Source organism: Hibiscus syriacus, unplaced genomic scaffold (genome assembly GCF_006381635.1).
Source record: "Hibiscus syriacus cultivar Baekdansim isolate YM2019G1 unplaced genomic scaffold, ASM638163v2 tig00110646_pilon, whole genome shotgun sequence".
Taxonomy (NCBI): Eukaryota; Viridiplantae; Streptophyta; class Magnoliopsida; order Malvales; family Malvaceae; genus Hibiscus; species Hibiscus syriacus.
In genome coordinates this window covers 546,504-690,682 of record NW_024062810.1, presented here as the reverse complement: position 1 = coordinate 690,682, position 144,179 = coordinate 546,504, and the positions used below count along the sequence as shown (strand labels likewise).

At 33.7% G+C, this 144,179-nt stretch overlaps 2 protein-coding genes and 3 pseudogenes across 2 annotated transcripts; 4 read left to right on the top strand and 1 right to left on the bottom strand.

Moving 5' to 3' along the window:
• The first annotated feature begins 29,731 nt into the window (after positions 1-29,731).
• Positions 29,732-31,949, top strand: LOC120137010 (rac-like GTP-binding protein RAC1). Its single transcript, XM_039152891.1, has 7 exons — positions 29,732-30,135; positions 30,592-30,679; positions 30,771-30,880; positions 30,995-31,058; positions 31,214-31,278; positions 31,380-31,445; positions 31,535-31,949. The coding sequence occupies exons 1-7, from the start codon at positions 30,037-30,039 to the stop codon at positions 31,628-31,630; spliced, it is 588 nt and encodes a 195-aa protein (XP_039008822.1). The 5' UTR covers positions 29,732-30,036; the 3' UTR covers positions 31,631-31,949.
• Positions 31,950-32,337: 388 nt separating this feature from the next.
• On the bottom strand, positions 32,338-43,288 carry LOC120137001 (annotated as a pseudogene).
• Positions 43,289-52,349: 9,061 nt separating this feature from the next.
• Positions 52,350-59,992, top strand: LOC120136985 (prostaglandin E synthase 2-like). The gene is made up of 6 exons (XM_039152883.1): positions 52,350-52,829; positions 58,100-58,234; positions 58,333-58,408; positions 58,634-58,728; positions 59,341-59,508; positions 59,608-59,992. Exons 1-6 carry the CDS (start codon positions 52,487-52,489, stop codon positions 59,766-59,768), a joined length of 978 nt encoding a protein of 325 aa, XP_039008814.1. The 5' UTR covers positions 52,350-52,486; the 3' UTR covers positions 59,769-59,992.
• Positions 59,993-62,698: 2,706 nt separating this feature from the next.
• Positions 62,699-122,240, top strand: LOC120137000 (annotated as a pseudogene).
• Positions 122,241-127,187: 4,947 nt separating this feature from the next.
• LOC120136989 lies at positions 127,188-131,557 on the top strand (annotated as a pseudogene).
• Positions 131,558-144,179: the final 12,622 nt, after the last annotated feature.

Sequence of the window (144,179 nt, the reverse complement as noted above, 5' to 3'; positions counted from 1 at the left end):
GGGAACAAAAGTAACAATACAATTTATAATGCTACGAAAATAGGTATAATAAGCAAAATAATATGAAAAGAAAATGGGGGTACGAATTAACCATAATGGATGCTTTGGACGGACATCAAGTGGTTGTTATAATTTCCCCATGACCATAATTTCTTGTTTCAGAAGGTGAATCTATCAAACTCGATCAACCATTAACAATTAATCCTAATGTGGGTAGATTTGGTCAGAGGGATGTATAAATAGTACTTCAAGATCCACTACACGTCCAAGTCCTTTTGTTCTTCTTAGTATATATTGTTTTTTCACAAATCTTTTTGGTTCTTTAAAAGAAATAGTTTGAGAAGGTTCAAGTGTTCGAAATGAATTTCTAGATTCGTGGATTTAGAGACATCAAATTTTTAAAGTAAAAAAGAACAATTTTTTTCTGGCAATTATGTTAGGTATGATGAAAAAAGTATGAGAAGTCTTTTGCATGTTTATATTCTTTCTCTAGGAATTACTTTTCTCGCATTCAAAATATATATATTGTGAAAAATACTATTTGTCTTTACATTTTTTTTCCTTTTTCAATCTAAATTGGATTAAATTGGAGGGGTGTAATTTTATTCCTATTGTCATATTTAAATGTTACATAATGAATTCAGATTTAAATGTCAAGTTGTACTTATTTGAAGTCAAATTAGGAGAGTTCTCAGTTGTAGGAAAATGTATAAATAAAAGTAATGAAGACCGTGAAAAATACAAAGAATTCACCTTTAAAACTCTGAAAAGATTCACCACCATGGTGATGCCAATGCCTCAAGCTGAGAAAACTAGAGATTCTTCAATGGCGGTGTTATTGACAACATAGTACTAGGTGTCCATCTCTGAAGCATTGTTAAACAAATGAAATCCCTGTGATGAGAAAGATCATCGAGAACGTTTCGTTGCATCCAAATGTGATAGACCTTCATGAAATTTATAAGATCTAACTGACGTTCACTTAGTACCATAGCTCTGCTCCGATGATGAGTTGTTTGATATGGTTGTCGTGGAAATGAGGTACTCGAAGACCGACATGATTACGATGGTGTAATAGATTGTGCAAGTCATAGGGGTTAATAGTGGTTTATAAAGCGAACATTGTTCATAGGGATTTAGAATCGAAAAATTACTTATATTTTTTAGCAAAAATAAAGATTCAATGTTGAAGATCATGGATTTTGGATTGAGTTCAGTGGATAAATTCAGCAATTCAATTATTTAATTTTTTGGATCCATTGAATATGTTTCACCGGATAATCTTTTCCAAGGGAAAATCACTACGAAGAGTGATATTCGATTATCGAGTTATTTCGATCCATTGATTTGTCTTCTTATTCCTTTTGTTGTATTTGGCATTCTATAGTCTCAATATTTAGAAAATGAATTTTACTTTTGTATATCTTAGATTACCCATCTTCATATTATCTCTAGATGCATACCCTCTCATTTTTCTCTAAACTTGTGGTGTTATTATTTATTATTAGAAGTTGGAAATCTTGCATTATTCTTGAAATGTAGCACGAGTCCTTGAAAAAAGGCCAAATATTATGTTTTTTTGATTTAGTGAGGAAAAGTTTATGAGACTTAAACGAAAGTGACCATTTATGTAGTTTATCCAAAAATATGAAGAAAGATATACATATCATATACAATTAGAGAGAGTTGTTTAGTTTGTAACCAATTGGTATCATGATATTATAAATAATTATACTTTAATTTAAATAAAAACTCAAATAAATATATCAAATTTGACTTTACATGTAACACCCCCAAGCCGTACCCGACCCGGATACGAATTTGAGTTCATAATTTCCACATAAAATAAGTAATAAAATAATTTCATAAACTTAAAATAGTATAGTTACAATACTCATTAGAGCATTTCCATTTAAAACTTTGTGATACATGCCAACAAATTTACAAAATGACAATAAACCTACGATTCAAATGGTTCTGATATGATCTTCCAGGCATATGTTGTCCTTTCCTAGCTTTACTCCTCCGATCTCTTTGAACCTACGTATGAAGCAATCACGCGCTAAGTAGATGACTTAGTGAGACAATAATGAGTTTAACAAAGCATTTAAAAACATTTTCTTATTCAATCCATATAAAATGTTTCATACTGAAATCAAGATACAATTCATGAAATTAACGTATATTGTTACTCATTATTCAATTTATATCATTTTATTATTTTATCCCAATGCATACTACTGAGAACTAAAGGTATCTGAGTACATTGAGGTTGTGCACTAATGCAGTCACCACTGCTCATATAATTTGCACCGAAGTGCCACGTAGAATTTGTCCCGAAGGACCGCGTAGAATTTGTCCCGAAGGACCGCATAGAACCATTAACTCTTGGCATGCCAACTATACCTCTAATTCTCATACATATACCTTGGACTTTAACCATATATATATATATATATTTTCATTTCATTATTCAAAGTGTGTTTTATTCACTTAGAACACATTCACATAGGGTTCTTTCACGTAGAAAATTTACTTATAAAACATATTCATATATCTCTTATTCACATACTAGTAAATATCATAAAAATGCATTCAAAAAAACAATTTATGTAAAACATTAAAATATTGCATAAATTAAATAAATTGTTTTTGATCGAAAACTTCGATGTTGGCTTATCACAAGCCGTCCTCATATCTACTATAAAAATAATTAACTTGCACTCACATTTGCCTCACGAAAGTCCTAGATGAAATCCTTTTTCTTTTGATTAATTTCGTAGTAAGTCGATTTCTTCGATACGATTTCGATCCAAATCTACACATAAACATGTCTAATATCAATACCGAATTTCCGTTAATGAGTAACCAATTAACACTTATATAAACGGAATGGAAACTCCTAAATTAGATTTTAGACTAAATAATATCGGTACTGTAACACTCATCTCTTGTATACCTTTCCGTACACGAGATATAGATGTCACATCACCTTTAAAATATTTCCTATTTTAAAAACACGTAAAATTTTGTTTCCATATGTTCTTAAAACATAACATTTTTAATTTAAAGAAATAAATTAGTTGAAATATGTTATGAGGTTCTACTTAAATACAATTCAGAGCATTTTTCATACTTTAATTACATGCCAACTAAATTTTTCCAAAACAAACCACATTATCCTATTATTACTGACAAGTTAACCTTAATTGATGATAGCTGCTGCTATTGCTGCACTCCTTACTCAACTAATCTCTGCCTTTACCTACGCGTGAAATCAACACATGTTAAATACTTATTTAGTAAAACATAGTATTGTAAAGAAACATTTATAGATACATAAGTATATCATGTTTACTTGGTTTCAAACTACTTCGTGTCATCCATAAGGGTTATATAAGTCCCTATTATTTAAACCAAATTTCTTTCATACTATCTTTGTAAACATTCTTAGTATGTCCAACATACCTTTCTTTCTGTACATTTTCCCCATTATTCCTTAATAATTATTCATTAATTTTGTTTATGGCATCATTTCATGCCTTTAATATACCGTTTTGCATTTCATTTATGTCAAATTGCACTGTTAAACATTTAGACTTTTACCAAAGGCATATAGCCTTTCATCTAACTTGCATGATTGACACATTCCTATCAAATGCATAGCTAGGCCATTAATATTTTACTCAAAGGTATTTAACATTTCATCTAACTGACATAATTGACACCTTTATGCCAAATGCATAGATAGACCATTAATCTTTTACTCAAAGGTATTTAACCTTTCATCTAATTGGCATAATTGACACTTTTCTTCCAAATGCACAACTAGGCTATTAATCTTTTACTCAAAGGTATTTAACCTTTCATCTAACTGACATAAATGACACCTTTCTGCCAAATGCACAACTAGGTTATTAATCTTTTACTCAAAGGTATTTAACCTTTCATCTATATGGCATAAATGACACATTTCTGCCAAATGCACAGCTAGGCCATTAATCTTTTACTCAAAGGTATTTAACCTTTCATCTAAATGGTATTAATGACACATTTTTGCCAAATGCACAGCTAGGCCATTAATCTTTTAGTCAAAGGTATTTAACCTTTCATCTAACTGACATAATTGACATATTTCTGCCAAATGCACAACTAGGCTATTAATCTTTTACTCTAAGGTATTTAACCTTTCATCTAATTGCATAATTGACACATTTATGCCAAATGCACAACTAGGCTATTAATCTTTTAGTAAAAGGTATTTAACCTTTCATCTAACTGGCATAAATGACATCTTTCTGCCAAATACACAACTAGGCCATTAATCTTTTACTCAAAGGTATTTAACCTTTCATCTAACTGGCATAAATGACACATTTATGTCAAATGCACATCTAGGCTATTAATATTTTACTCAAAGGTATTTAACCTTTCATCTAACTGGCATAATTGACACCTTTCTGCCAAATACACAACTATGCTATTAATCTTTTACTCAAAGGTATTTAACCTTTCATCTACCTGACATAAATGACACCTTTCTGCCAAATGCACATCTGGGCTATTAATCTTTTACTCAAAGGTATTTAACCTTTCATATAACTGGCATAATTGACACCATTATACCAAATGCACAACTAGACTATTAATATTTTACTCAAAGGTATTTAACCTTTCATCTAACTAGCATAATTGACACCTTTATGCCAAATGCACAGCTAGGCTATTAATATTTTATTTTGGAATAGTTTCTACTCTAATAATTATTCATAATATCAATTAACTCTTTCAATTCATTATAAACTCTATAGTTTGCACACGTAGTGCCAATTACAGTAATTCACAAACTTATTATAATTTACGTGGGTTTCACACCCACTACCAATACGGAAATTTCATGAACTTATTATGAATTTCTTAGTTTTACATACATAGTGCCCTTGGGTAATCACCATACATATATTAAGCAACATGCATCTATGACTATTATAACATATAAGTATATAATAAATGCACTCACCTGGCTTGCCTCGTTATTATATCTAAAATGCAAATCTGATCATTCAGATACTTTGCCTTTGCCTTTTGTTTTGCTTGACTTGGGAGCTTGATTTTGATCTACTCAAGCATCCATTATCGACATGTACATTATTAAACAATACTAAAAAGTACTATAATTAAATTTCTACAACAATCTTGTCCTATCCTTAAATTTCTGCCTCAATAGTATCGATACCCCTACCATGTTATCAATACTACTACACTATGGTATCGATAATTCCCTTTCAGTTTCGATACCATTTTTGCATTCTGTTATCAATGGTATCGATACCTTCCCTTTTAGTATCGATACCCCATCATTCCCGATACTAATTGAATCAGCACCGATACTGTTCGTCACATTTCCACCCACTTAAGCCTATAGTATCAGTACTGTTCTATTAGTACCGATACCCTTACCCATATTTACTATTTTTCAGCCCGATTTTTACTATATTTTCCCCTATAATCTTACTTTTACCTCCATAATACTATTAAACTCTTCTTTACTTATCTCTACAAATTTTCCTTCATTTTGTTTCTTAAAACATCTTAAATATCCCAAGAACATTTAAATCTAAGAATCACACCACTTTTTCTAACTTGTTTTTAAACCCATCTAATGCTTCTAATCTCTCATTTACTACTTTGACAAGTCAAATATACTAGTAAACACCAATAAACACTCATATCATAACATATCATTTAAGAACCCATTTCCTTAAATCTCCAATATTTCATTCATCTCTTAGTTTTGATCCTATTTAATCATTCCTTAAGCTTCTATCATACTCAATGTTTCAAAAACCAACCAACAACGAAAGAAGAAACTAACCAAGTAAAACCTTACCTTTGCTATGGGGAAGAGCTTTTTCCACAAGAAATAAGAAGAAAAGAGAGATAGCTTTTTGGTTAACTTAATTTCCCCCTTTCCCTTACTTTAATACCTTACTAAAGAAAAATGAATTTTAAATTCATTTTCCTTTAAAGGACCAAAATGCCCTCTTTATTCATCTATTATTACAAATTAGTCTAAAATACTATTCCAAATCATTTCCTCATCTTTTACCATTTATTCAAATAAATCTTCAAATTTCAAATCTTTTCAATAAAGTCCCTGACCTAATATTTGGGGTATTATAGGTACCCTTCCTACAGTACCGATACTTCTCTTCTATGGTATCGATACCCACTTCAGTATCGATACCATTTTGGCATTCTGGAATTTCATTTCAATTACAGTATCGGTACCTTTATCTTGGTATCGATACCTCCACTCAGTATCGATTCTTCTTCAATTAGTATTGATAATGTTCATCCGATTCATACAATTTCTTTCAATTTAACCCTATAGTATCGATATTATTCTTTTAGTACCGATACCCTTACCCATATTTTACCTCTTTCAGTTAAAAAATTTCCCACACTTTACCTAAATCTCTTACTCTTACCTCCAATCATGCCATCAAACCCATTATCACTTATCCCAACTAACTTACATTCATTAATCCCCTTATAACATCCAAATTTATTCAAATAACACTTAAACTAAGAATCATACCAAATCTTCAAACATGTTTTCAATCATTTCTAAGACTTCAAATGCCTTAATTTGACCATTGACAAGTCAAATATGCCTTTAGAATCTAATTATTAACCAAATTTCATCTATTCACATAAAAACCCATTTTACTAATCCATTAATAATTCATTAATCTCTTAGTTTTATTCATCTCTAAGCTTTCCTTAAGCTTCTATATCACTCAAGGCTTCAAAACCAACCTTGAAATAAAAGGAAATAACCAACTTGAAAGCTATATTACCTTGGTAATGGAGTCACGGGAGTGAAAAGAATAAGAAGAGAAGAAAACCAAGCTTCCAGATTTTTCTTCCTCTCTCTTATCCTCACATGCTAAATATCCTTTAAAAATGAATTTTAAATTCATTTATTGCTAAAAGACCATAATGCCCTTCCATTCTTCAATCTTTAATAATAAGTCCTAAATAAAATATCCAAAATCAATCCTTGAACTTTTTAATTTATTAAAATTAAACCACCATATATTAAATTATTACACTATAGTCACTAACCCGATGTTTTGGGTATTACAATTCTCCACCTTTAGAAAATTCATCCTCAAATTTTCTTGTACAAAGAGATGAGGAAACTGGCTTCTCATGTCCTCTTCACGCTTCCATGTCGCCTCTTATACTTTGTGATTTCTCCAGAGAACTTGAACTAATGGAATCGTCTTGTTCCTCAGATGTTTGACTTCATATGCTAAAATATGCACTGATTATTCCTCATAAGTTAGGTCAGATAGAACTTCTATTTCTTCTGGTGCTATGATGTGCGAAGGATCTTATCGATATCTCCTGAGCATCGACACATGAAAAATATTATGGATCGTTTCCATTTCTGGTGGCAATACTAACGGATATGCTACTAGTCCAACTCTTTTTAAGATCTCATAAGGTCCAATGAATCTAGGAATGAGTTTCCCTTTGCGTCCAAAACGAAGAATCTTCTTCCAAGGCGATACTTTGAGAAACACTTTGTCGCCTTCTTGGAATTCAATTTCCTTTCTCTTCAAATCTGCGTAGGACTTCTGTCGATCAGCAGCTATCTTAAGATTATTTTGAATAATCTTCACTTTTTCTTCGACTTCTTTGATCAGATCTGGCTTCACTAAGTCTCGATCTTTTAATTCAAACGAATTCAATGGTGTTCGACATTTTCTTCCATATAAAACTTCATAGGGTGCCATCCTGATACTCGATTGATAACTATTATTGTACACAAACTCTGCGAGTGGAAAATGCTTCTCCCACAATCCATGAAAATTAATCACACATACTCTTAACATATCTTCCAGAACATGAGTTGTCCGCTTCGATTGACCATCGGTTTGTGGGTAAAAAGTCATGCTAAAGTTCAATCGGGTACCCAAAGGTCAATGTAAAGACTTCCAGAACCTCGAAGTGAACCTTGGATATCTGTCAGATACTATTGAAATTGCCACTTCATGAAGTCGAACTAACTTATCCATTGAAAAATCAGTTCGAACAGGGAAAAAAAGCAGTCTTAGTTAAACGATCCACAATTAACCAAATATAGTCATTTTTGTTAGGTTTCAAAGGTGACCCAGTTACGAAATCCATCGTAACTCTTTCCCATTTCCATTGAGGAAAAGAGATTGATTGTAATAATCCTGAAGGCACTTGATGTTCAGCTTTCACTTCTTGGCAGGTTAGACACTTTGCAACAAATTATGTAATGGCTATTTTCATGCATGGCCACCAATATTCCTTTTAAGTCTTGGTACATCTTGTTTTCTCCTGGATGCATAGTCAACAGACTACAATGTGCTTCAGAAAGTATATATATTTTCAATTCCTCATCATTAGGAACACAAATTTGTCTCTGTAGTATAAGCATCCATTTGACTGTACTTTAAAGTTTTTGATTTCACCTTTTTCTACTTGTTCTAATCTGGCTAAGCACTTATCATCCCTCCTTTGTAACTCCTTTATCCGCTCCAAAAATAACGGTCTTAGCTTTAATTCGGCCATCAGAGCACCATTGTCATTTAACGCAAATCGGGCATCTAATAACGTAAAGCGGCAAAAGTCTTTCGACTAAGGGCATCAGCTACTACGTTGGTTTTCCTAGGGTAATAGTCTATGATTGCATCATAGTATTTAATTAGATCGATCCATCTCCTTTGTCTTAGGTTTAACTCTTTTTGAGTCAGTAAATACTTTAAGCTTTTGTGATCCGTGAAAATGTAACAACGTTCACAATATAAATAGTAGCGTTAAATCTTCAGTGCAAATACCACCGCTGCTAATTCAAGATCGTGCGTCGGATAATTCTTCTCATGTGGCTTAAGCTACCTTGAAGCATAGGCTACTATTTTTCCATCTTGAATCAAGACACATCCCATACCATTATAGAAAGCATCACTATAAATTGTATAGTCCTTGCCCGATTCTGGTTGCACTAACACTGGAGCTTCCGTTAGCACATTCTTTAACGATTCAAAACTTTCTTGGCATTTATCTATCCAATTGAATGGCACATCTTTCCTTAATAGCTTTGTCAAAGGGGAGGAAATCATTGAAAAGTCCTTTACGAACCAAGAAGGATCATTTCCTTTTGTCGTTCATCGATCAAATGCTGTATCAACTAGCTGGCAAGGCATATTACTGTTTTTTGGATGGATACTCAGGGTATAATCAAATTGCCATCGCACCAGAGGACCAAGAGAAAAAAACGTTCACGTGTCCCTATGGTATTTATGCTTTTCAAAGAATGTCTTTTAGACTCTGTAATTCCCCAACAACCTTTCAGCGCTACACACAAGCCATATTTTCTGACATGGTTGAGGATTTTCTAGAAATCTTTATGGATGACTTATCTGTTTCTGGAGATGAATTCGAGAAATACCTCGACAATCTTGTAAAGGTACTCAAACGATGTGAGGAGGTCGATCTTGTACTGAATTGGGAAAAATGTCACTTCATGGTGACCGAAGGCATTATTCTAGGCCATAAAATCTTTGCAAAGGGTATTGAAGTGGACAAAGACACGATCGAGGTGATCAAGAAACTACCCCCACCAACTTCTGTCAAGGGCATTAGGAGTTTCCTTGGACATGCTGGGTTTTATATAAGATTCATCAAGGACTTTTCCATGATATCCAAGCCCTTATGTACCATGCTTCAACAAAACCAGCCATTCATGTTCAATCAAATTACCATGGCGCATTTAATAAGCTGAAATAAAGACGTATCTCTATACCTATCGTGGTTCCCCCTAATTGAATATCACCATTCGAGTTAATGTGTGATGCAAGTGATTTTTCCGTGGGAGTTGTACTTGGGCAACGTAGAGGTAAAATTTTCCATGTTAAATATTATGCTAGTTGTACCTTGAATGAAGCACAATTGAACTATACTACCACTGAGAAAGAATTACTTACCAAGGTATTTGCATTTGACAAGTTTAGGCCATACTTGATATGCACCAAAGTCATTGTTCACACTGATCACTCAGCTATAAAATACTTAGTGAACAAGAAAGATGCCAAGCCTAGACTCATTAGGTGGATATTACTACTGCATAAATTTGACTTAGAGGTAATAGATAGGAAATGTACTGAGAACCAGGTTGCAGATCATTTATCTAGGCTAGAGAGCATTTCAGAATGCCATGCCATTTTTTATATTCAAGAAGAATTCCCTGATGAGAAAATTTTATATGCCACGACAATCCCGTGGTACGCTGATATTGTTAATTTTCTTGTTAGTGGTATTTTTCCTTATGAATTGAACAATCAAGGTAAGAAGAAGTTCCTGCATAATGTCAAGTTCTATTTTTGGGACGAGTTGTATTTGTTTAAACTATGCACCGATTAAATGATTCGATGATGTATCCTTGATTCTACATCATTGCCACACAGCTCCCTGTGGAGGGCATTTTAGAGGTACGAGACTGCTGCTAAGGTCCTCCAATCAAGATTTTACTGGCTATCACTGTTTAAGGATGCTCACGAATTTTTCAAAGCATGTGATAGATGCCAGCGCACTGAGAACATTTCCAGACGACACGAAATGCCATTGCAAAATATTCTGGAGATAAAACTCTTTGACGTTTGGGGCATTAGTTTCATGAGACCGTTCCCATCATCTTTTGGAGACTTGTATATTTTGCTTACTGTGGACTACGTATCCAAGTGGGTTGAATCGATTGCCACACCAAGGAATGACTCTAAAATTGTGCTCAAATTCCTTCACAAGAATATTTTTACCCGATTTAGAGCAGCAAGAGTCATCATCAGTAACCAGGGCACTCATTTTGATAACAAACTAAATGCCAATGCATTAGAAAAATATGGAGTGCGACATAAGGTTGCCACGACATATCACCCATAAACCAATGGGCAAGCTAAAGTGACCAATCGGGAAATCAAGCAAATCCTAGAAAAGGTGGTGAACCATAGAAGAATGACTGGTCCCGAAATTGGACGAAGCGCTTTGGGCTTATCGGACGATATTCAAAACACCTCTAGGAATGTCACCTTTCAAGATGGTATATGGGAAAGTCTGTCACCTACCTATAGAGTTAGAACATAAGGCATACTGGTTGTTCAAGAAGTTGAACTTCAATGCACAATTAGCTGGGGAGCAATGTTACTTGATCTTAATGAAATAGAAGAGTTTCGAGCACAAGCATATGAAAAGGCCAAGCTTTACAAAGAAAAAAACCAAGAAGTGGCATGATCGAATTCTTTTGCCATGACATTTTCATATTTGCCAGCAGGTGCTCTTATTTAACTCGAGGCTTAAGCTCTTCCCTGGAAAACTGAAGTCACGATGGTCAGGACCATTTGAAGTACACAATGTTTACCCTCATGGCACTATGGATATCAAGAATATGGATGATGAATCCATTTTCAAAGTCAATGGCCACCGTTTGAAGGCCTATCAAGGAGTTTCACCCATGCGTGACAAATCAACACTCTTTTTTCACGATGTCAAAACTTGCTAAGCATCTTGAAGATGCTGTTACATTTTAGATGTACTGTTGTGCATAAATAAAACTTTACTTTGCTACTGTTTTATTCTAATTTCTTTTAAGTGATTAATTTATTTTCTTTGCACAATTAGGTCCACACAGCCGGCACATGATGACTGTACGGTGAAAGCAAAGGGAATTGGGCGGCAACAAGACAAAAAAGATAAGGGAAATTTTTTACCTTTTTTACCTTTTTTGATTTTTTTACTTTTGCTTTAGGGTTACTTTATTAGCTTTTTTCCTTTTTCCCACTCATACCCCATCCACTCATTAAATAACCCCCATTTTTTTTTACTTTGTTCTTATATTTTTTACTTTTTAACTTTGTTTTCATCTCTTCTTCTTCCCTCCTTAGCACCGAAGAGCCATAGCAAAAAAGCTTCAAGCTTTTTCATTTTTCTTTGTCTTGAAAACTAACCATGGTGAGAGCACGTCCCTCCAGCTCAGTTTTAACATACTCATCCTATTTCGTGGATGAAGTTACGCAAGAAAGGTTTTAAAACCTTAAAAACTATCGGGTGTTCTTTGAGTTGGGTTTTGTCTTCTCCGACGAGGAAGATGTCGACCTTGGCAGTGATGTAATGGACATTGTACTCCAGCACAAGTTGCAAAAATTTTCCAAGCATCCGGAGAACGTGAACGTGTCGTTGGTGAAGGAATTTTACGCTAACATCACTGAGCCAAATCAACATACCGTGGTGGTTCGTGGTATTTCTATTCGATTTACTTCTACATCTATTAATCACTATTTTAATTTACAGGATGTTATAGATAACCACACCACTTTCATGAAAGAGGCAGACAATTAAACTTACCATGGAATTTTGGAAGACCTTTATCTTTCCAACACACAGTGGAATGGCCAGCAAGTGAGCTGACGACAGTGGACCGAGAGAGGCTACAGCCGAGGGCCAAATTGTGGAATCATTTATGAAGCACAAGCTTCTCCCTACTTCCAGCACCACCACCATTTCATTGCAAAGGATGCTTCTGATACACTCTATTTTAGTAGGGTGTTCCATTAATATAGGAAAAATCATAGTAGAACAAGTTCATATATGTCTGAAGAAGTATGCTAGTGCCTTGGTATTTCTAATCTTCATTACGGATCTATGCCGTAAGAAGAAGGCACCCGTGGAAAATTTGATGAGATATTGCCTGGCATTATTGGTCTTACAAAAGCTAAGATTCCTACGTTACTTGGATTAAAGGAAGCCAAGGGAAAGAAGAAAGATGAGAACACTTCTCGTGCTGCTGCAACTCCAAATGTCAGGGCAAAACCAAATGCCCTAGAAGAGGTCACTAAATGCACTCAAGCACATGTCGAGCAGCTGACCGACAAAATGATGACCTACTTTGCATATGACAAGTGCCGAGACGAGTTTCTTGCTAACTCTTTCATGGAGATTCTCTGTACACAAATTTCAATATCCCATTATTCCCTGCCACGCTCTTACAACCATATGAAAATACCGAAGCATCTGAAGATGTTCACCAGCCCGCCAATGAAGAGGTTCACCAGCCAGCCGATGAGGAGGAACCAACTGATCCTGATCCATTCCACACTGTGTCACCAACTGAATGTCGAGAAGAAGAGTTCCAGCTTGCAACTGTACCAGAACCCCCGTAGCCTGTAGAGCCACTAGAGGAGGAACAATCCGAGATGCCGCAGCAAATTCCTTTATGAAGGAGTAGATGCTGACTGAAGAAGGTGTCTCGGTGTGAGGAGCCTCAACTATCCCCAGTCCTAGAAGGCCCCAATACTCCCCTGCTGCGCCAGTATCAGACTCTGAACACTACATCCCCACATAACTGAGAAAGCGCACCCGTCGCATGACCGTCGCACCACCACAAGCATGAAGTCGAGGTACCTTGCATTGCATTGAATTTCATACCATGTAGTCTAGTTTTACTGAGTTTTTAGTAAGCATTAAGGATAATGCTTCTCTCAAGTTTGGGGGAGGTAGGGTTCCCAAGTCATTGCATGATAGTATAATGAATATGCCATGACATTAGTAAGTTTTCGAATAGTTTTCTGGAATAAATTAAGGATGCCCGATGATGATGAATTCTTTATGGCTATTATTGAATGTACATGACTGTTGAGGATGAAAGTACCAACTCTAGGACTTGCTTCTTTGAAACCTTTGAATACATGATTGTATGTTTTCCATGCTTGAGGAACTTAGAAATTTTTTATAAGAGAATTCTTGAATGTCGTGGTATAAAACTTTGTTAAAGAATAATGGAAACCCACATTGAAAAAAGAGAGAATGAAATTGTGAATAAATGCTTCGGCATATCTGTAGAGGGACACTTCGTTATGTTATGACATTGCCTGGAAACTGCATATAAATAAATGGCAGCTATGGTATATGAGTGAATGAAAGTAGTCATAGGATGACTCTACCTGACTAGCTCGGGGGTGGAAGGTATGCTCCCTTTCACCTAGAGTGTGGGATGGTAGGTGTGATGGGCTGACTCCCCTCATACCAGAATTAATGAAAGAAAAAGAAAATAATGTGAGAGTAAAATTTGTAAATGTCGTGGCAAAACAAGAAAGCTTGCTTATAAAATTTTTAGGTTTGTTAAGCATGGACTTGATACAAACACGCATACACTCACACAAAAGATCTTGCCCTAGGGGACAATACTTGATTTCTCAAACTAGTCTAGCTTGTTGAAGCCAAATGCTCTGAGGGCTAAAACTTTATCCCATATAACTATTCTTCTTCTAAACTTACCATGGTATTTTTATTTTGCTTAATACTATCAATTGTTTGAGGACATTCAATAGCTTAAGTTTGGGGTGTGATAACTCCGTAAAAAGGTCATATTTGGGACCTTTTCACTTAAGTTATTATCTCTCTAAAATCCCATTTAGGATCATATAGATGCATTTAGGAACATATAGTTGCATGTGGTGGAATTCTGTTTGTCGCATCATTTTATTTTGTAATCGGTGCTACTTTATGGGGGAGATGTTCGTTTGGTGATGTGTAGGATTTGGGAGCAAGGAAAAGAAAAAGATAAATGTCGTGACATGATGAGACTACTGAGTAGAATGTAAATGCCGATTCGGTTGGCATTTCGAGAGAAAACAAAATGAAAGAAGATATTTTTAGAGCCAGCTGTCCTTATCTTCACGTGATTTCTACCCGTGATGAGATACCTGCCTGAAGGGAACCACGCGCTGCTACAGTTGATTCTACTGGACCTTAACCTGCAACAGCCTGATCTTTTCGGGTACTCAGCCAGCCTCCCAGGCTGGACCACTTCCAGCTGCCTAAGGGAACCACTGCCACCTCTTCTCACCCTCACGTGAATGAAGCATAATTTGGGGTATCCTAGGAATTTCAACTCAAATTCCTAGGTTTATTCTCTCCCTATAAATATAAGATGAAGCCACCTTGCAAAGAGACTTTACACACACCGCCTAAGCCAAAAATTCGGAGGAAAAAGGTCTATCTTTTCTCCATCTATCCTATTTGTCGTGGCATTCCTCCATTTACAAGCAAGAGGGAGTGGAGTTCTAGGCGTTCGTGAGGAGCTAGTTCGCTAGTTCGCTAGGACAATCTGTGGTGGCCGAGGGAAGCTCTGGCAGTGCACGTCGAAGGCTTTTCCTCATTCTCTTTGCTCTTTGCTTTCATTATTTATCATTGGGGTTGTAAGGAACGAATTAACTTGCTTTGTGCTTGATATATTCGAACCCCACCATGAACTAGTCTTATTTGGTGGGAGTTCATTTTGGATATTTAAGATTTGCTTTAATGAATGGTTAGTTTTGTATGTTATTATCTATTTTGTTTATGGAGTTTAATTCCTTAAGGTTATAGGAGCTATGAGAGTAGTCATTCCTTAGGAGATTACTTAGTGTTCAAGAGAATGACTAAGTAGTACATCCTTAGTATTCGAGAGAAACTACGGATGAACCACATAAGAAAGAGGTTCTAGATATTAACTAGGCATAATCCACCTTAGAAATAAGGATATGATTTCAGTTGACTAAAAGGAGTTGTGCATGAACGAGAGGTTAGATGTTAATGTTACCGCAAAAAGGTATTACCGAGACATATCTTTTTATCTGTACCAATAGGATCACTGCAGTGGCTAACGCCAACCGGTTTGCCAAGGCGTCTTCAATCTGTCGAGTCCTTTAACTAGAGATAACATAGGGCACCCTTAGTAAATTCTGTCTGGCAGATAAGGCATAGAAGTAAGACCATTCTAAGAAGTATACATAAAATTCCCAAGTGACTCCTATCATTCATTCCCATAGTAGCTTGTCGTGTGAGGAAGTTAAAGTCATAGCAATCAAGTCCAATATTTACATTTTATTTTGCCTTTTCATTTTCATTTGTTTGCACCAAACACAATTAAATTTGTCACTGCATTTACATTCACTTTGCCAAGACATCTCCATCTACTACCATATTACCATCATTCCATTTCCACAACAGCCATTTCATCTTGCCACAACATTCTCATTTGTACATACCATCACTAGCTTTACTTAGGTGACATAGTAAAGAGATTTGATTTAACTTATAAATTTCCTCTAATCCCTGTGGATACGATACTCACTCATCATTGTATTACTTGTTAGATTATGTATACTTGCACATATTTCTGCAAACATATATAGTAGTCACAAATAGCGGATAGTAGAAGATCTCTCCGACTGTGCAGGCTCTTTGGTCATTAATGGGTAATCCCGAATAAAATGTCCAGTCTCCCTACATCTGAAGCCTTCTCCTGAGACTATTTGATATATACCACTATGATATTTGCCACAATGCTGACATTGACTTGGTCTTTCAGCTCCTGATTCAGTAGATTGAGTTTGCTTAACTTTCACTAGATTTAATCCTCTACCTGAGGATGCAGCTGACTCCGATCTAGATTGAGGTCGAAAACCCAAACCTTAACTTTTCGTTAATTGTGATGCACTCGACGAGGCACCAGATCTCTTGTTCCACTGGGTCTTTTCCTCCCTAAATCTTTCATTATGAGCTCGTTCTAAGGCTTTAGCTCGATTCACCACCTCTTGAAATGTGGAAAGGTTCAATGCTAACGATAACTCCTTCAATCTGGGGCGCAAACCCTCTACAAACTAGTCACGTGAGTGTTTTTCCGTAGGAACCAGTTCAGCTGCAAATCTACTCAATTTGTTGAACTCGCACTGAATTTGTTGAACAGTACGATTCCCTTGTTTTAAACTCATGAATTCTTATTTCATTTGACGGATGAACTGATCATCGATATACTTGTTCTTGAATTCTTCCAAAAATAATGGCCAAATCACTTGATCTCTAAGTGCTCTCATTATCACGTTAATCCACCATATACTTCCTTGTCCTCATAGCAATGAAATTACTTCATCTAGTTTCTCTATTTCAGAACAATAAAAACCGTCTAGCATTATCTTCACATCGTTTAACCAAAGGTCTGCAGAAATAGGACCTTCCTCAGATTCTCCGTAAAATTCAAGTGCTCCTAAACTTCTTAGCTCCTTAACCACATTCATTTTAGGAGTTGGGGGAGCAGACGGTTGGAAACGCGTCAGAATCGCATCCAACGTCCTGAAAAATGATCCCTAATCTTGTATATGCACTCCCTAAGACGTCTGCTCTTCACCTTGCCTAACTAGGGCAGGTGAATTACTACTACCCTCATTTCCTTCTCCCTCTTCACTTCGAGAGCCCTCGTAGTCCTACATCTAAAAATATATCTCATTAACTCTATTAACAAGGACAACATACAAATTGCCTTATCAGATCAGAAATTTTTAACTTTTCGTTGGCATGTTCACTTTTTAAAACACAAACTACTTTGTTTTGAACTTAAAATCAGTTAAACCTTAGCTTTAATACCAATAAATGTAACACCCCAACCCGTACCCGAATAGTATGTGAATCTGAGGTGTCACGTTGCATTTTTAAAACTTTTACTCATGGAAAAATTTAAACTTTTTCTCTATATTTTGTGGTGAAACCCTCGTACAACAGTTAATATATAAATTTCATAATTTCCACTTAAAATAAGTAATAAAATAATTTCATAAACTTAAAATAGGATAGTTACAATACTGATAAGAGCATTTTCAATTTAAACTTTGTGATACATGCTAACAAATTTAAAAAATGATAATAAACCTACGATTCTAATGGTTTTGATATGATCTTCCAGGCGTATGTTGTCATTTCCTAGCTTTACTCCTTCGATCTCTTTGAACCTACGTGTGAAACAATCACATGCTAAGTCGACGACTTAGTGAGACAATAATGAGTTTAATAAAGCATTTAAAAATATTTCCTTATTCAATCCATATAAAATGTTTCATACTGAAATCAAGATACAATTCATGAAATTAACTTATATTGTTACTCATTATTCAATTTATATCATTTTATTATTTTATCCCAATACATACTACTGAGAACTCAAGGTATCTGAGTACATTGAGGTTGTGCATTAATGCAGTCACCACTGCTCATATAATTTGCACCGAAGTGCCACGTAGAATTTGTCTCGAATGACCGCGTAGAATTTGTCCCGAATGACCACGTAGAATTATCCCGAAAGACCACATAGATTTGCCCCGAAGGACCGCTAGAACCCTCGACTCTTGGCTTGCCAACTATACCTCTAATTCTCATACATATACCTTGGGCTTTAACCATATATATATATATATATATATATATTCATTTCATTATTCAAAGTGTGTTTTATTCAATTAGATCACATTCACATAGGTTACTTTCGCGTAGAACATTTTCGTATAAAACATATTCACATACTAGTAAGAATCATAACAAAGCATTCATAATTTTTTTATGTAAAACATTAAAATATTGCATAAAATAAATAAATTGTTTTCAATCAAAAACTTCGAGGTTAGCTTATCATAAGCCGTCCTCATAACTACTATAAAAATAATTAACTTGCACTTACCTTTGCCTCACAAAAGTCCTAGACGAAATTTTTTTTCTTTCGATCAATCTTGTACTAAGTCGATTTCTTCGATACGGTTTCGATCCAAATCTACACATAAACATGTCCAATATCAATACCGAATTTCCGTTAACGAGTAACTAATTAGCACTTATATAAACGGAATGAAAACTCCTAAATTAAATTTCAGACTGAATTGTATCGGTACCCCTCTTACAGTACCGATACTTCTCTTTTATGGTACTTCAGTATCGATACAATTTTGGCATTCTGAATTTCATTTCAATTAAAATATTGATATCTTCCTCTTGGTATCGATACCTCCACATCAGTATCGATACTTAGTATCGATATTGTTCATCCGATTCATATCATTTCTTTCAATTTAACCCAATATTATCGGTATTGTTCTTCCAGTACCGATACCCTTAACCAGATTTTACCTCTTTTACTTCAAAATTTTCCCACACTTCACCTAAATCTCTTACTCTTACCTCCAATCATGCCATCAAACCCATTATCACTTATCCCAAGTAACTTACATTCATTAATCCCCTTATAACATCCAAATTTCTTCAAAGAACACTTAAACTAATAATCATACCAAATCTTCAAATATGTTCTCAATCATTTCTAAGATTTCAAATGCCTTAATTTGACCCTTGACAAGTCAAATATGCCTTTAGAATATAATTACTAACCAAATTTCATCCATTCACATAAAAACCTATTTTACTAATCCATTAATAATTCACTACTAATCTCTTAGTTTTATTCATCCCTAAGCTTTCCTTAAGCTTTTATATCACTCAAGGCTTCAAAACCAACCCAGAAATAAAAGGAAATAACCAACTTGAAACCTATCTTACCTTAGCAATGGAATCACGGGAGAGAAAAGAATAAGAATAGAAGAAAATCAGTCTTCCAGATTTTTCTTTCTTTCTCTTATCCTCACATGCTAAATATCCCTTAAAATGAATTTTAAATTCATTTCTTGCTAAAAGACCATAATGTCCTTCCATTCTTCAATCTTTAATAACAAGTCCTAAATAAAATATCCAAAATAAGTCCTTAATTTTTTCAATTTATTAAAATTAAACCACCAAATATTAAATTCTTACACTATAGTCACTGACCCGATGTTTGGGGTATTACATTACTCGACTTAAAAAAGTTATAGAACATGTATTTTCATTTCAAGATATTTGATGAGAGCATTTCGATCCCTTTCAGATAAATTGTTAACTTGTGTTATCATTTCCATTCTTCATCATCTATTGTTGTAATGGAGATAATTACTAAGGTCATAATACATACATTGATTGTACAACTAGATTTTTCACTTGTTTATGAATAAGAAAGATATAAATTGAGATTTTTGTTGGATTAAAATTTATAATTATGAGCACATGTATATTGTTATCATAAAATATGATATAAATTAAGTGACCAATTATGTTATAAAGTGTTAGAATTTTCGGAAGCTCGAATCAATAACCGGAACGGTTTGCAAAGAGGGGTCAGAACGGTTTTGTGTTTAGGGAGTAAGGAGATTGAAAGATAGAGAATTGCACAGTGATTTATAGTTGTTCGACTTTCTCAACCAAAGTCTACGTCCACTACCTTAGCTCCTCACCAATGATTTTCCAACACATTCACTAATTTATTCTTTTTTTAGGACAAAGAGATAACCTTACAAACCCCCTAGTTTTTCCGGGCTAAACTAGAACCTTTCCCTAGCTTTTACACGGATAAGCTAAAACCTTTCCCCTTTACAAAAGGATAAAATAAGTAAACAAGAAAACCTCTCTAAGGTAGGTGTTTACAAGATTTAGCTCACAAGAACAAAATATTTACAAGAGAAAGATGAAATAAGAATGAAAAACTCTTCTCTTGTGTTTGATTGCTTGGATAGTTGTTTTCTTACTTCTTCAAGTGTTCTTAGCTTGTATTTATAGCTTGGAATGTGTTTGAAGTCGTATATAGCTGTTGGGGATGTTTTGGAGCCGTTTGGGGATGAGAATCAATTAATAAAACAGCTTGGAGCGTGGGGGGAATCGGTACCCCTCATGGGGAATCGGTTCCCTAAGTGTAAAATTCAAATATTTCGACCGTTGATCAGAGGGGAATCGGTACCCCCTTGGGGGAATCAGTTCCCTCTGAGCATTTTGTTTTTCTCGAAGCCAAACCATTCAGGGGGGATCGGTACCCCTTGGGGGGGGAATCGGTTCCTCTGAGCAATCTGGAATTTTTGGCTTTGAAACGGTTCGAAATACTTTGTAAAATTGTTTTAAAAATAGTTTAAGTATAAAACACAATTTTACACTTTAGTAAGGATTAAAATGAACTTTGAAAGACTTGGAGTAATATTTTGATATTCGAATAATTACATCGAATATACTTAGAAAATCTTTTGTAAAATCTTACAATTTATTTAACTTAATTTGTTATATCGAAACATCAAAATGTTTTCAAAAATCTCTCCGTTTTTTATATAACAAAACATTTGAGTAATTTTAAGATTTTCTTTGAAAATAAATTTTGAAAACAAGTTTGAAAAATTACTCCCCCTTACTTTAACACTTCTCCCCTTTAAAACACTTTAACACTTCTCCCCCTTTTTGTTAAATTAAAAAGACTATAATCTTTGAAGGCCAAAATAACTTTGGAGAGTAAGTAGTAAATTTGACATTTTAAAAAATCATTTGAAAAATCAAAGCTCCCCCTCAATAAATGCATTCCAAATAAAATTATGCTTTTAGGATCTTGACACTTAAACAAAATTGAATTTCAACAAAGAATAACAAACATGTTAGTAGCACATGAAATTTAATACATCCAAGTCTAAAATACTTTATGCAATATCAATTATTGAAATTAAGTGCATATGCATAAAGTTTTCCAAAAATGTTATGCATTTGAAAATTTTGATATCAATTGTTAGAGAGATATCATTTTCATTTAAACCACATGCATAAACATTTAAATTTAGGTCAAAAATTAAAATTTGTAAAATCAAAGTATTTGAAATTTTTTTATATCAATTGTTAGAGAGATATCATTTGCATTAAAACCAATTTTGACCAAAATTTTATTATGATGAACTAAAAATTCTTAAAAATTAATATATCTTTAAAATGTTCATCATAATCATCTTTTCAACATACATGAGATTAATGCATAATCATTTAAAACCAAAACTCATGCATGTTTAAAATCAAATGAGCAACCAAATAAAAAGTATTAAGCTTAGAGGTTACCCATTCCTTTTTCATGTGTGGCTAGAGCATCTTGAATATCATCATTTTCATCACCATTGCTCCCACACACCTACAAGACATTTAAGTAGATTTTGGTATCCAAATTACTTTGGATCATTGGACGTTAGTTTCAATGCCCCTGTTCCTTTCGGAACCCATACTTGCCTAATTTTAAAACGTTTTCCTTTCTTCAAAGGACAAATATGTTCCATATGACCATGATAATGAAAATGTGAGAATATTGTCATTATTGAACAAAATGAATTATTTAAAATGATTTCTTTTTCTTTTGTTAAGCATTCAAGCTTAACTTTTAAATCAAAATTTTCTTTTTCAAAACTTTCAATTTTATTTTTGAAAGCTCTAAATCCTTTTTCAAAATTTCATTTTGGCTTTCAAAATCAACTCTAGCTTTCAAAATCGATTTATTTTCAATTTTGAGTTTTGAAATTAATTTCGTATATTTGGAACTCATGGTCTCAAATCCCAAATACAACCTATTATAAGCATCTTGTAACTCATCAAAAGTAAATGAATTAAATTCATTTGAGTTAGAAGATACCTCGAATTCTTCTTGAGTGACCATGAGGCATAGGTTGACTACTTCATCTTCATCATTGGAATCATATTCATCGCTCCAAGATGCAACAAATGCCTTCTTCCACTTTTTCTTTAGAAGAGGACACTCATACTTGACATGCCCCTTTCTTTGACAATCGAAACATACCGGTGGACTTTTCTTCTTGGTTGATTCATGTTTCACTTCCTTGGAAATTATGAATCTCTTGAGTCCATACAAGCCAAGGAAATGACTTCTTCGAGGACCGTCTCAAGGTTGTTAAACCTTCTTAACGAGTTAGGCTCTGATGCCAATTTTTAGGATTTTCGAAAGCTCGAATCAACAACCGAACAATTTGCAAAGATGGGTCAGAACAGTTTTGTGTTTAGGGAGTAAGGAGATTGAAAGATAGAGAATTGCACAACGATTTATAGTGGTTCAAATTTCTCAACCAAAGTCTATGTCCACTACCTTAGCTCCTCACCAAGGATTTTCCAACAAATTCACTAATTTGTTCTTTCTTTTGAGGACAAAGAGATAACCTTACAAACCCCCTAGTTTTTCCGGGCTAAACTAGAACCTTTCCCTAGCTTTTACACGGGATAAGCTAGAACATTTCCCCTTTACAAAAGGATAAAATAAGTAAACAAGAAAACCTCTCTAAGGTAGATGTTTACAAGATTTAGCTCACAAGAACAAAATATTTACAAGAGAAAGATGAAATAAGAATGAAAAACTCTTCTCTTGTGTTTGATTGCTCGGATATTTGTTCTCTTACTTCTTCAAGTGTCCTTAGCTTGTATTTATAGCTTGGAATGTGTTTGAAGTCGTATATATCTGTTGGGGATGTTTTGGAGCCGTTTGGGGATGAGAATTAATTAATAAAACAGCTTGGAGCATGGGGGGAATCGGTACCCCCTCATGGGGAATCGGTTCCCTAAGTGTAAAATTCAAATATTTCGATCGTTGATCAGGGGGAATCGGTTCCCTACGAGCATTATGTTTTTCTTGGAGCCAAACCATTCAGGGGGAATCGGTACCCCTAAGGGGGAATCGGTTCCCTCTGAGCAATCTGGAATTTTTGGCTTTGAAATGGTTCGAAATACTTTGTAAAATTGTTTTAAAAATAGTTTAAGTATAAAACACAATTTTACACTTTAGTAAGGATTAAAATGAACTTTGAAAGACTTGGAGTAATATTTTGATATTCGAATAATTCCATCGAATATACTTAGAAAATCTTTTGTAAAATCTTAAAATTCATTTAACTTAATTTGTTATATCGAAATATCAAAATGTTTTCAACATAAAGTCATAAGGTATTAGAAGTTTCATGAAAATAAAAGTGTAGATACTATTAAAGTTGTATTTATAATTCGATGAGGGATAGAGTTATAAGTATAGACAATAACTAATTATTAAATCAGCTATATAAAGAGGTTATGATCCCCAAGAAATAGACAATCTTGTATTTACTCGTATCCCGTCATAGAGTTTATACCTAAGGGAACTCCATCTTCTTGGAAGATCATAACCAAGAAAGATTCAAGGATTTCAACCTATCAATTAATTCAGATACGCTTTTGCATTTAGTATTTATTTTATTCTTAATGATTTGGCATGATTAGATCCTGGTTAATTTCATATTTGTTATGATTTATTTTTAACAAGTGGTATCATCGTCTATCATGTTCAATCATTGAGAATCAAAATTTTCATTTATTCTTTTTCAATTTAATTTTTTTCTAAAGTTTGAAGGATTCGATATTTTAAGGTATATCGTTTTTTAAGGTTTATAAATTTTATGATTAAAAGAAAATTTAGTATACTTTTGATAAAATACGGTATTTATAAAGTTTTATATTTTGGATTGTCATTATCAATATATTAAAACTTTTTTTTATATTTGATTAATGAGGGACAATTTTTTTTAATTGTTTGGTGCTTATGTGCATTAATTTTAATGCATAATTCAATTAGTTTTGAATTCTTTATATATTTTCCTTTTGAAACTGTTCAATTTCAGTTTCTTTTGATTTATTTTTATTATTATGAAAATATTATGTTTAAAGAAAAACTATAAAGTTTTCAACAGTTTTGGTTAGTAAAGAAATCCAAAATTTGGTAAAATATATTATTTGTTTATTTTATGATTTTGTAGTAATTTAGTATATGGATTTAAATTATTCATACTACAACAATTACAACTTTTATGTTTTGTATATTGATTATTTTCATGAATTTCAAAACCATAAATTAGGTTATGTTTTGTATTATTATGAATTTAATTTATAGTCTTTTGTTTCGTATTGTTATATTCAGTTTCCTCCAATAATATTTTGATGATATATAATATATTATATCTTTTTGTTTTCATCATCATTTATTTGAGGATTTAAAATTGTTAATTATAGACACTGGAGAAATCAACAATTGGATGGAGAAAGAGGAAAAGTAGACACTCAAAATTAAAGTAAATCATGTTTTGGTTTAGTAAGATAAATTCATTATTAAACAAATTATTGAGGAATAGTCAAATATTGAGGGTTTTTTTTTTAATTTCTAATAATATCATTTATACAACCTTATTTTATTCGGAAACCATGATGTGATTAGAAATTTCAATATTGATTTTTGACTATTATGGATTATAGAATATATAAGGAATCAACCTTATTTTTTACTATTAATTTCTAATATATCATTTAGATAACCTTATTTACTTCGAAAATCAATATTGAAATTTCATTAATATGTATTTTGATTTTGACTTTTGGTTAAAAGTTCTTTTTCGTCTTGTCTTTAGTAATTTATGAAGTTATGAATTAAATGAATGTTTAAGGAATTCTTCAGAAACAATCAAAGACTTAAGTTTTTGATTTCTGATAGTACTTTTTATGTAACCTTATTATGGGTTATTTCAGATATTGTAGTGCAATCAGAAATTTCAGTTTTGACCTTTGATTGTTATAGAAATATTAAACTTAAATACTGATATTTATTTTGAGACGACTTAATTTAAGCAATAAGCTGTTGAAGTGGCATCAGTCATGGAAAATATTTTATACATGTTATGTACATGTAACTTAAGATATGTTAGTATTGATTGGCCCAAAGGAAGATTAATAGTTGACATATATAATTGCATGTATAACTTAGGTAATAAGAATGTGATAATTATTCGGTTTGATGTGTGAATAATAAATCGATCCAAAAGAAGATTTTTGCTTAGCTTGTTCTTATTATCAGTGTTTGGTTACCGCATCAGATATCACTTAAGGTGAATATTTTGTCTAAAGATGAAGTATTAATGGAGTATTTGATATCTTGTGATAAGGTTTAAGTGTGTTCAAATTTATTATATTTTGATTATCTTTTAATTTAATTAAATATAAATTAAGATAAATTGATTGATTGACAAAATTTTTATGATTTTATTTATATTGTTAATGCAATATATGTATATATTAAATTCGATTTTTTTTTCAGTTCTGATTGTTGGTTAATAGAATATATATATATACATTGAAACAAATTAATTCATATTATGACTATGTTTGATATTTTGATAGATTAGTTGAAACAAAATACCACCAAAGTGACCTCTTTTGTGTAGACTAATTTATTTGAAATATCAAGATGATTATGTGTTTCTTGTGATTCATGCATTTATTAATTGGCCCAAAGGAAAGTTAATATTTGGTTGGATTTAAAGTGACACATATGGTAATAACATGTGACAATTATAAGGTATTTATTTTATGTGAGCATTACATTAGTCCAAAGATTAGTCTTTTGTTTGACATAGCTTATTGTCAATGTTTGATTACTGCAACAAGAGTACCTTTCACTGTTAATATATTGTCCAAAGACTCGATATTGTCGTAGTGTTTGGTATCTTGTGATGAGAATTAACCATAATTTTGAATTTTTTATTTACTTAAGATGTGACCTTCAGTTTTATTTATATTTTGTTATATATTCAATTTATTTATTTATTTATTGCTACCACAATATCTTCTCTATAGAAAAATGCATTTAGAAAAGTGAATATGAAAGAATGAAAAAATGCACTTACATAAGGGATTTTGAGAGGTGAAATTTGTTTAAATTGTATAAGTCTAGTGATCACGAAACACAACATTTTACAAGCCTTTAGGGGCACATAATCTGAAAAGATTACTAAGGCTAATGGTTTTCTTGACGAAATTGAGAAATATTTTTCCAAAAACAATAAGGTTTAAATGATATCACTTTTGACTTCTTTGATGTCTATAAAGTATAAGGGTCAAGGAAATGTGAGGGAGTACATTATGAATATGTTTCGTATTGTTTCAATACTTAAGACACTTAAGATCGAGTTTTTCTGAAGAATTACTTATTTTTCCATGAGCACACTACTCATGTGGAAGCAATATCATTTAAGGATATTTGATTTTAGTGAGAGTTTGTAATTTTAATGCTCGTTTATTATAACACAACTTTAGTTTAAGGATATTTATTTTAAAACTATTTTCTGTAGAAATAAAGTTTGTTTTGGTTTATCCACTCTGGTTTTGGTAAATTTTGATCTCACTAATGTTTAAAGAGGACCAGCTGGAAATAGACATGCGTGGTTTACATTGCATGTAATTTCCATGCTAAGCTCTATGATTGATCTATGTCGTTTGACTGTATTTGTATACGTGATCATTGATGGGTCTAGTCATGATAAATATGACAAAGGTCGCTTTGATCCTATATGGATATAGTTGATGGACAAGATTGTTATAGAATGCCTATTGTATGATAACAAATTTTTAGCTCATAAGGTTATACATTTATTATGAAACATATGTTGCTTAAGTGGGAGATTGTTGGATTAAAATCCATAATTATGGACACATATTTATAATGTATATTGTTATAATAAAATATGACATAAATTAAGTGACTAATGATGTTATAAAGTCATAAGGTATTTGAAGTGCCATTGAAATAAAAGTGTAGATACTTTTAAAGTTGTATTTATAATTCGATGAGGGACAGAGTTATAAGTATAAACAATAATTAATTCTTAAATCAACTATATGAAGGGGTTATGGTCCCCAAGAAATATACAATCTCATATTTACTCTTATCCCCATCAGAGAGTTTATACTTACGGGAACTCTATCTTATTGGAAGATCGTAATGAAAGAAAGATCAAAGATTTCAACTTATCAATTAATTCAGGTACGCTTTCGCATCTAGTATTTATTTTATTCTTAATGATTTGATATGATTAGATCCCGGTTAATTTCATATTTATCATGATTTAGTTCTAACAATTTTCTCTTGGTTTGAGTTAAGCTTGGTGAACACAAAAAGTGGGAGGTGGTGATAGTTTTCAAGTGATGAGGGTTGGTTTAATGATGTTTATTAAGTGAAGGTTTAATGATATGATTTTTGGTATTTTGATTTAGTTTTGATTTAAGATAAAATTTATTAAATGATCTCATTGATAAAAGTAAGGTTATTTTTTTTAGAGGTTATGCGTTTAAACAATTATATATGTTTTTGAATAGATACTACTCAGTAATCACTCTGGACGGTTAAAAAAGTTTTGATTCAAGATAAGTTATTACTTAATAAATTAAAATTATATATAATGTTATTTTTTTTTCATATTTTTTATGATACAATTCATAAGGCATGGGACCACCTCTGTTTATCAATGTTGTCAAGTTCTTTCCCACTTCTCAATGTACATCGCCTCTTTTAATCAAATGTTACGTCAATGGGGCGTTCATCACGTTTACAAATCCAATGAACTATGAACACTGTAATCTCTAATTCTATAGAGTGTTAACTCCAATGGGTTCTTGATCTTATCATTGCCAAAAATTTAAAAGAAGGGTTCTTTGATTTTAAATATGAACCATTCCTAGAATGCAAGTTTTGTTGATTGACACTGCAATTTATTGGCCTGCAAAGTTCCATTAATGTAAATCCAGTGACTCAAAAGTGCTGTTGTCTGCTGGCCTGCAATTTATTTCCCCCCTCAACTGATTCAAATTCTGTGCAGAAAGCAGGCAGCTAATGTTTTATTTATTTATTTATTTTTGAATAAGAAATTAGAATTTGAAAAGGGGCATGCTTCGTACTAGCTAAGGCTTGACTCGAGTTTAGGAATCTAAAGTTTTGGTTTTTGGGAGCTGTCTTGCCCTGTTACGCTTCTATTCTATCATGTAATTTGCATTTTGCTTTTGGGCCAAATGATGTTGTTAAGGATGGACCTGAACCTGACAGGTTTCGACCTAACTCAACTAGATCAGGTTTTTTTTTATAAAAAAAATCGAGTTCGGGTCGTGTTTTTTTAAAGGTGGTATTATGGTCGGATCGGATTCGGTTTAGGGTGAAAAATATCTGACCTAAACCGACCTAGGAAAAAATAATTTTACATTATACATTTAGGAATAATTACAATAATACCCCTCTATATATTATTTTTTAATTAAATCACTGTTTTTATTGAATAAAAATAATATTTTTTATTATTTCGGGTCGGGTCGGGTTCGGATTTTATTTTAAAAAGTCGGATCGGATTTGAGTCAGGTGGAGGATATATATATTATGCGGGTCGGATTTTAAGTAAGGAGTCGTTGATCTCGGGTCAAGTCGGATGAACCAAAAGTCCGACCCATGCTCATTCCTAGGTATTGTTCCTTATTTTTAGAACAACTATTAACTACCAAGTATCAACTAATTTTCATTTCTAGAGGTTTTTTTATCTCTCTTTGGCTTGTTAGTTATTATCAGTTTATACTATTTTACCCCATTATTTCATATTTATAATATTACATATCATATATATAAATATATAAAATAAAGTATTTATATATATATATATATATATTATTAAATTATTGATGGAGTTTACTATTATTTGATTATATAGTATGTAAACAAAAATTGATAAAATTATACAAATATAATTTATACCGAGGAGAAATAACTTGTTTTTAAATGCAACAAAAAGAATTAACAATGGTTAAGTATACCATTGCACTCTTAATGATAAATTTAATATTTTTTATTAATTTAGAATGATTATAAATAGTAGAATATATCATTTAGAAATGAATTCAAATATTCTACGTCTCGAATATAAAATCTTTAGAAAAAATAAAAATCTTTTAATTTCAGCCTCCTAACAATAGATTTAAATTATAGTTTCAGTGGCAAAATTCTCAAGTTTTAAATACGAATGGTGAAACATACATGGAAAGTGGCACTTTTCTAAAATAATAATAAAAAATGATATTAATACGTGGAAAGTTGTATGAGGCTTAGGTGGCGAGGTCAACTTAACATTCAGTTCAAACTTAAACTGCATTTGTTTCCCATCTCCATTCATTTTGCCATTTCCCTTTTCTTTCTCCATTTTCTGTCTTTCACTTGCTTCCCCTCTCCCATCAATCTGTTCCCTTGGATTTGATTCGTGGAGACAGGCGATGAAGCCTGTGGATCTCACTCTACGGTTAACAGCGTCGACGGCAACCACAAGTGCGTGAAGCAAATCTTTGAAAGAAAAGCCGAGAACCCCGATATCCTAGGAAAAAGGGAAAAAAACGATTTCAATCTTTGTTGCTTTTTAATTCTCACGGCGGTGGACGAAAATGAGCGCCTCGAGGTTCATAAAGTGCGTCACTGTCGGCGATGGTGCTGTCGGAAAGACCTGCTTGCTGATTTCCTACACCAGCAACACTTTCCCTACGGTGAGCCTTTTCCATTATCTTTCCTTTATTTTCGGATCTTTGATGAAAGATGATCGCATGAATTATCAGCATCTCTTTCTTATGTTCTGGTTGGTTCTCAGATGGATGAAGAAAATAGGAATGTATTTTTTTTCTTTTGAGAAAAAACATAACCTGAATATATATGTAATTTGCTCTCGAATAAATGATAGAAGAATTGTTTATAATTGTTGATATTCGAGTGGGCTTCGTTTTATATTTCTATTAGGTTGAAATTGCTATGAATTTTTTTTCTTCATAAATGCCGTTAAGATTGGGCTTAACGTTATACAATGTAGACAGATCAGCTGCAATTAGATCTTTTCATGGTTAATTGGAACCAAAATTGGGGCTATCGCACTATGTCAGGGTCAGATCATCTTTAATATCGCTTTTCTTATTGGTAACTGTTTGCTTTTACAATTGCTATGGTAACAGGACTATGTCCCAACTGTTTTCGACAATTTCAGTGCAAATGTTGTCGTGGATGGCAGCACTGTCAACTTAGGTTTATGGGATACTGCTGGTAATTTGGAAATGGCTTCTGAAATTCCTTTTTCTATTAGTAAATACGAGTTCCTTCTAGCTTTTGGTTTGAAGTTATTGCCTTGGAACAGGTCAAGAGGATTACAATAGATTACGACCACTGAGCTATCGTGGGGCCGATGTCTTTATTCTTGCATTTTCTCTCATCAGCAAGGCCAGTTATGAAAATGTTGCCAAGAAGGTTTTACCTTTGAATAATATTGTCTTTAGGATAATATAACTTTGTTCAGTATAAGATGAGTTGTTCTTAAAGTCTTGTACTATCTGATCATGTGTTTCTTGCTTTCCGTTTCAGTGGATTCCTGAACTAAAGCATTATGCACCTGGTGTTCCGATAGTTCTTGTCGGAACTAAGCTTGGTATTATACTTTATCCCCAGATAATGATATGCTTGCCATGGTTGTCCTAGTGAATTGTTATTGAGTTGATTCTCCAAGCGGCTGAAAATTTTCTGAAATACAAAGAGTCATTTTATACCAATTTTTCTTATGATCTCTACTCTTTGCTGCTGCAGATCTCCGTGATGATCATAATTTCTTAACAGACCATCCTAACGCAGTGCCCATTTCTGCAGCTCAAGTAGTTATTTTCAGATTATTATTGTTATTTATATTCTTTCACGGAGAATATGCTCCTCTTATTTTAAAAATATTTGTCTTGCATAACTTCTTTTTCTTAAGGGAGAGGAATTAAAGAAACAAATTGGGGCTCCTGCATACATAGAGTGTAGCTCAAAGACCCAGCAGGTTAAATGCTGTCTACGCATTCTTTATAATTTTGAACTCAAAATTTGTGTTGAATTCTAATCAAATCTCATGCAATGGCGTTAATGCAGAATGTGAAGGGAGTCTTTGATGCAGCCATTAAGGTAGTGCTCCAACCTCCGAATAAAAACAAGAAGAAAAAGTCAGGTGGTTGCTCGATATTGTGAACAGTCAAGTCCAAGAAAGATGGATCCACCTGCCATTTTTGTTTTCTAATTCAAGGAAACAGCAAGCCATCATGTTTAGTCTCAAGTCGCAACCCGACTTTCTAAGGGTTTCTGTGAAAGCATCAGGTGATTTTGTTTCGTGTTTTACTCGGTATAATTATGATGACAAGCATTCCTTGTTAATATGCTCGTCTCTTCTGCTTTTCATGTTTAAACTTTTTTTTGGCATTATGTTTATTTTTAAAGCATTTTATTTAATTCTGAATATTATTAATTCCTTGAGTCAGAGAATTTAGATTCAGTGTCTTGTGATTTTTAATATACAGAGCTCCGTTCACCTTTTATACCCCTGACCCATGTCACTGAATGTTTATGAATGGAAAATACGATTGCATCCATGAAAGTTCTGCCTGCTTTTTTGTTCAAATTTGTATCGTAAAAGCTCTCCGTTGGAACGAGACTTGTTAGACAAATAAGGTTGCGACATCCATAAAACAAATGAAAATAAATCATTCTGTTTCTCAAGCTACCTCAAAATGATTAAAATTTACCTTTTCAGTTTGTATTCAAAATTAAATAGTACATATATCTTTAAAAAAAAACTTTCACCTTTTTCACAACTTCGAACATGGTAACTAGCAATAGAATTTCAGAACCCTTAAACAAATTAAAGCACCCCCAACTCAAACCATCATCTAATAAAAAAGATGCTTGCCCCCCAAAATTCTTTACATTCCCCAAAATTTACAATTCAACGGATTCGAATTTCTCACCCATTATACCTCCTTTCTGTTTCTGGAATTGAATGTAACGCAAGGTGCTGGCAAGAAAGGCATCTGAATAGCTATTTGGGATTGCAGAATCACCCTGCATTTCTGTATTGATTAATTCTTTCAGGTGTTGGATCGCCGCAGCGGTGATTTGTTGATTTCCCTTTTCGAAAAAATAGAGGTACCTGAACCAAGTCACCAAAACACATGTTCATAGCGTACAATGTAGGCTGGTTAGTATGACAAAGGTTCAAGCTTGTAGCTCTAAGCACTGACTTGTTCAATATCTCGACAAAGAGAGTGACTGGTCCACTGCTACCTCGTGCAACATTAGCCCTTTGCTGAGCAGCATTTGCTATCCTCAATGCTCGTTTTAGGCACAGCAGGACCCTGCAATCTCGCCTTAAATTTTTAGTTCTAAATATTGAAAGTAGCTGTTCTAAAAAAAAAAGGTAATAAATAAACCTGAAGGGCTAGGGATTATTAAAGAAGCAATTCACAATGTTTTGAAAGTTTTTAAGCTCAAAAGGCTATGTTTTGAGGTCAAACCTCTCGCCATCCTTAATGCCGTCCTCATCATCAACCCAAAAAAGATGTGAACAAGTGTAAACAGCTCTGCACTGATCAGGCTTCTTCAATAGCCGAGCCGAATACTGACCGAAGTAGCACATATTTAAGTATAGTGTAAACAGATCAATAAAGCACCATAATCGGAGATGAGGTAAGCAGCAATATTACTCCTGTGGCCTTGTGTGTCAAAATATCTCGGTTCTCAACACCAAATACAGTCATCCTCTGGAGAGCCCCGATTATCAGATGAATTGCAGTCAAATGAGCTTTGGAGTTCTAAGAGCAACAAACATTCAACACAAATTAGAAGGCAAGAATGTGACTGATTTCAAGGCTTTTTTTTATTGAAAAATTTAGCTGAAGACTCGGCAATTACCGCAATTTCTTCTTCATACAATACAAACGTCTGAGCGAAAAATTCATAAGCAACATGCTCAAGACCACAGTCATTAGCTGCCTGATAGTCAGCAGGAAACAGACAAAGCACAAAGTTAGAAGGTTCAAACAAAGTTAAGGTTTTCATTCAAAACAAAAAAGTATGCAATACTGTTCATGATACATGAATTGTCACTATCATAACTCATGATAGTAGAATGCCATTAAACTTAAGTCATAACAGTGGAATATTAACAATGAGAACACCCTATTAGAATCCAAAACAAAAATACTGATCCATAATCGTAGAATCAAGAAAAAAACTGAAGGTTGTCAATCACGATACTAAAGATTGTCATAAATAAAGCTGATTGTTCTTCTATGCTTCCTGGCTCCATCATATATCTCTTACTTCTTGGAAGCAGGAGTCATTTACATCAGTGTCTTTTGCATAATTCCAACCAGAAAAATGGCCTGTTGTCGCTATTAAGATGTAATTTTAATATCATCCAAAGGAATTCTTGGGGTTCCATCAATTATTTAATGAAACACTTTATGCCGTGATCAAGACCCAAGATTACCTCTGCACATTGTAGATACAACCTTAAGGCAAGTTCAGGTGATGGAACTGCTGAAAGTGCTTCGATAATCTGAAGAAAGAGCTATTAGAGTTATTTTTCAGGATAATATAGACGTGTGTATATAAAAATAGTGCCCAAACTATACATCTTTTCTCATTTAGGTGCCTAAACTTTTTTTGTCAATTTGGGTGCCTAAACGTTATCATTTTAAGTTACTGGTCCGTCACGGCCATTTAAAAAATCCGTTATTTAACATGTGTATGCTTATATTTTTTCTTGAAATTTTTATTTTAAAAATCTTTAAATTATAATTATTATTTTATAAAAACCCTAACAAAAATTAAAGTTTAAAAAAAACCCAAAATTTTAAAATCCCTAATCCCTCAACTCCTGCCGTCAACCATCTCCGACCACCCATCCATTGAGCCCACCCACCCAAATTTTTAAAATCCCTAATCCCTCAACTCCTACCGTCAACCATCTCCGACCACCCATCCATTGATCTCACCCACTAATTCTAAAACATTTGGGTTGTTTTTGAGATTTTATGAAAATTTTAGTGTTTTTCTAAATAATAATACTTTTTAGTTTTTTTTAAAAATAAAATTTTTAAAAAATATAAACACAACATTTGTCAGATAATAGACTTTTTTAACGTTTGTTACGGCCGAAGCACCTAAAATGATAACGTTTGTAAAATTAGGCATCTATATTTGACCGGAAAAAAAATTGGACACCTAAATGAGAAAAAATATATAGTTTGGACATTTTTTTGTATTAAGCCAAATATAAACGCTTCATAAAAAGTGATAGATTCGTAAAAAAAGAGAAACTTGACTCAAGCTTGGTTTTAAAATGTGGGATGCGCTCTAATGCGTTTAGTGTCCCGGGAGCCGATGCGTGATGCGCTCGCATCATGAACCCGATGTGCCAATTTTCACAAAAAAATACTTTTGAACTAATTTTATATCTTGTAAATACTTATATATAAAAAATACTTCAATTAATACCAAAAGTAGTTTAATAGTACTTCATAAATGTTCATCCCTACCCTCCCCTTCTCTTTCCCACCGTCAATTTTTTTTAAGGATTTAGGGGTTTGAAGTAATGGTAAGACGATAATCAATCAATGATTGAATGTCGATAAGTGACATTTCAACAACGGAGATAATGACATGAGATAATCAACCACGGTTGAAAATGTATTTGAAATTAAATATTTTAGGGTTTTTAAATTTTTCTTTATGATATAAACGAAATTTGTTATTTTTTAAAAATAAATATAATTTTAAGTTTTTTATTTTATAATATTTTTTTTAAAATTTATGAGTATAATAAGTATCACTTAAATGTCAAATTTAATACAAACAATAAAAATTGTAGCTTTAAAAAGTAGACACATATTTTAATAAAAAAAATTAAATATCTAAAATTAATTTTAAATATACTTTGACACTTATTTGTATTAAGCATATAAAATATAATAACACTAATACACAGTTTCTATCAAACCAAACAGTTCCTTCTCGATTTTCTTGCCCTTGAACTCCATTCCCAAAGTCCCTAAATTCTCAAAGCCCCCATAATAGAATGATACCAACAATTCCATTTTATAATAATCAAATTGTGTGTGCTACCAAACTGAACCCATAATTAAAAAATTAAAAAATAAAAGAAATCAAATGTGTTGTATTTATTTTAAAAAGTTGTGAATGGTGTATGAGAATTTTGTTTGGTTGATTTGATTTTGATTCAACACTAATACGCTCCATCAATATACACCGACGCACACAAAGGTACCACTGTTTTTCTCTCTCTTCTTTCCTACTTTTTCATTATGCTATAACCCGAATACTCCCTGTCGGCAAAGATTCAATCTTTGTAGGGCGGTATATGAATTGAACGTTCAGTGAACCGTTCATGAATTGTGCGATAAAAAGTTCGTTTATGTGTTTATTTATTAAATAAACGAACATGAATAAGATTTTGTGTTTGTTTAATTAAATGAACGAACATGAACATAAGTCTCGTTCGTTCATTTACGTTCATGAACGTTCGATTATGTTCATTTATTTATGTTTAACTCAATCTTCTTAAATCAATTTTGGTGACCAATTTGTAAGTATCTTAAAAATATTAATTAATCTGATATTCTGATGACCAATTCTATAATTAATCCAATTTTATTTGGAGATTAAATCCAATATGTTAACCCGTGAGACACCTCACACTATATTCATTTTCCCCCTTTTCCCCAAACCCTGGTTTCACTAAAGAGCGGAGACGATCGCTGAAAGCTTCAAAACAAGTTATATTATAATGCAATCTAAAATTTTACAGGTATGTTTTCATCTCTTTTTCTGTTTTATTTGGTTTAATAGTTGATATGTAAAGTTATTGTAGGTATCTTCATATCTAAAATCAAAAAACATCATACTTCTTTCTAGAAATAGATGAGAAGATAAAGGTAACAATCGGAAGTATATGAGCATCAGTAAAGAAAAAAATATATAGAATTTTTCAGAAAACAAAATAAAAGTTTCTATGCAATTTCTGTAAAAGAGTATAATAGCGAAGTAATGGATTTTTCAGGAAGAACTCATTAAAATTTTGTTCATAGTTCTTGTGTGGCCTTTAGTTGTGGAATAGACTTTAGGTACGTTAAAATTTTGAATAGTGGTTTAGCAATAATATCAGTTACGATATGTAGCATCGAAGGGATTTCGGATCTATGTTATTGTCTTGTAGTCCAATTTATACCGTTCGAAATCTTCATGCTGTTAAATTTTCTACTTTGCCAACGGAAAGTACCATTATTAACAAACCTCACTAAAGTCTGACATTAATGTCACAAAACTTTTAGCCGACGAATTTATTAAAATAACGAATAGAAAATGATTGCTCATAGTAATCATGGACCACTAAGATAAATATTATATCGTTAAATTAAAGTCGTGTGAATCATTTAATATCTTTAAAAGATCGATCGAAATATTTGATATGTTCAAACATTTCATCATTGCTAATCAGCTCTTACGCTATTTATCACTGTAGATTTGGTTGATTTGCATTGTCGACTATTTTTCATTAAAGAACAATATAAGTTAGGGTCTCTAATGTTTATGTTCATTTATGTTCGTGTTTGTTTATGTTCGTTTATTTATTAAATGAACGAACATGAACAAATTATATTCCTTAATAAACGAACATAAACAAAAAAAAAATTATTCGTTTATGTTCGTATATTTATTAAATGAACAAACATGAATATAATTCCGTTCGTGTGCGTTCGATTCGTTTACAGTCCTCATCTTTGTCTTCCTCTCTTTCTCCTACCCTAAAATTTTCCTAAGAAACAATCACTGTTATCCTGTTATTTGTTTCCTTCATGTAAAACAGTTACTATACTTTACTGGGTCTTTTTTATTTTTCTTCTTTTTTCGTTATTGTTTTTTCTGGGGAGATATGGGATGTTCTAATTCGAAGTTAGATGATCTTCCGGCAGTTGCTCTCTGTCGGGAAAGATGTAGTTTTTTAGATGAAGCGATTACGCAACGTTTTGCTTTAGCTGAAGCTCACGTTGCTTATACGGCTTCTTTGAAGTTATTTGGGCAGTCTTTGAACAATTGCGTCGACCCTGATTTTGGAGCTTCTGCGGCGGCGTTGCCTCCTCCTAATAAGCTTAAAAGTAGAGCGGTGGATCCAGTTCAAGTCGGGCCGAGTTCACCCAAGAATGATGCTGTTTCTCACCGCATCAGCCGCATCGGATTGCATCGGACCGCATTATGTACCCCTACCGCATCAGGCTGCCAGATGCGTTTTGATCATCGCAACGGCCGCATCACGCCTCAGGCGCGCCTGATGCGCGCTTTTTTAAACCAAGGACTCAAGAGCTGAAAACTTTTCTTTGGTGTTGCTGGTACTACTTCTCCCACTATGTCTCCCTCCTGGACCTGCAGTCGCCTAATCAACTGCACACAAGCACCACAATAAGTCTGAATTATATTCACTACCAATATTACCGTGTTATCTATATCATTCTTTTCCCCCCATTCTGCAATTTGTTGCAATAAAATCAGAATTATTGCATATAAAAATCATGAGGAGTATAATCTTTTAGAGCTTCACTGATGAGCAAAATTTAATACTCTCACGTTGAAGAAAGAACTAAGATGACATGAAACATAACAACATTGAAAAGGAAGAAACATACCTGAAGTGCAGAAAAAACAATTGAGGGAACTGTAAAGGGTAGGCGTTTAAGTCCCCCAACCATGGTATGCTTCCAAACAATACAAATAATCTGAAGGGAAGTGAATTATATAAACATTCACGAGGGTGTATTGGATCAGTTATAAACAAGGAAAATGAAAATAGTGAATTAAACATAACATTATCCTGAGTCCTGACTATGGTATAGCAGTGGCATCCCATGGAAAGTGAGAAGGCATTAAACCACACTAAAAAGAGAAAGATGGTGAAGTTCCAGTTTTCTAGACTTCAAAACTATCCATTTATACATTATATTGTATATATTGTCCTCAAAACGGTCATAAAAGTTGGCATAAAGATAAATATTGGAAACACTACCTTCCACATTTCCTCCGGTTCATCATTAAAAAGCATGTGAATGAGCTTAGCAACAGAATTTTGTTCATCCTTGAAATCCTCCTCATCAAGCTATGACAAATATGTAACACATGAAGAGAACATAAGAAAGGAGAACTTATGGTTGATAACCTATACACATTCTTGAAAACATGACACGCAAGATAAGCAATAGGAGAATAAATAATCTAATACAGATCTGGAAATGGAGCATTAAAAGTTATATAGTTGAAATATTTTAATTTCAATATAATAACAGGAAAATTCTAGTTTCAGTAATGCACCTCATCCACAGCGCCATCCAGGTCCTTAATGAGTCCTTTTATTAATTCGAACAACACCTCAACCTACACAAAATCAATGCCATTTTCTTCATGAAAATAGCTTAATACAAGGAGGAAGAGAGAAAACCAGAGAGGTATACCTTGTCAGCAGTTGATATGCATGTATTATTCTTCATAATGCTTTCAATGATAACAATGGCCATGACTTTATTTGTTCCGTTATCAAGATGCTCCATCACTCGTGGATAATTAGAAAGTGTCAAGGCAGTTACTATGTCATTATACTTCTACAATGGAGCACGCAATAGAGCAACCACTTGCTTTATTGCCAGGTTATCTTCAAGTTTTGGTATGTTGGACAGCTTCTTAACACAGGCTCCCTGTTACAAATGATCAAAAATAAAGAATGATCAGTATTAATCTGATATGTTCTTCAATACTGTAAAGTAGCATGCCCAAAGTACATCAGTAAAGTAGATATTTTCTAAGTAGATCCCCAGAAGAAACATACCATTACTTGATCTGCATAATCAAGCCGATCAGGATGAACACGAAGAGTAAAGGTAAGAAGAGAGACGTACAAAGTTATAGCTCCAACAGCTGGCATGTCTACCTGCACTTCTATGACCTGTCATTTAATCATATCCAATCAGCAAGCAGAAAACACTTCAGATTTCACATTAAATGCATAACAAATAAAGGAAAGTTTTACTGTAGGGAAATGGAGAGAACAGGTATAATGGTCAGCACGTACAGTTAAGTTTGGGGCCACCATCTGATTCAGGTACGTCAAAAGCATGCACATTCTTAAACAGAATCATTCCTTTACAACAATGAAAAATGTTTCAAGGTAATTTGCAACTTCAGGGTGAGAGTAATAGCTGATTTACCTTCTCAATTGTATTGCTCAATTTAGTGAAGGCTTCTACTTGTAGAAATTCATGTAATACCTAATGTAAGAAAGGTTTGTCAACAACTTGCAAATGCACAGAATAAAAGTTGTTGTACTGTAACTTACATCAGCACTTGAAGCAGCATACTTTGACAGTCTATCCATTAGTCGAGACAAAACTGTCTTGATGTCAACTGTTGGCTGAAATAGGAAAGAATAAAAATGTATTTGTCAATGTTAGTGCCCTATAACCCAGAAGATTATATAACAATATAAAAAAAATTCATAAGAATTACATCAAATCTGGTTCCTCTTAACAAGATCCTCCCATACATGAGGCCACACAGTAGAAGATCCAATATCTACCCACCTTTAAAGGACATTGCTTTCAAAAATTGCTGTCGAAAAGTGCAATGAGAAAGTACTTTTAAAAGTGATTTTGAGAAGTTGAGTTTAAAATTTTAGTATTTAGTATTGTTGTCAAAAAGTACTTTTGATAAGATAAAATATCTGTTTTAGACATTGTATTGTAAATTCAAAATATGTTAGTTTAAATTATTTTAAATTTATTATATTTTAATATATGAAATATATTAACATAAACTATAATAAAAATATATTTTACAATAAAAATATGAAAAAAGTTTAACATAAACTATAATAAAATTATAAAAAATATAAAACTACTAATATTTTAATATATAAATAATAAATTTTAATTATTTTTAGATAATTAAAACAAATCATTAAACAACAGATTACCTTTTTAAGAATATTAGTATTAAATTATTAAAATAAAATGTAATTAATACATTATTCATATAAAAAGAATTTCAAAGTTTTTCTTCCAGGGCAAATGAATGGAGCCCATGCGACTATGTGAGGGTAAAAGCATAAATTGCTTCCAAACGCAATTGAAGAATTGGAAAAGCTAGGAAAACTAACTTCTAAGGTTGGTTTAAAACCACCATTCTAAATGCATTTATTCTTTCAAATATTAATCGTTTGGTATTGCTTTTGCTTCCAAAACCAACTTTTTAGCCAAAAGCACGTTTTGGCAGCGTTACCGAAAGAGCCCAATGCAGGGTTTGTTAAGAGAACTAGTAGGTGGCCTAGTTTTCTGGGCAAGCCACAAGATAAAATAAAAAGATTGATAACCGTTGCCCACCTGGAGCTGGGGGAAAGCCCCTAACAACGTCTCAAGAATCTGCAAGTGATACTCATCAGGGAACACCTGAATTATGCAATCCATCAAATAATATTGGGCAAGATCATCTTTGCAATTGACAACCTGTATAAGAATCAAACAAAATCCTTTGATCTATAGACCCATGAATTATTTAATTAAAGGGAAAAAGAAGTGAAAAAAGAAGTACAATTACCTGCTCTAAGACTATCGGAAGAACTGTTTCTTTGTACATATCAAGGTCCACCCCTTCTATCTGACTGAGAACATGGAGATTTTTTCCTACCTAATGAGAGAGTTAAGTACAGAAGCATAAATTTCCCTTCAATGAGAATCATACACACTGATTCAGAGTTTATCCAATAAAAAATTGCAGATTGTTGATATTACAAGATCTTGAAGTTCGCTCCGTTCTTTTTTCCGTTTCTCTCTAGCTCTACCAGGTTCCTGCAGACCAGAAATCCGAATTGAAGGCTTCAACTCAGGGTGACCAAAGAGTATGAATGAATCACAAGAACCATGACACCTGCATGGCCAAAATTTATGGTTTTGTGACACATTTTCACTTCTATGGCATGCAAGTACTGTGGTGCATTGCATATCTGAAGAAGTTAGATATAACAGATATTCAACAAACCTGATGCTGCATTCGCACCCAAAGTTTATTCATCTCAGAGAAATTCTGCAGCACAAATTCCACAGCATCCATCACAGTGTCAACATCTCTGCAATAAAACACAATCATGTCCTAGCAATTGGTTAATTTACAAATCTTTTCCAAATTCTATTGCATGTCACACAAATGAAAATTCAAGATCGACGTGGACTTCTAAGCAAATTCAGCAGCAGCTACTATAGGGATACACCATATATTTCTCAGTCCCATAAAGTTAGCTGATAAAACTAGTTTATTGTCTTCAGGTATTTGAAGATATATTTGAAGAGAGGCAGAGAGAGAGGATTATAAATTTCATCTATCTAATGTAACAAAATAGCCGAAATACTGAAAAGAGAAAATCATGAGCTAGGACCATAACATCTTACGAAGCAGTCTGCAACATTGAAATATCAAACCCCATTGGCAAAGCCATAAAAATGAATAAGTCAGATTTTGAAATTAAAAATTCGTTTCAACAGGAAGGAAAAGAAGAACTAATCAAGAGATCCCACCCCTCATAATCAGAACCAATATCTGTTAACTTGACGCGACTGATTTGAGCAAGGTAACTCCTTAAAAAAGTCCACGTATGGGATGTTGAACTCCGCAACACATTTCCACAAGATCTTTAAGAAGTTCCTTGGCTGGAGCCTCCTCAGATTTGATATAGACAGATCCTACCGTACATAGGAGATACCTGATTTCCAAATATAACTTCATATGCAATGACAATGGAACCATGGAGGTCTAACATTTGAGAATATTCATATGCACAAGACAGTTTACTATTTGTAGCTTATTTAGTTATCAAGCAGAAAGTCACTTTCCACTTCCCAGAACAAAGGATTGCCTACAGTTTTTCCTTTACGTTTTCTTTCACATAAGAACTAGCGTGCAATTTTAGTGAGAGATACTAAAATCGGGAGGGAGAGAGAAAAATGTGCACAGATAGCTAAAATGAAAGAGAATGCATGATTTAAAGTGTTCGAAATTTGGAAATGGTATAAAAATAAACAAAATTATAGAATTCTGATATTAAATTCGATGATATTATTTAAACCACTTACAATCTAGGCAAAATATTGCCAGCATGTTGAACGAGCTCGTACAGATCAACCACAGAGACACCATGTTTGCTTTCATTAACTCTTCATCAAAAGGTTATACATTTTTATTAATTTCCTCTCCTCTATATATAGGCTAGTTAAGGAACAAATCTTATTGACAATTTTCACAAATCTGAATAGGAAAGCACTTAGAAAATTCCTTCTATATTCATTCTTTCCGGTGATAGAGAAAGGCAAGATTGTGTTCACCTGATCACTATGGTTGTGCTTACTGTTGTGATCATTTTTTATTGTATCCTGGGAGACCAACGTCCAATGTTACTAAAAAACCGAGAAGAGAACGAATTTGTCTTAAGAAAACTATTTATATATGCCTCAACAAAACTTTCTCTTCTATTTATCTAACTCTACTCATCTGATTTCATGTCTACATATGAGTAATCAATTTCCATTCCTCTATCTTAATTCTTTATTTATTTTGCTTCGTTCATTTACATAATAATATTTATTTATTATTATTATGTTTATATCTCGAATTAACCATTTTGTCTAACAACTTCGTTGTAAAAAACCAGTGATCACCACTATCTCCATCATTTAGTTCAACAAGAGAAAGTGGTATCCAATCCTCAATCCAGCTCTCAAACGGCAATACAACCTTCTGCATCTCAATGTCATACACTGAGGTTCCATAAGAAGAGGGAACTAGCACTCTCCTTTCATCATTGAACCATTGGCATCGTTCAGGTATAGGAGTAATGGGATCAACTTTTGGGAGAATATTGTTCTCGAGCCAAATCCGGCCTCACAGTGGTAAAGACTGGTTGTTAACTTAGAGATGCATCTGGTTCTCAAGGCTTTTTCAAGGAAACCCTATCCAATGAAAAAACATAAAAGTCAATATCCCAAAATCTGAGCATACATTCCTCTCAACAAATTAGATCAATAAGCAAATAAAACCTATCAACCCTGCATTCACCAGGGAATAACCGAATAAGGTTTCACTTTTTCTCTTGTTGTTATTTTGGTTGTGCAATCAGATGCATAGAAAACAGGCAGGTCGTGTTCTTAGGTAACTTACCTATTCCCCAATTGGTCATCTTTATTTACATTTAGGGAATCATCAAGCTTCTTAAACTTCTCGGTGAGACCTTGGGCCATGTCCTTTCTTTTGCTTTCCTTCTTTTCTGTTGAAAGTATTAAAATGGTTTTCAAGTTTGGTAACAAACTTTGAAAAATGGTTTTCAAAGTTTGGTAAATGTTTCTTTGAAAAATAGTTTTTCAAAGTTTGGTAGATGTTTGTTGAAAAATGATAATGGGATAATCACAATTAATACCTAGGCTTTAGGGTATTTACAAGATTAAGTCTTAAGTTTCAACTATAAATACCCTAGCTCATTTAGCTTCAAAACCATCCCAAAAATCATTTATTTCTCCCAATACTAGAGAGTTTTCTTGTGAGTAGTGAGTGTTTTGTAAACACCTGTAAATTTTCTCTCTTAGTAAAAGATCTGCAGCAGTCCGGAGACGTAAGCACAATTGGCTGAACTCCGTTATCAATTTCGGGTATTATTTTTCCGCTTTTATTTTGCATTCTCACTAATCTGGTTATAGAGAAATTACTTGTACTTAGTTTATTTCCCAATAACTGGTATCAGAAACTTTTGGGTTGTGAATTTTGTCAATTTTTTGCGAGGTTACTATTCAGGTTACTATTCATGTGAATAGTGAATTTCGTGAATAGTGAAATTCGGTCGGCGATACGAGTTTGTCGACGGAGGTGTTCTAATACACGGTGGTTCACAAAAATTGTCAGAAACGATCCAAACGAAGCCATATTCGAGTGGGAGCGATGGCTGCAGACGAAGGAAAGGTGAAAATTGAAAAGTTCGATGGTGCGGACTTTGGATTTTGGAAGATGCAAATTGAAGATTTTCTATACCAGAAAAATCTATATCAACCCCTCTCAGGAAAACAACCAGAGGGCATGAAGAATGAAGACTGGGCTCTTCTCGACAGACAAGCCCTCGGAGTTATCCGACTGACGTTATCCCGCAATGTTGCTTTTAACATAGCAAAGGAAAAGACCACGGTGGGTCTTATGATGACTCTCTCCAGTATGTATGAGAAGCCATCGGCCTCAAACAAAGTTCATTTGATGAGGCGATTATTCAATTTGCGGATGACGGAAGGGGCATCAGTGGCACAACACCTAAATGAACTCAACACAATCACAACCCAGTTGAGTTCAGTGGAAATTGAATTTGATGATGAAGTTCGAGCTTTAATTCTCTTATCATCTTTACCAGACAGTTGGAATGCTACTGTTATAGCAGTCAGCAGTTCGTCGGGAAACAACAAATTAAAATTCGACGATGTTCGGGATCTGGTACTGAGCGAAGAAATTCGACGGAGAGAATCGGGTGAAACATCAACCTCCTCAGCCTTGCACACAGAGTCCAGAGGGAGAACTTCAGAAAGAAATTCAAATCGTGGCAGATCGAAATCCAGAAGGGGAAAATCAAGAACAGAAAATAAAGATTTTACCTGTTATAATTGCGGCAAGAAGAGCCACTTTAAAAGAGATTGCCGAGCACCGAAGAAAAATACCGGCGTACAAGAATCTGCCAACGTGACAGAGGAGACAGGTGATGCCATGATTCTAAGCGTCAACAGTCCGATTGAATCATGGATCTTGGATTCAGGGGCATTTTTCCACTCCACCCCATGCCGAGAAATCATGAAAATTATGTCAGTGGTAATTTTGGGAAGGTTCATCTAGCTGATGATGAAACCTTGAAGATCGTCGGAAAGGAGACATCGACTAAAGTTGCCAAACCAGACCACCTGGACGCTGAAAGGAGTGAGGCATATTCCTGGCCTCAAAAGAAATTTGATTTCTGTAGAAAGCTTGATGGTGAAGGATTTAGCACAACCTTTTCAGGCTGTGAATGAAAGATTACCAAAGGAGCACTCGTCATTGCTCATGGTAAGAAAACTGGTACTCTCTATATAACCTCAAATTTAGAGAATATCATTGCAGTAGTAGATGCTGATGGAAAATCAAACCTATGGCACCACAGGCTTGGCCATATGAGCGAGAAAGGGATGAAACACTTTTGTCAAAGGGGAAGCTGTCGGATCTAAAGATTGTAGACGTCGGACTATGCGAGGATTGCATCTTTGGCAAACAAAAAAAAGTCAGCTTTGCAAAGATTGGTAAGACACCCAAGACTGAAAAGTTAGAGTTGGTTCATACTGATGTATGGGGACCATCTCCAGTTTCATCTCTTGCAGGCTCATTATATTATGTCACCTTCATCGATGATTCTACAAGGAAGGTGTGTGTTTATTTTCTGAAGAAGAAATCAGAAGTCTTTGATACCTTCAGAAAATGGAAGGCCATGGTGGAAAATGAGACTGGTCTGAAAGTCAAGCGGTTGAGGTCTGACAATGGAGGAGAGTACAGAAATAGGAGATTCAGAGATTTCTGTGCAAACAATGGGATCAAGATGGAGACAACATTTCCCATGACTCCGCAGCAGAATGGCGTAGCAGAGCGCATGAACAGAACTCTGAATGAACGTGCCAGAAGCATGAGAATACATGCCGGATTGCCCAAATTTCTATGGGCTGAAGCTATCAACACTGCAGCTTACCTGATCAACCGTGGGCCCTCAATTCCTTTGGATGGCAGAATACCAGAGGAAGTTTGGAGCAAGAAAGAAATAAACCTTTCACACTTAAGAGTGTTTGGTTGTATTTCTTATGTACACATAGACTCTGCTGAAAGAAGTAAACTTGATGCTAAGTCCAACAAATGTGCCTTTGTTGGTTACGGCGGTGATGGGTTCGGTTACCGGTTTTGGGACTATGAAAATCGGAAGACCATCAGAAGCAGAGATGTCATTTTCAATGAGAATGTGATGTTTAAAGACAGGTCAACTGTAGAATCAAGCAGCTCCAATACCAAAGCTGAAACAAAGGAATTTGTTGAGTTCGAGGAGATTTCTGGAAATGATGTTCAGATCAGTCCTGAAGCAGTTCAAGAAGAACCAGGCACACCGGAACTAAGACGCTCCTCCAGAATTCCTAAACCAACCTAACGGTATTATCCTTCTTTGCACTACTTGTTGCTGACTGATAATGGTGAACCAGAGTGCTATGATGAAGCAATCCAAGTGGAGGATTCAGTCAAGTGGGAGTCTTCCATGAAAGATGAGATGGACTCGCTTATGTCAAATCAGACGTGAGAATTAGCTGAATTACCACCAGGCAAGAAAGCACTTCACAACAAGTGGATTTACAGGATCAAAGAAGAGCACGATGGGAGCACACGCTACAAAGCGAGATTGGTTGTCAAAGGTTTTCAACAAAAAGAAGGTATTGACTACAATGAAATTTTCTCCAGTCGTGAAACTGTCTACAATCAAACTGGTGTTGAAAATTGTAGCTGCAGAGAATTTACATCTTGAGCAATTAGATGTAAAGACAGCTTTTCTTCATGGTGATTTGGAGGAAGAAATCTATATGAGGCAGCCAGAAGGCTTCATAGGCAGGCAAGAAAAACCTAGTATGCAGGTTGAAGAAGAGCTTGTATGGTTTAAAACAAGCTCCTAGACAGTGGTACAAGAAGTTCGATAGTTTCATGAGTAGCAGTGGTTTTACCAGATTCCAAGCAGATCATTGTTGCTACATCAAGAGGTTCGACAATAGCTTCATTATTTTATTGTTGTACGTTGATGACATGCTCGTTGCAGGCTCAGACATGCAAGAGATTATAAACTTGAAGCAAAAATTGTCAAAGCAGTTTGCTATGAAGGATCTGGGCGCTGCAAAACATATTCTTGGGATGAGGATCAAGAGAGACACAAAGTCGGAGACTTTGATATTATCACAGGCTGAGTACATCAACAAAGTACTCTCCAGGTTCAACATACAAGATGCTAAACCAGTAAGTACACCTTTAGGTGTTCATTTCAGACTCTCCAAAGAACAGTCACCAAAGACGGAGGAAGAACATGCACACATGGTGAATGTGCCGTATGCCTCAGCAATTGGAAGTCTGATGTATGCCATGGTTTGTACCAGACCAGATATTGCTCAAGCAGTGGGAGCTGTTAGCAGGTACATGAATAATCCGGGCAAGGTACACTGGGAAGTAGTCAAATGGATCCTCAGATATCTACGGGGTACCACAAACAAAGCAATTTGTTTCAAAGGTGGAGATACGATACTGACAGGCTATGTAGATGCTGACTTAGCCGGAAATGTTGACATCAGAAGGAGCACTACAAGGTATGTCTATACTCTAGGAGGAACCGCAGTGAGTTGGGTTTCTCAACTACAGAAGATAGTTGCTCTCTCCACAACTGAAGTAGAATATTTCGCTGTTACGGAAGCCATCAAGGAGATGGTTTGGCTCCAAAGTTTCTTGGAAGAGTTAGGCAAGAAACAAGAAAATAATGTCTTGTATTGCGACAGTCAAAGTGCTATACATCTAGCAAAGAATCCGTCTTTTCATTCCAGGACAAAGCACATACAATTGTGATATCATTTTATCCGGTCTCTTCTGGAAGATGGGATTTTGAAACTTGAAAAGATCAGTGGAGCTCAAAATCCGGCAGACATGTTGACAAAGACGGTGACTACAGACAAACTGAAGTTGTGTTCAACTTCAGTTGGCATGCTAGAGTAACAAGACTAGAAAAACTGTTGCATTGATCGAGGTGTGAAGACAGATTAAAATCAGTCTTCAAGTGGGAGATTGTTGAAAGTATTAAAATGGTTTTCAAGTTTGGTAACAAACTTTGAAAAATGGTTTTCAAAGTTTGGTAAATGTTTCTTTGAAAATGGTTTTCAAAGTTTGGTAAATGTTTCTTTGAAAAATAGTTTTTCAAAGTTTGGTAGATGTTTGTTGAAAAATGATAATGAGATAATCACAATTAATACCTAGGCTTTAGGGTATTTACAAGATTAAGTCCTTAAGTTTCAACTATAAATACCCTAGCTCATTTAGCTTCAAAACCATCCCAAAAATCATTTCTTTCTCCCAATACTAGAGAGTTTTCTTGTGAGTAGTGAGTGTTTTGTAAACACCTGTAAATTTTCTCTCTTAGTAAAAGATCTGCAGTAGTCCGGAGACGTAAACACAATTGGCTGAACTCCGTTATCAATTTCGGGTATTATTTTTCCGCTTTTATTTTGCATTCTCACTAATCTGGTTATAGGGAAATTACTTGTACTTGGTTTATTTCCCAACATTTTCCTCCCTCTACTCTCTTTTCTTTTGTAATTTATGTTACTCTACCTTTTCACTCTCGAGCTTTATTGCACAACATAATATGAGATTTGGGTCAAGTCAAATTGGGACATACTTTTATCGTAAATTAATCAGAAATTGAATCAAAACATCTTGGATAATCAGCGTACACAAGTAAAATAAACCCCCATTTCTCTAAGCAACATCATGTACCCATATCTGCAATCGTATTTATATATAGAAATCAAGGCCAAGGATTCATAGTCACCGAAACCCAATGAAGGCCAAGGATCACAACAAATCTTTCTAATTCATAATTAGAAAGATAGAAGTATCAGTCGAGCAATTACTTTGATAGTTTTTCTCCTTTACAAACCTTTGTTGTACCAATTACTTTTGCTCAGCGAACCTTAATTGATTTGACCAATCACAACCTTAAAAACCCTGGGGGCGGGTATGGAAAGCTCCGCGACATTATGAACCTTCTCTTTTGAAATCCAAAGGACTTCCCGAACCAGTAAGCCAAGATCGTTCGGTAATTAGTATACAAGTTATCAACCTTCTCTTTTTGAAATACAAAGGACTTCCCGAACCAGTAAGCCAAGATCGTTCGATAATCAATATACAAGCTTAGATGGAAAATCTTTTGAGATCTTTCTCTTCAAGAAAGAAGATTTAAAAGCAACGGTAATATTTTTGAAATCACCGGCAAAAAATATTAGATGCAGTTGAGAAAACATTCCCCATAAAAAAATTCTTAAATAATGCAGTTGAGAAAACAAATTCCAGAACCAGTAACACAAGATCGTTCGGTAATCAGTATAAAAGATTAGATAAAAAATCTTTTGAGATCTTTCTCTTCAAAAAAGAAAATAGAAGATTAAAAAATACTGGCAAAATTTTCGAGATCGCCGGAAAACATTATTAAACAATGCAGTTGAGAAAATAAATTCAGAAACCAGTAACCCAAGATCGTTCGGTAATCAGTATACAAATTTAGATAAAAAAAATCTTTTGAGATCTTTCTCATCAAGAAAGAAGATAAAAGATTTGAAATCACCCACAAAAATTCTTAAATAATGCAGTTGAGAAAATAAATTCCCGAACAAGTAACCCAAGATAGTTCGGTAATCATTAAACAAGCTTAGGTAAAAAAATCTTCTGCGATCTTTCTCTTCAAGAGAGAAAATTAAAGTTTCGAAATCACTGACAAAATTTTCGAAATCACCAGAAAAAATTCTTAAATAATGCAGTTAAGTAAATAAATTTCCGAACCAATAACCCAAGATCGGTCGATAATCAATATACTAGATAAAAAATCTTTTGAAATCTGTCTTCAAGAGAGAAAATGGAAGATTCAAAACAACTTTCGAAATCACAGCAAAAATTATTAAATAATGCTGTTGAGAAAATAAATCCCCCGTCAATGATCCCGCGCAATTATTTTTTCCACCCATTATTTGCTGAAATCAGGAGCACAAAAAAGTACGGTTTTAAAAATCTCTTTCTAACTTATGGAACAAGCTCGGGTGTATGCTCTCCACGCGTCTTTTGTATTATCATTAGGGGTGTGCGAATCCGGAACCCGGAATATCCGGATCGGTAATTTCTCAATCCGTGTCTCGATCTGAATGTTTTGATATCTGGATTTTGCGGGTACATGTATGTCGGGTACCCGGATACCCGAAATTTTCTTCTTCAAATTATTAAATAAAAAAAGACATAAATTTAAACGTTCGAAACTTCGAATTACATAGTCCAACATCGAAATAAAAATTTACAAGTTCGAAATACAAAATCCAATAATCCATAATATAAATAAAACATAAAAATTCATAGCTAACTAGATGAGTAGATACCAGATACAATCAACTTGATACTTGAATCATGAATTGAATTCATGATCATTATTACACTTCTTCATTTTCCATTATCCTTTCCTACAAGCAATTCTTTCATTAGATATAAATAAACCATAAATTTACAACAACTAATAAGTTTAGATATATTGATTGGCTATGAAATTAAGCACATGTTTATCCTAGTAAACTAACTTCCTTTAGTAAATCAATGACTCACATTTAACCTAAACACATACACCTCTCAGTGAATGCATTTAAACTATTGTGAGGACATGGATTCTAACTCTCGTTGAAACCATTATGATTCTTGTCAACAAAACTAGTCAAACTGATTTGTCAGGATATCACTCGATTAATGTGACCATATTAACACTCTCATGCTAATCACAATCAATCCCAAAGATTAAACGCCAAGGAAGATAAATTTAATAAAAATAGCATTCTTTTCAGTTCAACAAATGAGTTGGACAAACCCATGAAATACACAGTGAAACTAGAACAAAATCAAGCTTAGAAACTTAAATTACAAATTGCAATAGCTGCACAACTCAATACAGTTGATGTTCTGCTATTTTTCGTTCATTTCGATAGATAATTCGAGTTGTAAATAGTGTTATAATTAGGGTTGAATTCTGATGTTGTTTAAGGTATTATTATTGTTGATGATAAATTGAATACATTTTTCACATGAAAAATGGTATGAGTTTAGAATTTAAATAGCAGGGTTTAGGGTGGTTGTGAATATTTATTAGATTAGTACTGCAAAGGGGGAAATCACCATGAAAACCTCGTTTTAAATAATAATAATTTTAATCATAACCTTTATCAGTGATGAAATTCATATTTAATCAAATCCTTATTAAAACCTTTTATTTACTATTGTTTCTAAATCCAATTACGAAATAATGATAAACAAAATCTGCAAGTGTGGAAGGCTTAGAACTAAGGGTGTTGAGTGGATTGTTACCTGACTGGAGCTGGTCGGAGCGTGGAAGGCTTCACGGAAGTTGAGGTTGGCTAATGACTACTAAAGGAAGCTGCAGCGTGGAGACTAGAGGAGCCTGGAGTAGTGGAGACTAGAGGAGCCTGGCGTACAGATTGCAACGTGACCGTTTTGAGGTATGAAGCATGGTTGTTAGGGATTTCAATCAGAAATAATTTGTTTTAGGGCATTTAGATTTTATAATTAAATATATAGTTAATATATAAAAAAATTTAACCGAGTACTTAGGTAACCGGGTACCCGAAAAAATCAATTTTTGTGACCCGAGCTCCCTAGAAAGTGTTGGGTCAGATACCCGATCTGACCGAGTATTTTTTTAAAAATTACATTTTTTTATCCGGGTCGACGGGTCGGATAATTTTGCACACCTCTATTATCAACCACTTCATCCGAATTTTTATTATTCTATTAGCTCGTTTTGTAATTTGGTTGTTTTACCGAGAATACCCTCAATGCGTCTCCTGTATTTCCATTCTCTTCATTGAAATTTCTAACGTGGTTTTTGGTCGTTTCAGAAATCTAGCAAAGTTACTTTATACATTTTGGAATTGTCTTTTATTTTATTTTTTAATATATATTTTTTGTAGTTGACTACTGAAGGCGATGTCGTTTTGTTTTGTGGACGAAGCAAATGCCACGTAGACAAAGCTTAAACCCTAAACCTTGGTGGTTCAAGTCTTTAACCAATAGCAGCGAAAATCCGAGAAGTTCTTGAAACTACGATTTCGTTTTGCAGCCATGAGAAGGGTCAACGGACTTGCTACGCTAAGCAGAGCCTTATCCTGCGGCGGCGGCGTCGGCGCTGCCAATGAGCAACGGCTGGTTCAAGCGGCGTTGATGAGTACTTGCTCTTCTTCATCGTCAAATTCTCACATTTTCTCACAGAAATTCGCGGAGCGATTGGGCCTGTCAAGTTCCTCCCTTGCGCGCAGTGTTGCCGGGACCATGTTGTTTTCTGCGGCAGCATCGTCTCTGGCTCAAGATGCTCTTGCTAAGGAGAAGCCTCCCTCTGAGAAGTTTCTTCCCAAGGAAGTCGTTCTGTACCAGTATGAAGCTTGCCCTTTTTGTAACAAGGTTAAAGGTAAATAATTTCACTCTCTATTGTGGTAAATACTACGTTAAGATATTATCAACGTTTTCCTGGAATTGTATTTCCATTGTTTTCTTATAGAAATGTCAAATGAGCTCCTTATGAAGAATTAGTTTAAAAAATGAATGGTGGATTTCAGTTTATAATAAGCATAAAGATAAATTTAGCTTTTTGATTTTTTTATTATACATATTGTGTTATTATAGTCCTATTTCCTGATCTTAGGGTCAATTAAGCTCTCTAACTATTATTTGGAGGACTTATTTTCCCTCATAGCGATGGCTTATTTCATCAACTTGTTTTCTAAAATTTGAGTGAAGAATGATTATAAAAACAAATTATTTTATTGAAATGGGAAAATTTGACTTTCAACTCTGTCTTCCTTTTTATTTCCCTCTTTTTGGTGAATGCATAAAGCTTTATTTGATTAATAGTTGTAAAGGGGTTATGACAGTTGAGATAGTGATAACATGTTGATTTGTGTTGTTGATCAAATAACTTTGTTGTTGATAAAATAACTTGGTTGTTAGTGTGAAGACTTGGAACTGAAACATATCAATAGTACTATCTTCTTCTGTTGTTTAGGAATAAATAAACTCCTGAAAAGTTATTAATATTTGTCAAAATTAGAGTAATTCCATTATGTTTTTCATTGAAAAAGTACACAGTTATATACACAAAATAGTAGCTTATCTTAGGAAATTTCTATGCTAGGAAAGTAGCCTATTCTAGGTAAGGATTAAATCCCTTAAAGTTAAGGATTATAAGACTATTTACAAGATCCTAGTTAATTCTAAACTAGGAATCTACTTTCTGACACTCCCCCCTCAAGCTGGGAATGGATATATTTCATTTTCAGCTTACACGTCGGTTTTTTAAAATACTTTCCAGGTAACCCCTTGGTAAGTATATATGTAATTTGATCTCTAGTAGACACATATGGCGTATAAATTAATCCACCGTTGAGTTTTTCCTTTATGAAGTGTCTGTCCACCTCAATTTGCTTTGTCCTATCGTGTTGAATTGGGTTATGAGCTATGTTAATGGCCGATTTATTATCATAGTATAGCTTCATTGGGCAATCCTACTTGTCATTTAAGTCTTCCAGGATTATCTTCAGCCACAATAATTCATAAATCTAGGTGGCATTGTCCTAAATTCAGCTTCTGCACTTGATCTAGCCACCACATTCTGTTTTTTGCTCTACGTCACAAGATTCCCTCCAAAAAAAAGTGTAATATCCTGAGGTTGACCTTCTATCCACCATGGATCCTGCATAATTAACATCAATATACGCTTTTAGAGTTAAATTTTCCCCTTTTTTAAAAGGAATTTCTCTGCCTGTTATGCCTTTTAAGTACTGTAGGATTTGATTAACAGCCCTCAAATGCAAGTCTTTAGGATTATGCATGAATTGACTCACAACCCCTACTGCAGAGGCAATGTCTGGTCTGGTGTGTGAAAAATGTATAAGTTTTCCTATCAGCCATTAATAGGAGCCTCTGTCCACTGCTATACCTTCTGCTGCATCACCAAGTTTGTGGTTAGTTTCTATTGGTGTTTCTGCTAGTTTGCATCCCAATTTGCCTGTTTCTTCCAATAGGTCTAAGGCATATTTTTGTTGAGATATGAAGATTCCTTGTTGAGAATGTGCTACTTCGATTCCAAGGAAATATTTCAATCTACCAAGGTCCTTAACTTCGAATTCCTTCACCAAACACTTCTTTAAGTCATCAATTCCTCTCAAGTCATCCCCTGTAACTATAATATCATCTACATAGACTAATAGGATAGTTACTCCCCCTGAATGTGAGTGCTTCATAAATAAGGTGTGGTCACTTGACTTTGCTTATAGCCTAGCTTTAGCATCACCTTGGTAAACCTACCAAACTAGGCTCTTGGGGACTGTTTTAGCCCATGCATTGCCTTTTTTAACTTGCAAACTACTTGTTTAGTGTTTGACCCGAAACCTGGTGGAACATCCATATATACTTCTTCCTCAAGATTTTCATGTAAGAAGGCATTTTTGATGTCAAATTGTTGGAGCTTCCACCCTTGATTGGCAGCCAAAGACAATAGAATTTTGACAGTATTCATCTTGGCAACCGGAGCAAACGTCTCGAGATAGTCTATCCCATATGTTTGAGAGTACCCTTTGGCCACCAACCTTACTTTGTATCTTTCTAGAGAACCATCTTGACAATAGAAGCAAATGTCTCGAGATAGTCTATCCCATTGTGGGAGATCCTGTGGAAGCTTGTTGGGATGAATCAAAATCTGGTTGATCAGCAGGCAACTAACTGGCTACTATTCTGAGTAGTGGTTGGAGTGGATGAAAGAAGGTCAAGAAGTGACTGGATAAGGAATAGATCTTTGTCCTTATCTTCTTTAAGAAGATATGGACAAGTGAAGTAGTTTTCCAGTTCAACAAAGGTAACATCTGCAGAGACAAAATATTTTCTTGTAATTGGATGATAACATTTGTATCCCTTTTGGGTGGATGAATAGCCTACAAAAACATATTTTAATGCTATTGGATCAATTGTCCCCTATTTTGAGAGTGGACATGGACAAAGGCAACACAACCAAATATTTTGGGTTTGAGGTTAATGGAAGCATTAAAATCTGGAAAGAACTTGGTTAGGGTTTGAATGAGACTTTGGAAATCAATGACTTTTGTAAGTAATATGTTTTTCATATAGGTAGCAGTTAAAGCAACTTCCTCCCAATAGATTTTAGAGACTTTTTTTTGAAACAAGAGTGCTCTGGTGACAGCAAGGATATGGCTAAATGTTTTCTCAGGAGTACTCGTGTATGATACTTTTTTCTTGAAAATAAGGTGACAGAATCTAGTTGAAGTAACCTTTGGCATTATCAGATCGAAATCTTTTTATTTCGACCCTAAATTGGGTTTTGATCATAGTATAAAAGGTCTTAAAGATAGAGCTTATATCTGATTTCTGTTTTAGGAGAAAGATCCAAGACACTCGTACAATCATCAATGAAGGATACAAACCAACGAGCCCCATATATATTTGAAACACTAGATGGCCCCCAAATATCACTATGGATGAGATCAAAAGGTTAGGGTTTTTTTATTGCTTAATGGAAAGGAGGTGCACTTATGTTTTGCTATTTCACAGATGTCACAATGAAAATTTTTACAATTATTTTTTTAAACGAAGAAGGAAACTTGAGCTTTATAATTTTAAAGGAACGATGGCCAAGGCGAAGATGATGAAGCCATATTTGATCTTTATTGGTTTGGGATTCTGACATGAGGGATAATGGTAAGGAACTCAGGGCACTAACTTGTCCACCAGGGTCTTCAAGATAATATAGGCCATTGACTTCTTTAGCATGTCCAATCATCCTCCTCTACTTTTGATCCTGAAAAATACATCGATTGGGATAGAAGAGAACACAATAGTTAGTATCTTTGGTGATTTTCTGGATCGAAATAAGGTTAGTGAACAACTTAGGAATATGGAGAACATTTTTAAGAGTGAGGGTTTCATTTATGATAATATCCCCTTGTCCAGCAACTGTTGTAGTTGTGTCGTATGCTACTGTTATTTTTTATATTTTTTTTATTTTTTCTAGGACAAGGTGTATAGGTGACAAATGTAAGTGAAGAATTGGTCATATGGTCTGTAGCCCATGAGTCAATTACCCAAGAACTTTGGGTAGGTGCATCCGAGTATTTAGAAGAGAAAGTACTTGAGAAAACTAGACTACATGTACCTGTGGAAGAGGGTGTTTCCAGGGACCCTAGCAGATTCTTAAGTTTCTCAATCTCTTCTCTATTGAATTCAGCAGGTTGATCTTGAGAATCTTCAGCAAGTTGCTTTGTTACATATGCACGTTCTTGCCCCTTTGATGGTCCTCCCTTTTTTGAAAAATTCCTATTTGCTGTTTGAGGTTTTCCATGAAGTTTCCAATACTTCTCTCTTGTGTGGCGAGGCTTCTTACAGTAAGTGTATCATAGGGAGTCTTTATTCACTGCCACCTGCCTATTATCTTCATTCTTCATCTGTTCCAGGCCATATTTCTTCTCGTTACAGTCCTTGTGACCAGGGTTGAGCCTTCTATTAGACCGTTTTCGATCATCACTCTTCTTCTCCCTTCCTCAGCACCTAAGATTGCAATTACCTCATTCAATGAGGGTAGATCTTCTTTTCCAAGGATTTGAACTCTTATTGCATCAAACTCAATATTTAGTCCAACAAGAAAATCATAGATTCGATCCTTTTCTACAAACCTTTTTAAAATGGCTGCATCTTCACTGCATCTCATTTGAATACACTGATAGTGATCCATTTCTTGCCATAGGTTTTGTACTAGGTTGGAATCTTTGATTGATCAGTTTCCTTGTTTAGTAGACGAGATCTTAGTCTTGATCTCATAGATCTGGGCTGCATCTCGAATCTTTGAATAGGTATGTTTCACTGGCTCCATATTTCTTGGGCTGTGTTCAGGAACATACACGTATCACGGATTTCTGGAATCATGGAATTCCACACCCAGGACATTACTAGTGAATCCTGCTCATCCCAAGCATCGAACCCAGGGTCTCCTACTTTAGGTCCCGTCCCAAGTAGAAGGCTTAGTTTCCCTCTTCCCTTTAGGAACGTTCGAACTAGTTGAGACCACTTAAGGTAATTTTTTCCATTTAGTCTGTAAGCAGAGTGTATGTTCTGCAAATCCCCTGTTGAACTCGAATAATGCCCCTCGTTCATTGTGACTTCCTGAGCAGTTTCAGAAGTGCTAGTGTCGACTACTTTAACCATGGTAGCACACATTACTTAAAAAAGGTTTTGAGACAAACAAGAAGGCTGCTAAAAAAGGGGTAACAACAATTGGAAATAGGCTATACTAACTCTGATACCATGTCAAAAATGGAGTATTCCATTATGTTTTTCATAGAAGAAGTACACGGTTATGTACACAAAACAATAGCTTATCTTAGGAAACTTCTATGCTAGGAAAGTAGCCTATTCTATGCAAGGATTAAATCCCTTAAAGTTAGGGATTGTAAGACTATTTACAAGATCCTATTTAATTCTAAATTAGGAATCTACTTTCTGACTATTATTATCAGTGGAATCTGTTTTTACACATCATTATTCATAGACTGTAATAGTTTACCATATAGACGTTCAGAGATGAAGTGAAGTGAATTTAATTTTCATTTGATAATCAACATGTTATTAACAGTTCTTCATTTCTTTCCATCCCTTCCCCAATTCTTTGAATTACAGCTTTTTTGGATTATTATAACATTCCATATAAAATTGTGGAAGTCAACCCCATCAGCAAAAAGGAGATCAAGTGGTCTGATTATAAGAAGGTGCCTATACTTAAAGTCGATCATGAACAAATGGTTGATTCTTCAGGTTATTTGCCCTTTATCAAACTTTTGTATATTGTCTTATGTTAGTTACATTTATTTTCTCCTTATAAGTTAAATTCACATCCTTTGTTTGTGTTCCAGATATAATCGATAAGCTTTTTCTTAGGATTAATCCTGATAGCTCAATACCTGATGGTGAAGAGAAGAAATGGCGTGAGTATGTTCCTATACCTCTCCGATTCTTTGTCATTTTAAATTACAAAAGTTGCTATTATTTTATTTAGAAAACTTGTTTGAAGATTGCCAATTGTTTGTGTGAGGAATATTCTATCAAATATTCATACTACTATTTTGGAGAATTTTCATGTAATGGTTGATTTACCATCAATATGGAATTAGGCTTTCATTATAATTTATGGTGGAAATACAATGATGAATGTAGGTGGGTGGATAATCATCTGGTGCATGTTTTATCACCAAACATATATCGAAGTACTTCCGAGGCACTTGAATCATTTGACTACATCACCACTCATGGTAAGATGAACTTTTCCTCTACATTCAAAGATTTATTTATGTCTACTTAACATAGGTGGAAAAAATATTGCTTTTGTAATTTAGCTATGCCTACCTTTTTTAATTGTAGTGTTATTTTATTTCTTTTACAATTCTGTTGTTGCTGAGAACGAGCATTAACTATTTGGATTAGATGGGAGGATATTTACAGCTATCAGCTTTTTCTGATGTTGTTGACTCTAGGTTAATAATTAACTTTGAATGAAGTCAGCATTTCGTTAATTCATGGTTTTTGTGGAGGTTGATGTGCAATGCTTTACTTCGGAGGTTTTAGTATTTGAGCCTTCCTTTAACATGTTATCATTTTCTAGTCTTTTTAAATCGGTATTTTTATCATCAACATCAGTCGTGCTGCTGGGTGAGTGGATATGTTCATTTTTTAAGTATATTTTACTTGGCCATTAATAACTTATATAACCGTATCCAATAATCATGCTTCAGTTGATATTCTGTAGTAGATTACTTGCACTACTAAAACTTGTTTAATCTGTAGTTAGGGAACTTAAAATTCTTTGCTTGCGTAATGCTCTAAAAACTACTCATATTTCGTTTGTGGTTTTCTGATAAATGTAGGCAATTTCAGTTTCACTGAGAGGTTAGTAGCGAAGTATGCTGGAGCAGCGGCTATGTATTTTGTCTCAAAGAAACTAAAGAAGAAGCACAACATTACTGATGAGAGAGCAGCCTTGTATGAAGCTGCTGAAACATGGGTGGATGCCTTAAAGGGCCGGCATTATCTTGGTCTGTTTCAGTTTACATTCATGCATAATATAGTGTGATATTGACAAAATGCATGATATGTTCTATTTACAAGCATCAACTTCTCTGTGTAATTACCAGGTGGTTCAAAACCCAATTTAGCCGACCTTGCTGTTTTCGGTGTTCTGAGGCCTATTCGGTATCTAACGTCTGGTAAAGATATGGTGGAACATACACGAATCGGTGACTGGTATAGTCGGATGGAAAATGCTGTGGGAGAGCCTGCTAGAATTAAGGAGTAAGATGACAATTTTGGCTGCTGGAAAGGAAGTTCCAGACCGATAGTGAGCAATAGAGTACTTGAAAATAATAATGCAAATAGTGAGACTTCCAACTAAAAGGCAGGAGTATGACTCGGGATAAGTTAAATTTTTTTTCTTCAGTTCAATGGGATGAGATTACTGCTATTTTATATATAAAAAAACTACCGTTGTATGAATAATTTTACAGTTCTCATAGACTGTAAATATTAAAAAACTGGTGTTATATGAATAATTTTACCGTTCTAATAGACTCTAAATGGAAATCAGTAGGGTGAGCCATCAAGTCGAGTTAAAAAAATTATAGTTATTTGAGTTGACGAGTCTTATTTTACAAGTCAAAGTTAACTTGAAATTTTTTTCGATTTGAGTTTATAAAATTTGAGTTAAATCGAATTTTTTAGTTTTTGTTTAAATTTAATTGTAAATATTTATAATATTATTATATTATTTGATTTCAATTTAAATAATTTTTTATAATCATATATATATATATATATTCATATTTTTCTATATGTGGTATACATATATAATACAAATTTTAAGGATTTGACTGGAATTTAAAAATCAATTCACTAATTAAAAAGTTTTAAGTTATTCGAATTGTATTTTATATTTTTAACTTGAAATATTTTGAATTGATTTGAGTTTATAAAATTACAATTGGAAGTCAATTCGAGTCAATTTTTACTCTTCACTAGGAATCAGAATTTCCTTCTGTAGTTCATGTTTGTAGCTGCTGTTTTCCTCCTTGACCGATTTGTTATTTTGCTTAGTTACAGATGGATCTAGGCGGGGCGGGATAGGGTGATCCCTCCTAAAATTTTAAAATTATCATATATTTCATATTTTTCCTATATATTTTCTATTGAAAATATGATTTCGTTCATTATAATTTTATAAGTTTAAATTCACCTCTTGAAATTTTATAAGTTCAAATTTATTCCTCTGACATAAAATCATGCGTCTATCATTGGTTACAAGATTAAAGTAACCTTTGTTTTCTTCAAAAGTTACATAATTTCCTTCTGTAGTTCATGTGGAGATTTACCATATTTGTTAACGACTCTGTGTTGTTTATTAAAACAACAAATGCATGGTCTAGGCGAATGGAGATAATCATATCAGTATGAAAAACATCTTAAACTCATTTTCTAATATATATATATGAAATTTACCCTCTATAAATTTATTATTAGATTTATTTATATGGTTTAAATGATGTCAAATTTCATAATTGACATAAGTTTGAATCCTTAAAACAATATTCTTTACTTTTTTCTAGTGTTCGCTCAAACTCTTCCTAAGTCATGAGTTTGATCCCTCCTCTAATACTCTTTTTAGGAAATTTTTCATCCAATCCGATGATGATATATGCCACAGTTTGATGAGAGAATTAAATTTATTAAATTAAATTAAATTATAATCAAATTGATAAAATATATAAATAATGAGATCACAATTAGTTTACACCAATTTTGTTAATTGTTATATCTACTTAACAACATTTAATAGTTATTATAAAAAATAATTAAATAATTTAATTCAAAAAATTAAAATATCAATAATCAAATTAGAATATGTCTGTAGCTAGTGATCATAGGTGTATTTTATCCTGTATCATATAAGCTTACATGCTAGTAATATTATTTTAAAAGTAATATTCCATTTTGTAGATAAAAAGTTTCTTTAAACTTCAGTAATTAGCAGCCTGATAATTTTGGGCCTTAGGAGCACCATTAGCCAACACAGCCCAACATTGGCTGCATCTTATCACCCAACGGTCGGCTACCTGTTCTTTGGTTTGGGGCTTACCCATCTAAGATCGTCCCCCGCGTCTAGCATGAACTTAAATCTAATTTATTATTTTACTCACTAAACTTTATTTTATATCCTATTTTACTTATAATACTTTCATTTTATTTTCTAATTTACTCATTGATCATTATAGATTGAATCATTTTGCTCACTCTTCTGTTATCACTCTAACATTGTGATGACGTGTCATTTTTTATTATTATCAAATATAAAATAATTAAAAATATAAAAGGTACATTACAACGATTCTCATTGAACTTTACCCTCTCTCATATTTTGCTCACCAACTATAAAATATAAACTGAAGGTGGTCAGATGCCATCGCAGGCCATCGTCGAACGTCGTAGATTGTTGCCGTTCGATCCCAAATTTTATGGGTCACTTCGCCTCGATACCTTGAGTCCGAATCCGACCTCCATTTTGTCGGAACTTGCTCCAAAATTCACAAATTGGAGATTGAAAGAAAGCAAGCTGAAACATTTCAGTCAAGATTCACGGATTTTGGGGACATTTTCCAGTGAAACAACCATCAGATTTGGACTCAGGGGGTCGAGACAAATAGACCTATTAATTTTTAGATAGAAAGGCCACCATCAATGATGGTAGATGGTGGGTAGATGGTGGCCGGAATGAAAAATGACATGGTGGTCGGCGTCAACAACCAATAACCTTATTTGCAAAGTAGAGAGAAATGAGGGGAAAGAAGGGGATTTAAAATGGCTTCGTTTTTGTATATATTTGAGTTTTTCAAAACAACATCGTTTTGATGCTTGTGTCATGTCATAACATCGTGAAAAAGTTAACGATAGAGTGAGCAAAATGATTCAATCTGTAAAGTTTAGTGAACAAATTGGAAAAATTAAAATATTGTGAGTAAAATAGAAGAGATAATAAAAGTCAATGAGGAACAGTGTAATTTACCCAATCTAAAAAACCGATGCACATTTATTTTTTCCCCAATTTCCACTCCTCGTCGACTCTGATACTGCATCCAATAGAAGATAGGGATCAGGAAACATAAAAAAGGGAATAAAACCCAGCCAAATTGGCATCCCAATTCTCGACAAGCACATAAGAGTTTTCGTTAGATCAACATGCAACAAGGAGATTTCAGCTTCTATTATCAATATCCTTACAATTCAAACCCCAATCCCAATCCTAACCTGAGCTCGAACCTCAATCCAACACCAACCACCTTATGCATCCGCGCTTCCTTTTAGCTCCGGTTACACCTCCTTCGATTACTCTGCATACCCTTCAAATTACCCTACCTATTCCCGAAATGTTGACGTTGTCCCTCTTGTTGCTTCCTCTTATACACCTCCACCGTCAGCCACAATAATTCCACCAGCGATAACTCACAATGTCTTTCAATCAACAACCTATTACACCACCATCGACCATCGCAACTCCTTCTTTCTCACCTTATGGTTCTCAAGTTCCTTATCAGCCACCACTTCCCAGCCTCATTATTACCAGTCGTATGATAAGGACCATATGTCTTCTAGCTATGGCCCTGCTCGTCAAACCCTAACCCCTAACCTAATCCACCTTACTATGGCTAAATTTAGAATAATATCACAAAATATACTATAAATATGAAGAATTTTTATTTTCGTCACATTTAGTGACTAATGATATATCTTTTATGACAATTTAAGAAAAATTATTGATTTTTGTCACTATATGTTTGACGCCAAAATTTACCTCCAAAAGTTTTTTGAGAGAAACCTTTCAATGACAATTAGACAAAAAGGTTCCGTTGTAAAATCGTCTCAAATGAAATAGAAGTATTAGTGATGATTTATTATTATGATAATTCGATTTAAAATTGTGACATTAAAAATATGTCACCAATCAATTTTATTCGTGATAATTTAATTTCTCATAATTTGTAAGAAATAAAATGTGACATTTTATTATTGTCACAAAAATAAATTTAACATGACTAATTCAACTATTTTCCACTTATTATCTTTTATTTTTATATGACAATTTAAAAAGACACCATATGATTATGTCATTTAATGTTCAACGTCAATAATTAACATAAAAGTCAATTTTTATGATGTGTTTGATTTGCACTAATTAAAAATATTATTAGTGATAATTTATAATATTTTTAAATTTTAGACTCGTATTTTCAATTGTTCCTATTAGTTATTCTAAAAATTAATTCAGTCCTTAATTTTGATCAATTTTTAATTAAGATCTTTGATCAATTTTGACCTTTTAATATTTTTAGATTATTCGTCACGTGGTGGCATGAAAGTGAATGACATGTCAAACTTTGGTGATGTCATATGTATTTTTAAATTTTTTGAACTTTAATTTAAAATTATTTAAAATAAAAAATTATAAAAATATTTTTAATAATATTTTAAAATTAAAAATATTAAATTACTATCTAATGAATTCTATTAAAATTTTTATTAATATAAAAAGTATTGGTAATGTCAATTGTCATAAGCATTTTTTAATAAATGATTAAATTTTAAAATAATTGGATTCCTTGTTTAATTTAAAATCCAAGTCTCAATCGACCTTTGGGTTAGATAGGTCGAATATTTAAAATATCTTTCAACAAATTTTAAAAAATGTTTTAAGACAAAAAATTGGTATGCGTTTACCAAATATTCATTTAAAAGGGTTCGAGAATCGATTACGAGCAGAGAAGAGTGAACACCCCTACAACACCAAAAAATTGATACCTTCAATTATACGATGTCTAAAATGATGAAATTTTACACATTTAACTTCAAAATTTAAATTGCGATCCTTTTATTTCGATGAATTTAAAAAATGAGTGAATTTATTTTATAAGTTACTTGACTCGATAAAGGTTGTTTAATTCACTCGGTTTTTTTTAAAAGGATGTTCTCTTACTACGTGAATTAACAGGAATTAAAATTCAATTATATTGGATGTGATTTCGTTAACCCACGATATAAGATAACATTACCTTTGAATTTTCTAAAAGACGAAAAAGTAAATGCATGGTATATGAATATTATAATAATAAACAATATATACAGAGAATAAAAATATTAATCACAACAAATGAATAAAATGATAAAATAAAATAAAATAAAAAATAAAAAATAAAAATAGAGATAAGTAAAAAAAAAGTCAGACATAAACAAATAGATAACACAAGAAATAACTAAAACAAAAATAAAAGGGACACGAAAAGAAAGAAAATTGAATGTTTATAACTATACGAAACTGAACATATAATTTAAAATATTAGGGATATAAATAACATGCTAATTAGCAAAGAATTATTTAAAATACTGTAATACCCTTAACTCATATCTGATCCGGATACAAATCCGAGGTGTCACATTGACTTTTAAAACACTTTGACTCTTTAAAAATCCGATTGAAATTTGATAATGAAAACAAAACTTAATAAAACATAGTTAAAATACATATCAGAATATCTAAACTTTACATTTATAGTACATGCCAACAATATTTTCATACACAATCATATACAATTTAAATATTTCTCTCTCTGATTTGATAATCTTCAAAGGTATGCTGTCAATATCTTTGAACCTACATGTGAAAACACTTACACGCTAAGTCAATAACTTAGTGAGGCATTATGAGTACTATTAAACAATAAAACATTTGTATACTTTTATATACAAGTAAAATATCACCAGTATAATAACTTATAACCTCTCCTATTAATCACTAAAGAGTTATACTTATTATATTCTTGATTATATCTTCAAGACATTACTCATATAGAGTTTTAATTTCATAGAAACTATATAGGACTGATACATGTTTGTAACATCTCAAATCAGGGCTAGTGACTAAATTGTAAATTTTGAAAACTATGTGCTCGATTTTGAAACAAGTTAAAAGTTCAAGGACTTAAATAGGAATATTTCAGTATTGGATTAAATGGTAATTATGGAAGTTTGAAGGGTATAATGGTAATTTCATAAGAAATATTTTTTTCTCCTTTATATAGGATATAACACGTGGGAATAGAGGGAAATGAAAGAAAGGTATGAAGATTGGGTTCTCTTCTTCTCCATCGTAGCCATGAGCTCCATTGCAAAGGTGAGTCTTGGTAAGTTGACCATTTCTTGAGTTTTAAGCTTATTTTTTATTCTTGGATGATTAACAACGCTTAATGAGAGATTAAGGTGAGCTAAAATTCAAAGATTAACAAGTTATGAGAGATTAAATATAAGAGGTTTCAAAGTGAAATCTTGGAAAAGAGTTAGTAATTGAAGTTGGAAGTTAAATTTGACTTGTCATCAGTCAAAATAAGAAATTCAAAGTGTTAGAAATGAATTTAGAACATGTTGATAAATTGGTTAGATTCTTGGTTTTCAAATTTAAGATAGAATATTGGTTATTAAGATGATTTAAAGTGGTAGAAGTTGGTTAAAATTAGTGTAGTTAAATTTAAAGGGCTAAAAGGAGGTTATATAAGAGGAATTAAGTAAGTTTGGTTGAATTTTCGGGCTTAAAAAGTGATTTTTGGGCAAGGGGTATCGGTACCCATTCATCAGGTACCGATACTTCAGAGTAAAAATAACGAAGACATTCAAAGGGTATCGATACATGGGAAGGTAGTATCGATACCATAAGGGAGGTATCGATACCAGGGAGAGATCGAATGTAATTTCGGTACCGATACCTGTCTTGGTATCGATATCCTCAGCTAGGGTAGTACCGATACCCTATAGTAGGTACCGATACCTCTTCAAAGGGAAAATGAAAATAGACTTTTCTTCTAGCTTAAGAAATTAAGGATTCAAATCCTGATATTTAGAATACTGATATATATATATATTATATGTACAATTGTGTAGATATCGCTCGAAAGCAAAGTCTGGACAAGTCGACAAATCTTAGGCATCGAGAAAAGATAAGAGAACAATATTGACTATTGAGGCTAGGTGAGTGCATATTAGTTATTATATGATGATGAATGAAAATAAGACTTGCGATAAATCTATTTCCTATATTAGAATGCATGAATTCATGATTATAAGCATGTCTTTGATATGAGTATATATGATGTATGATATTGTGTATGTTATTGTTGTGAATACATGTTAGGTGAGTATGATATGAACCATGTGACTAGGGAATTTATGTGAACGAAATATGGCATATATGTTTATATGGACACATGAGAAGTGATGTAAGCTATGTGACTAACGAATAGGAAATCACATGAAAAGTGAAATGAACTATGTGAAAGAAGCTATGAGATTATGTGCTTATGTAATGTGAATATGTGATAAATTTAATAATAATGCCCATGTTATATATAATGAGAGCTAGAGGTATAGTTGGCATGCCAAGAGTCGAGGGTTACCTATGTTCTTCGGGATATATGGATAGTGGCATTCGGGACATAGTGGTCATTTGAGACAAGTTTTCAGTGCCCTAGTGGGAATTTATACGAGCTGTGGTGACAGCATGTGTGCACAACCTTAGTGTACTCACGTACCTCAGATTCTCACATGTGTGCACAACCTCAGTGTACTCATGTACCTCAGATTCTCACATGTGTACATGAGCTAATAAAGAGATAATAGAAATAATTTTGATATGATTGTTATGTAATTGTGTACTTGGATATGAGCATATTGGTTGCATGTATTGCATATGTTATATTATTTATGTTAGAAATTATTTTGTTTGATATGTTGGAATATAAGAGAATATAATGAAATTATATGATATGTTACAAGTGATTACATGAGAAATGTTGTGAACTCCATAAGTATATGTATATGTAATAAGGTAGTGGACTGTAGGATTATATGAATAGAATAATTATGATCGTACTGTGAGAATATACTTTGTGGGTGAACCAGTATAATGAAATTATATTATTAAATGAGAATAAAGATAAAATGAATAGTATATCGAATAGGAAACATGTACAGAAATAAGTATAAGAATGGATGAAATCAATTGAATAGGAAGGTCTATATGTTTCAATGAAATTGTGATCTAAACACTTGTTAAATTTATAGTTAATATGAAATATAATACAAGATCTAGGAAATGAAGTTATATGAGAATATCATAAGAATTAGATCATGATAACTTATGAAAATATATGTTTATGTGGCAAATTATATGAAAATTAACTAATAGAATATAAGGAATTAGAATACCAGAATATGATATAAAATATGTAACAATAATTTATGGGTTATATGATAAATAGGAGTATGTGGAAATAAGAGATAAGATAAGTGACTCTGAAATAAAAATTATATGATTAAGAATTATATAAAATAAATGGTTTAAAGAATGACAAGAGAAAGTGATATAAATTGAGTGGAGTTCATATAAACGATTATATTATTATGAAATAGTGTACAATTCTATATGACATACTGATATATGCTATATATATATATATTGATTACATGAAAGTGTACATGATGATGTATGATATGATGGTATAAATCATGCATTTATTGTTAGGAGTTATAATTTACCTTATATTTAATGCCTCACTAAGTCATAGACTTAGCGTGTGAGTGTTTCACACGTAGGTTCGGAAAGCAAGAAGAGAAGCGAAGAGGAGCAAGACAAATCAGATCAAAATTGTAGTTGAGTATATGTATTTTTTTATATAGAGTGTAGTTGGCATGTAGTGTAAAGATTTAAATTGTATAAGCTCTGATATGTTTTGTAAAATCAATTGATTTTTAAATAAATAAAAAGTAATCATTTTCTTGAATTGTGCATTTAACTTTTAGTCATTTGAAAAGAAAAATGTTTGAAAAGTCAATGTGACACCTCAAACTTGGATCAGGGTCGGATACGGGTTGGGGTGTTATATTTAATGGTATTAGAGCTAAGGTTTAGCCATTATAGGCTTAAACCAAAGTCAAAGGAGTTTTAGAATGTGTATATGCCAACTAAAAGTGAATTTTTTTGATATGATAGTGTAAGGAGTACGCTGTCTTGCTAATAGAATTAGATTATTACGTTATAATAGAAGTATGATAATGAGAGTTTCGAAAGAAGTGAGAGGCGATAGACATGATGGTGATAGTAATTCACCTGCCTGGCCAGGCAGGATGAAGAGTGGACACCTCAGGAAATACTTTGGAAAAGCAAAGGTTGTTTCCAGAAAGTTGAAAACATGTTAAAATAATGTTATAGGGTCTTCACTGTTCTGAAGTGGAGAAGTTAGATAAAGTAGTCCAGTTACTATGCGGATGAGTTGAATTATAGTGAACATATGTTATCATGAGAATGATGGAAGATTCAGTGATGTGGTTATTAGTTTAGAAAAGTTTGAGAATAAGTATTCGGTGATAAGTTATTAGATACATGAAGCCAGAGTTTATGAATTTGAAACAGGGAATCGTAACGTGTATGGATAAGAGTGCAGTTTGATAAGTTAAAGGAATTGTTGTAGGTTAATTCAAATGAAAATGATATATGCAATGGGTTTATCGAAAGCTTGTGCTTAGATTAAAAGGATGCTATTAGTGTTGAAATCGTTCTCTTTTCAAGAAATAGTTGATTGTGCTAAAGTTCCAGAGGGAACTCATAAAGATTAAGAGAACTGGTCTTTCATAGAGATCAACACTATCAAAGAGAGACATAGATTATGGGTTTCAAAAACAACCTTGGTTGGAATTAGTTGTATTCCATGTCAAAAGAACAAATCTGATGAAAGCTAGAAACGGTTAAGTACTAGGATATGATATTGGAAGATAAAGTAAGGAGTTAATAATGGATATGAAGTTAAGTGGTGGATTGGATTAAAAGTTCTGCTAGAAATTATGTAAAGTGAAGTATTTAAATGGATCAAGTGATATAGATACTGTTTTGTAAGAATTTAAGAATGAGCACATCGATGATTGGTTATAAGATAAAGGAAGTTGTAATGTTTAAGTTTGAACTCAGGAAATTGCATTGTGTATGAGTAAGAATGCGGATTTGATAAGTTAAGTAAATTATTGATGGGTTAATTATGACTGGAAAGAATGTATATGAATGGTTTGATAAAAATTTACGTTCTAGATTGGAAGTACTGATACTGACTAGCAAAATTATATGATCGTAAGTGCATTAGAGTTAAAGGATAAGAAGATGATGATAAGTTAAGCTAATTAAGTATGGAGTGGATTTGAATATAGTTATGTAGTATGATTATGTAGATATGATGCAGTCAAAGAAATAAGGATTTATATGTTTGAAGGGAGTTTTAAGGAAGTAGAACAAGTATTTTAATGGATTGAAGAATTATTTGAATTTGGTATCAGATGAATTAAGTGGAGGAAATAAAGTACAAGAAATGGTAAAGAATGAGGTTATGTAAAAGAAAAGTTAAATATAAAAGTTATGAAATTGCGATAAATATTGATAATCAGGGATAAGTGTAAGTGATATGAAAAGAGTATGAGAACACGGGCGAAAGATATGGTTTAGTTATGCTATAAGGAGATCTTGATTTATAGAAAATAATGGAATAAGAAAATGAAAGGATGAAGTTTAAAGAATCAGATGTGATAAATGGTATATTGAGGTATAGATTATAAGTTTGACTAAAAGTAAGAAATGTATGTCGGGCGATATGAAAGATTGTTTATTATGCAAAGTGTATGTCTTAATCATATATGATGAAGATTTAAGGTTTTATTTCTTGGTCAAGTAGACGTAGTCAGAGAAATAAAGAATGATTTATGTGTATTAAGGAAGTTTAAGAGGCAGTCAAGTGAAGATGGAATAAAGGTTTGGTTATTATCGCAAGGCAATTAAAGATTGATGAGGAGTTTGATTGATTTATGATTTTGAGTGATAAAAATTGATTCTACTGTCTACATGATAAGTGACATGATATGTATATATATATGAATAAGGTAGTTGAAGAATTGAAGTGATGAAAGCCAAGTTATTAATGATAATACGAAAGATTAAATTGAGTAGGTAACATGGGAATATGAATAGGTTATGTGTAGATAATATCTTCATCTATTAATGCAGTGAAAATTCGAGGACGAATTTTCATAAAGGAGAGGAGATTTGTAATATCCCAAATCAGGCTAGTGACTAAATTACAAATTTTGAAAACTATGTGCTCGATTTTGAAATAAGCTAAAAGTTCAAGGACTTAAATAGGAATATTTCAGTATTGGATTAAATGATAATTATGGAAGTCTGAAGGGTATAATGGTAATTTCATAAGAAAGATATTTTTCTCCTTTATATAGGATATAATACGTAGGAATAGAGGAAAATGAAGGAAAGGTCTGGAGATTGGGTTGTCTTTTTCTCCATTGTAGGCATGAGCTCCATTGCAAAGGTGAGTCTTGGTAAGTTGATCATTTCTTGAGTTTTAAGCTTATTTTTTATTCTTGGAGGATTAACAAAGCTTAATGAGAGATTAAGGTGGGCTGATATTCAAAGATTAACAAGTTATGAGAGATTAAAGATAAGAGGTTTCAAAGTGAAATCTTGGAAAAGAGTTAGTAATTGAAGTTGGAAGTTAAATTTGACTTGTCATCAGTCAAAATAAGAAATTCAAAGTGTTAGAAATGAATTTAGAACATGTTGATAAATTGGTTAGATTCTTGGTTTTCAAATTTAAGATATAATATTGGTTATTAAGATGATTAAAAGTGGCAGAAGTTTGGGTGAATTTTCGGGCTTAAAAAGTGATTTCTAGGCAAGGGGTATCGATACCCATTCATCAGGTACCGATACCTCAAGAGTAAAACTAACGAAGACATTGAAAGGGTATCGATACTTGGGAAGATAGTATCGATACCATAGGTACCGACACCATAAGGGAGGTATCGATACCAGGGAAAGATAGAATGTAATTTCGGTACCGATACCTATCTTGGTATCGGTACCCTCATCTAGGGTAGTACCGATACCCTATAGTAGGTACCGATACCTCTTCAAAGGAAAATGAAAATAGACTTTTCTTATAGCATAAGAAATTGAGGATTCAAATCCTGATATTAGAATGTTGATATATATATTATATGTACGATTGTGTAGATATCACTCGAAAGCAAAGTCCAGACAAGTCGACAAATCTTAGGCATCGAGAAAAGATAAGAGAACGATATTGACTAGTGAGGCCAGGTGAGTGCATATTAGTTATTATATGATGATGAATGGAAATAAGACTTGTGATAAATCTATTTCCAACATTAGAGTGTATGAATTCATGATTATAAGCATGTGTTTGATATGAGTATGTATGATGTATGATATTGTGTATGTTATATGATTGTTGTGAATAAATGTTAGGTGAGTATGATATGAACCATGTGACTAGGGAAATATATGTGAACGAAATATGATATATATGTTTATATGGACGTATGAGAAGTGATGTAAGCTATATGACAAACGAATATGAAATCATATGAAAAGTGAAATGAACTATGTAAAAGAAGCTATGAGATTATATGCTTATGTAATGTAAATATGTGATAAATTTAATAATAATGCCCATATTATATATAATGAGAGCTAGAGGTATAGTTGGCATGGCAAGAGTCGAGGGTTACCTATGATCTTCGGGACATATGAATAGTTATCCTTCGGGACATAATGGTCCTTCGGGACATAGTGGTCCTTCGGGACATAGTGGTCCTTCGGGAAAAAATTCAGTGTCCCTAGTGGGAATTTATATGAGCTATGGTGACAACATATGTGCACAACCTGAATGTACTCACGTACCTCAGATTCTCACATGTGTACATGGGCTAATAAAGAGATGATAGAAATAATTTTGATATGATTATTATGTAATTGTGTACTTGGATATGAGTGTATTGGTTGCAAGTATTGCATATGTTATATTATTTATGTTAGAAATTATGTTTGTTTGATTTGTTGGAATATAAGAGAATATAATGAAATTATATGATATGTTACAAGTGATTACATGAGAATTTTGTGAACTCTATAAGTATATGTATATGTAATAAGGTAGTGGACTATAGGATTATATGAATAGAATAATTATGATCGTACTGTGAGAATATACTTTGTGGGTGAACCAGTATAATGAAATTATATTATTAAATGAGAATAAAGATAAAACGAATAGTATATCGAATAGAAAACATCAGAAATAAATATAAGAATGGATGAAATCAATTGAATAGGAATGTCTATATGTTTTAATGAAATTGTGATCTAAACACTTGTTAAATTTATAGTTAATATGAAATATAATATAAGGATCTAGGAAATGAAGTTACATGATAATATCATAAGAATTAGATCATGATAAATTATGAAAATATATGTTTATGTGGAAAATTATATGAAAATTTAACTAATAGAATATAAGGAATTAGGATACCAGAATATGATATAAAATATGTAACAATAATTTATGGGTTATATGATAAATAGGAGTATATGGAAATAAGAGATAAGATATGTGACTTGAAATAAAAATTATATGATTAAGAATTATATAAAAGAAATGGTTTAAAGAATGACAAGAGAATGTGATATAAACTGAGCGGAGTTCATATAAATGATTATATTATTCTAAAATAGTGTACAATTCTATATGACATATTAATATATGTACGCACGCACACACACACACATATATATATAATGATTACATGAAAGTGTATATGAGGATGTATGATATGATGGTATAAATCATGCATTTATTGTTAGAGTTATAATTTACCTTATATATTTTATATGCCTCACTAAGTCATAGACTTAGCGTGTGAGTGTTTGACACGTAGGTTCCGGAAAGATAGAAGAGAAGCGAAGAGGAGCAAGATAGGTCAAATTCTCCTTTCCACATATCATATCCAAATTGTAGTTGAGTATATGTATTTTGTTATATAAGTGTAGTTGACATGTAGTCTAAAGATTTAAATTGTATAAGCTCTGATATGTTTTGTAAAATCAATTTTTTTTAAATAAATGAAAAGTAATCATTTTGTTGAATTGTGCATTTAACTTTTAGTCATTTGAAAAGAAAAATGTTTGAAAAGTCAATGTGACATCTCGGACTCGGATCCAGGTCGGATATGAGTTGGGGGTGTTATCCTTTTCATTTCATACCCATTTGTTCAATTGGCTTAACGTATAATATTGAGAACTCTAGGTATTTGAGTACGTTGAGGTTGTGCACTAATGCTGTCACCACAACTCGTAATTTGAATCGAAATGCCACATAATTGTCCCGATGGACCACATAAGTTTGCACCGAAGTGCCACATAATTGTCTCGAAGGACCACATAATTGTCCCGAAGGACCACATAATTGTCCCGAAGGACCACATAAAACCCTCAACTCTTGACATGCGAATTATACCTCTAATTCTAATACATATACCTTGGGCTTTAATTTTGGCATTATTTTACATTTCACTATTCAAAGTATGTCTTATTTCCATGGAGTACATTTTCTTAGTTTAATTCCATGTAAGACATTATCACTTAACACATTTGAACATAGAGCAATTCAGGTAGAACACATTTTCACTTATCATTTATGTTCCGTAGAACATATCCACTTAACACATATTTAGATAATCTTTCACATAAATCTTTATCAAATAGTGTTATCAAATGTTATTTTTATTCACATTCAAACATTTATTCAAGGTATCTTATTTCACGAAGCATTAATCATTATTTCCATTTAATCTCATATATCTAATGTTCATAGTGATTTTATATAATTATTTCATATTACATATCATTATTCAACGTATTCATTTACATTTATAAAACATAATCATATAGAAAATGTTTATATAATCACCATTTTTCAATTTATTCAAAACATTTTAGGTTGGCTCATCACAAGCCTTCCTTTAAATATCAATAAATTACGTAAATAGCAGTAACCTTTGCTTCACTGAAGTCAGAAGCAAATTCCTTAACACTTTTGGATCAGTACTTATATCGAGCTGACCGGAAGTTGACTATGTTTAACCACTACACAAAATAAATCGAAAATCAATATCGTTCTTAAATTCACTTATATCCAATCAGAATAACTTATGATGCAAGAAACACTTAATTTCCATTTCATGCCTAGAAGTATCTATACCATCTTTACAGTACTGATACTACCCTTCATGGGTATCGATACCTCCTCAAGGTACCGATACCGATTTGGCATTCTGTAATCGTATCTTAAAAATGGTATCGATACCATCCCCTGGTATCGATACTACCCTCACAATATCGATACTCTCTTCAATGGTATCGATACTACCCTTAAGAAATACATATATTATCCATTGAAGTATCGGTACTGTTCTAACGGTACTGATACTCGAAGCCAGAATGGCCATTTTCTCTTCGAAATTCACCCAAAAACTTCCTAAATATCTTATTTTATTCACACCATAAGCCTTAAAACTCATCCTTATACTTCCAACCCAACTTGTCATCAATTACTACTCTTAAACATAGCAAATTCCACCCAAAATCCTGACCTCTAAAAATTATACCATGTTTTCAACCAGGCACTTAATCATTTTTAATACTCCTAATCCTTTAATTAGCTCATTGAAAGTCAAATATCTTATTAAATATTCAAAAACTACTCCTTATCATAGTTTCATTTCAAAACCCATTTTACAAAATCCTTTCAATTTCACTCATCTTGTTGTTTTAATCCTATATAAGCTTTCCTTAAGCTTATATAACACCCCTACTTCCATTAACAAACAAAAAATTAAAGTAAAACCAAAAAATTCAGATTCTTACCTTTATGGATGGAGCCCACGTAGAAGAAGAGAGCAAGAAAGGAGTTTCCAGATCTTTCCTCCTTAACCACGTGTTATATCCTTTAAAAGAGAGAGAGAATAAAATCTTTTAGGTGAAAAGACCATAATTCCCTTCACTAATCCAAATTTAATATCAAGTCCTAACCAAAATTTTCCACAATTAAATTCTTGAATTCTCAAATTATTCCAATTAAACCACTAAATTTTGAGTTCTTACATTTGATCACTGACCCGATGATTGGAATGTTAAAAATCTCCCCCTTAAGAAAATTTGTCCTCGAATTTTCATTACAAAGAGGTGGGGATATTGCTTCCTCATATCTTCTTCACGTTCCAAGTAGCTTTTTTCACTTTATGGTTTCTACAAGAATCTTAACTAACAGAAACGTTTTATTCCTCAACTAATTGATTTCATACGATAAAATTTGAACCGGTTTCTCCTAGTAAACTAGGTCAAATTGAAATTTTATCACATCTGAAGTTAGGATGCATGTAGGATATAGTCGATATCGTTGAAGCATAAACACATGGAAGAAATTATGAATCTTTTTCATCTATGGTGGGAACGCTAACGGATATGCCACTAGTCTAACTTTTTCCAGAACTTCATAAGGTTCAAAGAACCTAGGGCTGAGTTTTCCTTTATGCCCTAAATGAATTACTTTCTTCCAAGGTGATACTTGTAGAAACACTTTGTCACCTACTTGAACTCAATTTCTTTGATCAAGTCTGGCTGCACTAAGTCTCAATTTTTCAATTCAAACCAACTTAATGGTGTCCAACATTTCCTTTTACGTAAAACTTAACATAACCTATCTTGATACCTTTCTTAAACTTGCTGACATGCCACTCACTAAAATAAACCAACTCGATAAATTTTTATGTTAAAGATGATCACGTAATCAACACTTCCAAATTAGATATTACCTTAGCTTTGTCCTATCGGTTATTACATTCACCTTTCATGTTATAGTGATAAACACTTCCTTATTATTCACATAACTTAATCCATTTCCCTTCGTTTCACTCTTTTGATTTCGCACATACTCTTGACTTTTAAAATCAACATAATATAATGTCATTCGTCACGTAATTATGGGTGTTATCACAACTGATATCTACAAATTTACCAATTAAAAATCGAAACTTCAGTTGTTTTCTTACTTAATTCTCTAATTATTTTTTAGCAAACTAGAACCTTTCCTCTTGTACAAAACATATTCCTTTCCATATTCTAATCATACCAACCTTGAAACTTATGTTGATATTCTTTGCAATACCATAACAATTTCTTGACACTTAACAATCCAAAGAAGTATTACGTCTATCCTCAACAACTTGGTCGTAGAAATATAATTATTGATTAATTCTTATCCTATTAGCTGAGTCTACATGGCAAAGAAATATAACTTTAGCAAATCCACACTTATTCTTGGCAATATGGCATACAAATTTTCTTCTCATCCTTTAAACTCAATCACACATGCCTTAACATAACCTTTAAAATCTGAATAACCTGATCGGACCAACCCTTTAACTTTAGATGGAAAATAGTATTAAATATAAATTGAATTCCGAAGGCCTTACTCAAATAATTCCAAACCTTGAAGCAAACTTTAGATCCCATCTGATACCATTCAAAACTGATATTCCATATAGTCTAACTATCTCTTTAATGTCTAGTTCCACATATTTATCCCATGAAAAATCATTTGGAACAGGAATGAAATGCACAATCTTAGTTAAATACTCCACAATTCGGTATTCAAAGATAACCCAGTTACAAAATTCATCGTAACTTTTTCTCAATTTTACAGAGAACTGAAAATTGTATACTTCCATACCAAACTTATAATCTACACCTCAATATAACCCTTATCATACTTGATTCTTTAGACTCATTCACTTAAATTCTTTAGTTCTTTATTCCTTCATAAATTGAAACCTCCTTGCAACATAGGTCATCTTTTTTTTTTCATGTTCCATAACTCTTCTCATATCGGTATGAGAAGCATCATCATACCTTCATAACTTTAATATTCAACAATACTTGCATAGAACCTTATTCTTTATCATTTCTTATTTGAAATTTTTCTCCTCTTGGTTCATCAAGGACTAGATTCACATACTTAACCATTTAAAGTACTTCTTCCACTTCAACCTGTATAATTTCTAACAAATTTTCAAATCTAGGTTACCACATTTACACTTAGATCGAACTTGTCATTATATCATTATTCAACGTATTCATTTACTTCTATAAAACATAATCATATAGAAAATCTTTACATATAATCATCATTTTTCAATTTATTCAAAACATTTTAGGTTGGCTCATCACAAGCCTTCCTTCAAACATCAATAAATTATGTAAATAGCAGTCACATTTGCCTCACTGAAGTAATAAGCAAATTCCTTAATACTTTTGGATCGATACTTATATCGAGCTGGCCGGAAGTTGATTATGTTCAACCAGTACACAAAACAAATCAAAAATCAATATCGTTCTTAAATTCATTTATATCCAATCAAAATAACTTATGATGCAAGAAACACTTAATTTCCATTTCATGCCTAGAAGTATTTATACCATCTTTACAGTACTGATACTACCCTTCACGGGTATCGATACCTCCTCAAGGTACCGATACCGATTTGGCATTCTGTAATCGTATCTTAAAAATGGTATCGATACCATCCCTTGGTATCGATACTACCCTTAAGAAATACACATATTATCCCTTGAAGTATCGGTACTGTTCTAACGGTACTGATACTCGAAGCCCAGAATGGCTATTTTCTCTTATAAATTCACCCAAAAACTTCCTAAATATCTTATTTTATTCACACCATAAGCCTTAAAACTCATTCTTATACTTCCAACCCAACTTGTCATCAATTACTACTCTTAAACATACCAAATTCCACCCAAAATTCTTACCTCTAAAAATTATACCACGTTTTCAACCAGGCTCTTAATAATTTCTAATACTCCTAATCCTTTAATTAGTTCATTGACAAGTCAAATATCTTATTAAATATTCAAAAACTACTCCTTATAATAATTTCATTTCAAAACCATTTACAAAATCCTTTCAATTTCACTCATCTTGTTGTTTTAATCCTATATAAGCTTTCCTTAAGCTTATATAACACCCCTACTACCATTAACAAACCAAAAATTAAAGTAAAACCAAAAATTCAGATTCTTACCTTTATGGATGGAGCTCATGTAGAAGAAAAAGAGAGCAAGAAAGGAGTTTCCAGATCTTTCCTCCCTTAACCACGTGTTATATCCTTTAAAAGAGAGAGACAATAAAATCGTTTAGTGAAAAAACCATAATTCCCTTCCACTAATCCAAATTTAATATCAAGTCCTAACCAAAATTTTCCACAATTAAATTCTTGAATTCTCAAATTATTCCAATTAAACTACTAAATTTTGAGTTCTTACATTTTGATCACTGGCCCATGATTGGAATGTTACAAATCTTCCCCTTAAGAAAATTTGTCCTCGAATTTTCATTACAAAGAGGTGGGGATATTGCTTCCTCATATCTTCTTCACGTTCCAAGTAACTTCTTTCACTTTATGGTTTTACAAGAATCTTAACTAGCAGAAACGTTTTATTCCTCAACTAATTGATTTCATACGATAAAATTTGAACCGGTTTCTCCTTGTAAACTAGGTCAGATTGAAATTTTATCACATCTGAAGTTATGATGCAAGTAGGATCTAATCGATATCGTTGAAGCATAAACACATGGAAGAAATTATGAATCTTTTTCATCTATGGTGGGAACGCTAACGATATGTCACTAGTCTAACTTTTTCCAGAACTTCATAAGGTTCAAAGAACCTAGGGTTGAGTTTTCCTTTATGCCTAAAATGAATTACTTTCTTCCAAGGTGATGCTTGTAGAAACACTTTGTCACCTACTTGAACTCAATTTCTTTAACCAAGTCTGGCTGTACTAAGTCTCAATTTTTCAATTCAAACCAACTTAATGGTGTCCAACATTTCCTTTTACGTAAAACTTAATATAACCTATCTTGATACCTTTCTTAAACTTGCTGACATGCCACTCACTAAAATAAACCAACTCGATAAATTTTTATTTTAAAGATGATCACGTAATCAACACTTTCCAAATTAGATATTACCTTTGTCCTATCGGTTATTACATTCACCTTTCATGTTATAATGATAAACACTTCCTTATTATTCACATAACTTAATCCATTTCCCTTCGTTTCACTCTTTTGATTTCGCACATACTCTTGACTTTTAAAATCAACATAATATAATGTCATTCGTCACGTAATTATGGGTGTTATCACAACTGATATCTACAAATTTACCAACTAAAAATCGGAACTTCAGTTGTTTTCTTACTTAATTCTCTAATTATTTTGCAACAAACTAGAACCTTTCCTCTTGTACGAAAACATATTCCTTTCCATATTCTAATCATACCAACCTTGAAACTTATGTTGATATTCTTTGCAATACCATAACAATTTATTGACACTTAACAATCCAAAGAAGTATTACATCTATCCTCAACAACTTGGTCGTAGAAATATAATTATTGATTATATTCTTATCCTATTAGCTGAGTCTACATGGCAAAGAAATACAACTTTAGCAAATCCACACTTATTCTTGGCAATATGGCATACAAATTTTCTTCTCATCCTTTAAACTCAATCACACATGCCTTAACATAACCTTTAAAATCTGAATAACCTGATCGAACCAACCTTTAACTTTAGATGAAAAATAGTGTTAAATATAAATCGAATTCTGAAGGCCTTACTCAAATAATTCCAAACCTTGAAGTAAACTTTAGATCCCATTTGATACCATTTAAAATTGGCATTCCATATAGTCTAACTATCTCTTTAATGTCTAGTTCCACATATTTATCCCATGAAAAATCATTTGGAAAAGGAATGAAATGCACAATCTTAGTTAAATACTCCACAATTCGGTATTCAAAGATAACCTAGTTACAAAATTCATCGTAACTTTTTCTCAATTTTGGCATTATTTTACATTTCACTATTTAAAGTATGTCTTATTTCCATAGAGTATATTTTCTTAGTCTAATTCCATATAAGACATTCTCACTTAACACATTTCAACATAGAGCAGTTCAAGTAGATCACATTTTCACTTATTATTTATGTTCCGTAGAATATACCCACTTAACACATATTCAGATAATCACATAAATCTTTATCACATAGCGTTATCAAATGTTATTATTTATTCACATTCAAACATTTATTCATGGTATCTTATTTCATGAATCATGAATCATTATTTCCATTTATTCCCATATATCATATGTTCATAGTGATTTTACATAATTATTTCATATTACATATCATTATTCAACGTATTCATTTACTTGTATAAAACATAATCATATAGAAAATCTTTACATATAATCATATCATTTTTCAATTTATTCAAAACATTTTAGGTTGGCTCATCACAAGCCTTCATTCAAACATCAATAAATTACGTAAATAGTAGCCACCTTTGCCTCACTGAAGTCCTAAGCGAATTCCTTAACACTTTTGCATCGATACTTATAATATCGAGCTGACCAGAAGTTGATTATGATCAACCACTACACAAATCAAATCAAAAATCAATATCGTTCTTCAATTCACTTATATCCAATCAGAATAACTTATTATGCAAGAAACACTTAATTTCAATTTCATGCCTAGAAGTATCGATACCATCTCTACAGTATCGATACTACCCTTCATGGGTATCGATACCTCCTCAAGGTATCGATACCGATTTGGCATTCTGTAATCGCATCTTAAAAATTGTATCGATACCATCCCCCTGGTATCGATACTACCCTTACAGTATCGATACCCTCTTCAACTTGTATCGATACTACCCTTAAGAAATACACATATTTTCCCTTGAAGTATCAGTATTGTTCTAACAGTACCGATACTCGAAGCCTAGAATGGCCATTTTCTCTTCGAAATTCACCCAAAAACTTCCTAAATATCTTATTTTCTTCACACCATAAGCCTTAAAACTCATCCTTATGCTTCCAACCCAACTTGTCATCAATTATTACTCTTAAGCATACCAAATTCCACAAAAAAATCTCACCTCTAAAAATTATACCATGTTTTCAACCAAGCTCTTAATCATAATACTCATAATACTTTAATTAACTCATTGACAAGTCAAATATCTTATTAAATATTCAAAAACTTCTCCTTATCATAATTTCATTTTAAAACCCATTTTACAAAATCCTTTCAATTTCACTCATCTTGTTGTTTTAATCCTATATAAGCTTTCCTTAAGCTTATATAACACCCCTACTTCTATTACTAAACCAAAAATTAAAGTAAAACCATAAAATTCAGATTCTTACCTTTATGGATGGAGCTCACGTAGAAGAAGAAGAGATCAAGAAAGGAGTTTCCAGATTTTCCCCATTAACCACGTGTTATATCCTTTAAAATAGAGCAACAATAAAATATTTTAGGTGAAAAGACCATCATGTCCTTCCACTAATCCAAATTTAATATCAAGTCCTAATTGAAATTTTCAACAATTAAATCCTTGGATTCTCAAATTATTCTAATTAAACCACTAAATTTTGAGTTCTTATATTTTGATCATTGACCCGATGATTGGGTTGTTACAAATCTCCCCCTTAATAAAACTTGTCCTCAAAGTTTCATTACAAAGAGGTGGGGATATTGCTTCCTCGTATCTTCTTCATGTTCCAAGTAGCTTCTTCCACTTTATGGTTTCTCCAAAAATCTTAACTAGTAGAAATGTTTTATTCCTCAACTAATTGATTTCATACGATAAAATTTGAATTGGTTTCTCTTCGTAAACTAGGTTAGATTGAACTTTTATCACATCCGAAGTTATGAAGTTCTTTTTTGTTTTCTTTTTCTTGGATCATTTTTCTCTTTTTTTTCCGAAAATCTTCCCACCCCGAAAATATTTGAAAGCCTCTGACTTTATACTATTCTTGGGTCATGCTTGTGGTTTGAATCTTCGTCTTTGTGATTTCTAAAGGAATATTGTAGAATACTCTATTTTGTTGATCGATTGCTCTTTAGATCTAATCGTTTTATTCACATACGAGTAAACAAATTTAAAAAAAATAATTCTTATTTTTTCTTGATATTTCTGACTAATTTGTTCTCTACTATTGATGTGATGAGGTGACAGTTGTCGATAGGGTAGAAAGGGAAAGTCAATGGTGATAGTGGTAGGTGTGGCAATGATAACGGAAGACGTGGAAGTGGGCTACAGTCACGATGACACATCCCACTAGGGTTATGTTGAAATCCTAGGCCTTATCTCATCCAGACTATTGGATCTAGGTTAGATCTAACGGTTGAAATCTCTGGCGGCTGTAGAGATGAAACAAAAACTCTAAATTGCAAGGCTGGTTGATTGGGCTAAATTTTTGGCATGGTAGTCTACTTTTGGTCATTAGTTGAGTCTTGGCCCATCTAAAATTTGTTTTGTATTATCGGTCCAGCCTAAAAATTAATTTGGTCCCCTCCTTGTTTGTTGCCTAGTTTGGGTCTGTTGTAATTTGGTTTGGGCCATTGTATGGGATCCGGGACTTGTAATTGGGCCTGTAAAAGATGTAACCGATAATATAATAATAAATAATATTACTAATAATATGAATAAAAATAATAAATAATAAATAATCAATTAAAACCTGAAAAAAAACGAGTGTCCACAATTGCCCCTTTTTGCCCATTCTTGTGTTAACAAGAATAGGGCAAAGATAAATAGACAACAAGTTTTTGTTCAGTTTCACCTTTTAAATTAAATTTTGATATTGTATCAAGAGAGACTCAATATGATATTTATCTCAAGAGAGATATTTTTCATTTTAAAATTTTGCTTCAAGAGAAGCATTCTCAAAATGAGTAGAACTTTCAAGAGAAAGAAATGTTAAGTAAAACATAACTTGTTTCAAGAGAAAAAATTTGGATGCTTTTCGAAAGAAACAGTCTTAAGCGAGAGAAAGTTAGTTTCAAAAGAAATTATCTCATGTAAGATAAAATTTTTGCTTTTTGTGATAAAATTGCATTCAGAGAGGAAAATTGTTTTTGCGTTTCAAGAGAAATTGTGATAAGAAGATGAAATTTTGCTTCATGAGAAGCAATCTCAAAGGATACAATTGATGTTTTTTGATGTCGTTATTCCTGTTGAGTTAATCGATCGACGTAATAGGCCAAGAGGGGGGTGAATTGGCAAAAAAAAAATTCGGTGGAAGCTTTTGCAGAAATTTGAAAATATTTGCACATCGATTTAGAGTGGTTCGACTTTCTCAACCAAAGTCTACGTCCACTACCTTAGCTATCCACACTAAGGATTTTCCAAAAATTCACTAATTTGTCTTTCTTTTGAGGACAAAGAGTAATCTTACAAATCCCTTAATTCTTGAGAATACTCTCTCCCAAAGAGAACAATACAAATTTTGCAAACTTACAAGAAACTCCTCATAACGAAAGATGTTTGCACAATTCTAGAACAAAGAAAGAACACTCAAGAATAATACAATTGAGAAAATAAGTGTTCTTGAAAGCAAAAATGAATATTGAATGGAATAGGCTTGAAAATGCTCAAACTTGAGGTTTAATGCTTTCTCTTTGATTCTCTCTTGATTCTTGTTAATTGTTGTTGATCAATGGCTTCTAAGCTTGTTTAAATACTCCTTGGATCATTTTTGAACGTTGGGGATCATTAGTGGAGTTAATAGAGCTGTTAGTGTGTGAAAACAATTAATAAAATAGCTTGGAGCGTTGGGGGGTATCGGTACCCCTGCATAGGGTATCGGTACCCTTTTGTGTAAAATTCAAATATTTTGACTGTTATGAGATGGGGGTATCGGGACCTCTTAGTGGGTATCGGTACCCTCTGAGCAATCTGTTATTTCTCGAAGCCAAATCTTACATGGGGGTATCGATACCCTCTTGGGGGGGTATCGATACTCTCTGGGCAATCTGGTTTTTCAGTTTAAGATTTATTAAGAAAATATTTTTGGCTCAATTAAAGGATTGAAATACTTTGTAAAATTGTTTAAAAGATTAAAACACACTTTTGCACTTGAGTAAGGATTGAATTTGACATTTGAAAAACTTGGAGTAATATTTTGATATTCGAATAGTTTGATCGAATATATATTTGAAAATGATTAGAAAATCTTGGAATCCAATAACATTTAATTTGTTATATCGAAACATCAAAATGTTTTCAACAATCTCCCCCTTTTTGATATAACAAAACATTTTAGTAATTTTAAGATTTTCTAATTGAAAAACATTTTTGAAATCAAGTTTTGAAAAATTACCCCCCCTTATACTTTGAAAATAAATTACTCCCCCTTACTCTTAACACTTGGTCTTCTCCCCCTTTTTGTTAAATCAAAAAAATTCTAAAACGTTTTTAATAAAGGGATTTGGAAGTTAAGTCAATTGATAGATTAATAAAGCGTAAGATGCTAAGATCACAATCAAGAGAAATGTTAGCCATTAGTTTCATAATTCAATATTCATAAACGAATGTGAAATGGCAAAATTGGTCATATATCTAAAATGATGTAAATGATGCATAAACTTAAACTAAACCAAATAAATATAAGCATTAAAAGTTAAACATTCAACATCCACAATAAATTCAAACAGTCAATCTAAACACATCAAAATATTTATCAATTCAAAGTTCTAAATCTAAAGCAAAAATCGAAACTAGGCAAAGTCTACTCCATTAGAGGATCAGGAGGAGATAGATGTGTCCATATATTGGCCACATCTCATATAACAGCATCAAGTCTATCGTCTATAACATTGAATCGATTATCCATTGCTTCACGATTAGCCCGAATCTCTTGTTGATTCTCCAATTGTTGAGTCCACATAGCAGATAAATGGGACTCCATGGATGTAAACCGTGAATCCATTGATGCATACCGGAAATTGAATGTCTCCATAAAAGATCGAAAATATGGAGGCATTTGATCCTCTTGTTGTGCTTGTTCCTCATGTTGCTCCGGCTCATCGTTGGGAACTTCGTCAATGTCTTGCATCAGCTGTTGAAGTTCGGGATCATCGTCCGCTCCCGATGCCGGTGGAGCTCTTGAAGAACTAGCTCCCGTGTATTCTCAGCAGATCGAACCCATTTCTTGGTATGCTTATCCTTTATCCATCTCGATTTTGTTAAGGAAATGAGGTTAATTTGATTTTGAGAGGGATTGCGGCATCAAGGCTTACCCTAAGCTCGGCTTTGGCAAACAAATTACTTAGAATACAATCGTAAACTAGAGATGAACATAGTTTCTTATTAGGAGAAAGGTTTACAGTTTCAACAATTTCAGCAAAGATAATCTAAGGTAGGTTTATTTTATTATTGTTTTGGATACAATGTATCTACCAAAGATCTAGGGCTCTAAGAGTGGAGTATTTTCCTCCGGATGGTCAAAACCACCAAGAGATCATCAGATGAAATAAACGATCATGGAGATATAATACACTCGCACTCTCCTTTCTTTTATAAGGAGTACCTACCGTTTGTTTTTCATTGTCTAAGCCGACATTATCTAATCCAAATGCACTAGCTATGTATTACGGGTCAATATAGATGAATTTTCCTAGAAGGTATGATATAATTCCTATGGTTTCGGTTTTATCCCGGTTTTGGACACAAATGGCATTAGAATAGAATATTCGAACAAGTTGATGATAAATTATTGGTTCGAGTTCAAAAAGTTTATCAAATTTCCACTCTCGTAGGATAGGAAGATATCTAAAATATATTTCTAACATAGCTTGAAGAGATGGGATTCGTTCCTCCCAGATTTTGTATGACTCAAAATATTGTGAATACCTGAAGAAGAAATTTTGTCTACGACCAGGTTCATTGAACCACGAATCACGAATAGTCATATTAGGATCATTGAGATTAGGAAATTGTTAGATAGGAGGTGGCTTTAGAGGTGGGTTTGGCGGTTGGTTTGAGCGACTAGAGGATGTTCTAGGGCGTTTTTGAGACATGACTTAGGAAATCGGAATAGAAAATATTAACCTGCAATTTTAAAACACATGTATGCAATATTATCAATCCCAAAATTCAAATGAGTTCTCATTATTTAAAGGTTCTCTAAAATAATCCTAATGGGCAATTTTTGAAAATCGAGTTTGAAAACAATGTTTGAAAATCAATATATGTATAATTTTTCATGAAAACAACATAATTAAATTAAAAAATCCAATTTAAAAATCCAATTTTTTTTAAAAAAATCGAAAATCTTGAAAATATTTTGTGTTTTTGATGAAATTAGTTATAGATTATAGTTCTAAATCAAAATCTAAGCAATGCCCAATGTTTATTCCAACCTAGAACTAATTAAAATTAGTTCTATGTTCAAAATCAATAAAATAGTGGGTTTAGAAAAAAATTACCTTTAAAAGTGAAGAATGAGTTGATCTTGATGTTGTTTGCACAAGATTAATGATGTGAGCAGGTTTAGGAGTTGAAGAATTGAAGTTAATCCGACTTGCTTTTGAAGATTTTGGCAAAAAAAAAATAGAGATTAGAAGGGAGGAAGGGAGACGCATGGCGTGAAGAAAGGGTTTTGAGAGAAAGAGTGTTATTTGGGTGTTAATAAACAGACCCCGTGGAGGGTATCGGTACCCTCTTGGGGGTATCGGTACCCACTAAAAGGGAGGATCGGTACCTATTAAAGGGGGTATCGATACCTCCTGCACCCAAAATGTTAAAAAATCTGATTTTAAACACTTAGAATGCTAAATTAATCAGCTCTAGTGATATTGGAAACTCATACTACGAAAAATTAACTATGTTCAATCAATCAAATCTATCATTAAATTCTTATTTGAACATATAATCAATTTTCACTAATAATCATAAACTCCCCCTAGCTAATAGAAAAGAATGCAATCAAAAGAGTTATTTTTATAAGAATTTTCCAAAACTAATTAAAAGTGCTAAATTTATTTTAAACACTAAGTCAAGGTAGATTTGTCAAACCTAATTCTCTCCTAAGTGTCCAAAATCTTTCTTTATCTAAAGGTTTTGTAAAGATATCCGCTAATTGGTGCAAAGTATCAACATATTCTAGAACTATATTTTCTTTAGCGGCATGATCTCTAATGAAATGATGTCTAATTTCAATGTGCTTACTTCTAGAGTGTTGGATGGGATTTTTAGTGAGACAAATAGCACTAGTATTGTCACAATTGATAGGTATGATACCTACTTCAATTCCATAATCAAAAAGTTATTGTTTCATCCATAAAACTTGTGCACAACAACTACCCACTGAAATGTATTCCGAATCAGTGGTAGATAATGCAACACAATTTTGTTTCTTTGAAAACCAAGAAATCAACATATTTCCTAGGAATTGGCAAGTACCGAAGGTGCTTTTCCTATCTATTTTGCATCCTCCATAATCCGCATAAGAGAAGGCATGCAAGCTAAATCTAGATTCTCTAGGATACCAAAGTCCTAAACTAGGAGTGTCCTTAAGGTATATAAAGATCCTCTTAACAGCTAGTAAATGTGATTCCTTAGGGCATGATTGAAATCTAGCATATAAGCAAACACTAAACATAATGTAAGGTCTACTTGCGGTTATATAGAGAAAAGAGCCAATCATTGACCTATATAATTTAACATCCACACATTTACCTCCTTCATCTTTGTCAAGCTTTGTTGATGAGCTCATTGGAGTGGTGTGAGGTTTCCTATTTTCCAGTCTAAACTTCTTGAGCATATCCTTGATGTAATTAGCTTGATTAATGAAGATGTCATCTTTTCTTTGCTTGATTTGTAGTCCCAAGAAAAATGAGAGCTCCCTTATCATGCTCATCTCGAATTCACTTTGCATTAGCTTAGAAAATTCTTGGCAAAGAACATCAATAGTAGAACCAAATATTATATCATCAACATAAATTTGAACTACTAATAAATCTTTACCTTTATGCTTTAAAAAAAAAGTAGTGTCATCCTTCTCTTTTGAAAAACCTTTTTCAATTAAAAAATTCGACAGTCTTTCATACCAAGCTCTAGGAACTTGTTTTAAACCATAAAGCGCTTTTGTTAATTTAAAAACATGATTTGGAAATTTTGAATCTTCAAATCTAGGAGGTTGTTCTACATACACTTCATCTTTTATAAAACCATTTAAAAATGCACTTTTAACATCCATTTGATATAATTTAAATTCATTGAAACATGCAAATGCTAATAACAATCTAATTCCTTCCATCCTAGCTACGGGAGCGTATGTTTCATCATAGTTTATGCCCTCTTCTTGAGTATACCATTGAGCAACAATTCTAGCATTGTTTCTCACTATATTACCACTTTCATCAATCTTATTCCTAAATACCCATCTAGTACCTACAGTAGATTTATTACTAGGCCTTTCAACTAATGTCCATACTCTACTTCTCTCAAATTGATTTAACTCTTATTGCATAGCCATAATCCAATGTTCATCATTTAATGCTTCTTTAATATTCTTAGGCTCTATGCATGAAATAAATGCAACATAATTACATATATTTCTAAGAGAAGATCGAGTTGTTACTCCTTTTGATGGATCACCTATTATTTCACCATCCTTGACATAGTTGTATTCCCTTGGGTAAGAGACTTCCCTTTCTTCAATGGTTGGATTCTCGAAAAGATCTTGAGTTTCCTCATCTTTCGTTTCTTTCTTTGATGATTGTTCTCTAACGTCATATCTAACGTCATTTGTGTTTATAATACCTACATCATCATTCACACAAGAATCATTCCTTGGAAGGGAATTATCATCAAAAATAACATGTATAAACTCTTATACAACTAAAGTTCTTTTATTAAATACTCGATAACCTTTAGAATTTAAGGAATAAACCAAAAAAATTCCTTCATCTCTTTTAGCATCAAATTTTCAAAGATTTTCTTTACCGTTGTTTAAAACAAAACATTTATATCCAAAAGGAAGAAAATAGCTAATGTTAGGCTTTTTAATTTTGAAAAGTTCATATGGAGTTTTCTTCAAAATAGGCCTAATCATTACTCGATTAATAACATATCAAGCGGTATTTGTGGCTTCTGCCCAAAAATATTTTGGCAAATTGTTTTCATAAAGCATGGTTCTAGCCATTTCTTTAAAAGTTCGATTTTTCCTCTTAACAACTCCATTTTTTTGAGGGGTTATAGGTGCTGAAATATTATGGCTAATACCATTAGAATTAAAAAAATTCAGTAAATCCAAGATTTTCAAATTCAGCTCCATGATCACTCCTAACACTAGTTATAGAGTAACTTTTTTCATTTTGGATTACTTTTGAAAAAGTGATGAATTTTTGTAATGCTTCATCTTTAGTACTTAAGAATAGAACCAAGTATATCTAGAATATTCATCTACCAAGACAAATGCATATTGTTTTCCACCCAAGCTAGTGGTTCTAGATGGCCCAAAAAGATCTAAATGGATCAATTATAACACTCTACTAGTGTATACGCCATTAATGAATTTAAAAGAAATTCTCTCTTTTGTTTTCCTTTAGCACAAGCATCACAGATTTTATCATTATCAAATTTTAGTTTAGGCAACCCTCGAACTAAATCTCCTTGAATTAACCGTTTTAAAACACTCATACTAGCATGTCCTAGTCTCCTATGCCATAACCAACTATCATGCTCATCCTTAGCAACTAGGCATAAATTAGTCATATCTATAGAATCTAAATGAACCATGTATATGTTTCCTATTCTATGACCAACAAGCATAATCCGATTAGATGCAATGTCAACAACTTTACAACCATTAGTCTCAAATATGACATTGAATCCCTTATCGTATAATTGACTAATACTTAATAGATTATGCTTTAATTCATTCACATATAATACATTTTTAATTTGTATGGAAGAGATATTACCTATAGTACCTATACCTTCAATGTGACCTTTTGAATTATCACCAAAAGTCACCTCTCCTATATTTTTGGCGTTAAGCTCTATAAACTGACTTTGTCTCCGGTCATGTGTCTTGAGCATCCACTATCAAGGTACCATGAGTTTGAATTTGTTTCCCGAGCCTTGTAGCAATGATCATTTTCCTACAAACATAGATTAATTTTTTATTTTTGGTACCCAAGTTCTTTTGGGTCCATATTCATTAGTCTCCAAAATTCTAGTCCCCTTAGGTATCCATTTGTGTAGGATATCCTTATCTTTAGTAGTAATGAGTTCTCTAGGAACCCATATACTTTTAACGATTTTTCCATTAGAGGTTCTTTTGGACCTCTATGATTGTAGTTTTTAAAACTTTTTCTAACAAAGTTGGATTTTGAACTTTCTCCATTTTCAAAACATTTTGTTCCAACTTTATTAAAAGAAGCTTTAAGATAATCAAATTTCTTTTGATGATCATCATTGACCTTTGAAAGTAAATTTTGCAAATCAAAAATTTTCTTTTCAAACTCTTCTAGTTTGATTTGCAATTCTTTGACCTTACTTTCAAGATCATTGTTAGTTTTGTACATAAGACTATTTTCATTTTTCAATTTTAAAACATTATTTTTATATTTTGAAAATAAAGTCTTTTAATCCGAAGCCAAACCATTATAATCCTCTAATAACTCATCATAAGATAAATAATCTAAATCAAATGAGTTATAGGTTACCTGAGAGTTTTCCTCGATGACCATAAAACACAAGTTTGTAACTTCTTGTTCCTCTTCATCGAAACCTTCTTCATCACTCCATGTAGCCACATGAGCCTTGTGCTTCTTCTTTGTTTGACCCTTTTTCTTCAATAAAGGGCAATCATATTTGACATGCCCCGGCTTTTTGTACTCATAGAAAATGCTAGGAGTCTTTCTCCTTCGGTTCATTTTTAAGCCTTCATTGCGTTTGAATTTTCTTCCTCGGTTAGGCCTCATCAATTTTCTAAACAGTTTGGCAAAAAAAAGCCATCTTCTCGTCATTGTCATCTTCATCTGAATCACTCTTATTTTTTATGGATTTGAGAGCAACTCCCACGTTCTTCTTCTTCTCCCTATTTTTCTTTATCTCATCTATCTGTTCGAGGTCTACCTCATCTTGAAGCATCATTTCATGAGTGAGGAGAGAACTAATAAGCTCGTCGAGAGTTAAAGATTTTAAGTTCTTAGCCCCGATGATTGTCGTCTTCTTTGATTGCCAAGATTTTGGAAGAGAGTAAACTAACTTTCTCACAAGCTTTTCATTTGGAATGATCTCTCCAAATGATTTGAAACCATTGACAATCGTTGAAAATCTATCCATCATAGCTTTGATATCTTCATCTGGTTTCATCCTGAAATTTTTATAGCTATGAGTTAGAAGGTTGATTTTGGATTATTTTACTCTTTTGTACCTTCATGAGTGACTTGTAGTTTATCTCATATCTCCTTGGCGGTTGTACAAGATGAAACTCTCCCGTATTCATCCAGTCCAAGAGCACAAAAAATAATATGGATAGTTTTGGAGTTGAGCTGGAACATTCTTGTCTCTTATTCACTCCATAATCTTGGATGAGCGGAAGGTTTGATGTATTCATCTTCTATAATATTCCATGCTCTCATGTCACTTTCTTGAATGAAATACATCATCCTATTCTTCCAATAAGCATAATTAGCTCCATTGAAGAAAGGAGGCTTGTTGACGGGCAATGAATCAAGACCGAAGTCAGAGTTTGAAGTGGAGGCCATTGATGACTTGATTATCGATTTAACTCTTCCCGAATCGACTCAAGAGGTGTTTAAACCTTCAAATGAGTGAGTCTCTGATACCAATTGTTGAGTTAATCGATCGAAGGAATAGGGTAAGAGATGGGTGAATTGGTAATAAAAATTTCGGTGGAAGCTTTTGTAGAAAATTGAAAATATTTGCACATCAATTTAGAGTGGTTTGACTTTCTCAACCAAAGTCTACGTCCACTACCTTAGCTATCCACACTAAGGATTTTCCACAAATTCTCTAATTTGTCTTTCTTTTGAGGACAAAGAGTAAACTTACAAATCCCTCAAGAATTATACCCCAAATTCTTGAGAACACTCTCTCCCAAAGAGAACAATACAAATTTTGCAAACTTACACGAAAATCTTCACAAGGAAAGATGTTTGCATAATTCTAGAACAAAGAAAGAACACTCAAGAATAATACAATTGATCACAATAAGTGTTCTTGAAAGAAAAAAAATGAATATTGAATGGAATAGGCTTGAAAATGCTCAAACTTGAGGTTTGATACTTTCTATTTGATTCTCTCTTGATTCTTGTTAATTTTTGTTGATCAATGGCTTCTAAGCTTGTTTAAATACTCCTTGGATCATTTTTGAACATTGGGGGATCATTAGTGGAGTTAATAGAGCCGTTAGTGTGTGAAAACAATTAATAAAATAGCTTGGAGAGTTGGGGGTATCGATTCCCCTGCATAGGGTATTGGTACCCTGCTGTGTAAAATTCAAATATTTCGACCGTTATGAGATGGGGGTATCGGTACCCTCCGAGCAATTTGTTATTTCTTTGTGCCAAATCTTACATGGGGGTATTGGTACCCTCTTGGGGGGTATCGGTACTCTCTGGGCAATCTGGTTTTTCAGTTTAAGATTTATTAAGAAAATATTTTTGGCTCGATTAAAGGCTCGAAATACTTTGTAAAATTGTTTAAAAGATTAAAACACACTTTTACACTTGAGTAAGGATTGAATTTGACATTTGAAAAACTTGGAGTAATATTTTGATATTCGAATAGTTTGATCGAATATATATTTGAAAATGATTAGAAAATCTTGGAATCGAATAACATTTAATTTGTTATATCGAAACATAAAAATGTTTTCAACAATTCCTCTATGATGAGGACAATTAGCCACATTTGAATGACTATACATCTAAAGACAACTATGTTATTTCTTGTTGAGGAAATCTGTTTACTTGTAGATAACTTGATGTTCGTAACAACACTGCTCATCCATGATGAAGAGAATCTGGCCGCTTATGATTACATTGCTACTTCAATTTGAGGATGTCTAGTCAGTGTACGACATTGTTCCTACTAGATGAGGGTGTCTAAGAACATCCGAAGACAACATTGTTCATTCTTGTTGAGAAAATCTAATTTTCTGGAGATAATTTGATGTTGGGAAATACACTACTCATCCACGATGAAGAGAATATGGGTGCTTATGATGATATTGCTCCTTTATGTTGAGGTGGTCTAGTCAATGGACGACATTGTTCCTACTTGATTAGGACATCTAGTAGCATCTGAAGATAACACTGTTCCTTTTTATAAAGGAAATCTGATTGTCTGGAGATAAGTTGATGTTGGGAACGACATTACTCATAATTTAATGTTAGGAACGACACTACTCATCCACAATGAAGAGAATATGGCTTCTTATGATGAAATTGCTCATTCATGTTGAGGAGGTCTAATTAGTGGACGATATTGTTCCTACTTGATGAGGACTTCTAGTCGCGTTTGAAGACAACACTACTCATTCTTATTAAGGAAATATGATGGCCTAGAGATAATTTGATATTGGAAATGAACTACTCATCCACGATGAAAAGAATCTAACCGCTTATGATGACATTGATCCTTCATGTTGAGGAGGCCTAGTCAGGGGACGACATTGTTCCTACTTAATGAAGACGTCTAGTTGCATCTCAAGACAACAATGTTCCTTCTTGTTGAAAAAATCTGATTGCATGAATATAATTTGATGTTGAAAATGACACTGTTCATCCATGATGAAGAGAATTTGGTCGCCTTTCAGGTGATTTGCTTAATATCAAATCTGGTGTTGACATTGCTCCTATATGTTGAGGAGGTCTAGTTATTATTAGTCATTTCTTTCTTAAAAGGCTTTAAAAACCGTGCATGTATGAATGCAATTATTTTGAATTATTTTCAAGAATGTTAGAATGAAATCATATGATGAAGTAAGATGTTATTTCAAGAGAAATTTTAAAAGCATTCTCGTGAGAGAGAGAAGTCTAGATTTATTATTGTATGCGGTCATAAATGTTTGATGCAAAATTACAAATTCATGTATGTCTATTTTGATGCATATTCTCTTGATTGAATCTGCGAATCGAAACTTCATCACTTCTTGGTGAACAATATTTAATCAAAGCATATGAAATTTCCCATATCATATACTTTGATGGGCCTCGTCCCTGTACTATTTGATATTTAGTTGCAGTAACCATTTTGATTACAACTATCTTTAATTCATATTTTCTAACTCGATCGGAGAAACGAGTTCTTTTGGGAAGGTTGAATTTTTTTTAAATGATTCGATTGAATGAGATCACACATGGGGTACCCCTTGAAATTCTTTATTTATGTCAACTTGTTTTTCTGACCCCAAAAAATTTTGCAAAAAAAAAATTACCCAAAAAATTTGGCTTTTCTTACCAGTTCTGATAACGAGCTTCTATGTCTAAATGAAATTTATCAATTACCAAGATCTACTCCAAAGAGATTGTCTTGTTTGAATATGTTTTTCTTCCTCCTTTTGTTTTTCAAAAGGTGAATTCTTTTGATGAAAATGCTTTATGAAAGAATTTTAAATGAAATAATTTTTTTAAAAATGTTTGAGAAGTTATTTGAAAATGGTGCCCCTTACTTTGGGGTTTTATAATTGAGACAAATTACAAAAACAAGAGTTCATTAGATATCAAAGGAATTAACTATTCTTTTAATATTTCAAAGTTATGTCTCTTTGAAAAGTGTCAAGAGATGAAAGGTTGATTTTAGGTTGGTTTCCTAAATTCTATTGTTTCTGTCATTGAGTTGTCTTATTTTTCTCATATAAACATTGTGACACACCCCTTTTTCGCAACTTGGTATTTTAGTCAGATGCGAACAAAATGACATAACTAGTATATTCAATTTCTAGACCATTTAGAACACTTTCATTTCAGTTCTATGAAATCTTCCATTTATTCATGCTTCGTAGACTCATTTAGTAGAGGTAGTGCAAAAATATCGGTCTAAAAACAAAATTTCTAAGTGCTTGTGTGAAGTCGACTATAATAGATGTTTCTTAACTCCCTTAGTCCATCTTCACAGAAACTCCTTATTCATTTAAACCTCGGACTTTGCCGCTTTCTTGAATTTATTAAATCTAATTTATTTTACCTTAATTTGGCGAGCTAAAAGAGTCATCTTGTCATAAAGTCTTCGATTAACAACTACAGTAGAGCAAACACCGAATTGCCAAATCTTTAATCAATGTCACATTTTGAATGCAACCTATTCATAAAGCCCAAGCTTTTAACCAATTGCTTTAGTGAAATAACTTAGCTTTATTGTATATATGTGTATAGTTTTTCTTTGCCTTTATTTGGCTAGTTGAAGGATTCATCATATCACAAAGTCTTTGACTTGACAACCATAGTGGAGCAAACACTGGATTTCCAGGTATCAGATCAATGTCATGGTTTGAATGTAATCTATTCATAAAGCCATGGCTCTTTGAGTTAAATCCATAGCCAATTGCTTTAGTGGAATAGATCAGCTTTATTACGTATATATAATTATATATAAGTTACTAGGTATGTGAATTTAATTTCTTAAGCTTATCGAGAAGAACATGTTATAGTCTGGGTATCGTTTGAAGGTAAGAACATCTCATCTTTAGAGTTCACTTCCCAAGCAACTGACCTAAACTAGATTCATCCACTCCACTATTCGATTTGTGAAGATTAAAATCATCATTAAACGTCCTAAACAAAAGTGTAAACCAACCAGCTTTATAACCTTATATGCAAGGTGCCCTATTTTGTCTACTCCTATACATACCTAAATGCCAAGCCCTTTGGTCATCTATTCGCGAGATGATAAGGCTGCCTTGATCAATGTAAGGGAAGGGTATTGATTAGTGTTTAAATTATACATTATTTCATGATTAATTACTCCTTGATTAGATAATTTTAGTTGCTAACTTGTGCCTTTTCATTCATTTTCGATGCAGGACATTGAATTCCAGGAATTATGATAAAAACAACGAAATCATGCATTTTTTTTTTATTTTTCTGGATTCATGGCTGGATTAGTGGGAACGACTTGGGACATGACACACCCAACATGGCATCTAGTCAGTGGATGATATGGAAGCTGATGAGGCGATAACGTGGTAGTTGATGTGGCGATGACATGACAACTACGTTGCAGGTGACGTGACGCCCAGTCAACAGCTTCTAGAAGACCCAGTTAGAATCTTCTAGAAGATCCAATCAGTAGTGACGTGGAGAAGGAGACTTAGCCGAAATTTTTATTTTAAATTAGGATTTATCTTATTTTTATTTTTAGGAATTAACTTTTTTTAATACTATTTTCTAGGGATTTTGAGGAATATAAATACCCCATTGGGGTAAGCCTCAAATGAATTCAACTCATCACTTGAGCATTCAATCATTTCCAAACTCTCTTGTTTTTTTTTAGATTTATAAAAGTTTTTCTTTCCTTTTATTTTAATTTCAAGTTACTTTACTTTTCTTTCAAAATGCTAAGTATGCTTTCTACCATGCTTAGCTAAATTTTTAATAACCAAAGGCTAAAGAAATGACTCGATTCTAAGTCGTGAGAATTGAAAGTACTTCATACCCTCAAGGATTTCATTTCAAAAGTGCAAGTTGGAATTGAATTTCAGTTTCGATTAATAGTTGGGAGAAAGAATCGGTGTGTGGCACATTCGACTTCCTATGAACACACTTAGTGGCGGCCCACTAAGGAAAACTAAAATTGGGTTAGATTCTCAATTGGGATGATAGAATTCGAGTTGGGGTTTTCCAAAATTTTAAAGCATTAAATTAATAAGCAATTGATGCTATTAACTTACAAAGATCCGAGATCTAAAGATAGATTTTAGATTCTTGATTCATTTGAGAGAAAAATAAGTTATAGGGGTTGGGCCCTATAGACTGTAACTGGCATGAGCCTGAAGGTAAAATCCTATTCGAGGATCAATTTAAATCGAGGTAAAAGCTTTAGCCCAAGGTTGATTTCTAGCAATTTAATTTTACCATTTTATTTTATTTCAATCAATTTTATTACTTCACTTTAATTCTCCAAAATTCCCCCTTTAATTTCTTTTACAAATCATGCCTGAAGTTAGATCAAAAGTGAGGAAATCGTCAAATTCCTAGTCCCTATGAAATAACATTTACTCTTACTATTCTACTTATTATTTATTTTATTGGGATTAAGGCTATTTATTTTGACGTCATAACGACATGTTTCAGGTATAATGTTCGGGTGTATTCGTTAGAGAAAGATCAACGGTCATTGTTTCATGAGGGTTTAATCTTACCACTTGCCAAGATGTCATAACTTTGATTCTCAAGAGATCATATAATTCAGTTGATATTTAAGGAATTTCAAGATTAATTTTTTTTCATTGTTCATAACCTCAGAAGGTAGCCTTTTATTTAACATGTTCAAAAAAGTCCAGTGACTTACAAACTTGTAAACATATGAGAAAGAAAGAAAAACAAATTCAGACAAAATGATATGTTTTTTCATATAAGTGCAACAGGGCTTTGTGGTGGACGCAACAACTTCATCTTGATTCACATAGGAATGCCTCATTACTCAATAAACATTTGGATGCTTGATTTAATCAAAACTGGGATCTATTCTTTTTTCATTTTTTGTTTGCACTTTATTTGCAGTGATCCAGTTAGCTTCAACCTGGTGATTGATTTTCAACTCTTTGAAAAAAATGGACAAATTATTGGAATCAAGCTTTATGACTCCATGACATAGAAGGCTTTGACTTGCTATTTGAATTTATTGCACTTTTCAATAGAGTGCCTTCGAGCTCTAACATGATACTCACATGAAACCTTTTCATCATAAAACATTGGATATGGGGGCCTTAGAGGTTTAGCATAGTGGGGTACAATCAATCGAGCTTCACATAACTTGGAATATGCCTCACTATATAATAGTGAATAAAGATTTAATAAAGGCTTTTCAAATTTCATCTTTTCCTTATTATCCACCAGAGAACTTAATGAAGGTATATTTGAAATAAAGGAGATTTTAAAGATTGATCTCGAAGTTTTGGTTATTGAATAACTATTTGTGGGTTATCAGAGTATTTGAATGCAGGTGATTATCCCTGGATCTTTATCTTCTTAGGTTCATTGGTAAGTTTTGAGCTTTTGGGGAGTTTAGGTCTTTCATTTTCAAAGCATAACAACCCCTCTATGATAAGCCTTTGAACCTCTAATCGTAAGGCCCGACAATGCTCTGTGAAATGACTGGCAACACCATAGTGAAACTCACACGAATCCTTGACACTCTGTTCACTTGTATGGCCATAATTGTCTTCTCTTGGTGGAATAGGCACTAAAAGATGAGTCTTGAAGAGAAAAGACAATAAATTTGAGTATGGCCAAGGGATAAGGACGAGTGGTGGCTTTGCTATTTTATTCTTTTTAATTTCCTTAACTGGCATTTGAACTTCCTCTATGCCTCATTTTTTTGGAGTGAGACTCATCATTTGTTGTATTTTCACTCGTTATCACTTTCGCAATGTATTTTAAGAATGCATCTGGTTTATGATGCTGATTTAAATTATTTGATACCTTAATAGTCTCATTTTCACCTGCTAATATTTCTTTGATCTTACCACCATCACTCAGACCCTCATTCGAATCCTTCGACTCTTCTTGCATAACAAGATCCTCTAATGACCTCTCGCCACATATAACTATAGTCAACATGTTTATCACTTTGGACATTTGATGTCTTGACTTATCTTGAAACTTCCTTGCTTTAATGATCATTTCTTGTTGAGTCCTGATAAATTATTCCTAGAGTTCCTCAATTCTCCTAACACATGCTAATATCTCATTTATGGCTCTGGACCTTTTCTAATGACCGAAAGGGCTTTAATTCCTTTAGAATTTCTATAACCGAATCTTCCACAAGTTATTCCCATGTTTTCAATAATGATGTATGGAAAAAATGTAGTGCATATGCAAAATGCAGAGATGCAAATGCGAATGCAATGCAAAAATGTATTGATCCCAAAGATGAATATCATAGAACAAGTTTCATTAAAGACAAAAGTCTTTATTATTGACGATGATTCATTTTCACAAACTTGTTTTTGCTTGTTTGGTCTAAAGTAGGTCGATGTTTTTTTCTCGGAGCTTTGTCCTCAAAAACTATGCCCCTCAAGTGTTCTAGTCCTTTTAGACTTGATATAAGCTTTATTCAAAGCATGACCCATCTTGGATGATGCCCTATGGTGTTGGAGTTGTACATTAAATCTTGATTATTAAAGGTGTAACAACTGAAGGTAAAGTTTTGTAGCTTCATCGTTGCTCGAATCAAGTAATCACCTCTCTAATCTCAGATAGTGTTCTATTGATCAACCTTGATGTATAATCTTCATACGAGATTTCTCATCGTTCTTTCTAAGCTTTCATTTTCCAACGGTGCATGTATGTGTATGAGATTACTTGAGTGATAAACTTTTTCTCTATTTATGAAAATTTTCCAATTAGAAGTCATCTGTGGGTCTACACCTTCATGTGATGAACGTGAAAAAAGTGAAAAATGGTAAAGAAATAAAAAAAAGATGAATTAGTACATGTAAAATAATCAATAAAGATAAAAATATTATTCAAAGATGAATATAACACCTACCCCATCATGATATCTTTCCAAATATGCTTTCATTAAAATAACAATCTTACCTAGACATGCTTTCTACCCGACATAATTTATTTCAGCAAAATAATCCTAACAACAAGGTATCTAGTTCACTTGCTCTCATTCGGAAAGAAATTTATTCTATGTAGCAAAGAGTAAAGGTGCAGAGTCGTTCATGCTTTGTGTACATCTATCAGGGTGACTATTGTTTGAAAGGATTTATGCATGGCTCTACCTAAGATTACGATTCTATGGTTCACTATATGCATCGTTTCGGCTCTAAAGGAAAGAGTACTCGAATTGTCCATGATGTTGATACCCCTTTAGGATGCCAAACCCTCAATCCTCATCCATTATAGACTTAAGCGGATCGAGTTCAATTCGAGGAAGCACATTCCTTATGTCTACACGGAGGGCTGCTCACTAAGATCACAAGGGCATGTACTCCGGGAGTGACTCATTAGTCTGTGCGGAGGGCTACTCGCGAAGGCACTAGCGACTCACTCCCACTTAGATTGACGAAGCTCGGGTATAGAGCTTAATGCATGCAATTACACGTGATGTGTGTGAGGAGGAACTCACAACCTTTTGACAAAATAAAATAAAGACTTATTTTCAAAAATCCTTAAAAGTTTGAAAACATGGAATCAACATTAATACAGCTATTTACAAAAAAAATGATGCTCGATAAAAAATTGAAATTAAATGGATCGTAATTCAAGTGAAGGTTCAAATTTATAAAATTTCAACCATTCAGGCAACGTATAATCGAACAAGGCCTGACTCTCAAACTTTCCCAACGTAGTCGCTAAGTTGTCATAACCATTTTTAATAAATGATTAAATTTTTAAAAATAAGTATGACTTTATTTTAGAATATTTGGATTCCTTGTTTAATTTAAAATTTAGAGCCACCATCAGCCTTTGGGTTAGGTAGGTCGAATACCTAAAATATCTTTCAACAAATAAAAAAACGTTTAAGACAGAAAATTGGTATGCGTTTACCAAATATTCATTTAAAAGGGTTTGTGAATTGATTACGCACGGGGAAGGGTGATCACCCCCATAGCGGCCAAAAATTGGTACCTTCGATTATACGATGTCTAAAACGATGGAATTTTACACATTTAACTTCAAAATTTAAATTACAATCCTTTTATTTCGATGAATTTAAAAAATGAGTGAATTTATTTTATAAGATACTTGACTTGATAAAGGTTGTTTAATTAACTCGATTTAAAAAAAAGGATGTTCCCTTAATACGTGAATTAACAAAAATTGAAATCCAGTTATATTGGACGTGATTTCGTTAACCCACGATATAAGACAACATTGCCTTTGAATTTTTAAAAGGACGGAAAAGTATATGCATGATATATGAATATTATAATAATAAACATTATATACAAAGAATAAAAATATTAATCACAACAAATGAATAAAAAATATAAAAAATAGAATAATAGAATAATAAATAAATAAATAAAAAATAAAGATAAAGTAAAAATAAAAGTAAGGCATAAACAAATAGATAACACGAGAAATAACTAAACGAAAAATAAAAGGGACACGAAAAGAAAGAAAATTGAATATTTATAAATATACGAAATTAAGCATATAATTTAAAATATTAGGGAGATAAATAACATGTTAATTAGCAAAGAATTATTTAAAATACCTTTAATTAATCTAATAAATAGCAACTAATAATATCAAAACGATTTTATTCGAATAATCGCTTGGAATGGCAGTCTAGGTATTTGGAGGTCTTTCCTAGATTAATCGAACAATTAACGAATAATATCATATAATTTTCGAATAAAATAAAATAATTTACACAAATTTTGGGTAATATGAATATTTATATAAAATTTTCAAAAGAAAATAAATAAATAAAAAAACTGAAAAACATAAATAAAATTTATAAAACATGTAAATTACTCTTAGGATTAAATTAAAACCATAACAATTTAAGGGGTATTTAACACTAATATTTCACTTTTTATACACATAAAAAATAATTAAAATGCATACGAAACAAGATTAAGGGTACGAGTTGCAAATAAAACAATGTTAAGCTCGGGATAAACAACAAGATTACAATTAAACAAGTGTCGAATTAATGGATGAGAATAGCAATTAACCCGAGGTACCCGAATAATATAAAGAGGACTAAAATGGAACCATGTTCAAATCAATCAAGCCGTTTCGAAATCAATACTTAAGTGATAACTAAAGAATGGTGACCAAAATGAAATAAGGAAACATTTAAACATGGAAAACAGAAGTTTACCATTACATTTGTGACTATAATGGATGCTTACAAAGATGGAGTGATTCAAAATGAAATGTCTCCCCAAAAATTACAAAAAAAGAGGATATGGACAAAACAACACCGTTTTGGGCCATTTATGCCCATTTTAATCCCAAAACCCTAATCACCCCCTCTCATTTGTTTTTCTTTTGCGCCGAAAAAGAGAGGAGAAATAAAAACTCTCATTTCACCTCGATGCAAACCCAGAATCCGGCGGTCCTCTGCAGTTCTAACCACCGTTAACCGACACCGACCACCGTGTATCGGTGCCGAAAAATGAAAACTCTACACCACTCGAGGCATCTAAACTTCCCATCCTTAGATATAAAGAATGTTTTTTAAAAGGAGAGCCGATAGTCTTAGATCTAAAGATTTTACCTTCGTTTTCTCTAAATAGTTTGGCACAGATGACGAACCAAGGCAACCTTTAGAGAAAAATCAGGGAAGTGCTTTCTCTTCTCTTTATTCCTTGTTTTCTTTTTTTCGGATCCTTTTTCTCTCGTTTTTTTCGAAAATCATCCTACCCCTAAAATGTTCCAAAGCCTCCGAGTTTATACTGTTCTTGGGTCATGTATGTGGTTGAAGCTTCGTCTTTGTGATTTCTGACGGAATAGGGTATAATACCCTATTTTGGTGACTGATTGATCTTTAGATCTGATCGTTTTGTTCGTATGAGAGTAAAATAATTTTAAAAAATTGCTATTTTTTCTTGATGTTTCTCAATGATTTGTGCTCTGCTGTCGATGTGATGAGGTGACGGTGGTCGACGGGGTAAAAAGGGGTGTCGGAGGTGACAGTGACGACGACAGACGTGGCAGTGGACAACAGTGGCGGCGGCGCAGCACACTAGGGCTATGATGAAACCCTAGGGCTTATCTCATACGGACCGTTGGATCTGGGGTAGATCCAACGGCTGAAATCTCTGGCGGCTGTAGAGATGAACAAAAGCCCTAAATTGTTGGGCTGAAGTTTGAGCCAGGTAGTCTGCTCTTGGTCATTAGTTGAGTCTTAGCCCATCTAAAATAAGTTTTGTATTATCATGCCAATTTGAAAATTAATTGGGCCCCTCCTTGTTTGTAGCATGGTTTGAGTTTGTTGTAATTTGGTTTGGGCCATTGTTTGGGCTCCATTGGGCCCGCAAAAGATATAAATGTTAATAATAATAATAATAATAAATAAATAATCAATTAAAATCTAGACAAAAACATGTGTCTACGTCAAAGTACTAATATAAATTTATATAAAATCATTATATTTTTAACATAATAAAAATCAATTAATTAAAATGATGAATAATATGTATGTACATCCACCAAACGACATAGTTGGATAGGTTTATGTGTAAACCTAAAAGCCATAAAATCCATCCCTTTCATTTTTTGCATGAACCCTATCGATGGCGGCTACTCAATCAATCATACTTCCATGACCGATTAAATAACCTTCGAATGAGTCTCTCTTGTCGATTCAAAATCCTAACTTAAAGTAATCAAACCCATAATCCATTTATTCAAATGTGTCATCTCTGTCAGCAAGATCCCCTCACGCTTCAAGGTATTTTCTTCAGTTTAAAAATTGTTTTCAAATTTTGTAATTTCATTATTATTTTAAAGGATCATGACAATGCAGCGAAAAGAAGAATTGATTACATCACTTAATATTGTCAAAATTACTGTTCAAATACGAAGCAAGCATTATGGTCGATTCCTCAAGTATTTCCTTAAATTTTTTAATTGTTTTTTATTTATGTATTATTTATTTTAAGTTTAAAATACTGCAATAGGTGTGTGTAAATACGTTAGAAGTACATGAAGAACCCAAATTCTAAATGCATCTTCTTTTAATTTTTTTTCTTTTTCTACGAACGTAAATTTATTAATTTATATATAAATTATTTTGATAATCACATGGGTAGTTATGGTTCATAAAATGCAACATTATAGAGTAGGACTTCTTGATATTTTTTATGGAAAATGATTTCCCTTTGAGATTAGTTTTTAAATTCTAGTTCTCTTCTCAATTCCAAATTTCTTTTCCTTGCATGTTTTTTTTTAAAATTTTAAATATTGTAGATGATGTAAAGTTGTTAGATTAAATCTATATTTACTTTTTTAACTGTGAATTTTACGTTTAATCATTTTAACTTTTACCCATTGGAAATTTGGTTTTCTCGATCAATTGATTATTACATGTTCATAACCTTTGATGTTGTTCTCCTATACTTGGATTGTTTTCTATAATGATTCAGCAGCAGCCTAGTAACTTATTAATTTACTTGTTACCCTTCAATTGTATATTATTGGGTTGCTACACTTAGGCGTGTAAAATAATTATTTATGCTTTAAGATTTTATTGTCATCATCATTTTTTTCTCATCGTACTATATTTTCATATCTTCTTGCCTGAAGTATATGCTTTTGCAATTCAGAAACAAAGCCAGAGGTAACAAAATTATTATGTTTTACAAAGTATTTAAGTTCTGAGTTTGAAATCAATTTTCTTCTTTCGACCTTGTTTTTGCAAGTAGATCAAATCCAAAGTTTAATAGCTTTTCTCAAGTAAAGCCTATTGTCATTTTTTATAGCTTAAAAGGCAATTATTTTTTTCTAAATATTATAAATAAATACAATAAAATTTGAGATTTTTCTCGCTTTCTATTTGGATTGGCAATCTGTTGAACTATATTTTAATATAACAATTAAGACAAAATGTTTTTGGACTTGAATTGAATTTATTCAAAGTTTTTCAAAGTTTTCAAAAATAATTCAAAGTCCTTAAAGCTTGGAATTGAGCACAAAACAATTTTCTAGACAAGTAGTACCGATACTGTTCTTACGATATCAATACCTAATGAACAATACCAATACTGTTATTATGGTACCGATACCAAAGGTAAGAGAAGTATCGATACTCACTAGGTAGTATCCATACTACCAGCATTGCTCAAATTCTAGAATGCAAAAAATGGTACTGATACCCAAAGGGGTACCGATACTACTCTATATAGTAGTATCGATACCATAGGCATTGTATTGATACCATAGGCATAGTATCGATACCATAAGCATAGTATCATTACCATCAGGCCCCAACGGCTAGTAACGGCTAGTTGATTTAAGTATAACAAAGGTAGTACCGATACTCCCTTTAGGAGTATCGATACCCTCTGTTATAGGAAGCTTTATTTTGCACGAAAATTGATCCCCAACGGCTCCAAAACATCTCCAACGACTAGAAACGGCCACAACAACATTCGAACACATGAATACAAGTTGAGGACACTTGAAGAAGGATTAGAACATCTATCCAAGCAATCAAACACAAGAGAAGAGTTTTCCCATCTAATTTTTATCTCTCTTGTAAATATTTATTATTGTGACCTTGTAGAGGTTTATTTATTTACTTCTTTTTATCCTTTTGTAAAAGGGGTTGGTTCTATCTTAGCCAAGTGAAAAAGATAGGGAGTGTAAATGTTATCTCTTCATCCTTTAAAAAGAAAGAACAAATTAGTGAATTTGTTAGAAAATCGTTGGTGAGGAGCTAAGGTAGTGGAGGTAGACTTATTTGAGAAGTCTAACCACTATAAATCATTGCGTTCATTGTCTTATATTTTTCTCCTTACTCCCTAAACAAATTTCTATCAATTAACCCCCTTTCACATTTTCAGTTGTTCAATTAAGCCTCTTCAAATCCCAACACAATCAATGAAGAGAAGGAAATATTGAGAGGGCAGATAGGTTTAAGGATGCCACCGTGTGGGAGAGCCAGAGCTATGAAGCCATTCCTAGGCAATTTTGAAATAAATTTTTATTTTTATTTGTAAAAAATATGGAGCATTATTGAAATTTGTAAAATATAGATTTTTAGTGTAATTTATAAAAATTATAGGCTAATATTGTAATTTATGGGAAGTTTTTCTTTTTTATTATAATTTATAAATAGTTTTCATATTTATTATAATTTATAAAAAGTATTTATTATAATTTATAGAAAGTTTTGGTATTTATTGTAATTTATAGAAAGTTTTGATCTTTATTGTAATTTATAAAAAGTTTTAATCTATATTGTAATATTTAAAGAATTTTGGTTTTTATTGTAATATTTAAAAGTTTAGAATTTTATTGTAGTTTATATAAATACTTAAAATTTTATTATAATTTAATAATTTTTATTTTATAACTAAAGATAAAAAGTTATGAAGATATTTTTTTCCTTATTTATACAATAAATTTTAATATTATTAGAGACTATAAATAATTAATAACAAAATTTAATTTTATTTGGTGATGTAACTAAATATCATTAAATATAAATGATAAGGTCAAATTATAATTAAATGTCACTATATATTTAATAATACGTGACGATAAAAAAATATAATTAAATATTTAGTGACATATTTAGGGTGACGATTGTGATATCAAATTTTATGTTGTAAAATATCAATTGTGACGTAAATGTAAATTTTAATGACGATATTTTTTATGTAAAAAATAAACAAATTTATTGCAGTGATTCTAATCCATATGGCCAAGTAGGATCATCGACATCATCTGTTCCTCCCGCTTATGAAAACACTTTCGACGATCTAATGAATTCGATCATGGTGGTGCCGGTTATTTCGATGATAAATTTGGAGGAGGTTATAACCTCAGCAGACCTGATTTTCGACCCGATCCCTATGGTAAGCGATCAGATAACTATTCACAATATGATGATGATGGTGGTTACGGTGATGGGGTTTATGCTTATCAAGGAGGAAAGGTGGAGCCTTATGGGGCACTGCTCCAAAATCGTCAAGTTGGGTTCAATTTGATGATTATGGGTGGTCTATTAATTTCCCTTCTGCGAAAGACTCCTCTGGTGGGCCAGGTTCATCCGCTGATAAGATTTTGAAGGCGATGCCTAAGGCTGAGACTCAGTAAGATGAAAAGAGTGGTGTCCAGAAGTTTCGTGTTAAGTTGTCTGAAAGTGGAGCACATGGCCGCATGGATGTACTTTTCCAGGTAACTTTTAATTAAATAACATTCGTGTTAAGTTTCCAGGTACTTTTCCTGGATGCATCATAACAAGGCATGGAAGAGCACATTCAATCAAGGTCATGTGTTTTCGTTAAAAAGGCATGTGACTTCATTTTGAATTCAAACAAGGCATCTTATAACTACTCAATTGGGCTGCAACTATGAAGAGAAACATAACCTCCACATGTTCTTTTTACACCACTCAAATTCCCTCCAAGGCTGAACCAATGCCTATTATTCAACCAAGAGAAGCCTCCATCAAGTGAAGAGTTAGCTGAACCAACATAAGCACCAAATGGCATCTTTATTTTAATTTAAACATGTATTTTCATAAGGAGACAAGCATGGCCGAACCATTAGATGTTTATTCGGCCACATCCCTTCATTTTCTATAAATTTCAAATGCATTGGCATTTGTATGGCATCTCTCTTTGAATTATCAAATATACTTGTGAGGTTTTCATCTTTCTTAAGTTATGTTGAACTTTTATTGACTTATCAAGTTCCTTTGGATCTTGTGGCGTTAACCCCCTTCTTCATTGATACTTTAGGTCATTTTGATTCAAGATATCAAAATGGTCAAAGTCCTACATTACCACCCCTGTTCAATTTATAAAGGATTGGTGTTAAGCTTTAATTTAGCTTAGTTTCTTCTTCTAATTGTCCAAGATACCTTGAACCCTACCATCTTCATTTCTAAGCCCATCACCATACACAAATACTTCCGCAACCATTCTCTCTTACAATCAACACAAACAACCCACTCTTTTACCTTAACATCAACAACCAAGCCCTTCATTTGAGCCCATATTCTTACAAGTACTTACTCGTTCACTAGATCCACAATCAAGGGTAATCTACCCTACATCATGATCCTAAGGTGATCCTTGGGTAGGCTCTTAGGCCCCAAGGTACTCCCTTGGGTAGACTCTAAGGCCCCAAGATACTCCCGTATGTCGGCTCCTACGCTTAATGGGCCTAAGGTAAGTCCTTATAATTATAGGGAACTGCATATGGAGTGTTCAGGTGGAGGGTACTAATGTGTTTTTAAAAATATGTGTTATTGAATAAACTACAATTTTTGGTTTTGTTGGGACACACTAGATTTCTAAGTGATTATGACTAGATAACTAAGGAAATTTTCATGCTTCACCATCTATTTGCTTGTCCTTTTGTATTACTGAGCTTCCCAAAGCTCATTTTGTTACTTACCATTTTAGGTTAAAAGATTTGATCATGTGTAGTTATTTACATCAATAATAAAGTTCCTTCGACGTTTCATGCAGAGTACAATACCAATATATTAGGGGGCATGCAGGTCACATTGTTTTTATAAGGAGTATGTAACTTGATTTGACATACGACATTATTGAATTATGTTTTAATATATGAAAGATTTTTCTGAAATTGTGTTTTTATTTTTATATTGTTTTACTATTAGAAATGGTTTAATAAAAATTTTAGTTTTTTCGTATTTTTATTGTGAGTCGCTTCGATTACCCTAATGTGACGTCTTGAATCGGATCTAATCACTCGTACGAGTATGTGGGTGTTCCATCAAATCTTTAGATGATTAACTACGATTTTCATTGGCCAAATAGTTTGTTGACCAATATCATAAATATGGGCAGATGGGAGATTTCAATGACCGTTTGCTGGTTTGGTCGACAACAATTGAAACTAAGATATTAATTCTCTTCAATTTGATAAGCATTTGCAGAATTGCATTCCTACTTCACCACTAAAGACCACGGCCAACTTTTAATATCATCAGTTAGACAGACCAAAGGCCTGGTTTAATGACCAGATTTATAGTTTGGTTATAAACATTATTTATTGTTGAACTTTTAAGCGTCCCAACTCCAAAATTAAATGGTTCAAATATGAAAGTTAGCTTCTATTAAGCAGCATCTAGTAATACTATAGGCAACCTTAAATTAAACATCACAACGGATGGAGAAAATGTATGCATTCACCGCAGTGTCTTGTAGTTGTATGGACATCCGATTACATATGGGATTAAGTTGAATTACTTTTGAACAAAAAAACATTATTTTTTATTTCGCTTACAAGATTTAAATGTAAAATCTTACATATAACTTAAGAACATTAAATATATCACCAATCAATAAATAGATTACATGCAATAACTTAATTACACTTAAACATCCAATTAATCTAATAAAATTGACAACTTGGCACCTCAAGCTCTAATTTCCAAACTACAAATCTGTTATTCTATTTGTCTTAAAGGAGATAAGTAGGGTTTATCTTTTCGCGTATTTTTCACCTTTCCACACGAGGTCTTCATCAAAACCTAGCTCTTTTTCCCAACTTTTTATAGCAATCTTTCCATGTGTCACAAATATGCTGGCAAGATCTCTGTTGTGGCTTCAGTCATGTTAAACGGGAGTTCAAATTTCTGTTCGGCAAATGCGTTTGAAATCTAATTTAAGCATTGGATTCTTGTACTTATGTATGATTCAAATATAGGAATCCATCATTAGTAAGAACTCCAAAACGTAGGACCAAGTTGAAGCACATGTATGATATAACACTCGCTCATTTGTTTCACTGGTTCTGTTTAGAGTTTACAAGTGTTCCTCTTTATAATATACTAATGTTTAAAATTTAAATATGAATTCTCACCACAAAATATTATATTTTTTATCAATACATTAATACCTTATTAATATGTTTTAATACATACGTTAATAAAAAAATTAACTTCATTTAATCCCTAAAAAATCATAGTTTACTTGTAACCCTAAAAAAAGAAAAATTCAGCCCCTCGCTTTTTTTTTTGTTAAAAATTCTAGTCTCGTTATTAAGTATATTAAAATAAATGGGTAAAGTTCGTTGCTGTTGACTTTAAACCCTCTGTCATTGAAAAAACGTTGACTTCAAACGCTTAAATCGATTGATTTATATAAAATCTGCATCGGTGTTTCTATAATATCTGTGGTTACGCTAAAACAATTGATATCCCAAGACATTTTTAATTATTCAAGTTCTGAAAATAACTGCATTGTTTTACTTGCATTTATGATGTCATCATATTGATTAATAAATCTTTTAAATAGCTATAATAAATATGTTCTAACTAATATCAAAATCGAAATAATATTAATTGAATGAATAGACATATAAAATTTACATAAACCCAGTTTTTAATTTGCGAAATAGAATCCTTGTCTTGTATATATCTAGGTCGTTGGATGGAACAGTGTCATTTGCATGTATAAAAAAGGCAAGAAGGACGTTTGAGAACACAAACCATCTTTGATCCAAGTTGAGCATCACATATCCTGAATGGAAGTGATGTTTTCTTCAGCTTCCACAACCGTTTGGCTGTCTCATGTGTTGGTAATATCTTCACTTCTGATATGCAAAACGACGGCATTCGTAAAGCTGCCACCAAATGAAACGGTCCCGGGTATGGTGGTGTTTGGGGATTCAATTGTTGACGCTGGAAATAACAACAATCTCCACACTCTTATCAAGTCCAACTTTGAACCCTACGGCCATGATTTTGAAGGGGGTGTTCCAATAGGAAGGTTTTGCAACGGAAAACTCCCTTCCGATTTAATAGGTATTATTTTACCCAATCTCTCTCTTTCTCACCTATAGGCTATACTTTACTTTTGTCTCTGCTTCATCTTCTTGTTTTAGTTTCTTCTTCTTGCATCTAAGAGAAAAATAAACATATGGTGCAAGCCGTTCAATGACAAGTGTAGAATGTGATCTGTCACGGAATCTCAAAATTTAGCAGCCCATACATAAATGTCATTTAAGCCTGTTCAGTGACGAATCCAAAATTTTTTTATAGAGTGGACCAATATAAACATAATAATTTTTTTATCTAAAATAATTTTATATACTAGTAATTTTTTAAAATATAATATATAATAACAATCGTATATATATGGATTAAATCTAGAAAAAATTATTAAATGGAGCAATATAATTTTCTAACATAATTCATACATGTTTTTATTTAAGGCAAACTAACTATTTGGTCACCCGTCTATTACTTAATTTATGTTTTGGTCACTCAACTATTAGTTTTTTCAAAATCATAGCTAACCTTACATTTTGGTTCTATTTTGATCACTCACCATTAAAAATTTTAAAGATGTTAACATGACATTTTTTAGTTATTTTTCAATCATGATATGTCATTATCTTATAACAACACGTCAACATCACTGCTAAATTTTTAAAGATAAGTGACCAAAACATAATCAAAACATAAATTAAATGTGATTTAAAATAAATAATAGTCATGTGACCAAAACATAAAGTAAATAATTTATGAGTGACTCAATAAGTAATTTATTCTTTTTGGGCATGGGGGCCATGGCCTAGGTAGGCCTAGGCTTGGATCCGCCCCTAAGCCCGTCCATATATAATATTTGTGCCCTAACAAATATTTGTGTGAAGAAAAAATAAATTTTCCATTTGCGTGTAATAGCACAAATAATGCGTAAAGAGTAATATAAAAATTTATTCATCAGAGTGTGGCATCATTAACATGCAATTATACCTTTTATCACGGATAAATAGAATGAGGACGTTCCCTCTGAAGAGGATCTCAGTTAGAAACAGAAATCAATATTAGGATTTAGCCTTCCAAAGATGATCCTATACAAAAGTAGGATAAGGATATAATCCCATGCAGAAATAGGACGAGAAATTAATCCCATATAGAATCAGGACATGGAATTAATCTCAGGTAGAATCAGGATAGGGAATTAATCCCATGTATAATCAAGAAGGGGTAATCTCATGCAGAACCAGGACGGGGAATTAATCCCATATATATAATAAGAAAGCATCAATATGTAGATCATGAGTGATGCAACATTTTCAAAAAGCAAAAATATCATAGATAAATTTAATCACATTATGAACATGCTTTTTTATAGTAACATATAACCTAATAGCATAATACATCGAAAGTATCGAACTTGTCCAGAGTGTTAAAAGTTTCAAAGTTTGGCAACCAACTTTGGAAAATGTTTTTTTCAAAGTTTGGTAAATGTTTCTTTGAAAAATGTTTTTCAAAGTTTGGTAAAATTTTGGTAGATGTTTGTTGAAAATAGGAATGGGTAAATTCACTTTAGTCATTGCACTTTAGGATATTTTCAAAGATTAGTCCCTAAGTTTCTACTATAAATACCCTTACCCATTTAGCTTCAAAATCATCCCAAAACATTTCTTTCTTCCTATACTAGAGAGCTTTCTTGTGAGTAGTGAGTGTTTTGTAAACACCTGTAAATTTTCTCTCTTAGTAAAAGATCTGCAGCAGCCCGGAGACGTAAGCACAATTGGCTGAACTCTGTTATCAATTTTCGGGTATTATTTTTCCGCTTTTATTTCGCATTCTCACTAATCTGGTTATAGGGAAATTACTTGTACTCGGTTTATTTTCCTAACAACTGGTAATCAGAGCTTTTGGTTGTGAATTTTGTCAATTTTTCTGCGAGGTTACTATTCACGTGAATAGTGAATTTCGTGAATAGTGAAATTTCGGTCGGCGATACGAGTTTGTCGACGGTGGTGTTCTAATACACGGTGGTTCGCAAGAATTGTCAGAAACGATCCAAAAGAAGCTAGATTCGAGTGGAAGCGATGGCTGCAGACGAAGGGAAGGTGAAAATTGAAAAGTTCGATGGTGCGGACTTTGGCTTTTGGAAGATGCAGATTGAAGATTTTCTGTACCAGAAAAATCTTTATCAACCTCTCTCAGGAAAGCAACCAGAGGGCATGAAGAATGAAGACTGGGCTCTTCTCGACCGACAAGCCCTCGGAGTCATCCGACTGACGTTGTCCCGAAATGTTGCTTTCAACATAGCAAAGGAAAAGACCACGGCGGGTCTTATGGCGGCTCTCTCCAGTATGTATGAGAAGCCATCGGCCTCAAACAAAGTTCATTTGATGAGGCGATTATTCAATTTGCGGATGACGGAAGGGGCATCGGTGGCACAACACCTAAATGAACTCAACACAATCACAACCCAGTTGAGTTCAGTGGAAATTGAGTTCGATGATGAAGTTCGAGCTTTAATTCTCTTATCATCTCTACCAGACAGTTGGAATGCTACTGTTACAGCAGTCAGCAGTTCGTCGGGAAACAGCAAATTAAAATTCGACGATGTTCGGGATCTGGTACTGAGTGAAGAAATTCGACGGAGAGAATCGGGTGAAGCATCAACCTCCTCAGCCTTGCACACGGAGTCTAGAGGAAGAACTTCAGAAAGATATTCAAATCGTGGCAGATCAAAATCCAGACGGGAAAAATCTAGAACGGGAAAGAAAGATTTTACCTGTTATAATTGTGGCAAGAAAGGTCACTTTAAAAGAGATTTCCGAGCACTGAAGAAAGATACCGGTGCACAGGAATCTGCCAACGTGACAGAGGAGACAGGTGATGCCATGATTCTAAGCTTCAACAGTCCGATTGAATCATGGATCTTGGATTCAGGGGCATCTTTCCACTCCACCCCATGCCAAGAAATCATGGAGATCTATGTCAGTGGTGATTTTGGGAAGGTTCATCTTGCTGATGATGAAACCTTAAAGATCGTCGGAAAAGGAGACATCCGACTAAAGTTGCCAAACCAGACCACCTGGAAGCTGACAGGAGTGAGACATATTCCTGGCCTCAAAAGAAATCTGATTTCTGTTGGACAGCTTGATGGAGAAGGATATAGCATAACCTTTTCAGGCTGTGAATGGAAGATTACCAAAGGAGCACTCGTCATTGCTCGTGGTAAGAAGACTGGTACTCTCTATGTAACCTCAAATTTAGAGAATATCATTGCAGTAGCAGATGCTGATGGAAAATCAAACCTATGGCACCAAAGGCTTGGCCATATGAGCGAGAAAGGGATGAAGACACTTTTGTCAAAAGGGAAGCTGCCGGATCTAAAGAATGTAGATGTCGGACTATGCGAGGATTGCATCTTTGGCAAACAAAAGAAAGTCAGTTTTGCAAAGATTGGCAAGACACCCAAGGCAGAAAGGTTAGAATTGGTTCATACTGATGTATGGGGACCATCCCCAGTTCCATCTCTTGCAGGCTCACTATATTATGTCACCTTCATCGATGATTCAACAAGGAAGGTGTGGGTTTATTTTCTGAAGAAGAAATCAGAAGTCTTCGATATCTTCAGAAAATGGAAGGCCATGGTGGAAAATGAGACTGGTTTGAAAGTCAAGCGGTTGAGGTCTGACAATGGAGGAGAGTACAGAGACAGTAGATTCAGAGATTTCTGCGCAAACAATGGGATCAAGATGGAGACAACAGTTCCCAAGACACCGCAACATAATGGTGTAGCAGAGCGCATGAACAGAACTCTGAATGAACGTGCCAGAAGTATGAGGATACATGCCGGCTTGCCCAAATTTCTATGGGCTGAAGCAATCAACACTGCAGCTTACTTGATCAACCGTGGGCCCTCAGTTCCTTTGGATGGCAGAATACCAGAGGAAGTTTGGAGCAAGAAAGAAATAAACCTTTCACACTTAAGAGTGTTTGGTTGTATTTCTTATGTACACATAGACTCTGCTGAAAGAAGTAAGCTTGATGCTAAGTCCAACAAATGTGCCTTTGTTGGTTATGGCGGTGATGAGTTCGGTTACCGGTTTTGGGACTATGAAAATCGGAAGATCATCAGAAGCAGAGACGTCATTTTCAATGAAAATGTGATGTACAAAGATAGGTCAACCGCAGAATCAAGTAATACCGAAGCTGAAACAAAGGAATTTGCTGAGTTCGAGGAGATTTCTGGAAATGATGTTCAGATCAATCCTGAAGCAGTTCAAGAAGAACCAGGCACACCAGAACTGAGACGCTCCTCCAGAATTCCTAAACCAACCCAACGGTATTCTCCTTCTTTACACTACTTGTTGCTGACTGACAATGGTGAACCAGAGTGCTATGATGAAGCAATGCAAGTGGAGGATTCAGTCAAGTGGGAGTCTTCCATGAAAGATGATATGAACTCGCTTATGTCAAATCAGACATGGGAATTAGCTGAATTACCACCAGGCAAGAAAGCGCTCCACAACAAGTGGATTTACAGGATCAAAGAAGAGCACGATGGGAGCAAACGCTACAAAGCAAGATTGGTTGTCAAAGGCTTTCAGCAAAAAGAAGCTGCAGAGAATTTACATCTTGAGCAGTTAGATGTAAAGACAGCTTTCCTTCATGGTGATTTGGAGGAAGAAATCTATATGAGGCAGCCAGAAGGCTTCATAGAGGCAGACAAGAAAAACCTGGTATGTAGGTTGAAGAAGAGCTTGTATGGTTTAAAACAAGCTCCTAGACAGTGGTACAAGAAGTTCGATAGCTTCATGAGTAGCAGTGGTTTTATCAGATGCCAAGCAGATCATTGTTGCTACATCAAGAGGTTCGACAACAGCTTCATTATTTTATTATTGTACGTTGATGACATGCTCGTTGCAGGCTCAGACATGCAAGAGATTATACACTTGAAGCAAAAATTGTCGAAGCAGTTTGCTATGAAGGATCTGGGCGCTGCAAAGCAGATTCTTGGGATGAGGATCAAAAGAGACACAAAGTCGGGGACTTTGATGTTATCACAGGCTGAGTACATCAACAAAGTACTCTCCAGGTTCAACATGCAAGATGCTAAACCAGTAAGTACACCTTTAGGTGTTCATTTCAGACTCTCCAAAGACCAATCACCAAAGACGGAGGAAGAACGTGCACACATGGTGAAGGTGCCGTATGCCTCAGCAATTGGAAGTCTGATGTATGCCATGGTTTGTACCAGACCAGATATTGCTCATGCAGTGGGAGCTGTTAGCAGGTACATGAATAATCCGGGCAAGGTACACTGGGAAGCAGTCAAATGGATCCTCAGATATCTTCGGGGTACCACAAACAAAGCATTTTGTTTCAAAGGTGGAGATATGATACTGACAGGCTATGTAGATGCTGACTTAGCCGGAAATGTCGACATCAGAAGGAGCACTACAGGGTATGTCTATACTCTAGGAGGAACTGCAGTGAGTTGGGTTTCTCAACTACAGAAGATAGTTGCTCTCTCCACAACTGAAGCAGAATATGTCGTTGTTACGGAAGCCAGCAAGGAGATGGTTTGGCTCCAAAGTTTCTTGGATGAGTTAGGCAAGAAACAAGAAAACAATATCTTGTATTGCGACAGTCAAAGTGCTATCCATCTAGCAAAGAATCCGTCTTTTCATTCCAGGACAAAGCACATACAATTGAGATATCATTTTATCCGGTCTCTTCTGGAAGATGGGATTTTGAAACTTGAAAAGATTAGTGGAGCTCAAAATCCGGCAGACATGTTGAAAAAGACGGTGACTACGGATAAACTGAAGTTGTGTTCAACTTCAGTTGGCATGCTAGAATAACAAGACCAGACATACTGTTGCATTGATCGAGGTGTGAAGACATATTAAAATCAGTCTTCAAGTGGGAGATTGTTAAAAGTTTCAAAGTTTGGCAACCAACTTTGGAAAATGTTTTTTTCAAAGTTTGGTAAATGTTTCTTTGAAAAATGTTTTTCAAAGTTTGGTAAAATTTTGGTAGATGTTTGTTGAAAATAGGAATGGGTAAATTCACTTTAGTCATTGCACTTTAGGGTATTTTCAAAGATTAGTCCCTAAGTTTCTACTATAAATACCCTTACCCATTTAGCTTCAAAATCATCCCAAAACATTTATTTCTTCCTATACTAGAGAGCTTTCTTGTGAGTAGTGAGTGTTTTGTAAACACCTGTAAATTTTCTCTCTTAGTAAAAGATCTGCAGCAGCCCGGAGACGTAAGCACAATTGGCTGAACTCCGTTATCAATTTTCGGGTATTATTTTTCCGCTTTTATTTCGCATTCTCACTAATCTGGTTATAGGGAAATTACTTGTACTCGGTTTATTTTCCTAACACAGAGAACACACATACAGTAGTTAAATAACACCGGCTAAGCCTTACACTTCTCATGGCCGGTCGCACTAGGTCCTGCGAAGTAGGGACCTAAAAATAATACCCCTATATGAATACATATGCCAACAACTAAAGAAAAAATAAACTATAAAATCACTAAACAGAACTTATGCATATCTTAAGACAAGCGAGAAGAATCAAACGAAGTAGAAAATAATGGTTAGGGTTAACAAGAGAGCGGTCTAGAGACACAATAGTACTAAAAAATAATACAAAAAAATGAGTCCAAAATCTCACTATTTACTTAGCATAATTATGACTTTAAGCGATAAATGACACGAAACAAAGCTTTTGAGTCAGAATTTGGCAAAACAAACTCAAGACATCGAAAAACATAAAAATATAGGTCTTCTGAAAAAATTATCGGGTCAAAGTCAACGGTTAACGGGTCGAGTCAGTCAACGGGTCTTGCATGTTTGATCCAGAAGTAAACTAGTTCAGTCGGTTTTATAATTAAAACTGCATGGAGTAGTTCCACACATGAACGGCTGCGTGTTGGGGGCGCGTGGGGACTCCTACAGTGGCTGATTTTTATAGAAATTTATAGAATATTATTTTAATATATGGGAAACAACTTACTAGGATTAGTTTGTGGCGGGGACTGATGGAATTGAATTTTCTTGAAAATCCAAAACTAAATTACCAAACCCGACACCAACGACAATCATAAACAACAAACCGAGGGTGTTGGGAGAACGAGAACGACGAGACAAACACAATGACATCAGCAGTGAGACACACGGCGACACAGTTGGTGACAAATCAGACAAAAAGTGAAACGAGAATAAAAAGGGTTAAAGAAAAAAATATTTTTAAGGGTTACAAACATAAAAAGAAAGAAGAAATGAGGAATAGGGATTTAAACTACCAAAATTTTGGGTAAACTACAACAATAGTCCTCACACTATTGAGAATTCTTAAATAAGTAGAAAATATTTAAAATGCCTTAATTTAATCCAAATTTTGATATGTTAAACTTTTGGTGAGTCATAACTCGGCTCAATTCAAACTTGTTTTCAAGAAATATTTTGAAAGATAGCACCAAGAATGATGCATTTTTGTGTATGCCAGGATAATGCTATTACGCCAACACAATCTTCTTGGTCGACCTTCTTCTTTATCCGAAGAACGAAAAGCTTTTTATGATTTGTTTCTCGTTTGCTGAGGTAAAAAAATAAGGGCACTTGATTTCCTGCCTATATCTCCATTGGTGAATGAATCAATTTTAACTTCTTCAATCTTTCTGGTTTACAAAAAGGCGTAAATTAATATTTTATCCCTGAACTATTTTGAGTTTATGAAAATACCCATGGTTAGTAATTTATTCTTGAAACAAAAGAAACCATTTGTGTAGTTTACCCTTAAAATAAAATGGGTTAACTACAACTTCAGTCCCTGAAGCCTTTAAAGCTTCCAAAATTGAAAACTTTTAGAGTTTAGTGACCAAAATAAAAGAGAAGAAAATAGTTGAATGATGAATGATGTAATTTACTAGGGGTGTTCAAATACGGGTACCCAAAGTATCGAGTACTTGGTTCTTCGGGTAGTATATTTACCAGCCTATAACTCGCCCCGTTAAATCCGGTTTCCCAACTAGGGTACCTTAAAACCTGGGTACCCTCATTTTCGGGTCATGGGTACCCGATTCATATATTTTTTGTTTTTTTAATTTATGTTTTTTTTAAAATCACATATGAAATAAATAAAATTTAAAAGTTTATAATACACAATCCATATACAATAATTAGTGATTTGAAGTTAGTTTTAAGGATAAATATTTTATTAAATTTTATTTCTAAAAAAATATTAAAAATATTTATATCAATTTTGATTTTTTTCCTTTGATTCTCATAGTGACAAATTATTTAAAACTTTTTAAAAAAATAAAAACTTAAATGTACATAATACAAATCTAGAAAGAATTTAGGGATTTAAATTTAGGTTTAAAGTAAACATATTAAAAACCTAAAATAAACATATAATTTAAACTAATAATAATAATAATAATATATACACACACTAAAACTATCGGATCAGGTCGGACACCCGATTATCAAAAACACCAAAGGTGCCCAACATGCATTTCAACGACGAGTGGAGACCCCGAAATTTTCAGCCAAGTAAATTAGAACCGACCCATCCCGAAATCCTTGCCTAACAACGAGCAGTAACCATAATAATCGGAAACAACCACCGATAGAGGGGATATAAATACCTCCACCGAGCCACCAATAAGAGAACAAAACACAACTATCGGAGTCGAACCAAACATGAGAGCAGACATAACATTGAACCAAAAACAACACAGAATCATCATCGGAGCAAAATACAAACCGCAAGCATACCAAAACACAACAGTAGCCATAAAAAATACCGAAAAAACCAACAAACAAAATAAAAGCAAGTAAAGATATCAACAACAAGAGCACGGAGGGATATCGTTGGAGAAAGGAGCGTCAGGAAGCTGAGAAAATGCATCGGAAAAGGTAAAAGTCGAAGCCTTTTTATTTATATCTACGACAACTCGGCTCGATTCAGGATAATTGGATCTTGGATTTTTATTCACGGGACCGAAGGGATCATTTTGGGGCAATTTGCATTTTTTTCAGCCGCTGGAGCGGCTGTCAGAGGCCACCAGGCGGTGGTCGGCCATCGGGGCCGGTTGGATTGTTAGGGAAGATGAAGCCTAGGGGAAATGTTGAAAATTAAATGTAATGGGGTCTTTTGGCACATTTATATACGGAGAATCTTTGTGTAATTAAGGGATTGTTAAATACTTTCCGCCGTCCCCCAACTTTTGAAGTGTAATTCATTTCAGTCACTGTGTTCAATTTGGCATCTGAATCTTCAATTTATTTAATTCGATCCCTATTTATAATTTACATTTTTGCAATTTAACCCCTTTAACTCTTTATTTTCTTTTGCAGCTCATTTTTAGTACCAATTAATCCATCAATTTCAATGTGTTTCAATCGAATCCTTTCAATTTTTAGTTATTTGTTTTTTTCTCCCTTTGTTTAGTATTTTTTATTTTATTTTTTTCTTAATCATTTTTTGTTATATATATATATATATATATATATTACTTCTTATTATTTTTTTATTTTTATTACTTTTAAAATTTAACTTTTTTTGTTCTTATTATTTTATTTTTTCCCTTTGTTTTTTTTTATTTTTCCCCTATATTTTATTTCATATTTATTTATTATTTATTATCTAATATTTTTGACTTTTTAGGGATACTTTCAACCAATCAAAGGTAAGTAATTTGAATCGAGTTTTTGAATTTTAATTTTTAATTCTCGCAATTAAGACAATCGACAAATTAAATGGTACCGAAAGGGCAGTAAAAGGGTGATAATCCTTCCTTGATTGTAACTGACTCCCGAATCCGACACATTTATGGTAAAACACATATCAGGTAAGATGGTGTCCGATCAACCAAATTTTTTTTAAATAAATGATTGGTGGCGGCTATAACATTTTATTCAAGTCAAAGCCCAATTCTAGGCCCACCCGAAAGACGGATGCAACAGCTTGGCAACTCTATTGGGGACAGGTAAGTGCGTCATGCCAGAATCAATTTTCGGTTGTCTTTTTAAAATAAAATAACAAGTTTAAATTTTAATTTATTTATTCGATTCTTATTGTTTATCTTTGATTATTTTTTTCCCAAATAAATAGTTGTACTGACGTGTTTCAATGATTTCAAATTTTTGAAAAAGTTTTCATCTCTGGCTCTATACCCGAGCTTTGAACCCTTTCTAGGTGGGGGTGAAAGCGACGCCTTCGTGATAATTTATTCTTCGCATAGGCCTAGCAAGTAACCTTCGGGATTCATATACCTTATATCTTCGTGTGAATTTATTCTCCGCATAGACATAAGGGAATGTATCCTCACGAGTTTAACTTGGTCCACATAAGCTTGTAATGTGCTTAGAACTAAGGGTCTGGCAAGCCCAATGGGGCACCAGCAAGGAGAACTCGAGTACCTTACTTTAGAACCTAAATCGGGAGACTACAGGGAATTAGAGCCCACCCCAAAACTCCATTTCAAAACCTAGGATGCTTGAATTATCTCCTATTTTACTTTTTGTTCAAAGCATGCGAACTAGACAAATATGTGGTTAGGATTTGCTTAAAATTAGCATACGGGGTAGAAAGCATGTATGGGTAAGAATTAAAGCATGTTGGGTAGATATCATATGGGGTAGGACTTTTTATTTTCATTGTTTTTTTATATTATTTGTATCTCACTAACTTTTTTCCTTTCATTTTTGTTTTCTTTTCTTTTCTTTTTTATCATTTACATCATCCAAAAGAGGTATTGATCCACAAAAATGTATTTGTTAAACATAAATAGTTTGCATTAATAGACAAAAGGGTTGTAATACAAGAGATGAAAAACGCAGAGGTCTGGCTATGGTCAGAAAATACTCAAAAAGAAAAGAAGAACAATCTGCAAGGCAACTATGTATCACACTCAATCAAGAAAATGTGGTGCCCACAATCGAAGAGTATACCACTTTGCTACAGGGTGAATTACTCATAATGGACCGAGATTTGTACCAAGCACATCAAAAGTCAACTTTTCGAAAATGGGTTGGCAAATGTTGCAGGGGCAAGATGAGAAAAAAGTTATTGACCTGTAGAGTCCCTTTGAAGACAACAAGAGCAAGATGGCAAAACGAAAGCTAAAATTCGAGGCCATTGTTGACGAATTCAAAAAGCAAACAAGTGAGCTTCAGATAGTTCTCTTCGATGGGAGCAGGCTCAGCAGAGAGTGAAAGTCGGAGATGCAATCATTTGAGACTTCTTGGGACAAGTACACTTCCACGATTTAACCAGAGAAGCCAGAGCGATTCGACATGGTATCCAACCGGTGACAGACGAAGATAAAAGACTAGTCAACTTGTTAGAAGCTGTTCGGGGTCTAGAAGACTTAGTCAGAATATACCTTTAGGGGTTTTTTGTCTCTTAAGAAATAACACTTTTGTCCCAATAAAGATTATTTATAATAACAAGCGTGTTTTTGGATCAATGCCTCAAACATTTCATGCATCATGCATTTAGATATATTTTGCATTTTGTTATTTTCATTTCTTTCACATTAACTAACAAAAAAATGTCTCATAAAAAAAGGAACAAATACTGGATATACCACCTCAAGCATTGGGCACACCCCATCCTCATAAAACCCGCTCAAAGAAGAAGAAGATGGAAGCCAAAATTGCTAAACTCGAAGAGAATATGTTGAGGTTGCAACGAGAGTTGGAAGAAAAGATAAACCAAAATAATCAAAGAACTCTAGATACGATCACTAAGAGCCAAGAGTCATTGGTCGATCAGATTGTTGCCAAGTTAGCTGGTTTATATCAAGCAAGTGCGTCCGGGGAAGGTTCATCTAAGGGGTTAGCTATGCCTCCTACTCCGCAGTTGGTTATCTCACCTGGAATTTTACCAGGACTACAAGGGGACTCATTCGATACAAAAGAAAAAGCCTCATATGCTGTGATGATACAGACTTCTGTATCTAACCCTAAGAATAATCCGGGTGATTACCATATATCGGATTTGGACGAGGACGACAAGGCAAAGAAAATGGAATAGAAAATCAAACAATTAGAGGACCAAATAAAGGTAGCTAAAGGAGACCATGACTACTATGGAGTCAATGTCACGGAACTCAGTCTAGTCCCATACTTGGTTCTTCCTTCGAAATTCAAGTCCCCGAAATTCGAGAAGTTCTATGGGAACAGTTGCTCATCTGCCCACATCACCATGTTCTGCCAAAAGATGACAAGATATGTAGGAAACGACCAACTCATGATCCATTGCTTCCAGGAGAGTCTGTCAGGCTCAACTATCCGGTGATACAATCAGCTAAGTTGATCCCATATCAAGACTTGGAAGGATTTAGCCAAGTCATTTTTGGAACAATACAAACATGTCATGACATGAGGCTAGATCGAGTTATGCTACAAAGCATGGAGAAGAAGTATAACGAAAGTTTCAGACAATACACACAGAAATGGAGGGATGTAGCTGTGCAAGTTCATCTACCCTTGGATGAGAAAGAAACCCGGAAGCTCTTTATGGAAACACTGAAGGCTCATTACTTCGAGCACCTGGTTGCAATCACATCCGGTAATTTTTCGGACTTAGTCATGGCCAGGGAGATGGTAGAAACGACTATAAAGCAAGGCAAGATTGAGGAAGTGGATGCAGGCAAGAAATCTCCTATGAAAAAAAAGAGACGGATAAATTAAAAACGTCAACACCTACAACACTAATAAAGGTGTTACAATCTCCAACCTAAAATCAACTGTAGTTGTACCGTCAAGTACTTCTAGACAAGATTCAAGAGAACCTAGAAAGGAAAGATAAAGGGAATATTTCGACCCTATTCCCATGACTTACAAAGAACTATACCAACAACTTTTTCATACTCACGTAATGTCACCATACCCGATGGAACCCATGAAACCCCCATACCCCAGGTGGTATGATGAGAATGATCATTGCGAATATCATGGTGGTGTCACAGGGCACACTATTGAGAATTGCTTCGCATTCAAGAAAATCGTGTAGAAAATACGTAACAATAATTGGATCGACTTTAACAACTCGAAGGCGTCCAAATAAGTAAGAAGATCATTTCATTTCATCATGAAGTTTTACTCCATTTGTAGCAGTTTGTTTGAATTTGTTTTTTTATCCTTTCTCAGTTTTCTTGTAAGGATATTTAAATTAATTTATTTTACTTTAAAGATGGTGAACAATGAATCAAATTTGCAGACTTGAAATTCTTTGAATATCAACTGAATTAAAAACTCTGTAAATGATTGGAGTTATAGATCTTTGATAAAGTAACATGATTAAAAACTGATAAAACAAGGACTTTTGACCTTACCCCAGAAAGATACGCTCGAACACCATACCTTTCTCTTGTAAAAACTGATATAGCCTTATCATAAGAGAGTGAACAAGAGGCTTGGTATTCAGGTATATATATGAGCAAACACCATGCGGCATCTTTTGCATATGGCAACATAAATCTGACTAGACTATACTTTTATTGAGGACGTTCAATGATGATGATGATCTCCACAGATGGAATAGTCGAGTAGATGAATCTAGTTTAGGTCAGTTGCTTGGAAATTGAACTCTAAAGATGATTTTTTTTTTACTTTCAACAACACCTAGACTATAAGAGGTTCTTCTTGACAATCTTAAGAAATTGAATACGTAAAGCTGGACTATTCCACTAAGGCAATTGGTTATAGAGGAAACATAAAAGCCCTGGCTTTATGAATAGATTATTTTCAAACCATGACATTGCTCGAACACTTGGCAATTCGGTGTTTGCTCCACTGCAATTGTCAGGTCGAAGACTTTGTGATGAGATGAACCCTTTAGTTAACCTGATAAAGGTGATTATAATATTGAGGTGTCATCCTAGACCAATTGGTTAAACGCCCCAGCTTTATGGATAAGATTCAGCTAGCCAAACAATGACAAATTCAATCAAATTTATCTAAATAAGAAATTTCGGTAAAGATGGACTAAGGGAGTTAAGGAACACCTGTTATAGTCAATTTCACACGAACACCCAGAAATTTTATTTTTAGACCGATTTTTCTACACTTCCTTTGTTAGAGGAGTCTACGAAGCTTGAACAAATGGAAGATTTCAGATAATTAAAATAGAAGGTCTAGTAATTGATTATGTTGTTGCGTTATTTTTCCGTATCCGATTAAAATACCAAACCAAGAAAGAGGGGCATGTTGTGTTCAGCATGACCGAGGAAAAAATGACATTTTGATGGCTGAAACCTTTGAAAATATGAGGTCAACCTAAAGCTAACTCATCGATTTTTGTCAAAGAGGGCATGTTGCGTTATCTTTTGATTTTCTGTGAACTCATTTGATTCGATTGTCAGCCTGAATTAAGGGGCAATATTTTACAAAATTCTTATATTTTTTCCCTAAAATAAGAGAAAAGAGAAAAACATTTTCAAATAGGACAATCTTAAATGTGAAAGGCTGCAACCCAAGAAGAAAATGGGGCATGATCGATTTCGAGGACCAGATCGGTAGACAAAGAACGAGACTCCATCCAGGAGATAAAACCAGAACTAATTCATGTTGCATACATATTAGACATACTTAAGAACATCATATTTATCATTTTGTTCACATACATTAGTTTTGTAGCTTTAGAGTCAAGTTTTAACTTCAAGACGAAAGATACTCGACTCAAAAGTACCTTAAAAATCGATGGTGGTTGCTTAACTTAGCGGCGAGGAGCTATACCTCATTCAACTTGACATATTGAAAGATCGACAGATCTTAGAATCAACTTCAGGCGGGTTCATGATCCAATTCAGAACAATTCCAGTTCAGTTTAACTCCATGGCAAGTAATTAGTTTCCAGTTAACGTTTTTAAGCCATATTTCAACTCCACGACGGATGATATCTGGCTGACAGAATATACCACTTGGATTTCCCGTGAAGGGGAGTCCTTTAAAAAAGTAGGATCGGCTTAGACCCGTGAAGGGGGACATCCTTCATTTAGAGGAGACTTACAGCACAACTTAAGTCGAGAAAAGTTGTTTGTCAACAAACAACTTTCCAGTTCAGAGTTTGAGCCAGCGAAAGATATCGAACTTGAAACGACACAACTTATACAAGTTTGGGCTTCAACTTCACAACGAATGATATCCAATTCAAAAGCTCAACTTCACATCAAATGAACCATTCACGATTTTAACTTTATGAAGAAAGATATCGTGTCAAAATGGATTGACTTAGTTTCACAAAAAATGAGTCATCTGCAGTAATAGGAGGTTATCTCCCAGCTTATTACAGTATAGTTCAAGGCAAGAAGGGCTATCTGTCAATAGAAAAAACTGTCAAGTTCGATTCCATTCAGATTGATGACATATCAACCGCATGGTAGCATCAAGGAACTACTTTTCGGTTGAAGTTTAAAACCAAGGTCTTTAAGTAAAGAAGAAGATCTGAGCAATCTCTCAATCTAGTACAACATAACTCAAGGTGAGGAGGGTTAGCTGTCAACAAAAACCTTTGAGTTCGATTTCATTCAGCTCAAGGGCATATCAAATTTACAGCATAACTCAAGGCGAGAAGGACTATCTGTCAACGAAAACTTTCGAGTTCATTTTCATTCAGCTCGAGGGCGTATCAACTGTATTGTAGCAACGAAGAACTACTTACCGGTTAAAGTTTAAACCAATGTCTTTAAGTCAAGAAAGAGACATGGGTTAGTTGTGTTTTAGTGACAAGAAACTATCTTCCAACAGCATAGCTTAAATCGAGAAAAACTATCTGTCAACGAAAACTTTCGAGTTTGATTACATTCAGCTCGAGAGCCTATCAACCACATGGTAGTATCGAGGAACTACTTTTCAGTCGAATTTTTAAACTGAGGTCTTTAAACCGAGGAGAAGATCAAGGTCGAGTACGATTTGACAACAAATAAGCCACCTTTCGATTCAAATTCCGAACTACAGTTTCAATTTCATGAAGAAGCATATCATTTCAAGACTAACTCAACTTCGCGACGGATGAGTCATCCGTAATTCAATTTAACAAGGAGTTATTCCTAATTGCAATATCATAGTCAATTTTCAACTCCACAAGGGAGGATATTAGACTCAAGAACCCCTTCATACCGAACGAAAATTTGTGTCCTTTTATCTTTGTCCTATTTTTTCGTTACATGAAAAATGGACAAAGAGGAGCAGTTGTAGACACTCATTTTCGTCTAGAATTATTTTTAATAATATAGTATAGTTTTTTTTGAAACATACAGTTTTTTTAAAAATCGGTTTTTTGAAAAAATATATATTATATAGTTTTTGAAAACATTTTGAAAATATATATAATATATAGTTTTTGAAAACATTTTGAAAATTATATATAATATATAGTTTTTGAAAATATTTTGAAAAATATATATAAAATATAATTTTTGAAAAACATTTTGAAAAAATATATATAATTTATAGTTTTGAAAATAATTTGAAAACATATATATAATATATATTTTTTAAAACATTTTGAAAACATATATATAATATATAGTTTTTGAAAATATTTTTGAAAATGTATATAATATATAGTTTCAAAAAAATTTATATTATATTAATATTATTTATTTTTTATTAATATATATATATTTATTATTTACTTATTTTTTTATTTTGGTCCAGGGTCCAGTGCGTCTAAATGGGCAAAGAGCCCAAGTCAAGGTTCGGGTCTAGAATAGGGCTTGACCTAACCCAAAAAGAAAACTAGGGTTTCCAATGATAGACACCGACGTGCAGTCAATTGAGGGCCATTAGATCTGACCCTTTGATCTAACGGTCCATAATACACCAAATGTGCCCAACGGGGGTTTCAACGACGAATAGAGACCCCAAGATTTTTGGCCAAGTAAATCAGAACCGACCCATCCCGAAATCCTTGGCCAACAACGAGCAGTAACCACAATAATCGAAAACGGCCACCGATAGAGGGGATATAAATACCCCCAACGAGCCACCAACAAGAGAACACAACACAACAACCGGAGTCAAACCAAACACGAGAGCAGACATCAACATCGAACCAAAAACAACACAGAAGCATCATCGGAGCAAAATACAAACCACAAGCATACCAAAACACAACCACAATAGCCATCAAAAACACCAAAAAAATCAACAAACAAAATAAAAGCAAGTAAAGATATCAACAGCAAGAGCACGGAGGGATATCGTCAGAAAAATGAGCATCAAAAAGGTAAGAAGTTGCATCAGAAAAGGTAAAAGTCGAAGCCTTTTTATTTAGATCTATGACAACTCGGCTCGATTCAGGATAATCGGACCTTGGATTTGTGTTCGCGAGACCAAGGGGGTCATTTTGGGGTAATTTGGGTTTTTTTCGGCGGCCGAAGTGGCGGTCGGAGGCCACCAGGTTGGGGAAGATGAAGCCTAGGGGAAATATTGAAAATGAAATGAAATAGGGTCTTTTGGCACATTTATATACGGAGGACCTTTGTGTAATTAAGGGATTGTTAAATTCTTTCTGTCATCCCCAAACTTTTGAAGTGTAGTTCATTTCAATCATTGTGTTCAATTTGGTCTCTGAATCTTCAATTTATTCAATTCGGTCCTTATTTATAATTTACATTTTTGCAATTTAACCCCTCTAACTCTTTTTTTTTTTTGCATCTCATTTTTAGTACCAATTTGATCTATCAATTTCAATGTGTTTCAATCGAATCCTTTAAATTTTTAGTTATTTGTTGTTTTCTCCCTTTTTTTAGCATTTTTATTTTATTTTTTTCTTAATCATTATTTGTTATATATATATATATATATTACTTCTTATAATTTTTTTATTTTTTATTACTTTTAAAATTTAACTTTTTTTTCTTATTTATTTTATTTTATTTTTCCCTTTGATTTATTTAATATTTTTATTTTTATTTTTCCCTTTGATTTATTTAATATTTATTATCTAACATTTTCAACTTTTTAGGGATACTTTCAACCAATCAAAAGTAAGTAATTTGAATTGAGTTTTTAAATTTTAATTTTTAATTCTCGCAATTAAGACAATCGACAAATTAAATGGTACCGAAAGGGCAGTTCAAGGGTGAGAATCCTTCCTTGAGTGTAACCGACTCCCGAATCCGGCACATTTCTGGCAAAACACAGATTATGTAAGATAGTGTCTGATCAACCAAATTTTTTTTAAAAAAATAAATGATCGGTGGCGACTCTAATATTTTATTTAACTCAAAGCCCAATTCCGAGCTCACCCGAAAGATAACTACGACATGTTTGTTTTGAAATTTTCATCTTCTTTAAAAAGGACATACGAATTTATATAATTACATAAAAAATATATTAATTTACATTAATTTAAAAATTAATAGAATTGAATTGTTTTTAAAAATAAAGATGGAACTTGAGAGAGAGAGAGAGTAATTCACTCAGATCAAAATCCTCATTGGTGCGTTTCAATCCATATGCATTTAGCGGGATGTGATTAGAATTGGGGTTATGCTATTGAAATTAAACAATCCCCAAGTTAATAACCAATCGTACAAGGGAATAGTGGTTAGAATTATTTATTAATATTTTAAAAATTGAGAATCAACTACTTTTCCCATCAATTTATAGTTTGACTTACATTTTAAAATATATTTAAATAAGAGTAATATATTTGTAATAAATAAATATATAAAACTTAATTAATAATTTTAGTCGTTAAAGAAATTATTATTTTTTATATATGTCTTAAATTTGAATAAATAGGTTCATATAATATAAATATGATGTCGATGATTAAAAAATATAAATAAATAATATATCTTAATCACTTTAAATTATTTAAAAAATAAATAAATAAACATACAAACGATGTGGTAAGAGAAATAGGATGCATACGGCTTTAACCTCTTAAAATTTCGAAAGTTTGCAGATAAAAGTATTCAATTATTAGTAAAAAATTAATACACTTAAAAATGTTAAATTATGATCAACTATGATAAAACTATTCCTCATCCCATACTTAAACAGGGATAGGATATGTTGTTGGCTACGACCCTTAAAACTGACCTTTTATTGGAGTAAGGGCCGAGGCAACCAAGTCAGTCACTCGTCGACAACTCCACGTCTGTAACACTCATCAGCTGATCTGAATCCTTGTCAGCAACTAAGACCAATCCTTGTAATCAAACACAAACCAACGTTTGAGTCTTATGTAGGGTTTAGGATCAAATGATTAATTCCAAGAAAGATCGGAGGCGACATTATTTTGTTATATCATTTTCGTAGATGCAATGATGTTTGCAATACGGTCTATCTCCACATAAAAAAGATCCATTTTATAATTTACCAGTTAGGCTATATGATCCCATTAAGTCAAGGGTCCCATTCTCCACAATCAATCGCTAAAAAAAGGAACTATTTATCAGCAGTATTTATATAATTGAATGGGGCCTTTCCGAATCTCCCTACCTATCATTTTTTTTTGTCCAAGTCTCTGTAACAACTAAAACTAGTCACCACCACCACCAGTGGCAGCACTGATCAGGTGCTTTCTCGCCAATCGGACTTCATTAACTCACGAACCATCACAGCGCCCGTGAGACAATTTTGCCAAACGTGTGTTGATGTTCTTGAATCGAATTGTTTATATATATATGGCTTAGTGCTCGACATGGGAACTTGAAAATTAAAGGAAACAAAAACGTTGGCTAGTGTTCCTTTTTGGTTTGTTTGCCACGAAACGCGTCATCTCTAAAGCAACCGACGATTTCTGGTTTTTCCCTTTCCCAAATATGGGCGTTACCACCTCAATATCTCACTCACTCTAAGCCTTCCCCAGCACTTGATCCTTCCAAAGAAGGAATCCCCCCTCACCCCTAAACTTCACACTTCCCCCCCCCCCTTTCATAAGCCATCTAACTATTATGCGCCATGGAGCTCAATACACGCCTCCGCCTCTCCTTACTCCTGCTCCATCTCCCACCCTAAACGCGGCCGTCACAGGCGGAGGCCACGATCATCCAATGCTTGTTTCCGTTTTCTTAGCACTTTTTCTCCCATGCGCCGGCATGAGTGCGGTTTTCATTGTTTATATTTGTCTTTTATGGTACCTCCTCGAATTATCGGACTGATAATAATTCGGGGTCGTCCTCGGCAATTAAGCAGGTGAGTGAGAAAGGGCTGTCTGTTTCAGAGCTAGAAAAGCTTCCCAAGGTTACCGGGAAGGAGCTCGTGTTGGGGACTGACTGTGCAGTTTGTCTCGATGAGGTCGAGGCTGAGCAGCCGGCTAGAATGGTTCCCGGTTGTAATCACGGGTTTCATTTGGAATGCGCTGATACATGGCTTTCTAAGCGTCTGGTTTGTCCTGTTTGTAGAGCCAAGCTTGAGCCTAAGTTGTTCGATTATCCTTCGCATGATAATCCCTGATAAGCTTTAAGCCCTTAACTTCTACAACAACAAAAAAGGGGACTTCTCTTAAGTTCAGTGTTTGATGTTCGTACGAAGGTTTTTTCTTGGAGAAGAAGAGAATAAAGGTGTCACCTAAGTTATGTTATATATTTCATATCAGCATGCATGTATAATTTCTCTTTTCCAGTGATATTTTTATGTTGGTTAAAATGATTCCTCTTAATATTTACTCTATATGGGATGTTTCTTGCTGAGTAGAAGTCCTCCATTGTTTGAAGAGCTAGCTTTTTTTCGCTTTTTTTAGTGTGGAAGATGAGGGTTCATTGATTCATAGGGGAAAGCACCAACAAAAAATGATACAGAATAACTAAAAGTAAACACATGAATATCATGGATGCCACTGTCATACGGGCATGCAATGTCGCCCCAGCCAACTACTTCAACAATTAATTCTGTCAAAAATCAGCGCTTTTATTTACTTTAACCTCGTTAATAACCCATTTGATCTCAATTCGATTGCTCAAAAAAAAAAACGCAAATGGCAAGGCCGGCCTGCAACAATCTGCAGGTTTATACCACCTAGGCCAGGCATGGGGATCAATCTGCATTACTGATTTTCCTATTTTTATGTTTAGAATATACATTGAAATTAAGTGTAGACCTGGTCGAGTTTTGTGTCTGGCGATATGTGCCAGCTGTCTATTTATGGATGGCCGGGGTTGTTGGGTTTATGTCTTTTTGCCTATTAAATGAACCAATGCAACAAATTTAACTTAAATCACCATACATATTTATTAGGCAATTTGACTGCCACCCACCACTCTGCTTTAATTCTATTCCATGATTAACACTTACGCGCGACCTAACCTAGCATAATTAGAATTCAGTCAGATTTGCATGTAATACGCAATTTCTTGGAGTTTCCTATTTTTGTTCATGCTCTTACAAATAATCAATGAGCATGAAAGAAAAATGTTAACGAGAAATTATTATAAATATTTGATATATTGATTATTAATTAAACAAATAAAAATATGTTACGCATATTTTATCTAATATATTTTTGTTCAAAATATAATATATTAATTACTAAATACCATGGCCGGTTTTGGGTTTGTGCGGGCTGCCCAACCGGACAGGGCCCAATTTTTATAAAGGCTTATAAATTTTTTTAAGTCTTTTGTATATACGTGTATTTAGGATGTTTGGCCCAAAAGTTTTCAAGTCCAAGGCCCCTATTATTTAGAGAATAACTTACTTTGTATTTCACTTTATTACATGAAGATATTTTTACCACTATTTAGCGTTTTCTTATAGTTGTAATAAATTTTGAAATATTAGTGAACTTTATATATATAATATTTTAGTTTTAAAAGACCTATTTTACTGTTATAGCATAAGACCACTAAAATTTACAAGACGACCCTGCTAAATACTATAACTAGTCTCGTCTATTGAAAGAAATGTGTACATTTACGTGGTTGCGAGGGGGAGTCTTTTCGGCCAGCCGTCTAGACAGATTTCTTATCTCTCCAAAAGTTCTTCGTTGTTGGCCGAATCTATTACAAATCACCCTTCCAAGAAACCTTTCAGACCACAATCCAATGCTATTGAAAATTGAGACCTTGAGTTGGGGTCCGAGGCCGTTCAATTTTTTTTCACTTTGGGTTGAAGAGCGTGGTTTCGTAGACTTGTTAAAATCTAAATGTGGAAATAAGGAAAAAATTGGTATGTGTCAATTGTTGAGATCTATTAAAGCAGCAACTAAAGTTTGGATGAAGGACACCAAATCTGAGGAATCAGAAAACATAGTGGAAATAGAAAGGAGAATTGAAAATTTGGAAGCTTCATTGCTGAAGGGTGGTAATAACAATGGGACTGTAGCCAAAATCCGCTCGCTAAAAGGTAAAGTTTGGTCTATGTATAGTAGAGAGGAGAGAGAATGGTTTCAAAAGTCTAGACTTAGATGACTCAAAGAAGGAGACAAAAACACAAGTTTTTTCATTTTTCGGCTGCTATTAGAAGTCAGTTTAATCTTATCTCTTGTATTCGCCTCGGTAATCAGGTGGTTAGTGATCCAGAACAGATTTCTAAAGTATTTAAAGACCACTTTCGGAGCTGTTACAACATGTTGAAATCTATTATTGTGAAATGACTTGATATTCAGCTTAAGAAAATTAGTGCAACTTCTCTTAGTTTATTGGAATCGCCTTTCTCGGAAGAAGAGGTTTGGGGATCGATTTGTTCAATGGATAGGTGTAGGGCGTCAGGTCCCGATGGATTCAATCTAAAATTCTATAAGAATTTTTGGGTCGACTTAAGAGGTAAGATTATGGAGTTCTTTGACGATTTTTATAAGAGAAAATAATCTCAGTGACCAAAAATCCCATATAATATACGATTTTAACCAACTTTTTCCGGATTTGCCAAAATGACCAACAAAATCGCAATGCGATCGCTAATTCGCAACGCGATCTCCATTATTGCAAATCAGTTTCCAGATTCGCAACGCGATTATGACTATTGCAATGCGATTTTCCAATTTCGCGTTGCGATTTTCCCAATTCGCAATGCGAATAAGTAAATCGCAATGCAAATTTGGAAAATCGCAATGCGATACTGACTATCGCAATGCAATTTTCCTAATTCGCATTGCGATTTACGTATTTGCATTGCGATTTTCATAATTCGCAATGCGAATACGTAAATCGCAACGCGATTAAGTAAATCGCAATGCGGATTAGGAAAATCGCAATGCGAATACGTAAATCGCAATGCGAATCTTACTATCGCAATGCGATTTACATAGAGCCATTCGTATTAGCGCAAGAAAGATGGTTTTACTCGGATGAATGACGTCGATGTTGTCCGAGTATGCCTTCTACTACTTTTGTATGCCGATTTTTTAGGCAGAGAGGCCAGACAACCTATTCCTCAGGAGCTAATATTATTGGTAGATGACCTAAATGCATGGAATCTGTTTCCATGGGGTTCGTATATATGGAAAACTACCTGGACTAAGTTGTCGTCTGCCTTTGATGACCGCAAAAGTTTGCGGGGCGATGGGTCGAAATACACTTTGTCAGGCTTTGTTTGGGCCTTTAAGGTAAGAATTTCTATATAATGTTTTCAAAATTATAATTAATTATTTAACAATTACTAATGTTTGTTATTATATTTTTTGTAGATTTGGATACTCGAATCGACAACCGGAACAGATTGCAAAGAGGGGTTGGAACGGTTTTGTGTTTAGGGAGTAAGGAGATTGAAAGATAGAGAATTGCAAAGCGATTTATAGTGGTTCGACTTTCTCAACCAAAGTCTACGTCCACTACCTTAGCTCCTCACTAAGGATTTTCCAACAAATTCACTAATTTGTTCTTTCTTTTGAGGACAAAGAGATAACCTTACAACTCCCTAGTTTTTCCGGGCTAAACTAGAACCTTCCCCTAGCTTTTACACGGGCTAAGCTAGAACCTTTCCCCTTTACAAAAGGATAAAAGATGTAAACAATAAAACCTCTCTAAGGTAGGTGTTTACAATATTGAGCTCACAAGAACAAAAATATTTACAAGAGAAAGATGAAATAAGAATGAAAAACTCTTCTCTTGTGTTTGATTGCTTGGATAGTTGTTCTCTTACTTCTTCAAGTGTCCTCAACTTGTATTTATAGCTTGGAATGTGTTTGATGTTGTATATAGCCGTTGGGGATGTTTTGGAGTTATTTGGGGATGATTTTTCTACTCAAAAAGGCTGCCCATAACATGATGCATCGATGCATGATCAAGGTGCATCGATACCCCTTCATTAAATTCAACTAAACTAGCCGTTGTAGCCTTGATGCATGGATGCATGGCATGATGCATCGATGCATGGATGCATGGCAAGGATGCATCGATGCACTAATTGCATTCGATGTTTGGATGCATGGATGCATTGCCTGATGCATCGATGCATTAGTGCAGATGCATGGATGCACTGCAGGGATGCATGGATGCACTACAGGGATGCATGGATGCACTTTGACACCCTTTAGCATTTTTTTCTCAAATCTGAATTTAATGGACTTTGAATTATTTTTGAAACCTTTTGAAAACTTTGAATAAATTCAATTCAAATCCAAAAACATTTTGCAAATTCAATTCAAGTCCAAAAACATTTTGCCTTAAGTTGTTATATCAAAACATAGTTCAACATTCTCCCCCTTTTTGATATAACAAAACATTTGAAAAATTGTTTTTGACAAAACTCCCCCTTAATAAAATGTTTAATGAAAAAGATACTAATTGTTGGAAAATATATGAAAATGTTAAGCTTCCCCTTTTTCATTAAGAAATTGAATTTTTCAAACCAAACTTCTCCCCCTTTTTGTTATATCAAAAATAATTCAATCTTTGAAGTTCTAAAATAACATTGGAGAATAAGTGATAAAATTGACATTTAAAAATCATTTGAAAAATTAAAGCTCCCCCTTAATAATAGCATTCCAAACAAAATTAAGTTTTTAAGTTCATGACACTTAAACAAAATATTGAATTTCTACAAAGAATAACAAACATGTTAGAGGCACATGAAATTCAATATATCCAAGTCTAAAATACTTTATGCAATACCAATTGTTGAAATTTGATATTAATACCAATTGTTAAAATTAATTGCATTTGCATAAAGTTTTCCAAAAATGTTATGCATTTTTAAAATTTGATATCAATTGCTAGAGATATATCATTTTCATTTAGACCACATGCATAAACATTCAAATTTAGGCCAAAAATTAAAATTTATAAAATCAAAGTATTTTTAAATTTGATATCAATTGTTAGAGAGATATCATTAGCATTTAAAACCAATTTTGACCAAAATTCATTATGATGAACTCAAAATTCTCAAAAATTAATATAACTTTAAAATGTTCATCATAATCATCTTTTCAACATATATGAGATTAAAACAATGATGCATAATCATTTAAAACCAAAACTCATGCATGCTTAAAATCAAATGAGCAACCAAATAACCAAAATTAAAAGCATTAAGCTTAGAGGTTACCCATTCCTTTTTCAAGTGTGGCTAGAGCATCTTGAATATCATCACTTTCATCACCATTGCTCCCACACACCTACAAGAGACATTTAAGTAGATTTTGGTATCCAAATTGCTTTGATCCTTGAACATTAGTTTCAATGCCCCTTGTTCCTTTTGGAACCCATACTTGTCTAATTTTAAAACGTTTTCCTTTCTTCAAAGGACAAGTATGTTCCAAATGACCATGAAAATGGCAATGTGAGCATTTTGCCATTTTTACACATAATAGGTTATTTTTAGAAATTAATTCTTTTTCTTTTGTTAAGCCTTCAAGCTTAACTTCTAACTCAAAATTTTTCTTTTCTAAATCATTTATTTTGATTTTTTGAAAGCTCTAAATCATTTTTCAAAATTTCATTTTGATTTTCAAAATCAACTTTTGCTTTCAAAATCAAATTATCTTTAATTTTGAGTTTTGAAATTAATTTCGTATATTTGGATTTCATGGTCTCAAATCCCAAATACAACCTATTATAAGCATCTTGTAACTCATCAAAAGTAAATGAATTAAATTCATTTGAGTTAGAAGATACCTCAACTTCTTCATGAGTGGCCATGAGGCATAGGTTGACTACTTCATCTTCATCATTGGAATCATCTTCATCACTCCAAGATTCAACAAATGCCTTCTTCCCCTTTTTCTTTAGAAGGGGACATTCATATTTGACATGCCCTTTTCTTTGACAATTGAAGCACACCGGGTGACTCTTCTTTTTGGTTGATTCATGTTTCACTTCCTTGGAAATCATGAATCTCTTGAGTTCCTTCAAGAGCTTGACCATCTCTTCTTCTTGTTCATCATCTTCTTCATCCACCTCATCACATGATTCTTGATAGCTTTCATTGGTAGATTTGGAGGCAATGCCTACCTCTTTATTATCTTCCCTTTCTTCATCTTCCTTCACCATCATCTCATGAGTGAGAAGGGAACCAATTAGCTCTTCGAGAGTGAGAGACTTTAGATTTTTAACTTCGATAATGGCCATATATTCTTCGATTGCCACTCCTTTGGAAGAGAGTAGATCACTTTCCTTACAAGCTTCTCATTAGGGATTACTTCTCCATATCCCTTGAGACTGTTGACAATCACGGAAAATCTATCCGTCATAGCTTTGATGTCTTCATTGGGTTTCATCTTAAAGTTCTTGTAGCTATGGTTGAGAAGACTTTTCTTTGATTCCCTCACTTCGTTGGTTCCTTCATGAGTGACTTGGAGCTTATCCCAAATCTCTTTGGCACTGGAACAAGATGATATTCTTCCATATTCATTTGGCCCTAAAGCACATAATAGAATATGTATAGCCTTAGAATTAAGCTGTAATTTTTTCTGCTCTTCTCTACTCCAATCGTTGTACTTGCCGGGTGGAGAGGAGTAACCGTCCATGATTGAGTTCCAGGCTCCTAGATTGTAGGATTGAATAAAGTACATCTTCTTATTCTTCCAATGTGCATAATTTGCTCTATTGAAGAAGGGTGGCTTGTTGACCGGTTGTGAATCCATAATAGGATATTCTTCAAGGTAATAAACACCAGAGGAAAAAGTCATATTTTTGTCGGTTGCGTCAGGAATTGGTAGAGCGTCTTCTAGGATCGTCTCAAGGTGGTTAAACCTTCTTAACGAGTTAAGCTCTGATGCCAATTATTGGGATTTTCGGACGCTCGAATCGATAACCGGAACAGATTGCAAAGAGGGGTCGGAACAATTTTGTGTTTAGGGAGTAAGGAGTTTTGAAAGATAGAGAATTGCAAAGCGATTTATAGTGGTTCGACTTTCTCAACCAAAGTCTACGTCCACTACCTTAGCTCCTCACCAAGGATTTTCCAACAAATTCACTAATTTGTTCTTTCTTTTGAGGACAAAGAGATAACCTTACAACTCCCTAGTTTTTCTGGGCTAAACTAGAACCTTCCCCTAGCTTTTACACGGGATAAGCTAGAACCTTTCCCCTTTACAAAAGGATAAAAGATGTAAACAAGAAAACCTCTCTAAGGTAGGTGTTTACAATATTGAGCTCACAAGAACAAAATATTTACAAGAGAAAGATGAAATAAGAATGAAAAACTCTTCTCTTGTGTTTGATTGCTTGGATAGTTGTTCTCTTACTTCTTCAAGTGTCCTCAGCTTGTATTTATAGCTTGGAATGTGTTTGATGTTGTATATAGCCGTTGGGGATTTTTGGAGTCGTTTGGGGATGATTTTTCTACTCAAAAAGGCTGCCCATAACATGATGCATCGATGCATGATCAAGGTGCATCGATACCCCTTCATTAAATTCAAATAAACTAGCCGTTACTAGCCGTTGCAACCTTGATGCATGGATGCATGGCAGGATGCATCGATGCATGGATGCATGGCAAGGATGCATCGATGCACTAATTGCATTCAATGTTTGGATGCATGGATGCATTGCCTGATGCATCGATTCAGTAGTGCAGATGCATGGATGCACTGCAGGGATGCATGGATGCACTGCAGGTATGCATGGATGCACTTTGACACCCTTTAGCATTTTTTTCTCAAATCCCGAATTTAATGGACTTTGAATTATTTTTGAAACCTTTTGAAAACTTTGAATAAATTCAATTCAAATCCAAAAACATTTTGCAAATTCAATTCAAGTCCAAAAACATTTTGCCTTAAGTTGTTATATCAAAACATAGTTCAACACTAGGGTTATTTCCTGGAAGAGGAAACGTCTGTTGGATTGGGAAGACTTAATACCATATACGACAATAAATAATGTAAGTTAACACAAATACTATCATATATAAACACGTTATTAATAGTAGACGTTTAACTTTGTTTGAGTTTTTATATTTTTAGAAGGCCAACATTCCATTAATGAGACTGACACCCACGGAGGCTGAGCTTGCCACTGATTGGTGGCAAGCTAGTCAGCGTTTTCTTGATGGCTCGAATGATGAGCAGCCTCCACTTCTCCACTTGAGAGCCATCACCTCACCTAGAGCCATCACCTGATCGACCCGACTATACACCTCTACAACGAGAGCCATCACCTATCCCGTCACATCATCGAGCCTCTTCTCCACCATCACCTCATGATAGGCGACCGGCAAAGATGCCACGACTTCTATCTCCCTGTTCTCCACCTCCACGGTATGAGTCAAGGGAGTTACGTGATGAGGTCAATGCCTTGCGTGAGGAGATCGGTACTCTACGCGATAACGATGGTGCATGGCGTGTGGAGGTGTCTACTTTACGTGGTGAGGTTGCCGCTCTACATGAGATGGTAGTATCGTTGTAGAATGAGGTTCATACTCTACGCAACGAGGTAAGTTTAAGATTTTCCATATTTAACTTGATGATAAATTTACTCGTAATTTCACTTAAATTAACCATTTCACTTAGATTGCTTAGTAAATTTATTCGGTTGTTGCCAATAATGCTAAACTGTTTATTAACACTGTGAAGTTAGTATTTGTCTTTTTGTTTTGTCTTTTGGTTGAAGTAAATTTATTCGGTTGCTGCCAATTCTGCTAAATTGTGTATTCTTTAACACTGTGAAGTTAGTATTTGTCTTTGTTTTGTCTTTTGGTTGAAAGTTTGAAATATATTTGTCTTTGTTTTCACTGTTTAAATATCATGTCTGTTTATTTACTGATATTTGTATTTAATTATTTAGCGGACCGATAAGGTGGATGCTTTACGTCGGGTTTTTCTTGCATGACAGAGTTCACGCATCAGACGGCGTGCATGTGCTATTAAGTCTCCGTACCCCCCAATAGTGCGAAGACACCACAAGAAGAAGCCCGACTCGCCTGTCATCCCTCAAGAGTCCACTCCTATCGTTGAAGAGGCCCCTATCATTCCTCGAGAGTCCCCTCCCACCGTTCAAGAGGCCACTGTCATCGTTGAATAGGTCCCTCCCACCATTCAAGAGCCCGATTCACATGGCGTCATATGTAGGATTCTTGAGAAACCCTCTGACGTGCCGGACATGATGGATTCAAGTTGGCTCTCGTATGAGTTACTGGCCAGTACCATACCGGTATCTGAAGTGGAGAGGAAACAACTACCGAACACAATTCTGGATAACACCCTTTGGGCTAAGACCGCAGTTGATTTTTATCTACATGAGCGGAGCTAGGGGTGTTTCACTGACATATGCAAGCTCAACGATGATATCTATTTGTTGCTTGATCGGTCTTGGTGGGGCGTATTATTAGGGGTCGAAGACAATGGCTATTTTGATGGAGGGGTAAGTCTTATATTTTTCTTATATTTTAATTTGATTATTTTTTTTAAATTTATGTAAGTTACTAATATATGTTTTTTTTGTAAAACACATATCGATGCGTGGGTGTCACGTCTTCTAATAATTAGGAAACTTAAGGAAAATAAAAGAAATACACGATATACAATTATGCCGACGTCTTTTAACGCCGTTCACTTGAAGAATCAACGAGATGAATCATTTGCGTTGGGCAATGGACAAGCTAAACTTTATCCTGCATGGTGGGAGGTCGATAAGGTTAGTGTTTATTTTAGATTGATTTTAAAGGTATTCATAAATAAGTGCGCAAATGAATGAATTATTACTTATGATTGCAGGTGTTTATCCCTGTTTTAGAACGTAAACATTGGCTTCTCGTCGAGCTTCAGATCCTATCCCTTAAGGCAATAGTATATGACAGCATGATAAATTACATATCAGTGGCTGATTTAAGAGATATTATTAAGGGATGGAGCTCTCATTTGGCTAAATTCTTGGATGCGATAAATTATTGGACTCGTTCTGGAAACAAGAAGCCAAAGAAGCTCAATATTATAGTTAGCAAAGATGAGACCGCACCACAACAAACGAAAGGACCCAGAGGGGATTGTGGTCCTCTCGTATGCTTGGCGTTGGACCGTTTGATCACAGGAAGTATAAAGTATCTACCTCCCACCGATAGAGATAGAGCTGTAGTAGGCTTGTGGTTTCGGCATTATATGGCTAGATTGATATATACGAGACGCTGCCTACCTGCATCCGCGTTATAAAAATGTCCATAAACAATTGGTATGTTTATAGGCTTGTGGTTTGAAAATGTTTGGTTAAGTACCTAGAATTCAATAATTTGCTGTTTGTAGGTTTTAGATGTGTAGAAAGTGTTGTTTGAGCAAATGTTTGGTTTATGCAGGTTAATCTCAGAATTGAGCTGCGTGAAAATGATGTATGGATGCAAAAGTTGATTCAATAGTAGATGAGGAAATAAGAATTATTGCTTATTTTTTTATTGTTTAATTGATTTGTAAAATATGATTTGTAAAAGTTGATTTGTTTAATTGATGTTAACATAATTCTTATTTGTGCTTGTTTAATTGATTAAAATGTAATGGTTGATTTTGTTGATTTCAATCTACATTATGTTGATGGCAAAAATTACTATCGCAATGCGAAATGAAAATCGCAACGAGATAATCGCAATGCGAAATGAAAATCGCAACGAGATAATCGCAATGCGAAATGAAAATCGCAACTAGAGAATCGCAATGCGAAATAAAAATTGCAACGCGAAACTAAAATCGCAACGCGAAACTAAATTCGCGTTGCGATTTTCATTTCGCTTTGCGATTCCCTCGTTGCGATTTTCATTTCGCATTGCGATTCCCTCGTTGCGATTTTCATTTCGCATTGCGATTATCTCGTTGCGATTTTCATTTCGCATTGCGATAGTAATTTCCGCGTTGCGATAGACATTAAGATGATTGCGAACGTCATTTCCGTGTTGCGATAGTCAAATGATTGCCTAATAAGTGATAACAACTGAACATATCATAGCAATTTATGAACACCTTTAAAAAATTCATTTATTTGCGCACTTATTTATGAACACCTTTAAAAAATTTAAAAAATAAACACTAACCTTATCGACCTCCCACCATGCAGGATAAAGTTTAGCTTGTCCATTGCCCAACGAAAATAATTCATCTCGTTGATTCTTTAAGTGAACTGCGTGAAAAGCCGCCGACATTATTGTATATCGCGAATTTTTTTTATTTTTCCTAAGCTTCCTTATTATTAGAAGGCGTGACACCCACGCATCGATATGTTGTTTTACAAAAAAAAGACATATATTAGTGAATTACATTAATTTTTAAAAAAATTAATCAAAATCATATATAAGAAAAATATAAGACTTACCTCCCCATCGAAATAGCCACTATCTTCAACCCTAATAACACACCCCACCAAGACCGATTAAGCAACAAATACATCTCATCATTGAGTTTGCTTATGTCAGTGTAACACCCTTGGCTCCGCTCATGTAGATAAAAATCAACTGCGGTCTTAGCCCAAAGGGTATTATCCAGAATTGTTTCCAATAGTTGTCTCCTCTCCACTTCAGATACCGGAAGGGTACTAGCCGATAACTCATACGATAGCCAACTCTCATCCATCATGTCCGGCAACGGTGGGGGTTTCTCAATAATTCGATATATTACCCCATGTGAATCGGGCTCTGGAATGGTGGGGGGACCTCTTCAACGATGACAGTGGCCTCTTGAACGGTGGGGGGGACTCTTGAGGGATGATAGGGGCCTCTTGAACGATTGGAGGGGACTCTTGAGGGATGACAGGTGATTCGGCCTTCTTCTTGCGGAGTCTTCGCACCATTGGGGTGAACGGAGACGTAATAGTACGTGCACGCCGTCTGATGCGTGAACTCCGTCGTGCAAGGAAAACCCGACGTAAAGCATCCACCTTATCGGGCCGCCAAAAAAAATTAATACATAAATCAGTAAATAAACAGACATGATATTAAACAAAAACAAATATGTTTCAAACTTGCATTGTATTCACCCAAGTCATTATTCTATCATAGTTCACAAAATGCATCAGATAACATTCCAGAAGTAAGCACTTATATAAACATTTAAAAGGACAACATATATAAACATTCAAGAAGAAGAATAGTTTAATTTCGCAACACGAAACTTACTTTCGCAACGCGAAAATGACTATCGCAACGCGGAAATGACTATCGCAACGCGGAAATGGCTATCGCAATGCGAAATGAAAATCGCAACGACAAAATCGCAATGCGAAATGAAAATCGCAACGCGAAACACAAATCGCATTGCGATTTTCATTTCGCGTTTCGATTTTGTCGTTGCGATTTTCATTTTGCATTGCGATTTTGTCGTTGCGATTTTCATTTCGCGTTGCGAAAGTAAACTATTCTTCTTCTGCAAATTGAAACTTGAATGGATTGCATTACTTCAACCAAAAGACAAAAACAAAACCAAAAACAAATACTAATAAAAACAGTTTAGCAGTATTGGCAGCAACCGAATGAATTTATTAAGCAATCTAAGTGAAATGGTTAATCTAAGTGAAATTACGAGTAAATTTATCATCAAGTTAAATATGAAAAATCTTAAACTTACCTCGTTGCGTAGAGTATGAACCTCATTCTGCAACGATGCTACCATCTCACGTAGAGCGGCTACCTCACCGCGTAAAGTAGACACCTCAACACGCCATGCACCATTGTCTTTGCGTAAAGTACCGACCTCCTCACGCAAGGCATTGACCTCATCACGTAACTCTCCTAACTTATCCCGTGGAGGTGGAGAACAGGTAGATAAACGTCGTGGCATCTTTGCCGGTCGCCTATCTTGTGGTGATGGTGGAGAAGAGGCTCGATGATGTGATA

Excerpts from the sequence above, each read along its gene's own strand:
- LOC120136985 (XM_039152883.1), top strand. The coding sequence starts at position 52,487 with ATGAGAAGGGTCAACGGACTTGCTACGCTAAGCAGAGCCTTATCCTGC. Across the intron at positions 52,830-58,099 it reads TTTTTGTAACAAGGTTAAAG|CTTTTTTGGATTATTATAAC; the intron begins GTAAATAATTTC and ends TTTGAATTACAG. Across the intron at positions 59,509-59,607 it reads AAAGGGCCGGCATTATCTTG|GTGGTTCAAAACCCAATTTA; the intron begins GTCTGTTTCAGT and ends TGTAATTACCAG.
- LOC120137010 (XM_039152891.1), top strand. The coding sequence starts at position 30,037 with ATGAGCGCCTCGAGGTTCATAAAGTGCGTCACTGTCGGCGATGGTGCT. Across the intron at positions 30,680-30,770 it reads AGGTTTATGGGATACTGCTG|GTCAAGAGGATTACAATAGA; the intron begins GTAATTTGGAAA and ends GCCTTGGAACAG. Across the intron at positions 31,059-31,213 it reads TCTTGTCGGAACTAAGCTTG|ATCTCCGTGATGATCATAAT; the intron begins GTATTATACTTT and ends TTGCTGCTGCAG.